Source organism: Dermacentor albipictus, chromosome 10 (genome assembly GCF_038994185.2).
Source record: "Dermacentor albipictus isolate Rhodes 1998 colony chromosome 10, USDA_Dalb.pri_finalv2, whole genome shotgun sequence".
In the NCBI taxonomy this organism is placed as follows: Eukaryota; Metazoa; Arthropoda; class Arachnida; order Ixodida; family Ixodidae; genus Dermacentor; species Dermacentor albipictus.
Genome location: NC_091830.1, coordinates 32,327,259 through 32,471,437, shown reverse-complemented (window position 1 = coordinate 32,471,437; position 144,179 = coordinate 32,327,259). Strand labels below are relative to the sequence as shown.

Here is a 144,179-nt window from a genome sequence, read left to right as displayed (position 1 = left end):
ACGTAATTAAGTGTTTACTTTCTAAAACGCCTCTACGTTAGCGTCACAGTTGTCCCTCGTGCTTTTCCTGTACGAGCCTAGGCTGTGGCAGAGCCTACCGCTATCTCTACAAGACAAGACACCGCCGCCAACCCTGGAGGAAGGGACAAAGAAGCATATAGGTTCACATGCTGTACACTTCTACTAACACAAATGTGGGAGCGTTAGACTGCTAACAAGAGTGTGTCAGCTTCCCTGGATGAGGCAGGCCTTTACGGAGAGATATTTTGGAAGGTTTTAGATGATCTAGAGGGGTGCTGCCTCCCTCGTCTTGGTTGTCCAGAGCATATGTTCGTGTTCACGTGCGAAGTACTGAATTTGTTCATTGTTATGCGGATGCATTTGTACTCCAGGGATACGAACTGTCAGCTAGAAAGCGGTCACAAGGTAGCTGTAGCAACCAAGAAAGTGCGTCTTTTGTGAATATCGATGCAGCATGCTTAGATTCATCAATCCGGCGTTGTACCGATCCTATTCTCTTTTTTCATGTATACATAAAACCACATGCCGCAAACGAAAAGACTCACTCTCCTCTTCAATCACCTATTAGCTGATTTTTAGAGTGCACAATGTAAAAAGGTTATTCTTTGAACGTTTAGTGTCATGAAGAGCAGCAAAAAGAAAAAAAACTGGCAGAGTCGGCGGCGCGCTGCTGCCTTCCGTAGCCAACCGGGCCAACCGTTGCGGCAGCGCCACCACGCGAGGGGAGACGGCAGAGGGTCACGTTCCCGCGCCGCTCTCAGGCGGAGTGTTAAAACTGAAAAGTATCTAGTAGCGATGATGTATTCTGTCTGCATGGCGCAGCACTTCGCAATTATACCATTTTCCTACCTCTTTTTCTATGGTTTATTTTTTCCGTGTTGAGGGCGCTAGCGCACCGCTAGCGCACAGCACGTGCGCAATGAACATTAGATAATTGGCTTACCAGGCTTTCTCCGAGGCAACAAAGATAAAGCGTTTACGAAGTTGTTTTGACGGTGTCCACAATGACCACGCCGCTTATCGCGGCCTTCAACTGTCATGAACCCTCACGAAACATCGTAAAAGTGAGCGTTTTTTTTTCTTTTGTGCACTTCCGCATTGCATCTTTTGTTGTTTCGCTAGAGTCTTCCTTTGTCTGCCTAGCCGCTATGCTAATGACCCACCTCCGGGGGCTCTCTTGTTTACGTCTACGCTCTACACAAGTAGGGGCACAATGAAAACACGACGAACCTGGGCAACGTTACACCGTCCCTTACAGCCTTCACGCCCCTTTCCCTGTTGTTTCTATCTCGTTGCTTCAGCTGTGTCGACCGACTTGTCTTATTCAATTTATGTCCTATAGTTGGGTGGACGTTTTCTGCCCCTGTCTTACCTTCGAATAACTCACTTTCCCCAGAACACACAAACAAGAATGGCGCTCCCAGATAAAGTATTCCTGGATAGCGAATATCCCAGACCAGAGGGGTTTTCTCTGACACCGCCGAAAGCGGGAGACACATGGTCCGATTCGGTGGTGCTCGATCCGGCGTCTGACGCGCCAGAAGGGCAGCCTGAATCGAGATGTTTTGCCATGCCGAATCGCCGGATCGGACGCCTGGCGCGCGACAAACCGGGAAGAGTTTCACCGTCCGAAGCGCCCGACACCCGCACCGTTATTTAGCCGGAGCCAATGACAGCGCGGCTGGCGTGTGACGTTCTCTGACGTTCACTCCGCACAGGCGGCGCTGACTGGCCGGTATCTCGCCATCTTTCTTTTTTTTTTACCATGCCTGTTGCAGTTTGTTTCCGAGACGAAATAGCAGTTCACTAAAATTATCTGTAACGTGTGCCTGTTCTGCAAAGCAGCGCCTTGTACACTAGTACTAAGCTAGTGGCGAAATCGGGAGTGGCGATGCGAGGGCATTTCGCGGGCGGACAGCATGCACCGACCGTCTCAGCGAGGCTGCTCGCTTCGCTTGCACGTTTGCCTTTCGCAACGACTGCGTCAAGTAAACTAATTGTATTTCATTACGGGTGACCTAAATGCGCGGTGGTAATCGTTTTGACAAAGATAAGCGCTCTTCGACGAGCTCGGGCTGGATCGCCAGCGCCTTCGGCTGCAGCGTCCGCCTAGCTAGGCCTACCGGCCCTTTCGCTGGCTGTCAGCGGAGCCGTCGCGAAGTGTTCTGTCACTCGCAAGGGCGTAGTTTTATGGACAGTGTTCGCGTAAAGCGAAGCGGTGTTGAGCAGAGTTGTTTATATTGCGTCTTCGACGCGGATGTGAAGTCACCCGAGCGTAGAAGTGGGGGGTGGGGGAGGCGGGCTGGATCTGGGCGGAGCTTATACGCCCCGCTCGATCGTTCGGATGCACGCACCGTGTGCCCGGCATCGTCGTATGCCGCATGCCGCATGCCGAAGCATGCAGCGCCACACGTCAGATCGGACGCCGAATCGTACCGTGTGTCTCCTGCTTAAGCCAAGTGCCCGCTCAGGCTAGCTATAGTTTCGTTTTTGGTTTTGAGCATGGTTGTCATGCATTGATAAGTGTCCTCAAACGTCGAACGCTGTAAATCTCATTCGTATTTTTTCAAGGATTGAAGTGTTTACTTAGTTTTAATATTCTTATACAACCTACGCTTGCTCTTGAGAGAATTACGATGTATGTGTGTGTGGCTTGCGGAAGGGTTGGCAATATTAAAAAAATGAAAATAAAAATTTCACGCAGAAGAGCACGATGAAAGATAAAGCGGAACACGCAGAACCTTACTGTGCACAAGACAAACAAAATGGATACAGCGAAGTGAGAAAAAAGGGAGAAAAATATGCACACCCAGAACAAGTACATATTTTAACCACATGTCTAACTTGACCAATGAATTAATGCCCCCTGCGCACCTCGCGCAAGGTGTGTGCGTGTGCGTGCGCGTGTGTGTGTGTGCGCGCGTGTGTGCGTGTGTGTGTGTGTGTGTGCGCGCGTGCGTGCGTGTGTGTGTGCGTGTGTGTGTGCGCGCGTGCGTGCGTGTGTGTTTGTGTGTGTGTGTGCGTGTGTGCGTGCGTGCGTGTGCGTGCGTGCGTGCGTGTGCGTGTGTATGTGTATGAGTGTGTGTGTGTTTTATATGGTGCGTACCTGTGTCACGCATTTTGCACATCGTTTCATCTTATCGTACCCATCAGAAATAGTGCGCTAAGCATCTCGCCCGAATTTATATAAGAAAACGCTCTTTCTGCAACAATTTAAGATAAAAGATTTTATTGTAAAAATGTTTACAGCACTCCTTGCTGCCGCACGCAACCTAGAATCAATCTATCGCCAACAATCAATCGTATGTGCTCGTCGTCAAAGGCGACGTAAATTTGAGAAGAGCTGGTTGTGCCGCTCCCCTCGACTGTCTCCATTTTACATGTCCTCGCCTGTTACGCACTGCGAGTGTCGGATTAAGCCGAGCCGACAAGCCTACATGTGCTAGTTTCATTGAGCTCACCTGTCAAACGCTGTGGAACAATCTTGGCGTCGTCTTCAATGCCACCGAGCTAAACACCAGCGACAAAAATCAGCAATCCGCGCGTAACATTATCTCATGTTGACGTGATGCTTTGAGGTTATTCTGATATCGATTATTCAAAGGCGAGTAAACGCAAGCTCAATCGTATTAGACCATGTGACCCGTGCGACTGACTCGGTACTTCAGGATAACATAAATGCGGTCCCAAAGTTTCGCCACTGTTCCTGTCAGTTAAATCAATTGATTGGATGCTAGAATCTTCTTAGCTCAATTCAGCTGATAACTCGCGGGAGCAAGTTATTTTTGCAATGAGACGGTAATGGCCCGGCACATCATCAATGACGAACCAGCGATATGCGCAAGTTTGAAATCGCGGTGGCTATTCTTCTGCGATATTATCGGAGCATCGTTTGTGTCACCTCATGAGTGACTCGACGAGACACCAACTGAGACGAAGGCTGTTGTCCTTATCTGCCAAAGCCAACGTCCTCTACAAGCTTGCCTACCCGTTATCGCTGCAAGAGCTGAAACGACGGAGATCGCGACGTTAAGAAAGTTGGCTCGTATAACAATTCACACAAGGCCGGCAGCATGGCCGGCTGTCGGGTCGTCATCTCGCTCTGCGAGGTACACTTGCGGTGATGTTCGTTATTGTCACCCCGCCCTAACAAAGCGGCTGGTTGTCGTGTATTGTGAGTTTATTTGCTTACATTCGTTTAATGTAGCAGTGTTTTTGTATCTTTCTTGTAGCACTCGTCTCGCTAAGGCCTGTAGCAGAACACATGCCATCGCTGGCTCACAAAAAAAGAAAAGCTCATTTTATGCGGAAATGCTCTTTAAGTACCGGAATGGAATTTATATCCTCATCGACCTCTTTCTTGTAAGAAAGAAAGCAAAAAAGAAAGGAAAGAAAGAAGGAAAGAAAGAAAGAAAGAAAGGAAGGAAGAAAAGAAAGAGAGGGAGAGAGACGGGAAGAAAGAAAGGAAAGACAGACAGATAGATAGACAGAGAGGCAGACAGACAGACAGACAGACAGACAGACAGACAGACAGAAAGAAAATTCTCCTATTGAGGTTGGCATGCTAATACGTTGTCTTTCGCCTTGGCCGTCTGAGCATATTTACTCAATGTCATCTGGGGAACGTCCGTTTGTCATATCGTCGCCATCGACGTTCCAATCACCCCGTTTGGTGTCGGCAGAACCGCCGGAGGTTATAAGCGCGTTTTCCTTCACATATGCAGCTATTCATAAGTACGTTTCCTTGGCATGGCTGTTCAGGCCTGAATGTGGGAAGATGTGGACGTACGGGCTACCTTTCTGCAATCATCGCATACTGCTAGTCAGCATCTAAATCCTCCCTCTTCACATCAGTTGAGCCAATGCTCTCGTTAAAGCACAGAAAGCCATGCCCTCACAAATTCCAAAAAATAATATTCTTTACAAAACCATAAAACTATGAGGCTTGTATTAATCAATGTCTGTCAGAAACTTTCGCAAATTGGGACGCAAAGGCTACTGGTAGTTCGTACAAAAAATTTGCATCACAGTAAGCCCGGCGCCAACAAACATTTAGTCCCATATTGAGCTCCCACTGGTAGTTCGTACAAAAAATTTGCATCACAGTAAGCCCGGCTCCAACAAGCATTCAGTCCCATATTGAGCTCCCACTTCACTTGTTGTTGGTATTTCGGCATAGTTTGTGAATGGTGTTGCGCATAAACTCAGACGTCGATATGGGATTGAAGTTGCGTCCTGTGCAATGGACAAACATTGCATCTGATGAATACGTTGTGTAGGATGAAAACGAGCATTATCGTATGCATCGAGTTTTGTTCCATAACATTCATTTACCTGTGCACTAAAATTTTCCTTCACACAAACTTCAATATGTGCACTCAATCTGCACATTTTCTGTAGAACGTATGACACATTCAAGTAATGTATAAATATTATTTACGTGTTCCTTTTGAATACTGCAGCATCCTGCGCACACGCGCATTTATTTGCTGCTTTCCAAGAACATGTTTTCTCGCAAGTTTGTGACGCGCTTAGAAACGGGCCGCGCAGACGCAGTGAAAGGAAAACTTGCCCTCTTCCAACTTGAATCCATTGATTGGGCATATAACACATCCAAGTGGAAGACAGACATCAAAAAATCAACTGGGAAGAAATTTCGCCCGGCCTAAATAAGCTGCAAATAAGTAGTCTGTATTATCGAAGCGATCTTGTCAAACCTGCAGGGCTGTATCGTTATTAGCAGCCTGTACACCACGCCTATGCTCCATATACTACTCGTTGACATCAGTGTAGAAGCTGCAGGTCTCCTTAGCTAATAGGAAGACCGAATGCCCTTCAAGACGTGTTCCTCCGCACCGCGTCGTCTGCTCAACGCCACAGTAATTCGTTGTGCACGACGTCCTTGCGCAAGGGTCCTAACGCTTCAGGTGTTGCTGTAACGTATCAGGCACCAAGCCAAAACGAAGCTACATAGAATTCCACCTATAATCAAACAGTTACGCCACAAACTACATTGCGCTGTGTAAGGATATGACAGGCGTAAGCCTCCTGCTTTCGGCAGTGCTGCAATTGGCTTGCCAGATGGAGTATGAGCAGACGACCTGTGCACCTTGGGGTCACCAGATATGACGTAAATCCCGGCACGTCGCCGGGATTTACGGCGACGTGCCGTTCAGGCGTGCAGTGGGCCGCCGTGGTCGCCACCTAATCTGGGAGGCAATGCCGAGCAGCCGAGAGTACTCGGTTATTCATCACCTTCGGCTTGCGCTAATGGGGGCGTATTTTTTTATTGCAATGTTACGATCGAACAAGTCTGGCGTTGCCAGCCATATGTGACGCATGCACTAGTATTTCAAACGGAACGTTTCGTATGTACGCTACTGCGTATCTACGCTCTCTGAAAGTTTACGCTTTTTTACTCGGTCTAAAATTCCGTTGCAGTTTATCGTTAAAATCACGCGCATAGTGTTTCCTGCAGCCACTTCAGTTCAGTGAGCTTAACTATTCAACCTAAACCTGTGCAGATGGTGCTTTCCGGGCACTGGTTACAAAAAAAATGATTCTGAGCTCAAGTGCGGAACACGCTTAGCATTACTATTATGGAAGTCGCTGAAGCCTGGAGGCATCCGTTAATTTCTAGGCGGCACGCTAGAGCACAAACCTTCTTTACAGAATAAGAAGAATCTCTCTGCCGGTGAAGCCTGAAATTTCAGCATTTGCGTAGACGGGAGTTTTACGGCAAGAGAGTTAAGCTATAAATTACCGCACGCAAAAAAATAAGGTTCCTCCTAGTTTTGTTATACTTTTATTGCGTTGTTGTTTCGCCCTACTCGCGTCGGTTTTAATAAAGCATTGAGAAATTAGGCACGTTCTCGGTACCTCTTCAATTATGGCGCCGTCGAATACCAAGAATTTAAGAATTCAGAAGGCATGTGCAAAATATTAAGCTTTTCTATTTGCTGGTTGCATACCGGCGTGTTCCTGGTTCGTAGAGTAGCAGCGTCATTTCTCAGCTTTCAAGCGAGGATAATAATGAAATGTAACTACTGACCAGAGAGCGCCAGAGAGGTGCGCCCACCTCTGAGGCAAGCACGAAAGATGGGATGTCGTAAGAGAAGGCCAGAAAATTGGTTAATCTCCTTATAATTATTCATCTCCGCTAGTTACAGCACGTGTGCGCGATGCCCACGTAGATAACTGTTCATCACTCAGACAATCGTGCAAGAGTGGTGTTTCGTTCAAAATGAGGTCCACTGATTAAAATGAAAAGGTCAAGCAATGACTCGTATTTCTACAGCCATGAAGATAGAATGCACAAAATATTGTCGCCCGCAGTACAGTATTGGCTTGATTGCTATTCTTTGTATTCGGCAGCTTGCCGAAATATTATATTATATATATATATATATATATATATATATATATATATATATATATATATATAGGGTGTCCCACATAACTTGAGCGAAGAAAGGAATATTGAAAGGCGCGTCGGATGCGAATTAAACTGAACGCATACTATTCGCAGTAGCCTATAGTAACTGTGACAATTTTTTTCCCTATAACTCATTAATTAACTAAGTTTACAGGCCACACTTTTTAGTTATTCGCTGACGACCACAAGTGCGATACGCTGGTTTGTAGAGAATCTCGGGAAACCACCGATCGAGTTGTTTCCTTTACGATACGCCTCACGCAGTCCTTTTTCTCCGGGTTGCAGAGGAATACCGCGAAATATGAAAAAAGCCACGTGACGGAGCGTTTGCGACGTGGTATCCTGCTGCTCTGAAGTGTGCGTTCGGTGAACAAGGTCGGCTGCATCGTGACTGGCGACAAAGAAGCAGCAGGGCGTTCTTGATCTCATCGGCAGCGCTCGGCCAGCAGCATGCATTTTCGCCTTCATCCGACGGGAGCCGACCTTGTTCACCGAACGCACGCTTGAGAGCAGCACGATACCACAGGCGAAAGTGCTCCGTCACGTGGCTTTTCTCATATTTCGCGGGATTTCTTTGCAACCCGGAAAAAAAGGACTACGTGAGACGTATTGTAAAGGAAACAACTCGATCGGTGGTCTCCCGAGATTCTCTACGAATATGCGTATCATACTTGGGGTCCTCAGCGAATAAGTAAAAAGTTGAGAAATTAAACTTAATTTGTGACTTATAGGGAAAACAAAAAAAAACTGTCTGAACTACTACAGGCTATTGCGAGTAGTACGCGTTTGGCGCAATTCGCTGCCGACGCGCCTTTCATATTTAAATTCGTGGCTCAAATAGTGTGGGACACTATATATATATATATATATATATATATATATATATATATATATATATATATATATATAATAGTGGAGGTCTACAGTGCGGACCATAATTTCACCAACCGTTTAGGCCAGTGAGTGGCTGAACATCGACAACTTCATTTAGTGGAGGGAGACGTTCCTCCCATATACAACACAATTGGCTCAAAAGGCTTGTGTTGCAGTACGGAGTAGTTCAACTCTGCTCAAGCCCTGAGAGAACGTAACTGACTGATGCAAGTATTTTCGCCACCAAAACATGGTCACCAAAAAGGCAAAAGCATAAAAAACGGTCCAACAGCAACAGCTACTATAATAATCCACTGTGCGCTACAGAAGTTTCCAAAAAGAAAACCCCATTATGCGACGACTCATTACTTCCGTAATGAGCTGCAATCGCTTTCCTTGTCCTTAGAGTGTGCAAATAAGTTGTCCGTTGTAGTCCAGCTGGCGATTTCCATCTTGCGCGTAACTAACTCGAGCATTATTTGACCGTTACTAAACTCCACAAAGTGGAATCACGTGATGGGACTGGCAATTACTTCAGCCCCCTGTTGCCACTAGTATATTTGTTTGCGTGCTGCGCGCCTCAGAACTTGAACGTCAAGTGAGTGTCGCTGAAACTCCGCAAATTGGAGTTTCTTTGGCGGACTGTAAGTTACTTCCGCAAGATGTTGCAACTGGTTTCCTTTATTTTTTATGTCGTGAACGTGAGAACAGGCTCTTGCTGTTCCACAAGCACCGGCGATTTGCATTTCAGACAGCCCAACCTAACTGCCCCTGTTATTATTCAAATAAAGGTGCATTAAGCTGCCATTATGCCATCGCTTCCCTAATGATGCTTCAGTGTTAGCAGCCTTACATGCAGAACCAGCGAACTCGGCAACTACAAACAAGTTCACTTTAACAGCCTCTTAGCAAACATTAATATCTGCAAAGTTTAGTTGAGGGAGAGCTCCACTCGAATAACCTTTCATGTTCCGCCATTTCACCGAGCTTCAGCACGGCTCCTAACCAAAGCATCGTTAAAGCACTGCTACACACTGATCGCTATTTAAGAAAAACAAAAAAAGAACGCCACGCTCAGCGTAATTACATGGCGAGAGGAATTCGTTCATCTTCAGAGTACAATATTCTTCTTTAGGACTTGGTCTGAGGAGCTTTAATTAGCTATCAGTGTTTTGGCGATTTGCATTGTATGTGGCCTCAAGCTCTAGAAGATCGAGTCAGCATCGCCCTTCTCTAAATATGGAAGATTTATAAAAGTGAAAAAAAGAGAAAAAGAATTCACGCGAATGGAACCTCTCCCCTTGTTCTCTGTTTAGTCACAAATTCCTCAATGTTGGTGATTTGCATTCAGGCAAACCTAAATTAACTCTCCCTGTAAAAAAATCAAGTCGAAACTAATAGATCCGCACCGGGGCTGGATAACATCACCAACAAGGCTCTACACAATTTGGACGAGGGCGGCGCGGAACGGCTCACTGCGATAGTTAATGAGACGTGGCGTTCAAGCAAAGTTCCCATAGTATGAACGATCGCCAAAACGGTCTTAACACAGAAACCCGACAAGCCTATCAGCATAGACAATCTGCGTCCAATCTCGCTTACGTCACGCGTGGGTAAGACCATGGAGCGTGCGGTGCTTAACCGCATGAAGCCTTACCTGGAAGGCAACGAGATATATCCTCACAACACCATTCACTTTCGTCACGGGCTAACGATGCAAGACGCTGTGTAGCTGGTCAAAAGCCAGATACTAGATAGCACAACAAGAGGCGTGAAGGCATTTGCTGGGTCTAGACCTAGCAAAGGCATTTCATAACATGCGGCACTCCTTCAGTCTGCAACTAATCTCAACACTCGGACTTGGTCAACGTCTTGATGACTACATCTGTGACTTCCTGAGGGGAAGGCAGGCCTCACTACGAGTCGGCTCCCTGTAGTCGGAGCAAGTCGAACTGGGCGATAGGGGCACCCCGATGGGCTCGGTGATATCCCCTACTCTCTTCAACCTGGCCATGATAGGACTGTCCAGGCAACTGACTCGAATCGAGAACCTCCAACATACCACCTATGCAGATGACATGGCCATGTGGGTGGCAAAGGGGAGCGAATGTCAAATCGAGCACACTTTACAAAGTGCGATCCGAACCACTGAGGTGTACCTCAAACCAACAGGCCTGTGGTGCTCGCCGAGAAAATCTGAGCTGCTGCCTGCTGCTGCTATATGGACCCAAGAGAAGAGGGCCCAAACCGAAGGGATGGGATACAGGCACCGATCCATGCGTCCACCTGTACACCGCTGAGGGCTACACGATTCTGGTGGTTGCTCCCATCATGATACTGGGCATGACAAGAGAGGCAAATGGCTCGAACACCATCGCAGTGGCTAAGCTCACCACGAAGGCCGAGAACGCCACACGCCTACTGAGACGAGTGGCCAACCAGCACCACGGGCTCAAAGAGGACAACCTCCTTAGACTGGCACAGACCTGCATAACAAGTCATTTCGTGTGCAACATGGCCATCCACAATTGGTCCAAAGTGGACAGAGACAAGCTCTAAACGCTCCTGCGTAAGGTCACCAAGAGAGCCATGGGTCTACCCATGCACATGAGCACGGAGGCACTGGACGCATTAAGCATGTACAACACACTCAGCGAGATTGCGGAGGCACAAGAACGGGCACAGATCACCAGGCTGTTCGGCTCATCTGTGGGCAGATGTATCCTACGACAAATCAGCGTCGTGCCTCGGGAGATCGATGTAACAGCCACGGGCTAACACCCAACCAGAGGAAAAAGATCAGGGCAACCCCCCAGCCCAGGAATATAAACCCCGAGCACAAGATCGACAGAAGACTTGCTCGAGCCCAAGCACTCCTTCGACACTCAGCCACCTCCTGGGAAGCATGCTTCTTTACTGACGCAGCCAAATATCCTGGCAGACAAGCCTATGTAGCAGTGGTGGTCAAGAAAGATGACGCGGTAATCAACGCCTGCACGGTACCCACAGATAGTCCTTAGGTGACCGAGCAGGCGGCCATCAGCCTTGCCCTCTTTGAAGACCGTAAAACCTTGGTATACTGCAACTTCAAGAGGGCAATTCTATCCTTCGGAACAGGGAGAATATCCCCGACCATCGGCAGAATACTTGGTACTCAACATCTCACCCAACGCTACAATTGATACTGCGAATACGAATTCGTTGTGGTTGTCGAAGCTTCGTCGGGGAACTTGGTGAAATCCCATAGGATGTGCGTCAGGGTGGCCCTCTCCCGCTGGCACAGGCGGCACACACCACTAACATATACTTTCGGGTACAGATGATTCATTAACACTGGCGTGGGTAAAGAACCAGTTTGTAATTGTCTGAACAGCACCGACTCCACTCGGCTCAGCCCCTGGTGCGGGGATGGGAGTCCTTCGAGCCAGGCGGTGAAACTAAGTTCGTTGAACGTCGTCATGCGGTCCTTGGCACTACACTACGTCGGACGGTCGGTTGCAGCGGCGCGGTTGGTTAGCGCTCGCGTCACTGCGTGTGCCGTCTCGTTGTGGTTATCGTGCTACTCCGACTCATCGTTGCCAACGTGTGCCTGGAACCACTTTATTTTAACATGCCTATTCTCTCATTGCAGGTCAGCCGAGCACAGAACACGCGCAGCCACACCACACACTTTGCCCTTGGCATAATTCCGCACTGCACTTCACGAATCACACAACACCGTCTGGCACCCTGGGTCGGCAATGGCCAGGTCAATGGCCACCTTCTCCGCCTGACACGCCTCTCAGACCCGTAAGCTCGCCGCTTCCCTCGTCGCGCCGGACGACGCCTCGATGACGGTAGTTACGAACGCCGTGCTGTCTCCCTGGTATTCTGCCGCATCCACGAACCTTGCATGCTCGTCCTTGGCGTGAACGTCGATGCGGGCCTTGGCCCTCGCCACTATTCTCTCCTTGTTAAACTCCCGGCTCATGTTTCTCGGGATCAGGTCTACACGAATCTAGCGCCGGGTCCCGTCCGGGACAGGAACGTCGCTATTCGACTTTTTCGCTCCCGGCGTGAAAACCAAGTACTGAAGTATGCGCCTGCCGGCTGCGGTCATAGACAGCCGCTCCAGCTGGGCGGTCCGCTGCGCCTCCGCAATTTCCTCGATGGTATTGTGTACCCCCATGCTCAGGAGCTTGTTGGTGTTCGTACACTAATAGTCCGAGCGCCGCCTTGTAAGCTCGGCGTATCAGGGCGTTGATCTTATTCTTTTCACACTGCATCCAGTTGTGGAAGGCTGCAACGTAGGTGATGTGGCTGAATACGAAGGAGTGCACAAGCCGAATCAAGCTTTCCTCCTTCATCCCGGCCTTGTGGTTGGCGACCCGTCTGGTGAGACGTATGGCGTTGGTAATCTTGGCTGTAAGGCGGGAAATGATCTAGCCGTTGCCCCGTTGCTTGTCTATAATCATGCCGAGCACCCGGATTTTGTCGACCTCCAGAATCACTTGGCCGTTCCTCGTCACGATTTTGATGACCTTCTAATCCCTCTGTTCGCTCTCGTTACGTCTGACGTACTTCCGGGGTAACACCAGCAGTTCTGACTTTCTCGGTGAGCCGATCAAACCGGAACCGCTTAGCTCATCTTTGTTCGCGTCGATGGCTTCTTGCAGCGTGCTCTCAATGTGACCGTCGCTGCCTCCCGGAACCCACAGCGTGGTGTCATCGGCGTAGATGGTGTGCCGGATCCCCTCGACTCGAGAAAGTCGCTTGGCCGCCCCGATCATAACGAGGTTGTTTGAATAACAACAGCGAGATGGCCGAGCCATGGGGGGTCCCGATCTGCCGAGCCCCTTCTCTTGGAGCCGTAGATCGCCGGCGCAGAGCACGGTAGTCCGCCCCGTCAAAAAGTTCTTGATGTAATCGTACGTTCTTGCGCCCATGTAGAGTCTGGACACCAGGGATAGGATCGCAGAGTGCTTCACTTTGTCGAAGGCGCTCTGCAGTTCCAGCCCCAGTATGGCCTTGTTGTCTTTACTTAGGGTGTCATCGTGAATGATATCTTCATGATAAATTTTTGACTATCGCATTGTAACGACTACTAAGTGGCACAATGATCCGGTCACAAACGACGACGAGGAGCCGCCGAGCACGCTGATGGTGCGGGAGCAGTGGAATCGGTGGAATCGAACTTCCTCCTGATTGAGCGGGCTTGGCTAAAAAATATAATTTGTGGGCACCACCCACCAGCGTCCGTCTAGTTTATCTTCACGCACACTATAACGGGTAGTTGCGTTAAAATCGATAAAACGTCAATCATTGAGTGCAAAGATAAAGAAATTTTGAATCAAATAAAAGTTCTGTCTAAGACTAGACATTTATTTTCCCTCTTGTTTTCGGTAATGTATGCTCCAGAATTCTCTGCCTCACATCCAAGTTTCGAGCGGACGTATTTTTGATTCGCCACCATTCAAGATCTGCCGCCACGGCTCACGCTGTGTCCACGGGTTCCGTGACGGCGCGGCTCACATCAAAGGCCTCGCGAGGGAACGGGCCGCAACTAGGTAAGATAAAGATGCTCCGAAATATCTCGTCTGTGGGCCGGTCTTGCTGTCGAGATGCCTTTACAGCTTGCACAAAGTACAGTGTTGAAAGCCACTCTGGCAAGAAAGCTGTGAGGGGACAACTTGACGAGGCAAGGCGGACATATACGAGGCTATAGAAGCTTTGAGGCTTGTGTAGAACAGTAAGAGCGGTGCAGTGCTTACTTCGTTGAACGCATATGCATATGTTTAACGCATTATGCATAGCCGATATGCATCATATAATGCACATTTTTCTGTTATAAATAAATAAATAAATAAGTATATGATGTATGTGTGTGCGTGTGTGTGTGTCGGTATGTGTGCGCGTGTGCGCGCGGGTGTGTGTGTGTGTGCGCGTGTGCGCACGCGTGTGTGTGTGTGTGTGTGTGTGTGTGTGTGTGTGTGTGCGTGTGCGTGCGTGCGTGCGTGTGTGAACGAGAAGAGGAGGGTTAACCGAGTGGCCCGAATGTTAATCATTATAAGAAGCCGACACACGATGACAGCAAGGGCAACATAGGGGAAGTTGCTTGTACTGACTAAATGAAAAAAGAAATTATAAATTCATGGAAATGCAAGTCGATGAGAAAACCACTTGCCGCCGGTGGGGAACGATACCATGTGTTCTCAGTGAGCACGTGATGCTCTGCCAACTGAGCTACCACGGTGCCGTTTTCCAATCTACTTTCTTGGTTATTTATGTTGTTTTTCTACTTACGCAGCGGCAGTTCAATTGGTAGAGTAACGCACGCGTAATGCGATGAGGTGAGATCGTTCTCCACCTGCGGCAAGTTGTTATTAAAGCGAAAGCTTTACTGCCCGCGAACTTGCGATTTCGCCATCGCCATGTTGACGTCACACCGCGTTCCTCGTCACACCGTGTTCCTCGTCGTTGCGCTCGCCTCCGCTCGCTTCGCCAGCTGCGTCGCATGCCTGATAACATGTCGGAGGAGTGAAAAGGAGAGCTGGTGTGCGCCGCAACCACATTTGAGGCGGCAGTATGGACGGCGCCAATTCTGATATGCAGAAGGAGGCCTAGAATCGACATCGGAACGAGATGAAGAGGAATGGAATCGCCCTGGAAACAGACGAACAGCACGCCGAATGACTGGCTAAACGCCGCAACATAGATAGACAACCAGACTAGCCTGGACTTGCAATCAAGATTAACCAAGGCTAACCATACCATGCCTTACCTGTCGCTACGTATATCCTGGCATAGCTGAGCTAAGCCACTGCCAATTTTTTTCATCCACTTTAATTTCCTATGATTTAATATTTGTTTAATGCAGTTATAAGTAGAACCAATTTCCCCCATGTTTTCCTCGGTGTCATTGTTTCTTAGCTTCTTATAGTATGATTAATAAAAAGCGGGCCGCTAGATTAACATCCTTTCTTCTCGTTCGTTATATAACAAGGTTCTCGAGTCCGGCAACAACTGATGCCTTCATGTGGCATGTGTGGGTTTATTGAGCACTTGCCATCACCGAAAAGAAACACGTACTTGAGATGCCTGTGGCAGAAAGGGTGTTCCACATCCGGCGCCAGAATTTGTGAGTGCTGGCGCTGGCTCACACTCCCACGGTTAGTTCTTGTAGTAAAACATACATAACCACGAAAGTGGATTGGAAAACGGCGCCGCGGTAACTCAATTGGTAGAGCATCGCACGCGTAATGCGAAGACGTGGGATCGTAGCTTACCTGCGGAAAGTTTTTTAATCCACTTTCATTTTGATTATTTATCATTTCTTTATTAAATTAGAAAGTACCAGTAACTTCCCCTATGTTGTCCTTGGTGTCATTGCTTATATATATATATAGAATTAGGTACACATTTCAGCACCCCAGTATGCATGCACAAAGTGCATGCGTAATTGGCCTCCTAAGTAGTAGACTGGCGAATAGTGATACAGCATGTACACTTCGAGCAAAAGGGCAGCAGCGCATGCGACCACCACGAAGCAGTCCCCATCCACTGAGGGTCACAGCACTTTGGAGCAAGTATTCACTAACCTATCCGCCTTCTCGCAAATCGGAACGACATGAACCTCCCGTGCCTACCCCCCCCCCCCTTGAAAAAAAAAGAAAGATGGCTACCGCCTACGCACGCTGCATGCAAGTTCTGGTCTGTAGAAACTTCGGCAAAGCAAGAAGAACGCCATCAGAATTGAAATGGGTTTCTGACGCCAGCTTTTCCAGGAGAGCACCAATTAATCCGTCGATTGCGGTGGCGCCGATAATCAGGACAATTTTGTTGTCGGTGGCAAATGTGCCTAGAGGCATGCTGGGTATCCGGGGTTCGCAATTTCCTCTCCTGGAGAACGTGGTTGTGCATTCCTCGGGAGCATAAATATTTACGCAGCAAACGATGATTGAGGTTTGCAAGGAGCGTCGACGCCTGCTAGTTCTCAAGTTTTTCATTGCGACGCATTTTCGCCAGCAAAGCAATACTTATGCAGAATTCGTGGCCAAATGGTTTTGAGGAATAGTGCTCGAGGGGATTTTCCACCGCAGCACCTAGCTTCGCTAGCGCGGTGAGTTTCGCGACGTAGAAGACTCTTTTTCTAATAGATACTCAGCTAAAACATTCTTATTGACTGCCAACATCCTTAAAATATGTCCACTCATAATGAAGTAACTCATGTTGCATTATAAAGAAACAGAGAAAGGGATAAATTAACGACAGGGAAGTTAACTACGACTGAGCCCAGTTCTCTACCTCACAATGGGGAATGGTAAGGAAAAATATATTAGTAAAAACGGTCAAGTAATGACCTTCACTGCAGTCAATCACGTAATGAAAGTTCCCAGCGCTGTGTTCCAGACGATTACTCAGTCCGGCTGCCTTCAAAAGTAGCAGCAGCGCTTTTGTGGCCGTCTGCGGCTCCCAGATCACCTCCAACATTCCCGTCCTTAGTCAACGAAAGGCGCGCCCTCCGTACTGCTCTGAATCAAGTACACGGAAATTTTATGCTATGAAGATCTGGTGATCCTGACGTGATGCACTTGTGAACGTAAGCAACGAGTGTCGAATTATCACCTCCCACTCGTGCGTGAGAAATCATTCTTGGGACATAACGTTGGGCACATGTGCTCGGTAGGTGCACAACCTTGCGCTAGGTGCACGGTTGAGCACCTTACTGTTCAATTAAGACAACACAATCACCAAATTAGTCCAGCGTACTGCATCCAAGCGTAACTCAAGCACGCGTAAGGCAACGCACCCTTCTTTCTTGATGCACCGGTCCTTTTAAGACACATGAATCAAAGTAAAGCCATCAGTTGTTTCAGGCTGACAGAATGGGCGACAGCAAGCTATTTTTTGTGTTAACGAACAAGCAATATCATTTCTTGGCTAGCATGCGTTCTCTCATCCCATACCACATTATATTGTTCATTCTTTTGCATTTTAACTTAGTCTTAGTGGTCCCGACATCATTTCAAGTTTTTCTATTATTGTTTTCGGGATGTGCCAACCTAATTTATACCTTGTTTCAAAAGTATCAACCCAATAAATTCTCAATATTATAATGTCATCGATCAACCGCGCTCTCGCACGCATTGTTCAGGGCTTAACCACAAACTTGCTATTGCTTATGCACAGACACTGTTTCGAGGGTAATTTACGCAAAGGTCGTGTAAAAACCATCGTTGCAAAGCTTCGTCGTAGCTCCAGCTCGGGTTCTATCTAAATACATGGTAAAGGAGAATTCGTTTTCTCGGCAACCACTGCACCACATTTGACGGGCTTTGTTGAATTTAAAATAAAAGCGTAAGATCTAGTGAATGTCTGTGTCGAATTTTTCGTTTATTGGTCAATTGTTTTATAAAAATTGGCAAAAATATATTTTCAGAAAACGAAACTACAAAGTTTACAACTCCCTACCTCAGGAACGAAAAACGATAACACAAAGCTGTGAATTGCATGTAATAGTACATATAAAGAGCACAAAATTGATATGTTACAGAGGAATATTAAAAAATTTAGTAATATGAAAATACACCTTTGCAGAACTCTTGGGAACAACGTAACAAATTCACGTAAGATATAAATTATCAATTCGGATTTGTCCGCTTTCAATGATCTAACGGACGCCGTTTACAGAACCGCGATTTCTCTTTTTGATGCAGAGCTATGAATTTGTAAACTTCGCGCTTCTATTTTTTCTTCAAACCTTTGCATCTTTGAAAATCGTTTTAGGAAAATTTAGACCATACATCGAAATTCCGCTTCCCATAGTCACTAGAATTTAACTTCCCCTCTCATGTGCAACAAATTTCATTAAAATCGGTGCAGGACTTTAGCAGAAAAACGATTTTTGCATTTTACATGTACTTGAATAGGCCACGTCGGACTTGGGCCCGAGCTAAAGCTTCCTCTTAAGAGGAAGCTTTAGCTCGGCCCCAAATCCGACGCGGCCTATTTAAATACATATAAAAACGCGAAAACGTTTTTTCTGAGATAACCCCTGGAGCGATCTTAATAAAATTTGTTGCATTTCAGAGGGAAAGTGAAATTCTAGTGACTGTTGGTAACGGAATTTCTATTTAGGTCCTGAATTTTGTTAAAAAGATTTTCAAAAATTCGAAAGTTTGAAAAAAAATAGAAGCATGAAGTTTACAAATTCATAACTCTGCATCAAGAGCAGATATCGCGGTTCTGTAAGCGAGATCCATCAGATCATTGAAAGCGGGCAAATTCGATACGTCATTTTATATCTTACGTGAATTTGTCACGTTGTTTACAAGGGTTCTGCAAAACCTATATTTCCATTTTACAATATTTTTTTACATTCATGTGTAACCTATAAATTTTGTCCGCTTTAGATGTACTATTAGATGCAGTTCACGGAATTGTATTATCAACTTTCGTTGCTGAGTTACAGAGCTGTAAACTTGATAGTTTCGTTTCTTGAAAATTTTCACTTTTTGCCAATTTTCAATAAAACATTGACGACTTAAATCAAATATCCGAAACCAGCAGTCACTAGATCTTAAGTTTTTCTTTTAAATGCAACAAACCTCGTCAAATTTGGTGCAGTGGTTGCCGAGAAAAACGAATTCTGCTTTTACATGTATTTAGATAGGAGCGCCCGAGCTAAAGCTTCCTCTTAAGGAAGACGGTAGTCAAGGTTGTCAAACATGTTGGTGGGTTTTTGGAAATATGGCACTGAACTAAAGAGTGCAAAGGTGTTGTATTCTGATTTCCTATTTAAGATAAGATAAGATAAAACAGACAGACAGACAGACAGACAGACAGACAGACAGACAGACAGACAGACAGACAGACAGACAGACAGACAGACAGACAGACAGACAGACAGACAGACAGACAGACAGACAGACAGACAGACAGACAGACAGACAGACAGACAGAGACAGACAGACAGAGACAGACAGACAGACAGACAGACAGACAGACAGACAGACAGACAGACAGACAGACAGACAGACAGACAGACAGACAGACAGACAGACAGACAGACAGACAGACAGACAGACAGACAGACAGACAGACAAATGAAGAACGATAAATGCAACGTTAAAACACGACAATGCAATTATAGTGTGAGATTGAGCCATCCACTGCACAACTGAAAAAAAGGTAGAGGGTAGAGGTAGAGAGAGGGGGTGTCGGTGAACCAGGTCAAGCGCATTGAGGCGCGGGGCCGCTGGGATACTCGACACGCTTAATAAAGGACATAGTATACAGAAATAAAGAACACCAAGGAAATTTCTTAAGGTCCTCGACGGCGCATGAAGGGAGTTCGTAGATAGGAACTCTAAACAAAACGACAGCCTCTCAATAGCGACGAGCATTATGCGAGAAAAGCAGGGTGGCATTGCCATTAACATAAAGCGCTGAAGTGTTTAGGAAGCACAGAGGATGCACATTGACTCATTCCACATGGTTTAGTAGGTGCAAACGCTCAGAAACGAAACACAACCAGCTCTCACCCTCAGTAGTAAAGCTCTACCAAGAAGAGCTAGGCCTCGAAGATGAACTTTTTTTATCGTTTCCACGTGCGTTTCTAATATTTCCTTCTTGAAGGGCAGGCAGCCACTTTTCTGTGCCTCTTATCTGTGAATAAGGTAATGATTGCCTTCATTATTGGCACCAACCTACTCTTATTGGTAGGCCGAGAGTAAGTGGTATTATGACATCTAAAACATATATGAAAGCAACCTCTCTTGAACCAACTAAACTGATCCGTAATACAGCAGTCAGCCTTGCCACCATGCAATAGCAGATGCCTGACTACTCCTTCACTTCTTCTGGTGTTTGCATCTTCTCAGTGTTTCTCTGTTTCCTCCTTGCTTATTTCACTCTTAGGAGTAATATTTCGCCCAGAAAAATATGTTCAGTTACTACGTTTTGTCGCGTTTTGCATTGTACTCGCTTCTTTTCTAATATCTCATTCTTATATTGTTTTATAACGATGTATATATGTGCGTCTTACAATATGTGCTGTATTAGACTTCCAGTGCACCATACATAAATATTCTATAAAAATGGGTCGTTTGAGGCATTTCTGTAGAACATTCGTCGACACGCTTAAGAGGAAGCTCTAGCACGAGTGCTCTTATCTGAATACATGTATGAGGAGAATTAGTTTTTCTCGGCAACCACAGCACCCAATTTGACGAGGTTTGTTGCATTTAAAAGAAAAACTTAAAATCTCGTGGCTGTTTTGAGATTCCGCTTTAGGTCGGCAATATTTATTAAAAAATTAGTGAAAATAGCAAATTTTCAGAAAACCGCACTATCAAGTATGCAACTCTGTAACTCAGCAACAAGAAATATCACCATTCTGTGAGCTACATATAGTCGTACATCTAAAGCGGACAAAGTGGATGTGCTACGCATGAATCCCCAAAAATTAGTAATATGGAAATGCAGCTCTTCCAGAGCCCCTATACACAACGTAACGAAATTACGTAAGGTCTAAACTGACATATCGAATTTGTCCGCTTTGAATGATCTGATGGATGCGTTTAGAGAATCACGATATCTGTTCTTGATTCAATGCTATGAATTTGTAAACTTCGGGCTTTTATATTTTTATCTTTCAAAATTTTGAAACCTTGTTACACTAAATTTAGGCCCTAGATCGAAATTCCGTTCCTAACACTCACTAGAATTTAACTTTCTCTTTCAAATTCAACAAATTTCATTAAAGTAGGCCCAGGCATTATCTCGAAAAAGCGTTCCTGAACGTTCCGAAACACAGCACACTTATACACAGTAAATTCCAGACAATACCGAGACACGAGCTGCGAGCTCTCCAAGCATGAGCAAGTAGACATGGCCCACGTCTTATGGAAATGCCCAGAAATCAGATCAATATATGCAGAGGACAACATAGAATCGGACCTTCTTGAGGAGCGACGGCCAAACGCTCTGACTAGATCGAAACTACACGACAAACTAACTATGACCAGCTATGACCAACTAACCAACTCTGAGCAAACCAGCGGGCCCGGGTAGCGGTGGAAAGGCTATGCCTCGTCGCACATAATGCCCGGCTGGCCTGAGCCCCAGCTGACAACCTCGCCGGTCCTTCTCTTTGAAGTTTTTCCGCCCGCCCGTCCATCAGTTCCTGAGTTTCAGACGTATTCTAGGCGTTTTAGACGTTTTAGACGTATTTTGACGTACTTGAAAAGGCCGCGTCGGAGTTGGGCCCTGAACTAAAGCTTCCTCTTAACGCTGAGTGTTGCGCGCATACGGGTCCTGGCGAGTACTACTTTGTCGAACACTCGCAGCTCAAATTACGCACTCAATTGAAGTGCCTTGAACTGCAGCTTGAACGGAGACGAAAGATCTGATCAAGAAACGCCAATGCATGAAAGCCTCTAACCCTACAGCTAGAATAGAACTGGCAGAACTTTCGAAGTTTATCAACAAGCGTAAGACAGCTGACATAAGGAAGTATAATATGGATAGAATTGAACATGCTCTCAGGAACGGAGGAAGCCTAAAAACAGTGAAGAAGAAACTAGGAATTGGCAAGAATCAGATGTATGCGTTAAGAGACAAAGCCGGCAATATCATTACTAATATGGATGAGATAGTTCAAGTGGCTGAGGAGTTCTATAGAGATTTATACAGTACCAGTGGCACCCACGACGATAATGGAAGGGAAAATAGTCTAGAGGAATTCGAAATCCCAAAGGCAACGCCGGAAGAAGTAAAGAAAGCCTTGGGAGATATGCCAAGGGGGAAGGCAGCTGGGGAGGATCAGGTAACAGCAGATGTGTTGAAGGATGGTGGACAGATTGTTCTAGAGAAAGTGGCCACCCTGTATAGGCAATGCCTCATGACCTCGAGCGTACCGGAATCTTGGAAGAACGCTAACATAATCCTAATTCATAAGAAAGGAGATGCCAAAGACTTGAAAAATTATAGACCGATCAGCTTACTGTCCGTTGCCTACAAACTATTTACTAAGGTAATCGCAAATAGAATCACGAACACCTTAGACTTCTGTCAAGCAAAGGACCAGGCAGGATTCCGTAAAGGCTACTCAACAATAGATCATATTCACACTATCAATCAGGTGATAGAGAAATGTGCGGAATATAACCAACCCTTATATATAGCTTTCATTGATTACGAGAAATCGTTTGATTCTGTCGAAACCTCAGCAGTCATGAAGGCATTACGGAATCAGGCTGTAGACGAGCCGTATGTACAAATACTGAAAGATATCTATAGCGGCTCCACAGCCACCGTAGTCCTCCATAAAGCAAGCAACAAAATCCCAATAAAGAAAGGCGTCAGGCAGGGAGATACGATCTCTCCAATGCTATTCACAGCATGTTTACAGGAGGTATTCAGAGACCTGGATTGGGAAGAAGTGGGGATAAAAGTTAATGGAGAATACCTTAGTAACTTGCGATTCGCTGATGATATTGCGTTGCTTAGTAACTCAGGGGACCAATTGCAATGCATGCTCACTGACCTGGAGAGGCGAAGCAGAAGAGTGGGTCTAAAAATTAATCTGCAGAAAACTAAAGTAATGTTTAACAGTCTCGGAAGAGAACAGCAATTTACAATAGGCAGCGAGGCACTGGAAGTCGTAAGGGAATACACCTACTTGGGGCAGGTAGTGACGGCGGATCCGGATCATGAGACGGAAATAATCAGGAGAATAAGAATGGGCTGGGGTGCGTTTGGCAGGCATTCTCAGATCATGATTAGCAGGTTACCATTATCCCTGAAGAGAAAAGTATATAATAGCTGGGTCTTACCAGTACTCACCTACGGGGCAGAAACCTGGAGGCTTACGAAAAGAGTTCTACTCAAATTGAGGACGACGCAACGAGCTATGGAAAGAAGAATGATAGGTGTAACGTTAAGGGATAAGAAAAGAGCAGATTGGGTGAGGGAACGAACGCGAGTTAATGACATCTTAGTTGAAATCAAGAAAAAGAAATGGGCATGGGCAGGACATGTAATGAGGAGGGAAGACAACCGATGGTCATTAAGGGTTACGGACTGGATCCCAAGGGAAGGGAAGCGTAGCAGGGGGCGGCAGAAAGTTAGGTGGGCGGATGAGATTAAGAAGTTTGCAGGGACGGCATGGTCACAATTAGTACATGACCGGGGTTGTTGGAGAAATATGGGAGAGGCCTTTGCCCTGCAGTGGGCGTAACCAGGCTGATGATGATGATGATGATGATGATGATGAACGGCAGCTGTCCGCGACGGATTCAGGTGCACTCACACGTCTTTTCTCAATGCTATTATGGAGGAAAAAGTTCATTTCCGTACTTACTCGACGATAATGATGGTGTGTAGTGTTTTATAGCGCAACGGACAGTTATGGCCAAAAAGCGCCATGACACAAGGTAGTTCGAACGATGTATTGCGGATGGCACGGCCAACGAATGAAAATGAACTCATGGTGGATGTCACATGGCTCTAAAAGGGCCCAAGAAAGCTGGCTGTAAATAGCGTAAAACATAGGTACTGAAATAATAACGCTCATTAGTTAGTTATGTGGGCTATGGCAACTGGGTTTCGTTAAAAACATGATGTAACTAAACGTAACAGTGATACAAGAGCTTCGAAACAGCTCCTGCATATAGGGGCTCTTAATCACGTGCTAAGTTTACCTGGCCAAATGATTTTCAGGGTGTTTATTTCAGCTAAAAACTCTAAGATGATTTGCAGATTAAAAAGCGGTTCATTGCTAAGAAAGATTAGCCGGTGTAGAGGTACGCTTTTGCGATGTACTGAAAGGAAGTACTTTGTCCTCTCTGATTCTATTGCAGGGCGTTCAATAAGAACATGCAGATATGTGAGATTATTGTCTCACTTACTACAATTAGCAGGATCACTGCTAGTCAAGAGGTAAGCGTGAGTACGGTAAATCTTTCCTACCTTTTATCGAAAAAGAACTACTTCCTCATATCGTGCTGCTTTTGCAGCTATCCAGTTTCCTAGTTTTGGTTTTATCATGTGCAGCTTATTTAATAATTGGGTATTCCACTGTCCTTGCCAATGTTTTCTTAGCTTACGGCGTAGAAAAGGCTTGAGGTCTGTGCAAGGCATATGCGCTTTTGCATCTGTGTCGCTAAAGGTTACTGACGTAGCGCTTTATTGAGCAGCTTCATTGCCTTTTGTACGTTTATGACCACGCACCCAGCATATGAAAATCACTTGATTGCACACATATGTAGAGCACAGCAACCTGTAGAGCTCACTAAAAACTGAGTTTTTATGCATTCGTGGACTAATTAAGGCTCTGACTACACCTAATGAATATGTAAACACAATAGCCCTAGCGAGATTTGAGCGCCTTATGTTTTTAATTGCCGAGAGTATAGCGTAGGCTTCCGCTGTAAAGATACTTGCGTGTAGATTTAGTGCCCCGGATGTTCAAAATGAAGGGCCGTTAGCTGCGTAAGAAACTTCACTAGAGGACTTGGAAGCGTCTGTATAATTTTCTGTACAGGAGTACTTCTCCTGAAGTTCATGAAAATGGGAGTGTATATATGCTTTCGGCGTACGCTTCAATATTTTTACGAAAGAGATGTCGCATTCTATGGTCTCCCATTCCCATGGTGGGGGCAGGTGAATGCGAGTCATTAGGACCTTCTCTGAAAGTGGTGCGCCGGTGCTATCAAACGAAAGTTCAATGGAGCCCTAATAGCTGTGCGGTTACGAAATAGCCTGGCAGCAGACACGTCGCGAATAGATAGTGACATGCATGCTCGACATCTGATTTAACCTTGAGAGCAGAGGGAAAATTTACATATGTCCTTTGAAGACGTAGTTTTCATTCATTTGATCCCACATACAGGCTTTACACTGGACGTGACCCCAAAGCACATGTAGCTAGGCACGTACCCAAGTGGTAAACGGGGTCTAGCATCTTCCAAGCACTAGGCGCAGTAGAGCTATATACTATAGCTCAGTAGTCGAGGCGGGACCACATAAGGCTTTTGTAGAGGCCCAAAAGGCATCTCCTGTTACTTACCCAAGATGATTACAAAGACGGCGCTGAATAAAACAACACACGAAGAAGGGCGACACGAGACAGCACGTAGGCGCCTATGTGTTGTCTCGTGTCCCCCTTCTTCGTGTGTTGTTTTATTCGGCGCCATCTTTGTAATCATGCTTAACCAACTAGCCCACCAACACATGCTCAGTTCCCCAAGATGGACGGGACAAGAGCTTCTGTAAATTCATTGTCTTCAGATACCTCGCTCTCGGCTATCTAAGGTGAGGAACAAATGTTAGTTTGGAGTGTAAGATAATTCCTAAATATATACGTTTGTGGCTTATAGATAGCCGTTGTCCATTAATATAGATAGAGGGGTCAGGCAGCATACCTTTGTGTTTCGAGAATATAACTCGATATGAGCATTTCCATTTCTACTCGCGCCCTTCGCAAATAAAGGACAATTTGAAAAACATGACGGCAGATGACCTACTTTGAAAAATGCCAGTTTATTTGTCCACTGCTCAGCATACGGAGTAGCTTTATGAAACTTAGAATGTATGATTTTGATGTTGTCATCAGGAACAAACTCACGTCATTACAAACACCTGTTCTGCCTGTCATTGTTCCTTGGAATAGAAGTAGGGTCAGTTCAGTGATCGTTCCAAGGTAACGACGCTTTCTATTGGCATTGGCGACAAGTGGTCGCCTAGCTTATATTAACTGCGTGCATCTTATTTCATCATAACTCATCAGTCTGCCTGTTTATATTATCTCGTAACGTAACCCATGCCTATGATGAACCACACCCCCACCATTTTCCTGCTCTTTTTCCAAGAATACCCTAAACGCTTCATTATCTCGACCACTGTCCAGTTGACGATCCCATAGGCCTTGGATACCAGCATTTTGGGAAGATGGACCCTACGATCCAGGCTGGGAGAATATCTTGGCCTATGTGTTGGTCTGGGTTTTTTATCTGCAACACACACATGCCTCACCCTGTAGGAAAAATTTGTTTCTGTGTGTCTTAAAGCTAAGCTTTATTTGCCTATCCTATGGTTTGGCCTTGGACGGTTGGTTGTCTGCCGGTCGGTCCGTGGCTTGTCGGGTTCTCGCCGAGTAGAGTCAGCATCACTTTAAAAATTCACCTCGGGGTCTAACATTTGAACTTCTACCTGCCAGGGTAGTAGCTCGGTACTCTAACCATTCAGCCCCAAACTCACGTGTATCTCTCGGGTGCGAACACCAACTGCTTCCTTCACATAGTCACCATGTGTTCGTTGAGATGATAAGTTACCACACTATGAGCACGTACCCACAGCGGCGGATTGGCGAAGGAAGGGGTGGGCCATAGGTATCTTATCGTCAACTAGCATATTGAGAGGAGCACGAAGTGTTTATGGTTGTAATGGTTTCATTACTATGACACATACGCACAATGGGGTGTCGATCAAGAAGAGCGCCGGCACGTTACGATGACAGACAGACAGAGAGACGGATTTTATTGATAAAAGACAGAGAGGTCGAGTTGTGCTTGTTCGCTGCAGTCTGATACTCTTCACTGAGGATGAGGTAAGGGAGGGAAAGTACTGGAATGGATGATGATAGTAATGATAACAGAAGGGGTGAGTGTTTATGTACATTAGACGCTGGCCCTACAAGAGCCACTCATCTATTTTCATGTCACGCAGCAGATTCAACAGCACTTCAATCGTCCGCGTTGAAGTTGCAGTGTCAGGCCGTGGGCCGCGAATAATTTCCTCCGACAGTGGTTTCCTGCCAAAGTTGGCTAGGGAATTATCTAACGTCCTTCATTCCAGCGTGTATGCTGGACAATCGCACAACATATGTTCCAGCGTTTCAGACGTCTGACATAGTTCGAACTGAGGGTTGCTAGAATGGCTGGTGAGGTGTGCGTAGCGGCGAGTGAAAGCAATGCCCAGACGAATTCTGCGGAGCAATGACGCTTTGCTCCGCATAACCTTCAGGGGCGAACAAAAATTTGCCTTCTCGGTCGATCATAAGTAGGCCTCTCTGGATGACAGCATGGGCTCGGTATGCCTTGTTAAGGTTCCGCATGAGATCATTGAGTTAGTGTCGCGAATGATTTCCTACTATGGCACATATCACCAACAAAGCAATTGCCACGAAGTGTTTCCGTGTGGCGATAATGATAATGATTTTCATGCAATGGTACATACAATGTAACCGGATGGTACAAAAGCATGCGTAGATGATGAATGGTGCAGTGGCACAGGAAGACTGGCCAGAAAAGTGAGCGGTACACATTGTAGCAACGCAAACAATCTCTCCGAGAAAATCGCCGCGTGTTGATGATTATGATTTCCAGACTATGGCATATACTATCAATGTAGCTTCGGCCAAGAAACGTGTCCACATGTTGATTTATGATGATGGTTTCCATACTATGGCAATAACACACCAGACGGGATCGGCCAATGAGAGCGTCCGCGTTTTCGCAGAGATGATTTCAATAATACACTACATACCCACAACAGGGCATTGGCGTAGCAGCTGGTGGTACATATCGCGCCATCGACTAGCTATCTCAGGTGGTTGCCATGTGTTGATGATCAAACCAGAACGGGTGATCGGCAGAGCAGCAACCGATAGATTAGAAATAAATAGAACGACATGGAGAAAATATAAGTCAGCATAGAATTTGGCACATTGGGTAGCACGGGTGAGCAAGAGCACTTGTTCACGCCAGCTTCGTTAACGCCAAAGATGAAGGAACGAACTCCATAAATATGTAGCATTTTACCCACGACTTGATGAATGCTTGGCGTCGCATAGATACCAACATGCGCGTTGGATCTGCATATATATTTCTCCTGTGATGGTGAGTAAGGGCAGTAGTAAAACAATAATTTCCTGAATTCTAGCTTACCATTCGTCGTAAACCCCTACGGACTTCTTTGTTTCCATTCTTTGTATCCAATTTACCGACTCATTTTCACTTTCACTTTGACGTTTATGCGTTGTCTAGTTGTATTTCCTATGATGCCTCATACCTGATTGTCAACTTTCTTGACCTCTTCCTTCATTCCATGCCCATGCTCTTCAGGTACAGATATTTGTACACTCCAGCCCGCCACTTCTTTTCCCCCATGTTGCTGAGTCATTCCTCAAAAGTTATTTCTCTGTACCTTTCTGTCATTCGAAAGAGACCTCATAGGAAGAGACGACAGGTAGTCGACTACCTTCCGACTAGACTATATACGAGCCCTGTTTCTTATAAAGGCTCCACTGTACAACGGACGAAACGTTTGGCGCCAGACACAGTGTTATCCGAATCCATTGCGCTTTCTTGTATTTTTCCTGCCTTCTCCAGAGCCACACTGTCAAACAATTTACGCCGTTAAAGCTGAATAATGGTGCCAATCGGTCTATAACTTACACCGCTTTTCGGGCGTAAGCATGCGAGTTAGAGATTGCGCCCCTGGGCCTAAGGACGCGCCGAGGATCGTACGCCTCGCCCTTCCAGGGCTACTGGGTGGCATGCAAGGCGACAATTCTGACAACGAGGGATATCAGGGCCTGCCGGGTATCGCTGGGAGGGCCACTGATACCGCAATATCACCACTGTCCGCGAGCGAACGAAGAAGCGACAACTGGTGGACAATGTTTCGACAGTTTACGCTGCCCTAGCTCCTATAAAGCCCGCACTGTCTAACGCCTCAGCATTTGGGCAACCGTGATAACGTCGTGCGCAAGTTTCTGCCAAGCATCGACTGCCTTTTCCAGGTTAGTGCACATTTTTTTGCGTTCTGCTCCCGCAGCTTGACTAATGTATCAGCCGCCGTGGCTGTTGCCAGGTGATTTGTGATGTTGTAGACTTGCCACGCCTAACACATGAAGGGTAGCAAAACTGTTTCTGGATTTCAAATACAGATTCATGGACGAATCGGAAAAGAAAGAAGGTGCTATAAAAATTCGCATGTGTGCACCGGAGAGGGAAAACGTGTAGAGTTTGAAGAAATAAAAGCAAGCATGAACTTCGTTAGCAAGAAAGCCTTGAAGATGCCAGCCTTTAACTTGACGTAGCTCTCAATGAGAACAAGAACATTGTGAATAGAAATGATCCACTCACGCACAGCGCTATTGCTCCAGAAAGCTATCTTATTTAGTTTTAGATAAGCATTTCAAAACTGGACAGTGTAGCCTCATTTGTAATGAAGAAATTAACAAAATCGTAGTAAATGAGGATGAGTTACTAGAATGGGTGCAATAGATCATTCGTGAGGCTTGTCCTGGTCTTGTCGACCTATTACATGGGATACAGATGCAGGATAACGGCAAAATAATTAATTTATTTTCTAATTTAAGCGCCGAGGACAGCGCGATAAAGATTTTAGTGGGGCTCAAAAAAAGAGATAACAAGAAACGTAGCTATAGTGATTTAAAGCAACCTATTAGGCAAATCAAATGGAATGATTTTCTAGTGGCCAGAGGCGTTATCAAATTGTATAAAAAACTCAAAAGAACATTTAAAAGCGATTACAGTGTATCATTTCCTCTCATGAAGTAGACCATATCAAACAATTTATAAAAGCTACGAATAAATGTTATCTTGACCAGCAATAAAAATGTTAAAAAAAGCTTTATTGCTGCTTTGTCAAAACACGTAATGTGTACCAGTTGACCAAATGCAAGAGCACTAAAAGCAGATCAAATAAAAACAAGGAGAAAAAGTGCCCTTCAACCGTATTTTTGACACGCATAGTAAAGCACGAAGTGAAATAGAGAAACAGACAAGTCAGGAAGTAAAATGAGATACAATCTTCACCAGAATAACGAGAATGAAAACTGACGGGAAAACAATACAAAAGCAGAACAGAGCTGGCAGACCAATTCAATGATTTGTTTGTCAAGTAGGTACTATTTCGCTGATCACACTATTCAGCCGCCTAAGGATTAGCTAACACCGTCATGCAAATTGCATGGAAATGTGACCAATTCAGGATTTATTACATCTTATAATAGTCGGGTTTGCGAACATATACAACTTAGTGGCATCAACTTCTTTTAATAGTAAATGCAATACTTAAGCAATAGAAACAAAACGTCATTTAGCAGCAATCAGTCAATTTATGCGGTCCACTAGTTTTCAAAGCACCTCAAGAAAGGATAAATGAGAAGGTAACACGTCATAGCAGTACGACTTTTTAAGGATTGGCAGCTTTATTTCCGGAAAAATTTCTTCAACTGAAGACGCTCTTTCAGCAGAGAATGATATCCCACTGGGTCATTAAAAACATTTTGGCGATTGCGTTGTTTAAAAGACTGAGCAAAGAAAATTATCACAAAGGTCATGAATACTGTTACACAAATTAGAATGCCCAGTGGATTAGGAGAATGCTACTCAATATCAAGTAGACTTACTTGAGTACGCTTTCGCAAGATCTACAATTTAATTACTTTTGGTCATGAATAAGACAAATGAGAACAGGCCTACTACCTCGAAGTTACTTTTATGCAGCAGTACTGACACTGCTAACATCGATGTGAAGTTTAACTTTATTATCGGCATTGATCGCCGCACAGTATGTTTTCATGAATATTCTTGTATACTCTTAAAGTCCAGAATTAACGCCTGCTGTATGTTTCGGGACTTGCAAAAAAGTACAAAAATCTAGCGTAAGCAAGCCGAATACAAATTGACCATTTTTGAGTTTTTAATATAATAGTGCAATTTCCTTACGAAATAACGTATAACGTCCTCTGTGGCAGCGTGTTAGATGTGCACCATACCATGGTATAATAACGCAATTATCAGTTACACCACCACGCCCTTCTTTTGAGGGTAAGAGGGCAAACGGAGACAAATGTTCGCATTTAGCCACTTCCACCAAGATAATTTAGTAAAATTACCCTCGGACAGGCCAATAAAGATAAACGGCAACCATTATCGCAAAAGATTTCCTGCTCGTCCCGGCAAGGGCGCTGCGAATCTGCGATGCTGAGAACAACGGCAGCGGAACAGTCGCACAGCGTTATTGCAGTTGAAAGCGTTTAGCGTGAAATGGAAAATTGTCGCGCACTCAAATTTTACTTGAAACAACAAAGGTAACTCTGAGCGGTTACTCGGAAGTAAAGCTCCACTGCTGAGTATGGAAGTTGAACGTCAAGACACCACGTTTTAATAGCAGTCCCTTTACAGCATCAGACAATTTGAAAGCTAGAAAATGGTAGGGCAAGGTCGAATAGTCGACAGCCGGAAGCGAGGAGTCATTGAAGCAGCCAATAAGTCGTTAGAAATTGGCGAAACTGAGAAAGGCTTGAGGAAGAGGAAATTGTCAATAACCCGAATGTAGCACGAAGTTAGATTGCAGCGTGTACTTCGTGATGATAAATACACATCGCATCTAAACAGAACCTTTTTAAGCACGGAGTTTTCGTAGATACAGCTCACTGGGGCGGGGGAGCCATGTATTCAGGGTAGGTACAGCTTAGATGGTTACGTAGAAGAATAATGTGGGGGTTGTCACTGAGAAATTGTGAGAACAACTCTCCCTTTGTTGAATTCAGGAGAAAGGGTTTGATTCGAGTGAACGGTGGAAGCTATATTCCTTTAAGAAAACAATAAAATTTGGTACGTAAGGAAAAAAACTGAAGCACGAAATTGAGAAATTACAAGGTACCAAGACAAATATCACGAATATATCAATTCCGTTTATTAGGGCATACAAAACGGCGATGAATACCGTATTAATGACCAAACTAGGGAGAAAATGTTTAGCTCTCAAATATTTTGCACGTTTTTTTATTTATTTTTATTTAGAAAATACTGCAGGCCTTGTGGTGGCCCTTGCAGGAGGGGCAGAAATACAGAAAAAGACAACAACAAGGAAATGCAAGAATACATGAGTAGCAAAACAGTAAGAGCAACAATTAATTACATTGGAATGATTGCAGGGAAAAAAAGAATTAAACAATTTCAGAAACACTGCAACAAAACAAGATAAAAAGGAGCAAACAACACTTTTCAACTGTCGCATGTTCAGCTATCAACGCATTCAATGCTGTCAGTGTCAATAAGAAGCGATATGGGCAAGGTATTCCATTCGGTTATTGTGCGAGGAAACAAGGAATATTTAAAGGTGTTGGTCCTGGCAAAACACGGAGTTAATGACTTGGCGTGCCGGTGCCTTGTTAATCGCCCTGTTAGTGGTTGTACCTAAAAATAATTAACCTTCCAAAGCAACATATGTCACCATAAGGTTTGTTCTCTCCACTCTTACAAATAACTGTCATTAGCAGAACTGCTATATCTCCTTGTACTGTAAATCTAACGGGTTCAGTTACTCATGCAATACTCTTTTTTTCTCACGTTCTGGTTCTATCAAGAATAAGAGCATAAAATCAAAATCTGGTTCCGGCAGTCAGTGTTTTATTTTATTGTTGCACCTTGTGCCATTCAATCGGGTCTGCAGCAGTCTAGCAACGTGCACAGATTCCGGCAACATGTATACACAAATGGTTCAGTAAAACTCAACAGCTCTGCTGCTGCAGTCATCATCCCGGCAAAATCTGAGGAAATCAAATTAGGAACTTCATTTGTGACCACATCGACGGGTGCGGAACTCGCGGCGCTCCATGCTGCACTTGATTTCATTAAGCAGAAGCCACCGCAACAATGGACAGTCTTTAGCGACTATTAATGCAATTTCTGTAAGGCCACACACGTCATCGAACTCACTGCAATTTCCTTCCCTCCTCTCTCTCTCTGTTATCTTTGTTTTCCCCCTGTCCCATTCCCCCGGTGTAGGGTAGTCAACCGGACGTGATTCTGGTTAACCTCCCTGCCTTCTTCTTATCTCTTTCCCTCCCTCCCCCCAAGGTAGCCTTTCAGTGCATACGAAGCCCAATGCGCCACGGACCCAATGAACAAATGGCCTCAGAAATTCGGCACATAAATCATCAAAGCCATGACAAGGGACACAACATAATATTTCAGTGGCTTCCAGGACATTGTAAGATCAGCGGGAATGACCACGCAGAGAAAGCCGCCCGATCTGCACATGAAAGTGGTCAACAAGTCTTCATTCCGCTTTCGCGAACATACGCTGCGGTTGGGCTGCGATTGATGTCCCGTGAGTGTACTTTTCCCCTGTGGGACTCAAATGTTTTGACCATGTGCCGGTTGCGTTCGTTGTCTCCGGACATACGGATGCAGCTCCCGCCTGGGTTACCACGACGTGAACATACCATGCTCTACCGTCTGTGGCTAGGCGTTGCCTTTACGAACTCATACGCTTTCCTTATTAGAATGGCCAACAGCCCCACGCGTGACACATGCAACATCGACGAGACGCTCGCACATATTATGTGTGTCTGCGCGCGATATAGTGCTGAGAGACAAGTGATGTGCAGAGTATGGGACCAGTTGGACAATCGTCCACTATGAGAACTAAAAGCTTTAGGCCAATGCTCCGAAAGAACATCCGCGTTGAAGGCCTTACTCCTGTTTTTAAGGTTCCTGCGGTCTACGGGGCTTCACAACCGACTAAAAATGCCGCTCCCTACCGCTCTGCAGTGTATGCGCTTTGTTCGTACTTGTATCCCTTTCTTTCTATCTCCTCCTTCCACTCGGTTTCTCTTTTTATCCCCCTTAACCCTTCCCCCTGCGCAAGGTAGCCAACCGGAACTACCTCTGGTTAACCTCCCTGCCTTTCTCTGCATTATTTTTTTTCTCTCTCTCTCGAAGAGCATGCAAACGCTTAAAAGGAGATCATTTAATAGAAATGGCTTCCTCCTAGGTACAAAGTAAATATATTGGGACACGGGATGTGTTCCTTACCACGGTACTGAAAGATTTTGCAATTTGGGTTTGGTTTTCGGCCAAGAAACAGTTTGCCGAAGTGTGCCTCTTCCACATCTTTCAGCCTTCCCTAAATATTTCACGACTTGCGCTAAATTCCAAGGGAAGTGGCTCGACTCACTGCAACACATCGTAATGCAACGACATGCAACAAACGTGCTAAGAATAGCTTCGTCACCGCAGGTTTACAAATGCGAGGCGGTGCCAAGCGAGACTGCATGACCATCAGCATGATTTGATGCATCTATTTTTGGGAACGTAATCGCGGCAGCAAAGGCAAACATTTGTTAAAGTTCACGCGCTTGCTGTGTTCAAGATGCAAAGCAAAGTGGCTCGATTCGCTACAGTGTGTCGCAGTGCTACGTAAATGCGCAGGAACCCTGGACTTCGAAGGCTAAAGCTACTCCACTTCCCTCGATCGTAAGTGGTCGGGCCGCCTCTCAATGCCCGCAGACATACATGCCCGCCGGTGGCGTCAAGCACTCCGCAGGGTGACTTGACACAGGGCGACGACGAAATAAATTGTCGCGCGTGATCTCTTTGAGATTTCCTCGACGCATATTAGGGCAATAAATGCTCGTTATCCTATGGCGCAGGAAAAAGCCCTTGCCCGCGGGCTGTAACAGCAGACGACGTCGCAAGCGAGCTGTCGTCAGCGACGTCTGCTGCAGATAGACGCCCGTTAAGAAGGTCGGCAGCGATTACGGGTGAGGAGGTTTCTAACTCGAGGCTAGACCGGCTGCGATTGGGCGACGCCGGCATGGTCAGATCACCACAAAGCCGGACATAAACAGCCGCCTCACGCGAGCTTGTTTTTAGTCTGTACGACTAGCTGCGACGGTCGTTCGGAAGCACAGCGCGACGTGTCAGTTTTTTTCACGAGACCAAGCAGACCTGTGCACGTGGGTTAGCCAGCAACTGAGTGAGAAACCCGGGGTTCGAATTGCGGAGGAAGCGAGCCCAACCACACCTGACGCCCACTCACGCTCCCGAATTCTCGTCCGAACCGGAGAACAAGTCATTCCGCTGACATGAACGGAGTCAACGACAGGGGTGAGACAGCTGGAAAGGTAGGACACGCTTACGTTTAGTCGCGTTTTCAACCGCCAGCTTGCGTTATGCACCAGGCCTGCTCTACACGGGAAGAGCGTGCTACAATAATGGGTAACTGCACACATCTGAGCGCAGAAAAACTATCTAGTGCTTTCCGCGAATTAGCAAATAAAATAGTGATTCCCTACACTCCATAGGTCGGTTACACTTAGCCAAACGGGTTAATAGAAGATCTTTGATTTAATTCATCCACGTATACACATGAATGCAATATAACACAGCTGAAGAAAGATTGTTAAGCTCATATTGTTGCTGGTACTGGCCACGCGAAAATTGTCTAAACAGGCAATGTGAAACGGCAGTATTCAGATGAAGCAAGGTATAAAGTTTTGGCTTTGTAGTGGCATCATGGGCGGGGGAGAGGGGGTGACACATACCCCACAATTCCCATTTAGACGAGTTTAATCGTTTAACTTCGAGGTTTCACGTTTGCTACGTGATTTCTTAGTCCGACGATGACGCAGTTGTCGCAGTTCTTATCGCAGCCGCTGTTGCTCCTGATGCACTCTGATGAGTTTCGCAATTTCTGGAACTTGTCCTCACCGTATCTTGATTGTCTGCAACTATCGTTAAGAACAAGTAGAAAACACATGGCGCCGCTCCTGGCTTGCTTGTCAACAGAAGATAGATGGAGGGTGGGAAAGCAGGAAGAACTCTCTCCAAGCAGTAAGAATATGTTTTTCGAACGGCGCGACACAGAACTCAGGAAAGACACAGGACCAAGCACACAACTCTGTCTATCATGTGCCTCTTTCTTAAGGCCTGTGATGCGTTGTACAAGAAAAATTTCAGCTGCTTGACAAGGTGTACCAACGAAGACGCTGCTTGGAAATTCTTTATTCTAGAATATAACGAAATTCACGCCATCTAGGGCTTACCTTCTGCTCGAACAATAGTAGTCATCAAGTGCAAGTACACGTCCTCGATTGAGCATGCTGGGCACGTTACTTTTCTGTCCAGAACGCATAAGTCTTATGTGCACATGCCTCTGATGACCTGAAAGCATAGTTTTTTCAAAGAAATTACTAGAGGGAACTTTGGCACTAGTGTCTACGGTAGACTTAAGTATGTGGATTTAGGCGGCATGAGGATGATGCAAAGTAAGTAGGTTTGTCTAAACTTCGTCTTTATGGCTTCAAACGGTTCTGTAACGGCGAATTTATCATTTAAACAACAGGTTGCGTTATAAATGCGGCAATTTCCAATAATTGCGCATGTGCGCACAGACTAATTACCTTGATTTGTTCAGATTACTATCAATGTTTGTAAATTGAGAAAGATAAAGCGTTATTGATGATGTCAACATTGCTCATGCGCCTAACGGCATACAAATAAACGTACAAGGAAAAGCCAACCTCTATTATGTGGAGATGCCATTTTCATCTTGAGGTATCACAACGCCAAGACATCATCGTTAAACAAATCAGGTCTCAAGAAATGCACCACTAACACACGTCACCCACACAGGCAACAACTTCAAAAAAGACTCCAAACACAGGCGCGCCTTTGTCATAGAGGGGGAGGGGGGAGGCATATTATTTTTTGGAGTGATTGCGTGTGTGCTTGTTGGTGGCTGCGTTGTTTGCGCTCTGATTTGGTTTACCATACCATACTGCCAACTATCCCAACAGCAAGTTGTTGTAACAAAAGCCCAACTTATCTGACACAGCGCACGGTGACAGCAACAAACACAATAACATGCCAAGCAATCAAGGAACCAGTTCAGATGATTGACAGTTGAACCATTTATGTACAAACAATAACCAAGGAAACCAGCGACGCATGCGCAGCAAATGCGGCTGGGGTTGCTGACGCGCGGTAAGACCACTAGGGAACAACTGTCATTGCTGTCTACTGCAATTACTTGTATTTGATCTCTCTCGCGTTTGAGATGGCGAATGGCCGAGTGGCTCACATGACATTATTCCACGTTGCTAACACGCTATCTATAATTTCACGTGCTTCTTGATTTTTGTAAGGAAACTCCTTTCTTTCTTTAATCTTTCGTGCGCACGACAATTCGCGAGTTGTTTACGCCGCTGAGGCACATATAACGTTCTCTGGCTCCCGAGCATTGTAGGTCGTGACATAAAAGTCTGCCACAGTGCGTAGAAGGTCAGACCTAGAAGGTCCGCAGTGCGATGTCGGTGTGCTGCAATATACAACGTTCGGCTCATGTTCAACGTCACTTGATGTCATGACGGAAGCAATTCGGAATGCCAATTACCTTTCACTGGTGAGCCCTTTCGCAGCAAAGTGAAATTATGCCAGGCGACTATGAAATGTTCGTAGAAAAACTCTCGAAAAAAGTATCTGCCTTTTGGTTCTTGGAAATAAAATGTGATATTTTTTGTTTTCATGCGGTGCCCCTTGCCACATTAATTGACGGTCACTTCAGCTTCCCTGAAAGCTTCTTTCTGTGCTCTGAAAATGCACAGGAGATGCCCTATTGAAGCGATGAATTGTATATCACCCGCAAATTCTTGTAGTAAATTCTCTTTGACTAAAACACTTCGTATAGCTAAATTACTCTTCAGACTATCAACTTTATTTGGTGTATAGATTGCCTTTACGTTTTCCAATCTATGACTATCTATGACTTCCTTCTTTAGAGGTTCTAGTCTTTCCTTACAAATTTGTAAGCCCTCGAGACGTAATGACAAATTTTATGAGTGCACAAATTCGGGTATTGTTTGCGAAACACCACTTAGCTTATGATGCTCGATCTCAGAAAAGTGTGTTGTGCCAGTGAAGTCCACAAATTTGCTTTCTCAGCCCTACCACAATCATGTGGAAGCAACATGAAGTAGCTGTGAAGAGTTAATGCAGCCAAGAAGACATCTCTTGGCGGCTTTACAATTCGCTAATGTTGACAAATACTGCTTTTTAGATTATTAATTGCGTTTAATGCCGTACTACGCTGCATTGGAAAGGGACAAAAGGCTTCACCGAGCCGGTTATGAAAATTTGGCTATCCGCGAAAACTACAGAAATATGAGAAATTACTTTGAATGTGAAATGCGCCACCTAGTATGGGCGCCGAAGCTAGGTGAAAAAATCCAACGGCAGAAAAATGTAGCCTTCACTTTCTGCAGTGACGGCGAACCCTTTATCCGCAGACTGGATGAAATAAGGGTTAAAAAGGAGCCCTTACAGTCTACGATGTTGGTGTCACCCATTTATGAATGGCCAGTTAAAGCCGCTGCACATAAGAGCACACTTCCTTGCCACTCGAATTGTTTCAAAATATCGGTAGAGAGTACCACACTGCTCCATTGGCTATGGACGAAACTATGATGACGCAGTGGCCATTAAACCTGCTGATGTATGGCATAACCCGCTCGAGCTTCCGACGACTGATTATCGACGATTTTAGGAACTTCGGTACGACGGCAGACTAAAAAATTCGTCATACATCAGCGCCATTGCTATACATAACGGGGAAGTTAAATCAAGAACATGGCCGACAAAATGGTTCACTGATCATTGTTATTTGAGACTCCCGTTCTCAGACGGTACAAGTCCATCATGTAACCGTATGTGTTTCCTACCCCATGGTATATCCTGAGTGCAGCAAGTTAGTCACTGAATGCTTCTGGCTCAGATAGCACTGACACTTCTTATGACCTGCTACCCCCAACCCCTACTAGAAATTTATATCCTTAAAGGGCCGAACCCATCTCACGACAACTTTCGACGGTGGTGCATTTAGCATTATGTCAAAACAGTGACATAACCTATTGCCGCCGTCGAAACGAGTTATGTATGAGACGTGAACCGCAACATGACTCTCGTGTTTCCCCAAGAATGCCCGGCGCCATCCACGTGTAGACTCGGAAATGCGTGGCACGGCGGTGCGCGCAAACACCGAGAAACGCGTTCATGCAAAAACTGAGGCTACCCTCTTCGCGCTTCTCTCTGGACACGCTGGGCCATCTAGTGGCGCCGCCGAAAATTACGCGCGTGACCTCCGACACGAGAAGCGTAGAGAATCGTTCTACGCCTGCGTGCTTAGAGAATTGTTCCCTCACCCACCGCACACTCAGTGGCACGTACTTAGTGATCCAGGTTAGCCTGAGGTTCGTTGAAGAGCGCCACATACCTAGTCCCGCATCTAAGGTGACCCATGTCGATGTGGAAGGGGTTCGTTGAAGAGGGTCACATATGTACACATTGCCACATATTCAGCAACTAATGTAGGTCTAGCGGCTGGTTTCGAAACTCGTACCCTCAGCACAGCAGCTTGATGCGCTACGCATACGACCACGGAGTATATATCCAGTGACCCAGGCAGGCGGGGAAACGGTTAGACAGAATTATACATATATATAACCATACACAGATAGATGGCTAGGTACACATTTCCCGTAAAATGCTTAAGCAGCCTGAGCTGGCTCACGCATTGAACCTTGCAGCACGTCTCAAGTACCCAGGTCATCCATCTACGGCGGGTGATCATCACCTGCTGTGGCAGTGCTCTAGTGCACAGGAGATTAGGCACAAGTGCTGAGGGAATCAAAACTCAAGACTGCTGATGATGGACAATTCTTAAACTCACCGTTGCAACATCTGCGTCACGAAGGACGGTATGCGTCTATTTCAAGTCCTTTTTTCTTTCTTACATATATGCCTTGGGACAGGTCTTCTGAATTGAAGATGCAGGCGCCTGACACCCTACATTAGCAATTGGAAGCCTAGCGCGCTAAATAACTTTGTATTCAGGACCCCAAAACCATAAGGTCAAGTTTGCTGGCGATTATTGCATGAAATTGCGGTAACGTAGTTCCATGGAAGCTACAGTAATTCTCCGAGAACTAACCGGCATAACTTATACGCATCTGACGCTTGACGTTTACAGTGAATATTTCAATTTAGAACATCCCTAACCGCGGCAGTTGTAGCCGGCTATCCTAGCGGGTAAAACGTTTACGACGAATAAATTACACTGTGAAATTTTCAGCTCTGTTATCTTCTACATCACTATAAATTTCATTGCCCCGTAACAGAATATCAACGCGGGTGTCTTTTTGCACGAGTACCAAAAAATACTTTATTCAGTTGAACGGTTTATTGAAGGTGTGCAATAATATATATATATATATATATATATATATATATATATATATATATATATATATATATATATATATATATATATATGTATATATATATATCACGCTGTGTATCTGTACTCAAACCCATTTGGTGCAGCTGAGCGGTATATTTTGGGCAACACATTGAGGCATGCTTTGCATGTCCTATCTGCGTTTTTCTTCTTAATATGCTTGGTCGCTTGACCGAACCTTGAGTAGTTGTTCGTTTCCTGACTAGTTACCATGTCTTTCCAACAGTAGCTGGGCCCATGCACTGCGACTAGAGTTCGGTTTTTGGACATCCTACTCTGTTAAGCTTCGACTGTGCGTACTGAAGAGAACTGTAATTTCTGATATAAACTTGATATGACTTAGCCTGCCCCGCGGACTATTCATGGTGCGATCAAGTAAACAAAGGGAGACCTTCCATAACAAATAACGAACATGCCCACACGGCGTCCTTTATCGAAATCTCCATCGATATTGAGACCACAGAAACCGGCGGACGCCAGCGTAGGTCCCTCGCGGCCATCTCTGGCAACGATAAGGTCCAGCTCTCGTGACCCCCAGGAAATCTCTGTCAAGATTTCCGGCGTCATGAGCCGGTGTCATATGATAATCGCCGTCTGGTCCGCGAGACGCTCAGACCGTGGCACGTACGGTAGCTTATCGGGACGCCGGAGAAGTAGATACCCATGAACTTGGGCTCTTATCGTATCCCGGGGTAAGCCTGCACATTCCCCTCGCTGCGAAGCAGCTTCGTTTCCCACACCTCTTCTTGCGTTCATCTGATTTGGCACGAATATATCTAGGGAGTGAACCCCGTGATCCCATTCGAAAATCATCACGTCGAGCTTCGTCGTGTGTCCTCACTCTAGCTGACCTAAAAAGTGCAAGGTCGACAGAAGAGTGCGAGTGCTTGAGCCAGCTGCGAATTTCACTTCCCAAAAGGCACACAAAGGGCGTGTCCGGCTTGCCGAATGAAAGGTCTGGGAGCACCAAGTTGAATTTGAAAGAATAGTGCCGCAACATTTTTATAATTTTTCTTATTTTGCTTTCACTGAAGACCTTCGACCTCGAAACCCCTAAACGTTACTGGCAAGCCTGGGAATGCTATAAATGATTTGCGACTTTAGCTTTTTACAAACCAGCTGTGGCTTTGTTCCCCAGGATGTGTGTTATGACGCAACGCAAAAAAGTTGGTGACATGGCAGCAGCGCATCGTGAACTTTTGGCACTGGCTTCCGCTCACTGGGACTTCTGCTACGCGCGGCGAATGGCTCTGCGGCTAGCATACCACGGAGCGAGCCGCAGCGATTGCCGAAACATCCCGATGCCCGGCACCCACGTGGCAACCTTCTGTGTTATGACACATTTCACTCTTGGGAACTGAAACCAAAACTGATTTCTAAAAGAGCTACAAAAACAAAATATTTAGGGATCTAAATATTTAAATATTAGGGAACACCGCTATTTAGGCCAGTAGATATACTTTTCCTATGTTGCCAGAACTCTCGCTGTTAGGCGTTTAATGTTCTGCAGCATTTGGAACACGTGAACACGTGAATGTTGCGCTGATAGCGACATTGCGATTTTCTGCCGGCTGCCATGCCGTTTTACGCAAGCCTATTTTAAAGAAAGAAAAATATTTTCATGTTCACAGAGTTCGCATTCAAAAATATGCACCCTTGATCCCTCTGCCAGGCGGTTACTTGCATACATGGCGAACTACGGCGTTCTTGAAAGCAGTATATAGCCGGTAATTTCTGATCGCTGAGGCGGCGCGTTCCAATATTACTGACTTGGTTTTGCATGCTTCGCCTACATACACAGGCGGAATAAGTTGCAGCATAATAATTGGACAAACGAAAACCTCACACGTATACGGTTCTACTCAATTACGGTCGTCAGAATGTAACTCCAAGAGAAAAAAAGCATGAGCTAAAGCGTACGAAATCAGTCGCTGTGGATGAAAACCGGTGAATTGAAATCGTTCCTGCTTTTTGGACAATAATATTTTCAAACCGCGCTTTGTCTTTCTGTTTTTTTCATTCAAAAAGCAGCCCCGTAGAATCGTCGATAGAATCATGTGATGTAAGTTTCAAAGGTTGTTCGTTTGTGGAAGAAGCAGATCGACAAACGGTCATTCGGTATTCTAATCAGACATGGTGGCCATTTAGTTTCTTCACAGCTCTGACCTGTCGCTTGACGGTCGCTTCCGTATACATTGTCCCGAGACTTTATGTGAACACTAGATACGGCGAGTCCCAGCGCAATTTTTGTCGGACACACTGTAGTATGAATTACGCTTGCGGAGAGCGTGTGCAACAATGCTGGACACCAGGTTAGATAACGCAGTCTGCAAGCTTTTCATTATCAGGAGCAAAACAATGCGCGCTGCATTGGGATCAGCGTGCTGTGCATTGTGTTATAGAACCTGCAGTCGCAACCTGCCGTAAATTGGGAACTGATCAAGCACACATAACCATGCCTTGCGAAACAAACAGAAAAAAGAAAGCAAGTGGGGGTAACCAGCTCGAACTCGGTTTACTACCCTGCACTAATGTTGAAAGAAGGAAGAAAAGAAGAAAATGGAAAGAGGCTATAAGCGGTGCATCCGCGCGCACAATAGCATTCACGGTGTATTAAAAAGTGGCTGCTGAGTCCAGGCGTTCTTCAAAAGCTCCAGGGGCTTTGCGTACGGAGGATGGTCGAGTCGAAGGTTGCAATACCTTTGAGAAAGTAAGGGACACGTTCGTCTTTAGCTCGGTTTCATAACATTCCAAATCAGGGAGTCAGAACGAAATGCCTTTGGTTCTGGTTTTAGTTTCGTTGCACTGAAAAAAAAGTTTCGTTGCGGTTCTGCTTCGGAACGAAAAAAAAAGTAAGGATCCGTAACGGTTCCTAACGGTTCGGTTCGCCCGCGAACATTTTCGAAGGAACGTAACGAATAAAAGATAGCATTTATATTTCTCGATAAGGGAATCCTCAATTTTGATATCATGCAGAGTGCCTTGAATCAAGGCTCTGAGCACGATCTCAGAAGCAGCATCTCATCTAGTGTACTTGCCGAAATGCGAGACCGCTGTTTCGATAAAACGAACTTAGACGCTTGACTTAAGCTTCGGTAACTTAACCTCCTGCAACAAAGCGTTGTGCCCGCAGAAAACGAAACGATAAGATCTTCAACGCGCAAGCCCTGGGCTTTGCTACGATGCCGACCTGCTAGGGCACCAAGCGGCAGGCTTAGATTAGTGGAGCGCTCGACAGGCTAGATCTCGCACAATCCCTGCCTGAGATAAACGCGCGAATTCTGACGTCGCCTGAAGTCGGCGGTCTCGGATTACCGACTTTCCCCTCGAACCGAAAACACATCCCTCGTGAGCAGCAGCAACTGGTGCGGCGGGCCCGGGAGACAGCAAGAGCCGCAGGATCCCTGGACTAACGGCAACTCCCCGCACAAGCAACTCCCCGCATGGCAACTCCCCGCGTTTAATAAATGTTTTTCCTCCCCTTTCTCCATCAAGGATATTTCATTTTCACTCCAAAAGAAAATAATAAGTAACATTTCGGTTACGTTTTCGCTCGGGGAAAAAAGATATTCTTTTAACAGCGAAGCTCTTAAGGGCTTTCTGCACCAGGATGGTTTGCGTGCGTACACACAAAGCACCGAAGATAGTGCAATGCCGGGCCGACCCGCGGCAGAGATGAAGCAGGCGTTACGCACTCCCCATGCGTGGGCCGATACCGAATATAGTGCAATGCCGGGCCTGCCCGCCGCGGAGGTGAAGTTCGCCATTGAGGCGCCCACATACACGGATTCCCTGGTCTTCCTTCTTTACAGAGTGGAAGGGCACGGAGTTTTTATATCACCTTGGTTTTCGTTCCGTTCCGATGCACTGTTTCCCAACATCTTCTATGAGCGATGTGCCGTCCACTGGGCGTAAGGCAGCGCGCATTGACCACCGAGATAAGCGTCGTAGCAGAGGATGTGCTCGATGGTCCCGTCGCAAGCGAAAGATCGCCCACGGCGCTCTCCATCATGGTGGTGCACGAACCGCTGGCGCGTGTCCTCCACTACAATAGCCGAAGCTGACTCGGAAGGAGATAGACCAGGCTGACAGCCAAAGGTGCGACGAACGATCGAGGGAATGCAGTATTCGGCAGTTGCCAAACGTGCCGCCGAATTGTTGCGTTCGATCGTAGCGCAACGACCAATGCAGGCGACGTTGGTGTGGCCCGGCCCGCCGACGTCGCCGCACGTCAATAGCCACTGCATTCTATCTCGTGCCGCCCACGACGTTAAGCAGGATCAGTCTGCAGAGCGTCTCTCTGCAACGCTTCATTTCTTGACGCGAAAGGCTTGACGCGAAAGGATAAGGCGCACTCGCGAAGGAATTCTTCGCGCGCCTTAGACTGCAGAAGTTGGCGTCACTCTGAAGAGTGCCGGCGGGCTATGGTAAATCCTCGAGGCCCCTCTTGCGAAATATTGCTGCAGCTGTCTTCACGCTATCGCACGTACTTGCAGTGGGCAGCCTCTGGTCTTTAGTAATGGACATGAATAACTTATTACACAGAGAAAAAAAAATACATGAGCAGGTTTTAGGTTAAGACAGAAAAGGAGGCCATAGGGTGCGTTGCGGTACGAGAAATTTGTTCCCTCGCTCTACGTAAGAAGGCGCGTTCTGGGAGCCCAAGTATGCATACAAATTGGAACTATCTTATGCAAGGATTCGGGACTGTGCGAGACAAAGACGGCGAGCTTTCGAGATGTCTGTGTGATTCCACGTGTCGACGACCGAATTGGTAAAAGAAGAGCGTAAGTTTGAGCATGTTGGTATTTCGTAACACAGCGCTGTGCCCGCGTCGTACTTCTGTCTCTCGTCTCTTTTCGTTTGCTATAAACATAAAAGGTATGGTGAAAGAACCCGACTCGACGCCAAATAGACGGCTTTCAGACGCTGCGGGCACATTTGCACAAAGAACAGTCACAGAAAGGCACAGTGCAAGAAATGCAAGAAAGGCACAGTGCACAAAGAACGAGCACATTTCCACGTATCTTACGTGCGCATGTCGCAAGTCCTTGACCACTTTTGAGCGCGGAATCTCTTTGTCTCGCCGCGATGAGAGGTAGGCGTTTGGTCAAAAGCGAAGCGATATGCTCTTGTTTGATCAGCCCGGGTGAAAACTACATACCAACAGTGAAGGTTTTGCTTACTTCAGAAATATAGGGTCCTACTACAATTTTGCAGCTCCTTCTCATTCAAAGGGTGTTTCCCTCGAGGTATAACGATGAAAAGAAAGGTTTTAAAAATATGCAGCTCTGTATCGTGGAACCAAATGTTTCTATGGTTATTAATCATTTTGGGCTGGTATATACTTTCAGGGTAGATAGAAAATTAACGAAGCAGGATGTGATGTCGCCCCCGCAGCAATTACATCAATTCTAATACTGCATTTGCAGAACACTTATTTCTCTTTGCACATAGTTCTGAATAAATATGAACAGCCATTTGCCTATAAAATGTTTCAGTAGTCCACAGGCTTTGGTCGACAGTACTTTTTCCTTTGTGTGTCTACGCGCCTGACCTTGCTACACTCTGAAGCGTACCATCAGTCGGGTCTCAGGGTGAATTTGAGGTTTATTACAACGCATGCTATTTATCATAACTATCCTATTTAAGCCATTGGAGAAACCGTAGATAGTAACAGCTGCGCTGGTTCTTTCTTCACATTGGCATCAGTTATACTGAGACTCTGTATTGGTGAAGAAATTTCTGGCTATGCGAACACTCACAGGAAACGAGTGTATAACGTTGTCCACGGCCGTGAGTAATCTGTGGTTTCTTTCGATTCCCCGACGATGCAGGCACGAACCATCATTATCAGCCCACTTCATGACCACTGCAGTACGAAGGCTGCTCGCAGCGATCTCCAACAAAAACAAACACGACAATAAGCAAGACAAAAATACAATGCAAACTATTTGTTCTAGTTTCACGCCTGCCTTGGTGGAACGTAAGCCACCAGACAGGAATTCTGAAGACAGCTGACACGCTTAACATTTGCCCAGTAGTAAGACGAAGCACCAGGGCTACCAAGAGGCAGCCAGCCATGTTCACTCCGTTATGTTACCGCGCTTGGTTTCACTTCAGGGTGGGATGCGCTTGAGGTGGCAATGATCCCCGAATTCATTGTGGTTCCGTCCAGAAGTGATGTTCGCTGCTCAAAGGAACCGCGCCTTGATTAATGCAGGCTCGAGGGAAAACTAACTTTCTCAAACACGTGGAGTTTGAACCCACTTTCGTTGCATTCTTGCTTAGCATTCGCTATCTTTCTTTTCGATGCAGTCATGCTTCAAGCGGCTTCATCAAAGAGTCGCGTCAAATGCTAATGATCCCCCAAGGCTCTCGCTACGTGGGCAGCGGGCCGTAAAGATAATAATGACTGGAGCCAGAAACCAAGGAATACAGAGAATAAATTAAGAGACAATGGGTCCGAGTAACATGCGAATATTGCGGCTTCATCCCTGGTGATATTAGTTCTTTTCTCACTTATTTGCTATACAGCACCATTAAGGTATGAAGCTGCGGCGAAACAGATCGCTTTTCTGTGTATAGATATTTCTCCAGACATGATTGTCGGGCCAGCCATATAGCAAATGAAGTGGATGGTTAGTTTTCAGAAGTCTCATTTTTCGTAGCATAACTGTTATTGCGCATGGATATAAGGGAATAATAAGAAATACGTTATTACAAAAAGTTGACACTTCCCTGACTACGTACGCATTTGTTTCGGATCTCGACACTGGGATTCAGCGAGAGGGATTCCGTACTGAGTCCAACCAAATGCCTGGTTAAATATTCATTTTGCTCTTTATCTCGCTATTTGCTTTTCCAATATAGTGGACACTGATTCTCACTGTTCCTGCTGTTGTTGCTGTTCTTATTTCAACATAATCTCTAAAGAGAGAGAGAGAGAGGAAAGGGGAAAGGCAGGGAGGTTAACCAGAGAAAAAAAACTCCGGTTGGCTACCCTACGCTGGGGAGAGAGGGGAGGGGGAGGTAAAGTGGAAACAAAGTAGAGATAAGGAAAGGAAGGAGCATAGACACACAATCACAATCGGTCACTGTCACCGAACACTGTCATCGCACAGCACACTGAACCATAATCTCTAAAAACGAGCCATCACTTTGACCACCATCCTTTTGCAATTTTTTTACATTTCGTTGGCGTCGTACTGACAAGACATTGCTATGGCCACCAAAAATGGAGAGAGGATATATCGACTATGAACGTAGAGAAAAATATTAAAAAAACTATCTTGTTATTGGCTGCGATTAGAGTGCGTCACGGGATACGTCATACAAAACCTGCAGCACAGAGAACAATATAAAAAAATTATCTTACTAATAGCGCCTTTCAACTGGCTCGCGCTGACAATAGGTCATGGGATACGTCATACGCAACCTGTAGCACAAAGAAAAAAAAAGTCTTGCTAACTGCACCCTTCAATTGGCTGGCGTTCAGAATACGTCATGGGATACATCATACGCAACCCATGCGCCTATGGGATCGCAATCACATCATCGCCGTTTCGGCGTCTCTACCGTCATTTTGACAGTCGAATGCTTGAAACCAGGGCTCCAAGGTTATTTTCCGAACGCTGTGGCTGTTTGTTTCTTTCTTTTAACGCGATAGCGTTAAGGGCCTCCGTGTCGCAGAAAACCCGGCGTCGGCGCCGACCATCTTTTCGGCAAAAGTAACTCCGAGCCACACCCCCGTATTCAGAAATAAATCTTAACTCGAACCCCATGCTTGACTTGATATAAATGACGCCTCGCTTGAACATGTCTAAGAAGCTCATTGCGTTTCCTATGCTGCGTTCAGGACAGACGTCCTTTAAATCAAGACAAGCTTGGGCTTCGAATTCAGATATATTTCTGAATACGGGAGACAGTATTCTATACGGCACTTAAGTCGTTCTTAAAACACGGAAGTGGCTCAGACTTTGTCTTAGTTCTTTAAAATTTTATTCTTCGGAATTTAGAGAATGGCAGCCTACAGATCAATTTCATGAACCAACATGCCAACAGCGCATAATTTTTATGCTATATCTTCTAAGACTGAAATATTGAAAGTGCGAAACAATAACAGATCTGCCGTTTCTACCAGAAAGCTCCCCTTCCCGCATAGATTTCGCCGCCAGCGTTTCCCGGTAATCATTACGGTTACACACGCTGCAGCTGCGCAAAAGTGTGAGAATCGGTCAGAGATCTTGGAATGCTATCGGTGTTCCACTCTTAAAGGCGAAGCTTAAACGTCCATCAAATGTTATTTAATGCATACCATTCTTTGGCTAGGTGCACGGGGTCATTTTCTGCTCCGTTCCGTTCTTTCTCCCGTTTCGTGTCTAAAAAAACCCGTAACGCCGCATAGGCTTGAAGACGTGAATTTCGGTTGATACGCCAACTTCTGTACGCTCGGAGCCACCTACTCCTGGGCCGCCGAAACTACGATGGCATACTTTGTAAGCTAGTATAGGAGTGGGGGTCACTACATATATATTTGCCTAAACTTCGTCCTTGCGGCATCAAATGGCTTTGCGACTTCGTAACCTCCTCATTTCAAACGAACTTTGATTTTATGAATAATTAGGTAAACACAATTGAAATTGTCCGACGGCAGGATTCGAGCAGACAAAGTGCAGTATAGAAAACCGAGGTCGAAACCGTTGGGCCACGGACGCATGCATCGCCAAGTGGTGCAGAACAACACCCTGAGGAATTTCTAGCGGGCAAGCGAGCGTGTTCAGACGCTAGATGCATTTTGATTTGGCCTTGCCGAGGTGCAGTTAGAAAGCAAGGGAAGTATTGTGCAAGAGTCCACCTAGCGGACAAGTCCATTTCGTCTGCTGTTGCAGTGCTGATTGGCTGTGGCGCCTCGCCGCCGCGGATGCACAGCACAGCCCAGCCAATCAGAACATAAACAGCAGACGAATTCGACTTGTCAACCAGTAGAACTCTTACAGAATGCCTCCGCAGGTGAAAGCTCGCGCAGACAGGGTACGCGTGGATGCCTAGGGCAACCTGAGAATGGCGAATGCAGCAACAGGGAGGATCTTCGGAAGAGGACGCGTTGGAACGAAGGCGAACGTGTAGGCGGGTAAATTATGCGAGAAAAAAAAAACAAGCCCTACAGCGATAGAATGTTATTTAATTTACCGAACGCAAGATCGGTAGTAAAAATGAGTGCGTTGTGGAGATTGTCATAGTGTGCGTGGTGTTACTTGCAGCTGCTGATCTTCAGGAATTACGGAAGTCTTGGCTTCAGTAACAGAGTACAGGCTTCACAACTAGTGATTACAAACAGCGCTACGCACCACAAGACAATATCTCAGTGTGGAGTTCCTGCCTTGATATATATGTGTATTTTTCATTTTTTAACTGTCTAATTTGGCCTTTAAACATAGTTCTCTTCTTTATATATCAGTCTTGGTCCTTTCCTGATTATCACTTCGAATCACCTATATATATTCTGCAAAATCGTCCATATAGTGCTCTGAGTCATATTGCTTAATGGATAACGGCTGCAAAGGCAACTACGATTATGATAGAGTGGCCCGTCAGTCACAGCTTTTCATTCTGCTATCCACTAGTCCAAGCACACCAAAGTATTCTTTCTTTTTTGCTTGCTTCTATATCGTAAAAGGGCGAGTGCACCAGCTTTGCATTACCAAACTGTAATGGGCATTTCTTCTGGATAAATGAGCTCGTCTGGCGGCTTTCATCTGATAAAACTTCAAAACCAATTTAGTCGTTATACACCGTTATACACCCCCTGCTCCTTTAGAAGGCAAAGTGAGCTTCGCTATGAAGAGTAGAATTGTACAGGCCATGTCTGTGGTGAAGATAAGCGTAAATGGCATGACGTTTTCCACTTCCTAATTGCGTTATACGAAGGACCCGCACCTCAAAACCGTAGAAAGAATTGCTGATAAACCACAAAGTGGCCTCAGCAGTTTACTGTTACAGCCTTTCTACAATGATACTCGGTATCCTTTTCCAGGAAGTATACGTGCCATGAATTTATGACGCAGAAGGTGGTCAAGTGGAAGAAAAACATCATGATCATTAGGAACTTGCTCCAGCTCACCTTGTCGTTTTCTGTGCTACTATGTCGGGTCGCGCAATGAGCAGCAACTTAGCGGACGACCAAGCCTTCTGAACCGAGTGCTAAAACGTAAAGATGCTCTGCTGCCACGTCACCACCATATGCGTCATGACATCACGCCGCATGTGCCTCCTGGAAACGGAAACTGGTTTCCGGAAAGGTTCTTGCCTTTAATTAAGGCACTCCGCCCTCCCCCCGTGTTTTTTTAGAGCGCAGCTCTTTGGCGTCCGTTCCTGGGTTTCGCGTCGTCGTCGGCGTCGTCGTCGACGGCGTCGGCCTCGTAACCAGCTCGCCTCCGCCGCCGCGCTCCACCGCCGCGCATGCGCCGCTGCTCCGCCGCCGCGCATGCGCGCTGTCGGCTCTCCGGGCGAGGGAGGATGATGGAAGGGAGGAGGAGAGACTGTGGAGGAGGGCTGGCTACACAAATGGCTCTTTGGCGTCCGTTCCTGGGTTTCGCGTTGTCGTCGGCCTCATAACCAGCTCCGCCCCCCTTTCATCCCCCCAGCGCTAGCAGCGACCGACTGATACCGCTTTCGTGAGTCCGCTACCGCACTCACGAAAGACGTCGTGCACTTCCTGCAACTCGCATTAACCGTCCATCGATCCACACCGATGTTAGTAGTGGGGGACTTTAATGTTGACATAAAGACAAACAGCAATTTCCTAACACTTATGCGGGAGAACATCCCGTTCCTCTCGCTCGTAACGCGTCCCACGGCTGTGACAACCTCGCGAGGCACTTGTATAGATCTCGTCTTTGAGAATCAAGCATTGGTGTACCAAGTCGAACATATATCAGTCTATTTCTCCGACCACAAAGCTTCCTTCATGACTGTCAAGAACTGTTAATGGAGTCTTTGTTAAAGGAATACGTGTGAAAAATAAAAAAAAAATTCTGTGATAGCGCATACATGTGTTCCTCGATTTCTTTGCCTCAATCTATCGAAAAGGTGAAACAGCTTATTTGCTGCGCTCAAATTTCGCATTAGGAAGTAACGTAATCGTCGGTAATTTTTTTTCTTTTCTGTGATTACGAAGTGCATGGTCTTCTTATAACGCAAGAAATTGAAGTGGTAAATGCCATGTCCAATTGCTTTATAGCCCGAACCACGTATGTAACCGAATTCACAAGCCACCTTGAGGCACCTATTCACCCTCCAGCTTATATTTTGGACTGAAGTATCAACTAAATAAATAAAAAAGTAGAAGGTGAATCTAATAATATGTCATCGTCATGGCACAGTCAAACGCGAGTCGTCAGCCTTCAAAATAAAATACGTACATCGCAAGAGGATGAGTCAAACGAGAACAAGGTAAAAGCGGGAGCCAACGTTTCGACAAGGGGACTTGTCTTTTTCAAGGCAACATATGCTTTCCTCGGCACTGTATGCATAGCTAGGGTTCTTCTAAAGGGGGAGGTGGTAAGGTAGGTGACCGAGGCAACGACCCAAAGAAGGTGTGTTGGCGCCGAAGGTGTTGACACATCTAACACACCTTCGGTCGTGGCCTCAGCCACCCACCTTACCTCCCTCTCCCCTTTAAAGGAACTCTACTTACTTATGCTGTGCCGAGGAATGCATATGTCGCCTTGAAAAAGGCAAATTCACAATTCGAAAAGTTGCCTCCCGCTGTCACCTTGTTCATCGTCTTGAATTTCCATCGACCGACTTCCCCGTGTTTTCCATGCATCGCAAGAGTAAGACGTCATTGCATCAGCGCCAATGAAGTCTCCGACGCGAGCCCTATGCTGCCCGGGCAAAGCATCTATCGCTAGAGCAACCAGCATCGTGTCAACGGTGGGCACAGCCTTTGACACAAGAAGACCGACGTCCGGATTTTGCATCTATGTTGACAGAAACAGCTACCCCCCCCCCAAAAAAAAAAAAACATAATAGGAGATGGAAAGCAAGACAGCAAGACCGGCCAAGCTATGAAATCCCAACGAAGACTTTATTCACAAAGATAAACAACCAAGCCGGCACCCACGCAGACGCACACCAACATACGCACTCCTACACACTCCACCACACAGATACACTAAAAAGATAGGACACCCAACCCTCTTGGCTGTCAATAGCTATGCATGTTACAAAAGCCGCATGGTAGAAGAAAGTCGGAAGTTACAAATCAAAAGCAAAAAAATTATGGGGTTTTACGTGCCAAAACCACTTTCTGATTATGAGGCACGCCGTAGTGGGGGACTCCGGAAATTTTTGACCACCTGGGGTTCTTTAACGTGCACCTAAATCTAAGTACACGGGTGTTTTTCGCATTTCGCCCCCATCGAAATGCGGCCGCCGTGGCCGGGATTCGATCCCGCGACCTCGTGCTCAGCAGCCTAACACCATAGCCACTGAGCAACCACGGCGGGTCAAATCAAAAGCAACTACACTTGTCTGAAAGCACTACGTGCACATAAAGGCATTTGCCTATTATAAATATAATATAGCTCGTGTTGTTTTCTTAACGATACAAGTGCATCAAGTCGCTCAGAGCGAAAGAGATATTTTTTTTATTTAGAGCCAGATAGCCTTTCGAGCGCGAACATTGGCCTGTATGCTTATACTTAGCTAGGAATGAAAGGACAGATGCGAGTCAAATAAAGCAAGGCGACGTGATATCATGATTTTACTTCTAAGATTGACCTTCGCAGGCATTTGCGTTCGACTTGACACACCGATTTCACTGTTCACTTTTAATATGATGTAGGTTAAAGTCTAAACTTTAGCTGGAGTGTTTACTAGCAGCCACGCGATTCGAGGTTATGAAACGACGCACTGAGTGCTTGGCGTTGCAGCGAGGCGCAGTGCGAGGAAGCTAATACGCGCCCGAGTGTCAAAGGTCCGAGTGCTTCCGCGTTTGTCTCGCGTATTTTATTCACTGTCGCATTTGCCGCAACGGCAACCTGCGATTGCGTCAGAGCCATGCCTACGGTCTTCGCCACAACGCATCGTCAGGTCATTGGCGAGGGTTAGGAGCAAATGGGCAGGACAGCTCCGGCGTAAGTACGTGCGCAGTGCCAACAATGCAGGTGAATTGCATCAGCCAGACCGGCAGTCGAGCGGTCTTTCAACTCTTTTTTTTTCCCTTGTACCCTACGGGCTTTCTTTCTTTCTTTCTTTCTCGCGAGGCCGGCAGGAGTGCGTAGACTGATGGATCGCCCTGGAATGGTGCACTGTGAGGGGCGGAACGCGCGTAGTGTGGATAATTAGCGAGGACAAGTTCTGGGTCGACTACGGCGCTGCGCCTAGCCTCGAGCGAAGAGGCAGTATGGAGCGCAGTCGATCGCATTTTCTTTCTCTTTTTTTTTTGCTTTAACTTCGTCGCGTCCTTTCCTTCGTGCACCTCCTTGAGAGCGACGTGTCTCCATTATGACGAGGAAGCCCTGTCTCTTACCTTCGGCTCGCGGCAAACTGCAAGGTGTGGCCGGCCACCAACGGGTCACGCGATCGATAATTATAGCCTACCCCCCTACCCCCTGTATATTGACGTTCTGCGTGTGATACGACGTAGACACACGACGTAGACACCCTTCTATACGTGCTGAGCAGGAAGCGAGAGCAGGGCTTGTGACCAGACAACAGCCGGTTTGAAGCGAAAATTACGCTTTCATTTGCCGCCGCAGCATCGCCACCACTGGCTGCTGCGCTCTCAATTTTCGTTCCACATAGGATGAGCGAAACATACTTATACAAAAGTGTTCCGCTTACTAAGAGTAACCCATGAGGAACGAATGTCGTTGAGCCACTATCAACGTATGCAGTCGAACGCCTTCATAACGAGGTTGCTTGGGGAATGCGTAATCATTTGTTATACGAGTCACTTCGTTGTAAAGGTTCCACTGCGCACCACTTACGGTAGAACAGGGACATAATTATTTCTTCGTTATACAGTTCATTTACGTTCTAGCGGCATTACACTGTATCACTCTTACATTATAGTTTGTCGAAAGTTTCATTAAGTATTTGAAACATCTAAACCGCGTTTCACATCGATTCCACCATCAAAGCGGAATATAGATGCAAAGAAAACGTTCCACTGAGTGGAATTTATGGACAACCAGGTTAAAGGCGCAGAGATGCGAAGAAAATGACATGCGATTTGGAACGCTAATGATCCAGGCTTCAACTCGGGCACGTTCGCGCTACCGATCTCAATCGCGAACCTGTCCAGACACTGCGCAGCCTTGTATGCATTCAGATTCGGGGCGCTGTTGCCTCAGGTGAGCGATCGCAGGTGAGCGATCCCATTATGCATCCATCGCTGGCTTAGGTGTGCGTTCTGGCACTGCTGCCATTCAAAAAACTTCATTGTGGGATGCCTACACAGAAATTTAATGTCCGTATCTATTATAAGACGGGTAACACACAAGTAGGGTAACACACAAGGGTAACAAGACGCCGCGCACAATCATAGCGATGCTCCCCTTTAGCATAGCCCTAATGGGTTGCCCAACGAATTACACAACATGTATCAGACACTTATTTGTAGCAGGCTGGGCAAACAGTAAGTGTCAGGCGAAGTCTGCTGACACCCTAATGGTGGTCAGCAGTGTGGGAACGGGTGCATCGGAGTAAAAGGTAATTGAAGAGGATAGCGCCGATGACGTATAGAGTAAGGAAGACAACTGTAGTTATATATGTGCAGCAAACGCGAGCACGCACTCACGCGATAGCTATATGGTAGACTTTCACATTTTCGCCAGGTAAACGTATTTTGTGCACATCTTTCTTTTTTCCTGACAAATGTTGTAACCTTTCTGCTCTATACAGCTGCATTTGTTCCATATCCTCATCTCCCACATTTATCCCTTGGTCGCCGATCACATATGGGCATCAAAGCTAGGGATTACCAGTAGTGAAAAAAAGTTTTTTTTTTCTTGCCTCCCATTTCCCGAAAATTATGGCGAAAACCTACTGGTAGTGCTACCACTGCTTCCATTGCCTTCCACTACATCATATCATACTACCGCTACTCTTGGTGCTACTATATTACCTGCTACTGCTGTATTACAACTGCTACCATAATTCTGCTACTTTTTTCGAGCCATAGCCCTATAGTACACTTTATTAGCTCAAGCGTTCATAAATCTAATCGGAACAGACAGCAGCCCCGCTGTTCCCACTTTGAATGAGCGAAAAATTTTACTTTCTTTTTTTCGTTCTCTCTCTCTCTCTCTCTCTCTCTCTCTATCTTTCCGCTTGACGCAATTCATGACGCAGTTGAAATACGAAGAACGTGTTTGCCATCTCCGAGTGACAATAATTGCGCTCATTATAGCTAGCCGAACACTTTCCGCATTCTTGTCAAGACCGGCTGTTCTTTCTCGAGCTACTTAAATACATAAGCCATCATCCAACGTTTATCCTAGCTTGACCACACACACCATTCGCGCTTGCCCTGAAGATAAAAGCGTTGCTTCTATTGCGTGATCGAGGGTGTGCATGGAGCTACAGTGGTCGAGATCTCTCTGCAATTTCACATCAGCTCCAGCAACATCATTGGCACCACTGCTACGAGACTACGTCCGGTCTGCAACTGCCAGCTTTCATTGCAGTGGCTACCGTTGGCGGCCGAGATGGGATTTATAGATTGCACGTACCGGTGCTTCAATTTTATGTTCGCGCACACACTCTACACTCTTAGGCAAAGTTACTCCCTTTGGAGTGCCCCTTCTGCCGCACAACGATAATCGTTATCTGCCTTGATGCATGTCCTTTCTTGTAAACGCCACTCCCGCTACTTTCCTGTCGGGAATGCTATCATGCTGATAACGTGCATGCCGTTCGTTACTGGAATGTACCGGGCTCGCAGCGTTAAAGAAACGAAACGCATCAAGGCAGATGACGATTATCGTTGTGTGGCAGAAGGGGCCCTCCAAAGGGTGTAACTTTGTCTAAGAGTGTAAGAAAAGTTTACACCATTTGGAGTGCCCCTTCTGCCACACAACAATAACCGTCATCTTCCTTGATGCATTACCTTTCTTGAAAACGCCACGCCCGCTACTTTCCTGTCGGGAATTATATCACGCTTATAACGCGCATGCCATTCGTTACTGGAAAGCACCGGGTTCGCAGCGTTAAAGACAGGAAACGCATCAAGGCAGATGATGATTATCGTTGTGTGGCAGAAGGGGCACTCGAAAAGCTGTAAACCTTTCTTAGAGTGCAGATGAGAGCGAAGAAGAAGAAGAAGAAGAAGAACAAAACTTTATTCGTAGAAAGAACTTCGTTTCCCCTAAAACGGGGTAACGCCGTGTGGTCGGGCCCCTATTCCAAGGCACCGCTGGCCCTCGCCATCCTTTCTGCCCTGCGGACGAGCCTGAGCTGATCCCCAAGGGCGGAGCTGGGTAGCAATGCCTCCCACCTCGCAGATGAGAGCGAAAGCATTGGAAAATCATTCCCATTCTCAAAAGGTGGCATTCGAAGTCAAAGGCCTAATCGAATGGAGCGAATGTACGATTTGTTGTTCGAAAGCTTCGAATATGCGCGCACCGTTCAATATGCAACGCATGCTGCGTGCGTAGCACAACACACGTGTGACTTGCGAGCTACAGCAGGCGCGCACGAATCGGAAGCTTTCTGTCCGGACGATGCGTGACCCGAGCGTTGCACCAATCCGGATGCACGCCCAGACGAAGCAGCAACACACTGAACGTTTCGTAACACCGTAACACGGAAAAACCGCGAAGCCCGCAAAACAATTTATCGCTAGCCTGGCATGAGCCGGCAGGCTCAGCCGAGTGAAGCCGGTCCCGTGTTTTCACATCCGCACAATCTCCTGAGGACATTGCGGTCTCCCGGAACTGCAAAGCTGCGAATAAGGGTTGGAATGGCGAACAAAAATATCCAGTCGCTTCATCTACAGATGGCACGCAATATCCGAAGCAATACGAGGCGCACCCATCGAGCGAGTTTTCAATTTCGCTACAGAGGATACGAGGGTCTTTATGGTGTCGTTGCTGGAGCCTTCCCAACAAAACAAGGGAAGATGGAGGACGGATGAAAATTTTGGAAAAGCAAGTCTCAGTAAGGATAAGCAACGAAGTGCTGCAGAGGACAAGATGAAAGAGCCCCGCCAGCTCGTTCTATTTACAGCAGTTGTGCACCGTTATTGATCGGTGCTGAGTAACGGAAGAGTAATCGACTGCATTTTAGCAATTGGCCAATTACTTCTGTGGGGCAGTGATTATTAATTGTATTAAATTCCATTTTTGAATGAAGTAGTTGTACTTGTAATCTCAAAAAATTAATTGTGGGGTTTTACGTGTCATTACCACGATCTCATTATGAGACACGCCATATCGGAAACTCTGGAAATCTGGACCACTCGGAGTTCTTGAATATGCACCTAAGTCTAATACACGGATGTTTTCGCATTTCGCCCCCATCAAAATGCGGCCGCCGTGACCGGCATACTTGTTATCTGCTACATTTTTTTAACGTGTACATATTTGCTGGTTCTACTGTTATGAATTCGACGCTGTCATTTCTTCTATATCGCTGTAACGCCTCAACGTCATTCCAGATCGAGAAAGATTGCGACAAAAATGTTCACCTTTATCTCTTGCCATGGGGAACGCATTTGCAGAACAGCCGGAAACCAAAAACCAGTGACATTTCGTATGAGTTACAACTTCAGTGGTACAGTGATTAATTCCTTCGTAATTAGTTTCTTGAAATGATCACAGCCTAAAGTTCACTTAAGCATATCAAAAAGCGCAAATCGTAAGCTTCGCATTGGCTTTCCTGGCCTTAAATCAACATCTTGAGGCATCATACATCGAATGGCATATAATATCCGCATTACATGAGTATATACGCATAAACAGACCGCCAGTCTGCGTTCGTTTCGTAAGGCTGGAGGTAGGCTTCCGAGAGTTGGTTTCGAAACATTTGAAATGGCACTCAGAGCCGTTTCTGATCGTATCGGAACAGCTGTGCGTGGGTCACGTCCTCCTTGCCCACTCTGTTCACATCAGGCTCGTGAAATCTATTATGCCCGCTTCGTCTTACACATACTTGAAAGCAACTGTAAACCGGAAGGGCTACGGATGCGACATGTAAGAGTGCTTACGACTGTCTTTTCTCCCGCATCGGTTCTCCCAACTTTTGAAAGCACGTCAAATAAACAGAACCCAAACAAAACAAACAGGTTCAAGAAGTGCGGCGCCGGTTTCTTAGAGTCCGTCACATTCGCAACGTTTTTTTTTTTTTTCAGCTTAACTTTGCTACCAATTTGCAACTTGCTCCAAGTTCGCACTCTGTTGGGAAACAACTAAAAAAATAATAAAAGTCAAGGCGGAAGAGGACACGGAAACAAAGAGAGGGTGTGTTTGACAGTTGGAAAGAGACTGCGACACCGGTTTCATTTACTGTCAGCGGCCTAAGAGAGCACGCCGCTGTGGGAGAACGGCCTCCGCGTAATGAGAAGGTGCCAGCGAATGCCGCTACGTAGAACAGTATTACTTTCACGTTGCCCCTTGCCAGACCCGCTTCAATGTCACTGCTAGAGTCACGTCGAACAATGCGCACAGAGACCGAGAAACTCCGATCGGGCCCCAACAGGGCACGTTTGCGGAGAGGGAGAAAGAACTGGTCGTGTGACAGAGCGAAGAAAATTCCCGCGCCCGATAAAAAACGCACACGCAGCGTTCACCCTCGGCAGACTGTTAGCACCGGCCTGTGCGAGCGTCGGTGACCGACGTACGGGAACGCGTCCCCCAAAGTCCGGCTTATGAGGTAAGAAGCACCAATTTCGTGGCTCGGCTGTCGCGCAGGCAGACGAGCACAGCTGCGATTCTTCAGCTTGACCCCGAACTTCGCTGACGTTTTATTATCTGGGCACCAAACCCCGGACTGCGGTATTGACGTCGCTTCCAGGCATGTCTTAGACCGACAACAACGAAAAAAAAAAACATCCCGCGAAGGTGGAATACAGAGGATAAGGGGCCGGCGCAGCAAAGATCTCTGCTGTGTCCGCTCCTCGATCTTCGTGTCCTGTCTTCTACTTGCTTTTTTCCCCCGAAATGAGCCACCTGCCGACTATGGCAGGTGTTCACATGCCCAGAGTGTTGGTGGCTTTCCTGCTGAACCTTCCACCCGCCCTCAGAAGAAAGTTCAATGTGCGAGAAGAAAGCACCGGCCAGCAGATATAAATAACAAAAAATACCGGCCGAAAGCAAACCACATTCGACCAAGCACCGAACCCGGGCTTGCTTGATCTCCGGACCCAATCCGCTTGCGCCGGCTGATTTAATTTACACGCGAAGCTATGGACCTGCCTCCATAGCGGAGAAGGCGGAAGCGCTCGTCGCGAGGCGGAAACGGCCGAGAAGGCTCAGCTCCGAAGGTGCGGAATCGATGAATGCTCGCTGGTTTCCTAAACCTCTCCTAAAATTTCATCTCAATAAAAAAAAAAGAATGCGGTGTTGCCTTAGAAACGAGCTGTTTCTAAGGTTCAGGCGTGCGTCGCTTGCTCAGGCGCACATTTCGTTGCCGCGCGGAACGCTGCGTTGCTCGACGCTCACCGCGTCCAATGCGGGGCGCGTAGTCGCTGCGCCGTAGCCCATTGTCTTACACCCCTTGGCGGGTCGACGGGAACGCTGTCGCGTTCCACTCTCGAAGGTGAATCAGAGTAACGCATGAGTTGTTTCTTCGTCTAGCCGAACCAAATATAGCCAAGCAACAGCAGTTCACCAGGATAAACAGTGGTTAAACAACTAAAATAAAGGCTAGTATGCTTCGCATCCTGGGCTTAACCTTAGCTAAGCCACAGCCATTTTTTTACGTGGAAAACCGAAACTTCATGGTCGTTGGTGAAGGTGAGAAAACCCCGGCACTAATGATCCGAAATTATTTGGTCACCCGTCGGCATGCAGCAGCCTACACACGTGCACATTTAGCTTGTCGCGAACGCTATTCGCCCATTTAGGTGAGTTGCAAGGCTAGTTATTTATCCATGACTTCCAGTTTGGGCGCTTCCTCATGCAAGTGGTTAACGGGCTGATTGACTGACTCAAACATTCCTCCATTTATTCACCGGTTCATTTATTGGTTCATTCATTCGCTCAGCGTTGGTCTGGTTGATTCATAGGCTCATTTATTAATTTCTTCGTTGATCGATTCACTGATTTAATCATTCATGCCACTTAACGGCTCCTGGTAATCATTGAATTATACATACTCGAAGGTTCCAGATTCACTTTGGCCGGGTAGGGTACCTTAACGTGCGCATAATTTTAAAAACGCGGCAGTGATTTTACGTGTTTTTTTTTTGTTCTTTATACGTGCAGTCACGAATGCCGGAAATCGAACACGTTACCTTCATATTGCGCCCAAAAACATAACAATTTAGGCCCCGCGCGGCTAGTGTGAAAAGGTCAGTCACACACGCTGAAGCTCAAGGGAGCGTGGAAATGATTTCCACGCTTTAGAAGCTTCAGAAGTCCGTCCGTGACACTAAGCTGCTGAAGCTCCTGTCTTAAGAGGAAGCTTTAGCGTTAACCGAACTCCGTCGCTGCTTATAAAAATACATGTAAAACGCAAAAACACTTTTCTGAGATAACCCCTGGACAAGTTTGACTGAAATTTGTTGCATTTGAGAGACAAAGTTAAATTCAAGTGACTGCTAGAAGCGGAATTTCGATTTAAAGCTTGCGTTCTGTGAAAAATAAACTCGAAAGTTCGGAAGTTCGAGAAAAATAGACGCACGAAGTTTATAAATTAAGAGCTCTTCATCAACAACAGATATTGCGGTTCTGTAAACGAGATCCATTAGATCATTCAAAGCCTGTACAAGGATTTTGCAAAACCAGTATTTTCATGTTACTGAATTCTTTTTATTCATGTGTAACATATCAATTTTTTTCCCACCTGGTCCTGACGCCATTAAACATCATATATTCATGCATTCATTCAACATATCAATTTTGTCCCTTTTAGATGCAGTATCAGATGCAATTTATAGAATTTTGGTATCATTTTTTTTGCTGTGTTAGAAAGTTGTAAACTTGATAGTTTCGTTTTCGGAAGATGTTTCAATTCTGCCAATTCTCATTAAAAATAAACAATTTTAATCGAAAATTGGAAGCCAACAGTCACTATATTTTAAGTTTTCCGATTAAATGCAACAAACCCCATCGCATTCGGCGCAGTGGTTGCCGAGAAAAATGAATTCTCATTTTACATGTATTTAGAAAGGAGCCCCCGAGCTAAAGCTTCCTCTTAAGAGAATGGAGGAAAGGGATGCGACCGGAGTGGACGCTACTAGAGTTCAGATTGCAAAGATGATAATGTGGCGTACATTATTATGAGAAGGATATAAAAATAAAGTGACAGTCACTTACGTGATATGAATGCAAAATCAGTATGATTTCAGACCTCTACCTTAGTTCAACCTAATCCAATTTAATCCACCTTAATCCACTTTACGCCACCTGGCTCTCATTTGTACCAACCTTCATGGCCCGCTTTCTTCCTGCACGGTCTGTATGGTATGGCCGACTACTCCACTTTAATTCACTTTGATCCGCCTATCTGTTTGCATTACAGCTGACGTCACACCAGACGCCGATCGCGTCAGCATGACGATAATTCTCTTAACACCACACGTTGCGGAGAACGCCGGGTTCTTCTGGGTCACGAGACGTGTAATGTATTCCAATTAGAACGCGTCGCACGTGTACGGAACCGAATAGAGCATGTTCTCTTGGCATACTCCGGCACCGACTGGGCCAGCAACAAACTGACCCCGATTAAGGGTGCGTTTCCGGAGCGAGTCTCCCAGGACAAGCTCCGGCAATCCGAGAATCCACTCGCAGCGTTTATTTCCCAAATGAGGCTCATTACCGTAGGGCTCCGCGACACGCTAAGCCCCCCGGGTCTCACTGACGGCCTGCTTCAAGCCGTCGGCGTGACCGGCACTGCTGCAAGTTTAACGAGTGAGCGGTCGATGTAGACAGCTCGGAGACGGTGTTGCCGCAAGTGCTGCCCTTCGGGGGGAGTATCACGCCTCCCAGCCGACGAGAAACAGAAAAGCAGTGCGGAACGTAGATTTGCGCAATTGCACTGAAAGGTCAGGCCGTCAGCCTGCGTAGTTCATACGCTTCTTCCGCAAGGACACGGAATACCGAGAGGAGAAAAGTTGTAATTTCGCCTGCGGCGGTGCCTATATGTGGTTTCGGTTCCTGAGCTCCGCTGAGCACGCGATTCCGAGTCCTAATTGCGGCGTCAATTAAAAGACGAGAGCGCCCGCGCGGTTCTTTTTCGGTGCGTCAGGTATGCCACAGGAGGATTAGATTTATGCGGCGTCTTTCGTAAGGCCTTGGTCTTGCCTAAATGCGTGATACCTCATAATTCAGATGCATTTCTGGCTGCTTGCTAAGTGGGGTAACTGGGTCGTCGACTTTGAGAGAGAAGGATTTGTTTTGAAATTTAACACGCTGCATCGTAGTCGAAAGGGGGAGTAGGACATGAGCAAAGGTTAGCCAGCAAGTGTAGGACAAGAAGTGGATATCAGTTTCAGCTCCCGCCACAAAAATGCATGGGTTTTATTCCCAAGATTTCATTATCTATTTCTTTTGCACCAGAATTGTTCCTAAGAGCGGGTGACAGCCAATGATAGCGAAGGCTGCTGGCCATAAAAATGAAGTTCTTACGAACAGATGCTTGGACGATTACGCAAAGAAACATTTCAACAAAGGCAGTTATTATAAACCCAGATCATATGTGAACAAATGCGAAACTATAGAAATATATCTACTTACACAGCTTTATGTACGGCTTTTTTTAATGGGTTGAAAAAACATGGGTATAATTCTGATCATTTACTGTTACATCGAGGTCTTTCAGCTATCATAATCTGTGATAACTAGGAGTGTGCGCGTATATTTTCGAGCGGGTAGATGTGTCCAGACCGGAACAGCCCACCAGGATTCCTTGCGTATTTTTTTATTTCTTACGCTTCTCTATGGCACCGAATCATACCTTAACTTTTGAATACACATGTGAATGTCAACTCGCATTTTTTTTTAAATTCTACTTCCTTTCATCGAACACTTCCACCAATTCTTTGTAAGAGTGCATGAAGCCCCTCCTTAAATGCCGCCTCCTAAAATGCCTCCTAAAATGCCGTGTCTACGCCGCCTAATACATTAGCTTATGTCAGTGATTGAAACTTTCGTACTAGTATTCACGAAGACCTGTGGGTACGCGTAAGAAGGTGATTTTCTCTTACTACGACAGTGGTTCTAAGCATGAAACTGATTTTGCCTTTTCAGAATACCCGTCCATATATCTTTAAGCAGAAATGGTCAGGTCAGCTCCTGATCCACAACTCCCGCCTCAACATATTTCAAATAAGAAAAAAAGAGAAAAAGAAGTCGTTTATCCCCCACTGTTTCAAAAGAACATGGCATCCCGACAATGCACGCAATAACGGTCGATTGTTTCAGGCCGAAGAAGAAACAGTCGGCAATTTGTGGACTGTGTAATAGCGCGCGCTGCCAAATTGAGAAGCACTGCCTGGAAATTTGCGTGTGTGTGTGGGTGTGTGTGTGTAGGGGGGGGATATTACCCCCTGCGAAGACTCTGAGAGTAGTGGCTTTTCATCTATTTGGAAGGAAACAGCGGGCATCGCCATACCGGAAGGGCATCGTAGACATGGCAAAGAATAAACCCTTGATGAGATTATCGGGGCTCAGCAGTGAAAAGCCGCTGCCGCCCAGGAAACGCGGTTCAGAGCTTTAGGAATGACTTGTATTTCTTTCTTTTTATATAAGCATTTCGGGCCCGGTGCTATCACTCACGACCCACCAAGGCGCGGTCCATTAAGCCCGTCGGGTGCCTTTCTTTGATTGCGCTCCCAACTCCTTGGTGGTCCCCCCTTTATGTGGTCCCGACACCGTCCTCGCATTCATTAGGTATACGCCTCATAGCAGCACTGCCAACAGAGCGGCAAATGAGATTTATTTCGCACACGTGATGTTCCTCCCCGAAATCAATGGAAAAGAATAAAAATAAATAGAATAGTAGAACTATAGTTTGCTATACCTAGCTCACGTGTATGAATTCACCGACGATGCTTGACACAACGCGGGTAAGGGGTTCATCCCATGCAAGTATTTTAGTCTGCGACATAGTATCAAAAAATAAAGTAAAGAACGTAAACTTAATTTTCATATGAATGAGATTCGAGTCCGGCGTCTTTTTAGTGGGTCTGGGCACCCGCCGCGGACGCGGTTCCGAGACCTTGTATCGAAGCGGCTTCCTGGGCTCGCTGGACGGTCCAGAGTTGTGCTGTCAGGTTCGAGCTGAGCAGTGCGGTCTTGCAGGGCGAGCGGAGGTCGGCTGTCGATATTTATTGCGATATCATTAAAGGCAGACCTCGGTTGTTTTCCAGATGCCCAACTGACGAAAAATACGGGCCTATCCCGAAGTGTGGTGCAGTATGAGTGAGTCTCGTAGGACTAGCGGTGGCGAATGATCGAATAAGGTGAAAAAATTGCGCGTGACGCACATGCTCAATCTGTTAAAAAGTTTCTTTTGCAGAAGGATGTGTGCTAATTCCGTATGACTGCTAGAGCATTTGTCGGCTGTTGGTGGAAACAGAGGTTTGATTTCACAATCGGTCATGCATGCCTTTATAGCATTATAGGCAAAGTTAAATCTGCTTTGGAACTATGTAACAGAAAAAATTACGTGTGTTGGGCGAACGCATAAATGTGTGCACTCTTAGCAAGTCTGTAGAGTATAGCAGGTATAGAAACGTTATTTCGGTAAATAAGAAAGAGTGTGCGAGGTGCTGCGCAGTTGTAGAGACGTTACAGTCATCACATTTTAAGTTTTTTTGCTTACTCGGAGACTTAGCGGTACTAACTTACGACCAGATAGTTTTTTTTACGATATCAATTACACGGATACTTCAAGCCAATTTCTTTCGACGGCATCGCTGTGAGTCTTCGCATATAAAGTTATATTTCCGCTGTATGCTTATTCGTGCCGTATATATATATATATATATATATATATATATATATATATATATATATATATATATATATATATATATATATATATATATATATATATATATATATATATATGCGGGTTATGTTGCTATACGATTCAATCGCTAGAGTTGCTCATTCCTGGCATCAGGGTCGTGGCAAACTTATTCCTCCAAATTTTGAGAACGGCCGCCCGCAAGGCAATGGAGTGAAACATAACATTCACAGCTCATGTCTTTTGTCTTACACGGACTGGTAAATACTACAAGTGCGGAATAATATCGGTGCCCAGACCTGAACGCGATCTAATTTTGCTGGCGCAATTTTTTGCGGGAAGTGCAGGGGTGCCTGCGAGATGTCATTACAGACAAGATTTTAACCCCTGTATTCAGAAACACATCTTAAGTTGAAGCCCGTGCTTGATTTGACATCAGTGACGCCTGGTGTGAACGCGCCCAAGACACTCACGGCGTTTCCTTTGGTGCGTTCACGAAAGGCATTTAAATCAAGTCAAGCGTGGACTTCAATTTAAGATGCATTTCTGAATACGGGGGTAAAGGTGCCACAGATTTTGGTGTACCCAATTACGTCACGTCAGTGTTAGTAGTACCAGCGTACGTAGTTAGAACACCGTCCGAGAAATTCAGCCGCGATGCTGAACCTTCTTATTGCAGTCAGTGCTTCGTCCTCTTGCAAAACTGCCAAACTTATGTAAGGATTTTTCGCAACCTATTGAAACTATCTCCTTTTCCTTTCTTGGCTTGTTATCTGTGTTTCTTGTTTGGAATGTCTTATTATGCATCTTGTTCGTTTCGTCTCATTTATTTCCTATCTCCTCTAGGATCAAATACTATCTATTACATTTTATTAATCACTGAGACAGCATAAAAGTGCTGCTTTCTATTATGTGTACGGTTCTGTACTGCTAAATAGGTGAAGTGTACCACTTCATCATCATCATCATCATCAGCCTGGTTACGCCCACTGCAGGGCAAAGGCCTCTCCCATTTTTCTCCAACAACCCCGGTCATGTGCTAATTGTGGCCATGCCGTCCCTGCAAACTTCTTAATCTCATCCGCCCACCTAACTTTCTGCTGCCCCCTGCTACGCTTCCCTTCCCTTGGAATCCAGTCCGTAACCCTTAATGACCATCGGTTATCTTCCCTCCTCATTACATGTCCTGCCCATGCCCATTTCTTTTTCTTGATTTCAACTAAGATGTCATTAACTTGCGTTTGTTCCCTCACCCAATCTGCTCTTTTCTTATCCCTTAGCGTTACACCTATCATTCTTCTTTCCATAGCTCGTTGCGTTGCGCTCAGTTTGAGTAGAACCCTTTTCGTAAGCCTCCAGGTTTCTGCCACTTCAACAACATTCCTACTTCACTCATTTCACTAATTTGACATTGTGATGAAGTCAGCGAACACCGTAGTTGTTTCTAACATTTGAGATAAATTAATAAATGAATTTTGCATCGCCCTCGCAGCCAACACGTACCGGCCAAGCCTACATCATGGAGCCCAAGACAGCTGAAAGCAGCGGAAATTCCGTCATCTTCTCCCTCAAGGAGGAGGTCGGTGCCCTCGCAAAAGCCCTGCACATATTCAAGGTGAGACTGCAATTACTGATGGGGGAGCGGAAAGGGGGAGGGTAAACTGGAAACGATGAAGCACGCGAAGTGTGTTGTTATCTACCCGGTGTTGAAAGAAACGGTTGGAAAGAAAGTACAAGGAAAGATAGGAATGATGGAACTGTCTGCACACAGGACAGTGAGATGCCTCAACATGTTGAACTAAAGTACGCATCTTTATAGCCGTTTAAAGCAATGCTGGTGGAATGTCCACGCTAACGCATCTTCTTCGTATGCTACGCACTCGGTCTACTCGAAATGACCTAACACTTTCTCTCCGAGATTATGTCATTAATGACAACAATATTCAGCATCATAGTTGTTTTCTTTACAAAAAGAGTCCGGTCAGTGTTTAGATTAATGAGGGAGCACTAATCAAAACAATAATATGAAGTCTTACCCCAAAGGCGCGATATACAGCGTCTTCAAAGTTAAACTGGCAGTATCTTAATAAAAACGAAATGCTAGCTCAGGAACATCTGTGGCACGGGTGGTTTATGCGTTTTGGCGGACGCAGTGTTTGAGATAAGTTAGTCAACGAGCACATAAATAACAGAAGCTTCTTGATTTATTTTCTTGCTGTCCCTATGGTGGTGTATGTTTATATTAGCAAATTTTAAGGCAATCGTATTTGAAGACAACTTCACCTTGCTTGAATATCTTGGATCGCTTTCGCTCCGAGCTAATGGTCATTGTATTTGGCACTTATTTAGCTGATTTCACCTATTCATAGGTACAAGCATGGACAAAACGTCAGGCCACTTTGGGACGTAGCTTACTGCGTGGGGCACATCTTTTGCAAGCTGGGTGAAGTTGCGAGGGCTTTTGTCTATGGCGTAGCTCGCGCGAGGCAGTTGCCGCTGCACATCGTCGCCGCCCTCTGTTTCCCCTCCTACCAAGCATATCATATTGACCGCACATAAAGAAGGGGAGGACAGCGGAAGAGAACACAAAAATGACACGGGTGGTAACTTTCAAGCGATTTATTCACGGCAACCCGTGGGCATATGTAGACAAATAGAACATGCGCAGAACAAAGCAAAGAGCACTCATCAGCCTAACTGGGCAAGCAACTATAAGAAAAAAATTATTTCCGATTGAAACAACTTAATGGAAGTGTCACTAACACAGTCTTAGCCTTTATTTTTTATGTGCTATGCCTCCATCAGCTCGCGGGCAGTCTGGTCCTGGCTTCTCCCCAGAATCTTTATCGCCTTAAAGAGTGGTCCCCAGGGGCAGGCATTGCAGTGCGCAGGCAAGTGCGTCAATTCATCTTTCGTTAATTCCCCACTCAGGACGGTGCCTCAATGACCGAGCCAGAGAACATGAACAAAAGTTAACGAAAGATAAATTGGCGCACTTGCCTGCGCACTGCAATGCCTGCCCCTGTGCACCCCTTTTTAAGAAGACAAATATACAGGGGAGAAGCCAGGACCAGAGTGCACGCGAACTGATCGAGGCGTATCACATAAAAAAGAAAGGCCGAGACTGTGCTAGTGACACTTCCATTAGGTTGTTTCAATCGGATAGATTGTTCCTTATAATTGGTTGCCCCGCTAGGCTAATGATTTCTCTTGTTCGCTGCGTTCTCCGCGTGTTCTATTTGTCTATATATGCCCACGTGTTGCCGTGAATAAACCAGTTGAAAGTTACCACCCGTGTCGTTTTTGTGTTCTCTTCCGCTGTCGCCATCTTTATTTGCGGTCAGTGTGATATGCGGTAAACACCAACTGGGCCAAACTGAAGTTATTCTGAAACTTCTACCAACGCTCCGCTCTGAGCTGCAGTCGTTTCTGTCAGAGTTGTTCTTCTCTTGGGGAAGAGGAGTTCCTTCGACAGTGGTCATGCCGTCTACTGTAGGTGGCTGATGGACGCGTATGGCTTAATTTTCTACAAGCCTGGCTCTTCTAGCCTGGCCATCAAAAGTATTCGTTGAGTTTACATAGAACATAGGTGCCCGTGATTTCTGTGTGTCCGTGCTCTCGTATACATGACCATTCTTGTATATACAAATTTCATAGAATCACTACAATAATAAGTAAACTGTCTGTGTCACATCATCATTGCACATAACCATCGTGTACACTACATATTGAACATGGTTTTATACATTGGGACAATTATTTCATGCCTAACACTGCGTTGCCGTGGGTCTATGTGATTATATTTTGGTAAGTAAGGACTCGGACAGTACTTTGAAAACGTGCCATGTATACTGTGCTTCATACTTGGTGTATGTTATCGTCCTGGTAGAATTGCGCCGTGATTGTGACTCAGTGTTTGTATCGTCTCGTGTCGTAATAAACTTTTTTCTAAACACGGGCGAAGCTAATAACAGCTGCGTTCTTGCTAATCAGCTGGCAAAAACAAGCCACGAGTGAATTTTTCCTTTTCCTTCACTTGAGGTTCCCTCAAGATTTGACGTTGTGTCAAGATTCCCCGCCCCTGAATATGAAATTAGATGGCTTAATCGTGGATATCACAAACTTGATTGATTCTCCTGGAGTGTTTCTGTTCGGCGATATCCAATTGCAGATGTCTCGAAATAAGGTTTCGGTGACGTTTCAAATATAAGCATAAACCAAAATAGTGATAGCAGAAAAGGTTATGAGGAAGCGTTGGTTATTTATCCATTATTGACTAATTTTTCACAAAACACTGTTTCCACCAACGCACATGAACCCCCTGTGCAACGAAATTTTACATAGTTAGCATCAGGTAATTACGTTACCCTTAGTTTAACATTGAAGACTATTAGAAGAACGTTATACCTAAAAGATGGCTGTTGTAGATATCGACATATTACTAAAATATAAAACAAAATAAAAACTATCAATCTATTTCCCTAAGCACCTCGCAGAGTCTATTAGATAGCGTGAATGAGGATATTAAATTTAGGTATGTCGCTCTCTTCAATATTTTAGCTACCCCATTAGCCCCAATCTTAGAGCAGATCCACCAGATGGAGATGGCATAACGGAAAAACTAAAATCGGGTCCGATGTAAACTTAGTCAACTTAAGACTTCCTATGCTAATAATATTCTTTCGCAAAATGTGACCTTTTCAGCAACAAATCTTCATCGACTGTGGATGAATGTTTCAAAGTTGCGCAACATTATTTGAGGGTCCTGCATGCTCTTTAAAAAAAATCAAGATTAGAGGGTGACACTTTGCATGTTTTCTAACGAGGTAGTGAGCAGTTAAATCTATATTTAGTCTATAGGCTACCATGTCGTATTTAGTTTTTTTTTTAAATTAGAACATCTGAATTACTGGTTCAAAGCATGCGAACAAGTTAGTTACCGCTGCACATTACGATAAATGAAAACTAGTTCACTGTGGCTCACTGAACGCGGCACGTCAAACATACCCCCAAACATGGAGGTGTCTCCAGTAACGCGGCCTCGCGTAGCAATGCTCTGCACCAGGTAAGTGAAATAGACTGAATATATGCAATCAGAGGGTTCAACTTTTAAAGCGCCCAATGTGCGCGTTTTTTCGGTCTTTGCCTCTACTGGAAAGAACAGGTGAAAAACACCTACACCACTGTTGAAGTGGATATTGCCTACCACTTGAAGCGAGATCGCACCTGAACTCAACAAACGTGGAGTCCTCGTTCCGGCTACGTTTGACTGTCCCACATGGTGCTTTTTTCAGGAGAACGGAGTCAACTTGGTGCACATCGAGTCGAGGTCTTCGGCGCGCTTCAAGGACGGCTACGAGTTCATCGTGAACTTCACTCCTACCGACGAGAGAGTGCACAAGGCTCTGGAGCAGATCAAGAACATGTCCCAGTACATGCAGGTCATCTCCAGGGACTTGCCGCCCAAGTCAGACGGTAAGCAGTGTTGCCTTGTAATGGCCCCTACAACCACGGTACGCATTCAAGCGAAGCTTCCTATAGGCGAACTCACCGGGGCTTTGGTGATCGTTGCTGCTGAGTGCCGCCACTGTTGCCCCGAATAGGCCACACACAGGTCGGCACTCGCATAGCGAATAGGATTCCGTTTGTACTACGTCTGCAGATGTACCGGCTTTGGCTCTGTTCTTTACGGAATTGCGCCGTGAAATAACAAGCAGTAGCTAACTATCTTCAGTGTAAGAAAAGTGCGCCTTCTATCACATAATTATTTAAATAAAGCGAATGCTTCTATAGGCGTTCTTTCCCGTGGTTTGACGCGTCTGCTTGGTCGGCTTCTTTCCGCGCATTTCTGATTTTTCTGGGAAGGAACGCAATTGCTACGGTGAAAAAACTCCTTGCGGAAGCAGCACGTGAATGTAGTATTCAAATGAACGCTTCTGTAAAGCATCGCTTCGAATAGATTACAAATTATGCTTTCAATGTGCGTAATTCTTGCTCGCATGCCTTCATCTGTGATACGAATTCAAGAGTCATTGATTACAGCGAATGACGTCAGGTTTGTTTATTAACCGCGTATAATTATGAAGGTGGGCTCCACAGTTACCAAATTGATCCTACGCCTTTTTTTCATACAGCGCCCGCGCGCGCGCGCACACACACACGCACACATGCACACATGCACACACACACACACACACGCACACACGCACACACGCACTCGTATGGTCAACACGGACCGCGGTGGTTTAGCGTTAACGGCGTTGCCCTGCTAAGCACGATATAAAGGTGATTGAATCCAGGCCGCGGCGGCCGCATTTTTATGGGGGGCGAAATGCAAAAACGCCCGCCTACCATGCATTGGGTGCACGTTAAAAAACCATAGGTGGTATAAATTAACCAGGAGTCCCCCACTACGGCGTGCCTCAGAATCAGATCCTGCTTTTGGCGCGTAAAACCACATAATTTATTAACACACGCGCGCGCGCACACACACACACACACACAAAATAACCAGCGCATGCTACTGACCTGCAAAGACATTTAGCCTACAAAATACATACGAGGGGAATTCCATGAAGTAACAAGGCAAGGAAGATGCTGATACAATGCGCTTGTTACAACTTAAATTGAGACCACCAGATCGGTTATTGCGCGGCTCGCGCAGGCATGCAATATGTTCATCTTGTGCTTCGCTTTTCGGTAACTTTCATGCACAAATTTAGGTTTTTGGTCCGAATGTTCTCAACTTCTTTTCACAAGTGCTGTGTTATTTTCCCGTTTATACTGGTTATTATAAATAAGCATTGAAAGAAACAAAATGATGATCCAACGAACACTTCAGGCAAAGGACTCAGATTCGGCGAATCGCTAACGACTGGCTCACAGGGCTGCACTTCTGATTGGTGCATTTGCCACAAAAGCCGAATGTCGTAGTTACGTCACCAGTTAGTAAAACGAACTTAGTACAACAAACAGTCAGTACAGTAGAAATTTGTCCGGAGGCCGCTGAGGGCCCCTGCGCTAAGACGTATTCTCTGAATGTCACCGACACATCGCACCCACCAGTAAACATTTCTTTTACCCCCAAGTCAAAGTCAGATCTTGCATTCTAAGCGGGCCTGCTGAGTGGTTTGTGGGCCTTCTTGCCGACAAAAACGCAGCTGCAGCTGCAATTCCGCATAGCAGGCAGCTGTGGCTGCATTTGACAGAGCAAATAAACAATAACGGTGAAACAGTTTCAATGAAAGAGAAAACTGCGACCTAAAATGTTTTCTGAAAACTTAAAGCTGCTAACAGCGACATTGCGGTGCTTTCCCGAACGTATTCGTGAAACCAGACTCTTCAGCGTACGCTTCTCATGTGACGGCCAGTTGATTTGCTGGGTCTTCAAGGCTAAATCTTCTGCTTGGTACTGCTCTTGCCGTAATATTCCAAATATTTGTTCCTACTCCGTTTAGTTGGAACGCATTAAAAAAACAAGAATTGGTTACTCCTTTTTTTTTCCTCTGTCACGTGCTCCTGCTAGCACCATCCGAATTATTCTCGTTCAAGACAAGATTTCATGCTTGCGGGACAACATTGTTTGGGTGACAAATGAAAAATTGACGAGGAATACGAAACTACCACCTTTGGCGAGAGATGTGGCTAAGCTGAGTTCGTCTCTCCAGTCTTTACAACAGATAGATATCTCTCACACTCAGGAATGGAGGTGTGAGTCCTCCAGCAAAACAATGTAATCTTGAGATCTGCCGTCGGCACCGTGTCATTTCTCTCAGCAGAGCTGCTCCCTGTTTACTATTGTCATCGTCATCTGTTCTGGGCAAAATAACCCTTCCTTTTACTCAGACAAATAACCGGCTTCAGCCCACAGGGAAGCTGTAAGAGACAGTCTTCATCGAAGAAAAAATGGGTTTCACTAAGCAGCGACGCTTAGAGAATCTGTCCTGAGCGATGAAGTGCGCGGTTTCAATTCCAACCACAGAACAGAAATCTTGGTCGCGAGCTCATAAACGAATGCGTAGAAAGTGGGGGCAAAGTTAGTAGGAATAACGTAGGAGCTGTAAGCCATGGCAGTTTCAGGTTGACAATGTTTCCCTATGTCACATGTTATTTTTAAGTATATTCTATTGCCCTGAACTTAGATTTAAGCATGCAGGCGCCGCACAACGATGTAATCAAAATGACGCGAAGTTATAGAGGTAGCGGCAGTAGTAGGATGACGCAAGCACACATTCGTTGCCGGGAGGTGATAGGTGCCAGCATCACAAGTACGAGGGCGATGTATGTTATATTATAATGCTTCTCGTTGCACCAATGTAGCCGAAACATGTCTGCAGAGAAAAGTACAGCACAATGATATCTAAGGCGGCATACCTCTGCTGTCGCAGTTGCACACCGAGTGGCACATACCAAGAGCCAGCGTTGTCTCTTCGTGCACGTACCCAGTACACCGGTGGCGACAGTGCTATTCTTTTCTAAGTAGTCAGCACATACTCAGTGGGCCAAGTACTCTATGCCACACATATAATCGCATATATACATGCACCGCGAAGGAAGGACGAGGACCGCCGGGCTCCAGGGAAAAGGCAAGGAAAGCTTTGCTCTAAAATCTCCTGTAACCGTTTGCGTTTCCTTCCTTAAAATTGCATTTAATGAAGAGGCAATGAGGAGGAATAAGAATGTACAGGTACCTTCGTACATATATTTACATAATATATCCACCGAGGCACCTGCCAAACCAGCAGCAAATAGCACAAGCAACAGCGACCACGCCCAACCCAGGAGGATAGGCAAAGAAAGCTTCGCTACGACGTCAATACTGTTCACGCTGTAAATGGAAAGCTAAACCGCGTAACTTTTGTTATACATGATCCCGTTCGTATTGTTTACGAACACGGCAGCGAGCTTCTTGAAAAACATTCGCAAATGTTCCATATTCAAACAAAACGATACATCGCGTGAGCTCAACGGCCTTAAGTTTCATTGTAACTTATCCATTGGTTATAAAAACGCACTGCAAATCGTTGCAATACTGCCCGCATTTCTCCCACAAAATCTGATAACACGAAGTTCAATGTTCGGTAAAGCTTTTATCGACGAAAAATAACTTTGAAAGCCATCGGGAAATCCCGTTATTACGTAGGATAGCACATTGTCGCTAAGATAGCCAAAAGCCTGGAAGTTCGATTGCGAAATACAGCATGGTGAGAACGCGGTGGTTGTTCGAAAGGGGCCATTCGTCGAAAGGATTTGTAAATGTTGAGAGAAAATGGCCGGTATCTTGGTTGCAACGAAAGTGGGCACAGTTTCTGCTGAAAGGCATAGGAAGGTCAATCACCGAATAAGAGAACAAACTCTACGCGGAGTTGCCTTGGAAGAGTTCATGGATAAGCCGCAATGAAAGCTAAGGTCTAAAAAGAGCCGATGGACAAATGTCTTCGCAAATAGCGTTGGACAGAAAGTATGCTGCTCTACGTATCCTGAGTGCTGGTTTGGCTAACAAATAAACATTGAATTCTTCTGTTTATCGTGTGTCCGATACACGTCGTACAAAGAAGGACGTTAGCGTAAGAGAGAGAGTGAGAGACAAAAGGGGAGGAAGGACAGGGAGGTCAGCCAGTGTAAGTAGCGGCTGGCTACCCTGTTCTGGGGAAAGGAGTAAAGGGAATAAAATGAGAAAGGAGAAAAATTCCCTAAGCAACGCGATGCTACGCGTTACAGCATTCTAAGACGGTCGCATAATTCACAAGCCCTTAAAATCTTCAGCAAAGCCCTTAACACCTGCAACCTCAAAGTATTGTGTTATCTAAACTATTTCTGGGTAACTATGCAGTTGTTTCAATACCAGAAACAAGACGATCTATCCCCGAAGCCAAAGACTGACAAGGAATATACACGCAAGCTAAATTGAAGTTCTATCGAATGTTGTCCCCAGCTACCAGAGCAAGTCTGCTGGAGCAAACAACACGTGGATGGCATACCTAATGGCACATGTAAAGCGGCCAGAGAAACGGATAACATCGCAGAACGATGGTAAACGATAACATCGATAACGATAACGATAACATCGCAGAACAAATTATGGTAAACAAACAACCGATTATCAAATTATAACATTATATAATGCTTACCAGTCTCTTACTCAGATTGCTTTAGAAAGTTATAGTGTGTCTGTATTTAAGAAAAAACTGACGACTCTTTTCCCCCCCGGTTAAATTTCAGCTAATTCTGTATACTTAGTTTTCTTTTTTGATTGTGCATATTATGAAATGTTTTGTTTATTGTTAATGGATATTTATTATTGTCTATCATTAACTATTTTCTATTGTGATCATGTTTGCTCATTGTTTTTTTTTTCCTCTGTGTCCATTCGGCCCCCGTTTCCATGATGTGTGATCGGGGTTTAGGCCTTGTCAGGAGGTATGCTTGGTCTACCTCCTTTAGCCTCACCTCGAGGGCATATTGTATTGTTTATAATATGGCCAAATAAACATACTACTACTACTACTACTACTACTACTACTACTAGTACGCCTGTTGCAATCAACCTATTTGGGAGATTGCTTCGGAACACGGGACATGTGGTTCTAGCAGTCTCCGCTTCATCTCGATGGCAGATCACGATCAGTGTCTGCTGTCAGCATAAATACGTTCCCTCGTTGTTCGTAACATGAGCACAAAAGTGGGTAGCCAATAATGCATGGAAGAAATGTATATATCCGCAGTGTAAAAGATAGACTTACTGGCGATGGGCAGGGAAGGATAAGGGGCCTAATTTGCCTGCTGTCAACTTATGTAACCGAGGCGACTGCGTGGTGGCTTCAGTTTAAACACATGCCCCACATTCACCGTCTTGGCCGCAAGCAGCGTTAATGAACTGTCCAAAGGCTTAGCACATGGAGTAGCATACCAGGCGATCAGCCAGGCTAACAATCTCCTTCAGCACCTTATTAAAACCCGTATCGCTCTCTAAGGGCTACGTTGAGCATATGTCCACATAAGTGTGCAAGTGAAAATAAAGCCGGCCCAGCCGATCTCGCTGCTCGTTTCGTAAAGTGAAACACACAGTTTCAGAAAGGCACAGGATTGCCCTTCCTTTCCATGGCGATGTTGCCTTGCCTTCTATAATCATTTCCTTGCTCTTCTTCGAGAATTTGATGTCATCGTTGCAGAGAGAAACTATGTACAGGAGATACATTTACAAGGCAAGGTGCACAACACTGCAGCAATGCTAGATATAGCACATGTACTAGCGCGTTGTAGCATCACCGTCGTGCACGCACCGACTACAGAAGCGCCGCTCGTGACAATATGATACGCTTTAACAATTCATGATAATTAATAACTTGATAGCTTCGTTCCTCATATACTTGCGTTCTCTTTAGCTTCTGCTGGTTTGGCAAGGCTGGCGCACGTCTAAACCCGGTTTCGTCGACTTCACTTATACATGTCTCATTTGTGCTCGCGAGCTTCATGCTCCTCCTTAGGCATCTATGCAAAACCTTTTTTTTTCTCTCTCTCTCTTCTAAAAAAAATATTTCGCCGCTTTGAAGTCTCTAGTAATGCCGTTGGGCCCCTGTTGTCTTCGCAAATAAAAAGAAGCCAGCATTCCTACCGTGCGGAGTCTGACTGATTAAGACATCTTTGATTGATCGTCTAGTACCATTGGAGGTGTGAAAATACTGTCAAACGTCGCAGAGCTACTTGCGAACGCTTGAGCCTCTCTCGCAGCGTGGAGAATGTTTCCGATCGAAACTCATTACTAGCGCTAACGCCCGCCTCCTCACCAGGACAGCTCGTTATTCACGACACCTTTTCGCATCACTGCACTGAAGTATGTACAAGATTACCCGAATTCAGTGGTGGTCAAACTAAACTTCTATTGACATAACTCACAGGAAGGTCTCGGTGTATGAGTAACTTTTCATGGAATTTTCGTTTCTAATTCTAAACGATAGCATATAGCATACGCTGCGGAGGTGAAGCAGGCTTCAATCACTCAGCAACGTGAAACGAAAAGTGCATGCATTCTTTGGAATAATGCATACAACGTACATAACAGCATTCGTTTTTAACAAGGAATAGGCCCAAAACAAACTCCTGAAGCACATAATTGATCATAAGGCGCTCCTTGTAACAGTACGAAGTACGTAGTGCTCCACGCATACTGCACGGCACTGGCCTTTCCAATATAAGAGAGCGAGCCCAGCAATTTATTTCATCGTTGTTGCAGCACCGCTGTGGGTGGGCAACTCGTAGTTAGGACTCCCGAACAGCAGTATGAATACGCGGAGCGGCAAAGGGATAACGAAACGGCAACTCGACCAACGGTGACGTGCTCTCAAAATTACCAATCCTCCCATAACTACCATTACTCTAAATTACCATCGCTACAGTTATCCTAATGTAATAAAGCACTGCATAGCCCCTTCAGCAGTAGTAGTGGTCGTTTCAAACAGCTTCTCTGGACATGCATTTTCGCAGGGCCTAGACGGATGGATGGATGGATCGAGATGGCCAGTGAATTTCTTTTTTCTTGCCTTCAAAGATGTTGACTGAAAAGTCTTGAAGGAAGTTCAAGAAGTTTGTAATTAGGATGTTGAACTTAGGATGTTGAACAAGAAAGTTGCCCACATTGCTAAATAGGTACGCGGAAGAAACATGCAGACTACCAGAACACGCATGGAGGCTCTTCAAGATGACGTATTTTAACAGCGCCAACGCGCATTTGGCTCCGTTGATGTACAGGTGGAGTATTTCATTTCCGGACATTCGGTGATGAGTGCGATACATTCTTATTCTCTTTCTATATCGGTTACCGCAAGTGGAACATATCCTAATGGCCTATTCATGTAGTTGTTTGTAGGCAATTTCCTTTAAAGCTCCCTGGTTATTTCGGAGTGCTCGCACCACTTCGCAGGTGATATAAAAGAACAATTATGCTTTCCTGCTAACATAACCGGGCTACATTAATGATAACGAATCCAGGTTTTCCCTACCATGCATGGTAGTGGTAATACCTATAATAGATGTTGGTAATACATATTTAAAGCTGTTTGGCGCGACCTTTGTAGCCATTCCACAGCGCATTCCTCCAACCACCCAGATACCGCCTAAACTGGAGCGTAATCGTCATGTTTTAAAACGTTACTTTACTCGGCCCTCCACCTTGACTCCAGGAAATCAAGCGTAGCACCAACCCTGGTCACAAATGGTCACCGCTAGCCATTCAGGCTCCATGGCAGTTCTTGTAAAGCGCGGTGTCTTTTTCAATCGAAGACTGGCGCTGTGTTGAAATCATCGGAGTAGAGGACGGGCTTCGAGTCGAGAATCGTTTGAGATATGGGAGCGAAAGAAATGTCCTTGAGCATCGGTTCTTCCCTAAGTAGCTTTTCGTCAATTTCTGTACACTAAGTGAGTTGAACATCTTAATCTCGTCCCACGTACGTTAGTAATTAAGTGAAACCTATTTGCAAGACCGTTCCAAGCAAGAATAAAAGTTGAGATCTGCTCACAAAAGTCGACTTCTGCTCACAGACGTCAATTATATATCTTGATACTGATGTTAACATACAAGAGATGTTTTAAACCTTCCGCTTCGGACTACTTCAATGCAGAAGCGCCTGCAGGAACTAAAAGGTCGAATGCCGCGTATTTTGTTTTTTCTCAGGAAGCTGAAGCTGTTCATTTGTTTAGACTGTTTTGATATAATTAAGCGCACCGTAGAGAGCCAAGGCAAGTTTGCCACGCTTATTGCAATGGTCACTGCAACAAACTATCGTTTTCCTTTGAAACTGTGGCTCTTTTTAACTAAAGCGACAGCCAGAACTGCGGCGTATTTTTTGTCATCATTTCACAGGCTGGCTCCCCTAGCAACACGATGACATCTTCCTAGCTAGCGTAAAAAGCTGCTAATTAAAACAAAATTCACGAGAAAACCCGACAAAATACAGAGATGCTTGAATAATGAAGTATCTTCTCTCGTGGCTAGGCATTCAACCGGATGCGCTTTTTAGCTAAAATTGCATTTGCTGTGGATGCTCGGGTAGCATTGAGATTTTCAGTCATTTTGAAACAGTCCGTTGGTTTAGTTTTCTAGAACAAGCTAACTGCACTTTTGCCCTTCAGGTCACACAGCTGGCAAGGGTCATCATTCGTGATGACATGAAGCAATTTTGATGATTCGCGAGGCGTCACTGTGTTATTTTCACCTTGACTTGTTCAGTGACCGCAGTTTCTCCATCATGTTACCTGACCTGAGAAACTTTTGTCGAACCCTTGACTACAATTTTGATGGTTGTGTTGTAACCTAACAGCACAATCATTATTACTGTGTAGGCTGTTTTAGAAAGTTAGCGGCACGCACTGTAGAGACGCCTGAGAAGAAAACTTTATATTCGTGTGGTAACTCGAAACTTCCTTTCGCGCTAGGAAAAGGCGCTTGTCAAATTTAAACTCCGTCGCTGGAAACCCATGACTGTAGTAATTATGTAGTCAAACTGTGCAGAAGTATAATCAGGCCGCAAAATCTGGTTCGCAAACCCATCTAAACTTCTTCCACAATTTACAACGTACTTCGAGTAACTCCATAAAAGTTACAAATTTTTCTCCGTGCAACTGCAAACTTCACTGAAAGAAATGCTATAATGAAACGATAATACTGTTCGCATGTTTTAGCAGCTCCCCAGAATACCAGAGTAGATAATGTTGACATATCGTACAGTAAACGATGTCGCGTTGTTCTAACGCTAAAAAAAATTGAAACCCTCATTCAAAGCACAGGAGCCGGTTGGTTATTCGATGCTGCCATTACGAGGAAGAAAAAAAATCTTTGAAGACTTAGCGGAAAATGCGATGGCCTTTTTTTGTCTGGAACTGCAAGGGATTCGGCGGCTTCGTCGCTTTCATGCGGAAGTTGTCTGGTTCGTGGCTGCTGTCTAGTAACCGGACATTGATAAAAAAAGAATACCGCTTTAGAATATACTAATTTTTTCAGGTGGCCAGCAAAACTCGCGTAGTGGCTTCGTATGCTTTCAAATAAAAATTGAATACCTTATCAAATTTTCAGTGTTATCAGTCGCCGCAACCATAATTTTCTTATTCTGATATACTAATTTTGTCAGGTGGCCAGCAAAACTCGCGTAGTGGCTTCGTATACTCTCAAATAAAGATCGAATACCTTATAAAATTTCCAGTGCTATCAGTGCCCGCAGCCATAATTTTGGTACTCTGATCTCGCAGACGCTGTGCCCTGGTTCCCGAGGAGAATCAAGGACCTAGACATTTTTGCGAACCACATTCTCAGCTACGGATCTGAACTCGACTCGGACCACCCGGTGAGTAGTGATGCAATCGTTTTATAAGTATCACATGGCGACGCTTGTCTTGCTTTCTTTATATTTTTAGAGCTCAGCTTTCAGGCACACGTTCCAGCGTCAAGCGTCGGCATTGTCCCTCGTAACCTAGCGAACGAGATTAACGGCAATAGAACGAGATTAAAGTCTCGTGATGATGCAGATGATGATGATGATGAACATGATGCAGAAAGCGGAGGAGGGGGGTATGGCGAAAGCGTGAAAAGAAAAGCATAGTAGCACGCAAGACGGGCTTCCCGACAGTGATGGCTACAAGATGGCACCAGAGAAGCCCGAGTCGTCTCTATTTAAGCAAAGTGCTGCGTGAGTGGAGGTCTGTCTGCGGCGGCTGCTTTGAATCTCACCCACGCGTCATCCATGCGCTGCTTCTCGTGATTTCCCGATTAGTGAGAGAGCTTCGCCACACTTCGCTCAGTTTACAACGTGCCGCACGAGACAGACTGTCCGCGCACGCCGACATAACGCAAAACGAAAACACGTACAGAGCTGCGCTCCAATTCCGCATTAGTGAGTACCGTATTCGTCGGTCAATTTTCTTGTATCACTAGCCTGTTCTGCTCACGCTATGCGATAGAGCGCTATTAAATGAGTAGAGGGAGTAATCGCTTCAGGCGAAATTGTGGCTAGCAACTCTGCGACATACAGCTAAATTTGTGGGCCACTATTCGGCTCAAGTGAAAAGTGCCATCATAAATTTACATTTGCCTACGATACCCGCATATACTTCTGAACACCATGCACTCCTTTATTTAAAATAGCAGAGTTTTCATGTAAATTGGAGCGTAAACTGGAACGCCTGCTGCCGCGATAGCGCGCTAGTTGTTGCGTGAGGGAAGAGGACATCGCTCCGACGCCACGTGACCCTCACTCTTGCTCTGGGAAGCCACCGCGCGTAAAGACCCTTAAACTTCGTAAAGTAGTGACACGCTTTGAAGAATGCCGCCTCCTCCTCGCGCGCTCTGGCCAAGGCCGACACCACGTCGCTATTGGCCTAATAGCATCACGTGGGCCCTCGCGCGGTGCATCAGCGCCATTTTTTGCTCTAGAAGCGTCTGCGGAGTGGCGAGGAGCGCATGTTGGCGCCGTTGCTATGTTCGAGCAGTGTAGGCGGCGCCACGATCGAGGACGGAGCGTGAAAGAGAGAAGAAACGAGGAGGAGTGAAGGCGGAGGAGGAGAGTGTCGCTACTTCGCGAAGTTTAAGGGGCTTTAGCCGCGCGGTCAGTCTCTCTCTCTCTCTCCCACTGAGCTCAGCTGCCGCGCGCGCCAGCCGGCCTTGATGGCCGCTGCTGCTTGCTCGGTCTCTCGTCACGCAGGGCGTCTTTGATGTGCGATGTTGGCACCGCAGGCTGCTCCTCCTAGTGCCTGCTGGCCCTAGCAGCACGCACCACTAAGGTACATTACTCGCCGTGCAAAGCTCGAAGGGCTGCTCAGCAGTGTTCAATTGGACATAAATACTTTCGCATTCGCCACTCATAAAAAGTGCTTAGGTGTCCTCGGAATTTTTTTTTTTGTGTGTCTATTTTGACCGGTGCGGCTAGTCAATTTCTTGAAGCTTGCCAAGTTCGGTCTTTGACTCCTTTATAGTACGACACAGTCAATCTTCACCGATTCGAAGTTAAGCCTAAGCAGAGGTTGTCAAGATCCACTAATGACTTCCTAGCGAGCAGCTGCACGAACTTCAACATGAAACCGTCACCCACATTTCGTTTTTGCGCGTTTTCTGGCTTTTTTAACGCTAAAGTGTGGCTTTTTGGTATCACAGAATTGTAGTTGATAGTGCTTCTAAAGTTATTGTTCTGTTTAGCGTTCCCTGGGATCGCTGCTATCGCAGATGTCTCAGCCAGGTCACATCCCCTGGATTACATGAAGAGGCTGGCACTGTAAATGCAAGAGCCACTGAAGAGTGGCGTTTGCCAACTTACCGAGATTTCTCGATTAAACTTTACAATTACTTTCTTGGGAGCTCATGTTCTGCTTGTGAATTCAAGTCCAGAAGTAGCTGAGCGACACCAATTCATTACGAAAGCTTTAGTTACCACCAGTTTCGAAATATATGTCCTAAATGTGAAATGCATTGAGGTTCGAGGCACGCTAATCATCAATGTGAAGACTCGAAGATGTCTCTGTCTAATATATCTAGTCTTTCTACTTAGATATCTATATGTTGAGCCATAAATATAATGTATTTGAGCGAGGAAAGAGATGTGATTTGACAATTAAGTTAAAACATTTTGAAGGTACAGTGACTCGGTGCAAGAAATCCAGAAATGTAGAAGAAAAAGCCAGCCGGATAGTTCCACAGAACATGGCTGATCATCATCATCGATTACAAAGTAACAAGTGGTTTAAGTGAAAGCAGCTTTGTTCCGAAGGTGTACCTCTCCTTATTGCGCCACACCCCGCACCTAAACGCGTCGTGCCTTCTTAAGGATGGCAGCTTGAACTGCTATTACATCTATGCTGCAACATTCAATGGTTCCAACGCATGCCTAAGAGGATGCTGCGCGCAGCGTCCATGTGGAATCAGTTTACTCGGCCCGAATTGCAGAGAGCGGTTAAGAAGAAGCTGTAGTTCATTGGCTCCAACCTGAATACATGAAAACGGAGTTCGTTTTGTGGGCAATCGCTGCACCAAATTTGGCGAGGTTTGTTGCATTTAACGGGAAAATTAAAACCTAGTGTTTTTAAACCGCGATTTATTTTTGCAAACACTCCCTTACGGAAAATCACGGACAACGGCAAATTTGAAAAAAAAAATATGTTAGGTTATAAATATAGATATATAAATTCTGTAGTCTACACCATATAATACGTCAAAAACGGACAAATTTCATGTACTATGCACGGCTTTAAAGGCTACCACCATTAATTTATGACTAGGACCTCTCCAAGAGCCTCATCAGCACTGTAGGAACTTTACGTAAGCTGTAAATTCATACACCAACTTTGTATGCATTAACTGTTCTAGCAAATGCAATTCACAGAGCTGCGATATTTGTTTTTGGTGCAGAGTTACGGATTGGCAAACTTTGAGCTTGTTCGCTCCAATAAGGTTGCCTGTCCAGATATCCTCAAATGTTCTATCCCTATCAGAATTAGAAGTTCCTCTCAGTAACAAACTTCCGTAACAAACGTGTTCAATGAGCAGGGGAATTCTCAGCAAGAACACAAAAGAACGTGTTCGTTTGGGTCAGAAGTTAACCACTGTAATTACGCGGGCGCTAATCTGACATCCGAGGGCAGTCTTTGACGTAGACGAATGCCTGTTCGTAACGAAGCGAAGTTTCTTTCTTTCTTTCTTTATAGGCCTTAATGAGTCTCGGCAAAAGCACGAAATGGTGCGATGGCTCGCAAGCCAGTCACTACGTATGGACCTATACATGCGTTAACTGTAGCAAACCTAGTTACTGCAGTCCCCTTGCTCGACCGCTTAGACCGCTAGACCACTTAGTCCCGGTGCTAGTTCGCATCTGCAGCCTGGTTAATACGTCGTAATAACTAGGAATGGTACGGTATGCCTAACCACGAGTAACAACGGCGCTTCGTGCTCTAGCTAGTTTGGTTATATCTTACTGGCATCCGCAGTAATCACTCAGAGTTACTCGCTGATCAAGGAAGATTATCTGCGTTGGCTGCGAAGATTATATGGTTACGTTTATTTCTGTTTTTTCTTGCTCTCTACGGTGCCCTCTCCTCTACCGTTCCTCGTCAAGGGATTCACGGACGAGACGTACCGAAAACGACGCAAGTACTTCGCCGACATCGCCTACTCGTACAAACAGTAAGAATGCTTTTTTTTTCGGTTTATTAATGGACCAATTTATTGAGATTATTGTTCATGACGAATATTAGAGCTTTGCGGCTTGATACGAAACAAAAGGGATTTCTGTCTCACCGACGAAAATATATATATATATGTTTCTATTTCCGAAACTTCCGCGCAACCTTCACATGCTGTCGGTATCTTTCGAGTGCTTTCATTTGTGGCCGGCTATTTTAAAGCGAAGCTTTCTTTTCGAATCCTCGTGGACTCCCTGGACTTTGCGTTCTGCTGCTCTCTCGCAGAAGAGCTCACACACAGAGTAGCACTATCATCTTCAATCTTCTACAGGCGCCCTGGCTACCGGCTTTGTTTTCTACGGAGTTACGGAGCGACAAAACGAATGACATCTAAATATCCTGGTCGCCAATAATATAGGTCAGCGAAAACCCAATTTTTTAAGAAAGAAAACCTTTAAAAGCCTACCTTCCTATGGTTTGTAGTTTGGCGCATCTTCTTCCGCGCCGCCGAATAAATTTCGCCATCCCCAGAACTGACCCAAGCGAGCTGGCGTGAGGACCTACGTAACTGAAGCGTTACAGCAAATGGGAGCGAGCCCGGACAACGCATAATGCAGGATCACGTGAGTCACATGGAGGGTTCCATGCTTCTTACAGCCTTCCCAAGAAGGCAGGTACCTGCTGTGGTGCAAAACGCTGCGCAGAATCCAATTAGCTGCATGACATTTCTTTGACCGCTTCGCAGAAAACTTCGCTTCTCGGATTCCGACACGTGGGGTGGATCTGCAAAATAGCTTATTGATTTAGTCGGTATTGCCGGTGGCCTTTTGGTGGCAGAATAAAATGGTGGGTGAACGATTAAAAAAATTTCATAAGATCAGATTTTTTCAAATGGGCTTTCTGCCTTACTGGAGAGCGCAGAAGTAAAAGAAAACACAAACAGAGAGATAGCACAAGCAAGAGCTAACCGAGGCAATAAATACACGCCAACACAAATCACTAAAACGTTAAGAAGCCTTTCGCGGCATTTCTAGAAGCATCGCGCTAAGGTGTGCTTCAGGAGAGTAACAAATATAACTGCAAACAAAAACAAATAATACATTATACTCAGCACAGCAGTTCTGCGATATAAGTTAATGAGATTAACGTACAGCCGCCCACCCCGTTGCAGCCTTGCAGATATAAAGCACTAAATTGGTAAACAAGATATACAGTTTCTCCCCTGAGGGATTTCATTACGTCTGCAAAGCTAATATTAGCAATAGTTCTGTGCCTGGCTCGGGCACCCCGGCATAGATCCGCGAGCTAACAAGGACTGCATGGCCCTCTCGTTGAGCAACAAAAAAAAAGCAAGGCGTCTTCTGTACTGTAGGCGCCAGCTTTGCGCCTGGCAAATACCAGGACTAATCGGAAGCTCTTTGCCGCTATCTTTTTTATGCGTTGCATATTGCAATCACTCAGTTCAGCCCTTGGGCGTGGCCGGGCAGCCACCATTGAGGGTATGAGCCATTGTTCATTGCTGCGCGTCTCATATGTGGGTCTATTCTCTTTTAAGTTTGCTATGTTTGTTATTAAGTTGCTTCTGTTTTTATGCGTTGCATATTGCAATCACTCAGTTCAGCCCTTGGGCGCGGCCGGGCAGCCACCATTGACCTTTAGCGCAACCACGTGACGTGACGTCACGACAGCCGGAGGAAAAGCTGGGCCCCAACTCGCACAATATGTAACGCATTCTTGGCTTAACCAAGCTAAGCCTGGCCGTTTTTTCAACCAAATTACGGCTGCAAATACGAAGTCAATATAGCCGTTCCCAGTTGTGAACCTTTCTTGCACAGGCCCGTCTTTATCTGCCGGTAGCTTTGCGGCACGGCGCTCCTGTCAGTAGTTGTCCAAGATGGCGGTTGTGCTTCACACGTCCACGGCGTACGAGCAACGAAGTGCGATTCGTTTTTTGCGGAGCAGGGTACCAATGCCCATCGAAATTCGCATGGAAATGCAGCCCACGTAGGGGGAACAGTGTCTCCCTTCGAGAAATGTGAGGTGGTGGCCTTGTTACGAGTACGCCGAAGGCCGCGAAGAGTTGCACGACGAGTGGACATGCGTGACAGTCAGCCGGATGAATCCTACCACAGGGGCATCTCAAGTTTATTGCTGCGATGGGACAGATACCAGTGTGGGGACTGTGTGGAAAAATAGTGTATGGTACATATAATAGTACGTTATATTTGCAATTACCTGTGTGTATCTTATTTCGGATAATAAAAATAATTGGGGCGAATACTTTCCGATTCGCCCTCGTAATATCTGAGACGTTAATAATATCAGTGACCGCGCAGCTCATGTTCATTCATTAAATTCACCGAGAACCTCATTTTCTGTACATAACTACCTCACATCAGCGGTTTCCAAGAAGTCTGCACAAATACTTGCAAATTCGCCATTTCTAATTAATTACATGCAGAAAGCAGAGCATTCCCACAGAAAGCTCACCTGTATCCAAGCCGCTGCTGCTAAAGGGGCCTTGATTTCTCTGAATTAATCAAGATATTTTGCCGGTGGCTAATCACGCAAAGTGTGTAGAAACACAGCCGAAGTCATTGTTGCATTGGTTCAGTATATCTCAAAATAGATATAAATGTGAGTGCATACGTATTTACACTGCCCGAGGCGTTAGGCTTCAAGAATATTCGGGGCAAATAGTACAAAAATAAAGTATGAAATAGAAACGTCTGGCCCATCCGCACGCCCGTTCATCTATTCATTTGCCCGTTCCATACTCGATCTCGCGCTAAATAGGGGACGATAAGTAAGTGTGACATCATAATCTGGTGTGACATAAGTTCCCCCACTAAGTGGAACATACCTCTATAACTGATACACTTGGTAGAACATACGTGTAAAAAGATTGTGAGTGCATGTTTCCACCATCCGAAGCATGATGTACTCCGCAATGCTGACCACCAACTCATTCTCGCTACACGCACAGCGTCTTTCAATTTAAGACTTCCGAGATCCATCCCACGTTGTACATGCCCCTACGCGCAAACAACACGTCAGTGAAATCCCGTGTTTAACTGTCGTTGCTATATTATTCATTCGTTGCGTTTCAGTGGACAGCCCATACCAAGAGTGGAATACACGGAAGAGGAAACAAAAACATGGTAAGTCTGCACTCACGAAAAGTTATTCTTGCTGTTCGCGGCAAAGCACGAAATTTCATCGAAAGAATAAATAAACAAGGCTATACAGTTTGCACTGCGTATGTATATCGTGAAATATGTCGGAGCCTCTCGGACAGAAAGGTAGCGTTGCTTCACGCTTAGCCATATATGAAAACACCCGGAATGAGCATTACTTCGAAATTTTCCCAAAGATGATGATCACACTCACACTCACAACGTGCACAACTCAGCAGCCTGCAAGATGTCGGAAAGCTTACTAAGCAAGTATATATATCAGGAACGACGACATCGTAAATGATCTGCATCAACGTAACTGACGTAAATGACGTGTATGTCCATACTTCTTGTCACATATAAGCCGCACAGTGAAGTTCACTAAGCGAACAGCAGGCTCTCGAAAAAAATGTATATGGAGCTAGTTAACAAAGCACAGCTGGGAGGTACTCAGAAGGCGAAAATACCAAGGCAATTCATGCGACGTTTCTATCAAGCTTATTTGCGCTTCCCTTCCCTCTGAAATGCTTCGGTCACAGGGCTCGTGGTTGATACGTGTCTCCTCATATTTTCCCCTACTTCCGAATTTCACGAAAAGCAAGCCGGTCTCGTTTCTTTTTCACTTTTTTTTAGGCAGCACACGGCTATCGTTCCCAATTTCGACAGCCTAATCCCTGCTGAGCAAAGGGGGTCTTTCATTTTCCTTTCAAGAGCTCGCCCTGCGATATCCTGACAATAGAGCTCAAAAGAGCTATACAGTTCCGATGTTAAGTATAAATACACATTACACAGCCCGATCGGATGTCGTTACTTTCCATAGAGCAAGCATTGTTAACTCTGTAAAAGCAGGGATTTCGCTTCCCACATTTCTTGGCTCTCGTTAAGAGCACATCACCGTGAAAAATTCACAAAAAATGAAGAAAAAAAAACAGAAATCAAGGGACATGGTGGCGCCCAAGGGATCGCCGTGAAAAGGACCTATACGTGTGCAATGCATCGGCAAGTAGGTTATCCTGGCATCATTAAGAACCATCTTGCGTTTACGAAAGGCGAATGTGGTCGAGGCACTTGCGAAACGACCAAGGCGGCGCTTATGCTCCTTTTGTACGCTCTCGTTTGTTAGCTTTTTCTACGAAAGGCGTTCCATGACTTTTTTTCCCCCATTTATTTAGTTCAGATGCCGGACTTTCTCCGCTGGTAGAATGATGAAGAGTAAGGCAGAACCGTAGGAAATAGGAGCGGGCTTCAGTGGAGAAAAAAAAGAAATTAAAAATGAAGAACACCACGTTGCGCCTAATGACTTTCGCAGAAATAATAACGGGTTCAGGAAGCCATTCGCTTACTTCGACAATCGAATTGAACGGGTTAAGCGTACTCGGCTGTATTTTTTGCGTGTGCGAATATGAAATCATGCCACCTAACGCGACGCATCGTGCAGTGTGAGTTAATGGTCTTGCGATACTTCGTTCTCGACACCGCAGGGGTGTCGTGTTCCGGGAGCTAACGAAACTGTACAAGACCCACGCCTGCCGCGAGCACAACCACATATTCCCGCTGCTCATCGAGAACTGCGGCTACCGGGAAGACAACGTTCCACAACTCGAAGACGTGTCGAACTTCCTCAAAGGTGAGACATACGTTGTCGTTCCTCCACTTCAAATTCACGTGCTCTTGCAGAAACAAATTCTTTTTTGGAAATTCACCACAGGGCAATTGTCTGCTTACATTCTATATTCATTCCTCATCAGCTGGCACCCCTTCCTCGTGGATGTGATAATGACTCGAGTGCATTTTGTACTCCCCATGCCGTGTCTTCGGACTATCGGCAGTGCTCAGCGTACTAATCTCTGCCGCTTAGAAGAGAGACGTGTTTCGGAATAAAAAATCCGGGGACCTTGTCAGAACGCCACTGCGCGCGAAGCCACCAAAGTGCCAACGCGCTTCTTGAAAGCAACTGGGCTGTATTAGGTCTCGTGACTATATGTGATGAAACATGAGCGCGTGTAGAATACTGCCTTTCTGATTCTTCATGAAGTGACCTTCCTCCTTTTCTCTTACTGACGTATAAGGTAGCCAACTTAACTCGCCCGTTGTTAACCTCCCAGTCTTTCTTTTTTTTTGTCTGTCTTTGTGGTCCAACAAATAGTTTCTTTTTTATATCAACTGGGGAACACAATGGGGAGCCTGTAGATCCACAAGGATCCCTGTAACTATGCCGGGAAGCAAGGCAATGGGACTGAATTTTTTCCTCGAGAGAAACGTGTAGGCACTAGCGGCGACAAAGGTCACGTCTTTCACAAAGTTCCAGCTGCTATTAGAAAACACTGTGTTAGATGCTGGTTTTCCGATCTTGTCACCAACAATAATGATGCCAATATTCAAGAATCAGCTGGAATTCTACCCAGTGTTCACTGGGGATAACATAGTATAGTATAATATAATATATATATATATATATATATATATATATATATATATATATATATATATATATATATATATATATATTATAAATGGGTTGATTCAGTATATGAGTGTGGTCTTGTGCGTGTACTCTACGGCTAGACAGCGGTTGCAACCAGCAGACAGGAGGCTTCGAAGGAAGCATCGCTTTAATACGCTATGACATATTCACTGACGCAGAATTATTAGAACATACATACTTAAAGCGCACCTTTTGAAATAAAGAGGGTTGGCTGTACTAGTTGCGGAGGTCAGTCACCTCCCTAACGCGTGCCTACTGATTGGTCCGTAAAAGGGCACGCCCTGTATGCGCAGCTTTTCCAGGCAAAACGCACCAGCTTGATCGCGCTTAACTTTCGCACAGTTTCCACGCCTGGTTCACAGTTTACTACCGCGTTTTTAGGCATTACTTGCTTTCTTGGTCCAGAAAAAATCCGAAGTGCATATCGTAGGCTGTGATGCCATGGAATAAACTATTCGTTTCTTTTTTTTTTTGTTAAGTGGAATCATGGCAGAAGACGCCCATACTTCGGATTGATCGTGGCGGAAAAAAAAGCAGTGCCAGGCATTGTTATAAACTAAGTGTGCTGAAAGAAATGCTAATTCTGTGCGAAACACATTTTTTTTTACATTCTAGTGCGAAAGGACCAGAAGTTAAGTTAGACAACTCTCTTACACGTAGCGCTCCTATTTAATGGAACCGTTCCAAGTTCGCCGAACCGTAAAGCCTGCTTTGCTGGTCGCGGCAGTTAAACAGCAGCGACTTGACTGCCAGTTGCAGCCTGCTGGAAACTGCCGACTTCTCGATTTAATAGCGCTGGCTCATCCTCGCAGGAGTGGGGAAGGGATTACAAGTACGTTGGCTTCGCCTAAGCCTTTCGTCAAGTGCCCGAGTCGTCGGAACTGGCGCAGGTCTAAGGTTTGTCCAAACTAACGGGCAGAAAACACTCGAACGCTGCTTTTCTCTTTGCCTTTGATTACTGCTCGTCTAGTAGCGCATAAGTAAAACGCGCAAGTCAGCAAGTTCCTTTCGCAAAAAGCCACTCCTGTCGCAGCGGTCGCTGCGTTCCTCATCCTCACTATTTAGATAATTAAGCGCGCCGCACGATTCAGGAGCTACACAAAATACAAAGCTATATAATGAAAATAGCACCCGCTTTGGATTACAAGATGACGGTAGAAGTCTAGAAGTGGACAACAGTCATACATCATTTCCACCAACCTGTTTGGGGGAAGGGGGCTCAGGATTTCCCGGAAAGCCACATAAAGTATAAAACAATAATCGAATAAATGTTTCCAACTCCGCACCACGCCGGAACTCCACCAGAGTCACTGTAAACTTATTTTCCATCAACTTGCCCACTAAATCCCTCGCCAATTTGCCATGTCCGACCACATTTTATTCAGGAACGTTAATTTAACGTTATAAGGAAAGCAGTCACTGCGTTTGATATTATTGGTACGAATGTCTGGTTTGAAGGTTGATACATGTTGTTCCTCTAAGTTCTCTCATGGAACGGTTCTTCTTGTTTATTCTTTTTTTTTCTTAATCCAGACTGCACAGGCTTTACGCTGAGGCCTGTAGCTGGGCTCCTTTCCTCAAGAGACTTCCTGGCTGGCTTGGCCTTCCGCGTTTTTCACTCCACACAGTACATCCGTCATCCTTCTCAGCCACTTTATACACCTGAACCGTGAGTACTTCCGACTTTGGCGTGCACTCAGTCTTCAGCTTCCCCATGCTCTTTTCATTTCTTTCAAATAGAAAAATTTCCGAATAAACAACAGTATCGCTAACCTGATCAAAACCCTTTTCCATCATTGTAGCTTTTTAACGTCATTATTTGCAAAAAATTACGAGAATACATAGGTTAATGAACGAACAAACAGGAGCTACTTTGGAGGCACCGTATACCAATGGTTTAAGCATCTCATTGGGACCGATGTTTAGCATTCAATTTTTATGCCTTTTTATTGTGGCCGAGGCTGGTGAACGCCTGTGAAGTAATACGGCAGACGCCGCTACATGGCGATCCATATTCTGGGTCTATGAAGAACTCAATGAGCCAGAACATGGCATTATTTTACATTTATGATTCATGAGAACAAAACACTCCGAGTTAGTAAAGAAATCAATGAGCCGGAACATGGCATTATTTTACAATTGTGTATTTTTATGAGAACAAGTTACATTAAAAATGTAAATCGTCGCTTTTATGAAGAACATGATGGTGATGCTTTGAAAATGTAATCACGGCATTCGGCCAAAGAATGCGCTGCTGCAAATTCCTAACAGACCAGATGGAAATAAGAAGATGCTGTTCAATATATTCAGTCTTTCTACATTTCTATGTTCGGAGAAAAATATAGAAAAGTTCCAAATAGACATAGCAGTGGAAAAAATTCTGGAACTACAAAAGTTGCCTATCAATTTCCCCAGAATTCTGGATTGTCATCCAGGAGGCTTCACCAGAACTGCATAGCCATCACTTCATCTCCTACCATTGCCTAAATCGTCTCTTTTTCCCTTTCATTAGATCACGAACTCCCCTTTCTGAAATCAAATGCTCTATTCATGAATTTTTGTGCAGACCGAGTCAGGCAATCATTATTGGTCAGGTTTCAAAATACCTGTGAGCAATTCCTCTAAGACGGCTTGTTTGTTTATTGGTTCGCCCAATGAAGCTTAACCGTCTCCGTGAAAGCGAAAGAAAAAAATAGTGACAGCGCATATCTTCCACAGCATTCCTACTTGATTTTCTTGCTACTAGCACGAAAACTTTGCACTGTAAATGCACAACACGGAATCCTCCTTTTTGCCGTATTGTGTGATTTATGGCTCCATTTTCCAGCCCTTTTGGTGTTCTTTCGTCGCGTAGAATTTTGTGTTTTTTTTTTTCTCGTCAGGAACTCCTCGTATTGCGTTGCAGATCATGATTCTCGTTTTTATTACGACACAAAAATGATTCAGTCTTTACTACGCTTTTGTTTATTCACTGAAAGTTTTTAACGATCTTAACTTTTCTCTGAAGAAGGGAAAATTGTCATCGATCTGAGGGATGCACGAGGCTACGAAGAAAAATCCGCTCGGCTGTGACCTTGAGGAACCTGTTCGCTTGCCGCATTGGTATGGCCAGTACACCAACCTACGACCGCTTGTAGGTCTGAGGAAACTATTGAGCACCCAAGGAATGCACGTTAGCTCTACGAGGAAAGATAGATATAACAAGGAGGCAGTAGAAAGGAACAGAGTGGGCGCTACTCCATTTTTTTTTACTTCCTCCTTCAGAAGTCTATCTCTCCTCATCGCGCTGTCATGCATTCGCTAGCCTTCAACCAACCCGCCCCGCAACAAATTTTATGCAGCACCTGTCCTGAAGTGGCCTTCAGTACGACGTCCAGCGAATCGATTGACTGACCGCATCAAATGAACGAAAAGACTTCGACCCTGGCCACACCTCCCTCGCCGCAGAAATCTATAGCGTGACAGCAGTTGTTGGAACTCCACCGCCATCAGCGACCAATTGTAGGCCTGCTGCGCGTGCTACTTTGTGCGAGCAGATCTCACTCTATCCCCTTTTTTTTCCTCTTTCTATTTCCCTTTTCTTCTCTTACTCCCAGTGTGACGTTAGCAAACCGGATGCTCGTTTGGTTTACCCCCTACCCCCCCATTTTTTTCTTTGCCTTGCTATCTTTCCTCCGGGCTGCTGAGGAAGGAGGCTTCGAAGTTGAAATGTGCACCCTGGACCCGTGGCGAAACACGAAATCAAAGCGTTTCCGCGGAGGTAGTTCTACGTGTACTATTCGAGGTAACCAGGACGCTAGCACAATTGTAGGTAAAGGCCAAATTAATCATGAGCTCGAAGCACGAGGGTCGGAAACGTGGCAGCAGTGAAAGTCCCGTTTTCAGCAACAATACTTTGAAATCCTCGTCTGTATTTTAGCTTTCTGTATGTGCTTCGCGTGTTTATAAACTCAAACTTCAAATTTGAAGAAAAAAAATTGTCATACCACAGGGTATGACGTTATACTTTCAAGTCACTCTCACCTAGATGATTAAAATTCCTTTTGTCAAACGTTCTCCTCTAAGGAATTACACAGAACTTGTTCTCGAAGTAAGCTCACCAGGAACCGCAATATAAATCTGCACGTTAGCTTTTATGTTTGACTTCCGGAGGGTTCCTCGTCACTCCGCGCCGAAAGTAGGTCGAAGCAGCAAAGACAATTTCATTAAAGTCTCGACTTTCGTTCGCCGAAACTGCGATCTGATTAGGGGACACGCCGCAGTGGAAGGCTCCGGAATAATTCTGACCACTTCAGGTTCCTCGAATGACAACTTGAACGTAAGTGCACGAGCCGTTTTGCATTTGGTTACTGCATGAACGCGGTCACCGTGAGCGTGATTAAACGCTCGGCCCCGAGCTCAACGGCGCAGCGGCATAGACACTCAGATGCAGGTGCTGCATGGTGCAAAAGAAAGCCGTACGGGTTTCTCGGTAAGAAAGCGTCGCTGTTAAAGCAAACTTCGTCCTCGTCTAGACGTGGGGATCAATTCCCACGTCTGGACGAGGGGATCAATTCCTTTCACGAGCCGTCGCTCTGTCCTCTGGGCTAAACAGGGCACTATAGCAGAGTACAGGTTGAGGGCGAAACAATCGATAGCGAGGTAAGCAGGGACAATATTACGGTAAACGGGGTCTGTCAAATGAGTTTCATTTGTCGGCATCATCATCATTATTATTATTATTCATTAGTAACGTTACGCCATTATTGACATTTCTTTGTAGCTGAGCACGATACTATCTCAGACGGATGACAATTTGCCCCTTTCTATAAAACCTTCACTGCCTTGCAGATTTCTGTGGAACTATTTTGCCATATTTGTGGCTCCTGCGCTGTGAGTTGTCGATTAATTCGCCTATTTCCTGCAATCTGCTAACCACCTGGTTAACTCAGATGGAATCGATTGCACCGAAAAGGCGTTTAGTGCCTAGTTGAATCCGCCGACGTGGAATACTTTTTCTATAACTGCGAGGTTTTCTTTTGTGAGAAACCAGTATGGGGCTCCCATTGCATCTCCGTACTAATCTCATTTGGATGGCAATTTCTCCCGGTCTTGAACACCCACCCGCACTGCGAATTTCAGTGAAACCTTCGTGGCAGTTTGTAGGGTTATTTTTTTTTTTTGGGGGGGGGGGGTCGCTTCACATCGTTGAATGAGGGACTTGGCATCATATCCTGCCGTCTGTTCCTTCGGAAGAACGACACAATCAGCCAATCAATCAATCAGTATTTTACGGGTCCGCGCATAACCGAAGGTTAAGTACTAGCGCGCAGAGAAAGACAACAAGAAAAAAGACAGAAGATGAAACAACTATGACCACAGGTTACAAGTAAAAAAATTGAGCGTTTCACAAAAATGATGATGTAAGCAGAGGAACAAAAACGAAAGAACACAAAATTACATCCAATAGATATTAGACACACTTAAGGACGGAGAAACCATGCCAAGACATACTATTACTAAAACGGTATAAAGCTAGTTAAGGTTAATTAAATGCGACAACACTAATTACGACAGAATTAATTAAGTCCGAGTAAGACCCTTAAGCTAGGTTAACATAGGGCTAACGTAGTAGTGAGGTTCATGCTCATGCTGTTCATGTTAGTTTAAAAACACTAACCCAATAGGGAAAATTAGAGGTAAATAATTAGGGCTCATAATTTCATGAAGGGTTTGAATATTATTGAAACCTAATTAGGTAATTATTTACTTAAGCAAGCTTCGGCACCATACGACTAATTGGGCCTAATTAAGCAAACGTTACTATCACACAATTAGTTGTACCTAACTAACATATTTAAATTATCAAAAAATTTATTATTAAAACGTATCCATCATACAACCACATGTATTCGGATGCGTCATAGACGTATGTGTGCGAGGTACACGACTGAAAGGAATGCTTACGTGCTACCAGGAAAGTCCCACTAGGGAGCTTTTACTGTGGCCAAGGCTCCCGCAGGAGCTGTCGAAACATCATTAAGTTTCAGTTTCCTTTTCGCCTTTTCTCTTTTGTTGGAGCATCACTCCACGTTTTCTTTCTTTTTTTCAATTATACGCTCTACTTAACTCGGAATGCCTTGGACTGGAAGATATAAGAGAAATCGGCCGATAGTTTGCGACGTGCAGTTCGGCGTACATTTCAGCGCCAACTATAAAGACAGGAATCACGCGAGCGGTTTTCCAAGCACTCGCAAATGTGGAATCATTGAGACTATTAAAGAATAATGTGAACCCAGGTGGAAAAGCACTGCCGTGAGGTTTCGTTGTATTGGTCAGTATGCCTTCTCGGCCGCAAGACAAAAAACGTCCTCAGGCATCTAAGCCATTCGTTGATGAGATTTTTGTCATGGATTGATAATAGTGTAGCAATACAACTAAAATAAATTATGGGGTTTTACGTGCCAAAACTACTTTATGACTATGAGGCACGCCGTAGGGGAGGACTCCGGAAATTTCGACCACCTGTGGCACTTTCAAACGTGCACCTAAATCTAAGCACACGGGTGTTTTCGCATTTCGCCCCCATCGAAATGCGGTTGCCGTGGCCGGGATCCGATCCCGCATCCTCGTGCTCAGCAGCCAAACACCATAGCCACTGAGTAACCACGGCGGGTAGCAATACAATTACGACCGTAAGTACACTACGCCATTGCAGCAGCGAGCACATGCAGTCACGTGGATTATTTGTGCTTCTGGTTTCTGAATGAACAGATAAACCAGTCTAACAATGAAACTTAGTGTTCTATTGAACGATGCAGACAAACAAAAGAAGTGGCAACCATTCCACTCTGTGAAGATGTAATGGCAGTGAAAGCTGATGACAGTTCTCAAACGAAAAGCGAAGTGCCTTCCAGCTTCACAAAGTGGAATGGTTGTCATATTTAGCGCTGCGGGTCTGGCGTCATTGCTCGCTCGGACGTGATCGGCCACGCGATTGTCGTTTTCGTTCAGCAAAGCGGCAACGTTCTTCGTCGGTGGTCGTTTCGCGCCGGCGCCGTTTACGTTCTCGCTGCTGTTCCCCCCGGCGCTCCTCGTACGCATGTTGTTCTTCGGGTGTACGAACTATACGTGTCCACCCCATCGATAACGCAGCTGTTTTTAACGGCGATACCTCTCCTGGTTTTATACTGCAATAGCGTCGACGTCACATTGTTGTTCAGGACGAGCGTTCTAATCTGTTCCCCATTTTTACACCTGCGTCTCCGCTCTGCGCCTGTAAGAGTTTGTTAGGAATCGCCAAGTCCGTTTCCGTCGTCGGACGATGAAAAAACTATGGAACGTTAGTCATATACAGCTTTCGCTGCAAAAAAAAGCAGGACTGTTTCATCTTCAGTGCATTTAGATGAATGCTAAAGTGGCGCATGGCATCGCATCTAAGTAAACGGTGGGAACGTGCCAGGGAGACGAATCGCACTGATGCGCCAAGAGAGGGCAGTTTGAAATGGGTAATCGATTCACGCGATGCATGTGAACGCTGACGTATCGCATTGAGGGAGAGAAGGAAAACAGACTGCTGCCTTCGTGTGGCTCTCCCCTACTGGCCGACAGAAACCCACTCGCCAGAAACTGGGTCCGGCTTGTGTAGTGCGAAAAGGGAATGCGCTGCACGTACACGCTGTTTGCACAGCTCCACCGCGATCCGCGTGCGAGGAATGCGAAGGGGTAGTTCGGAAGCAGACGACGTGCGGCATGCGCAGCCCGTGCGTTGTTTCGCCCTTGGTTTTCGCCGCTTCCTGTAGAGGGCGATGCGCGGGTGCATGAGCCAATGAGCAATATGGAAAGTATATGAAAGAATGTAAATGGGCTGGGAGAGTGTTGAGGTATCTGTACAGGAAAAATATTGATTCACAGTGGAGGAAAAGAACTACGAAGTTTACCAGCGTACCAGAAACACGATACGATCCTGTCGCATCGATGTAAACGCGGCTATTGCAGCGGTAAGCAGTAAATCTAAAATTATTACAGCGAAATATGCACCGTTGCAAAACGTTATATTTGCCATGGCAAGCGATAATGTGAGGCGCCGGCGATTGGCTAGCGCTTATGTCTTTTGTCATGCCCTTACCGGTAAGTTCAAGGAGTCGTGAGACAAGTGGCATGCGCCTCCATTTATCTGTTATATCTTTGTTTGAGTCTAGTGGTGCCTTTTGGGTCGCATCAGGCGATCTGGAAGACGGTTATGTAGTACTTTATCGCAATGAAACGAACCTTTATTGGCGAATTATTCCGGACTTCGCTAACCATGGGGCTACAGTTTGGTGCTTCTGCTGTTTGCTCCCGCGGTACTGTCTCTCCGAATAACTCACTCAGAGAAGAGCGCTCGCATAGCCAGAGCGCATATGCGTGGTCCTACCTGCGCAACTCGTATAGAGATGTGCCTGTTGCTGGCTCTGTCCTCCGCAGAATTACGCAGTGAAGCACCAGACGCTACCTAAACATACTCAGTGCAACATAAGTACTCCTTCATGTACATAATTCCTTCAATAAAGCCAATCCTTTCGTGTCATCTTTCTTTTTTTGGCTTCTGGTGCGTCTGCTTCGGCGGTTTGTGGCCTTTTAATGCGGCCTGATCCTGGATGTAGCACAGCAGTAAACTGGGCTGGGCCCAGCGATGGTGGGCTCAAAACAGGACCGATACCGGAGGCTGCCTAATCCGTGGTGGCATTGGTCGTGTGGCCCGCACTATGTCGGTGTTCGTGCCTTGCGGATTTATCGGGCAGGCAAGCAATCGCTACATGCAATAAACCACGTTGCAGGAGATTAGAAGTTTAGTGGCATTTAGTTAATCGCTTCAGATACAATACAATACAGTATAAACAAAAAAAAATTGGCAGTGGCTTAGCTTGGCTGAGCCTAGTGTATTGCGAAAGCAATCTTCTGTTCAGGTTGTAGAGTTCCATACTGCTCATCAAACGTGTAGATGCAGTCTCGTCGCCATTTAAAGCATCCATAAGGCTTGCTGTCGAAAGATCAGGTGTCGCCATAGTCGCGTCAGCATTGAGAGCATGCATGATACCTGTAGATGCACCCAGATCAGGAAATGTTGAACGCATTCGCCTTGCTGCACAATGAGCACGCCGTTTAGCTAAACGTTGTTCCCGCTCTTCATCCGTTTCTTCCGCACGCCACCGCTTCTTAGCTGCAGCACATCGTTGCAGCTTCACCTTATACACATCATCCGCCATACCGTGGAGGATTCGCTGGGACGACTGCGACGAGCCGAGTTGGGGGGCCGCTTTTCCACAGCTGGCATGACGTCACGTAGAGCGAAGCGCCCCCCCATGGCAGCGGCACGTGGCGGATTCGCTGGGACGATAGCGACGAGCCGAGTTGGGGGGGGGGGGGGCTTTTCCACAGCTGGCATGACGTCACGTACAGCGAGCGCCCCTCGCGGCAGCGGCGCGCAGCTGCAGCATGGAGGATTCGCTGGGACGATCGCGACGAGCCGAGTTGGGACCCCGTTTTTCCACAGCTGGTATGACGTCACACATAGGTCACGCTAAAGGTCAATGGTGGATTCTCCGGGACGACGGCCAAGAGCGGAAACCCCGAACAGTATTACTTTCGCAATAAAACAAAGCACAAATGGCGCAACTGCCAAAGCCGCAGAGGGCTTGACTGGCAGGACCCGACAGTCAGGTCACAGAAAATTGCGCATGGTTATTAGCGGAGTTGGCTCTTAGCGGGTCGGAACAAAATATTTAAGATTTTATACAAAATGTTCTTTCCCACTTCGAAAATCCTGAGTAATTTTTGGATTCCACGTCTCGCACTAGTTTCAAACACAAGTCTTGGCAATTTATTAAATTCTCCCATACTTCGATGCCGTCTTGGGGATCCCCTACAATTCCTTCGGTCTCAGGGAACGGGCTAATGTATACCGTATATTAAAATCGCTATTCCAGAAACCATTAATTACGACATTTTCTAGAATCAGAGAAGTGAAGTTTGGCAAATTCAACAACTTGAAGACATCTGTATCTTTCCTTCGACACAAATAGTACGCCATTATTGACAACAGTGAACCTAAAATTGATTTAATTCTTGAGCTCCAACTAAGGCTGCAGGGACCATAAACAGTCAAGCCATAACGTAGCGCACTGTACTTAATCATTCACAATAATTTTTCGCACCGAGATTTGAATAAGTCTTTGCATGTTGAATAATACACAGGACATGGCTTGCAACCTGTTACAGAGGTGGGACAAATGCAAGTTCCATAAAATATCACAGTCAAAGCGCAACCCAAGATAACAGAAGACGCGTATTTAACCGGTTGACATGTGCATGCATAATAGTCAGATGTGTGTAAGAATAACGGTTTCAGAGGCAGGATTCTTTTTCGTGAGGTTATGTAAACGTACATGTTGCATTTTAGAAGAGTTGACGTTTATTAAAATCGCCACGAACCAGTCCATAGCTTTAGCTACCTTTTTCAGGGAGGAGCTAATTGAATCGGAGATATTAGTTGCACAGAATACAAGAACTGTATGATCGGCGTATTCATATATATGGTCACCTACAACATCGGACAAATAAGTCACCTAAATGTTGAAGAGCAGGGGGCTTAATATTTAGCCCTGAGGAACTCCAGAATTAATGTGTGTAAAAACACTTAAACTATACCCACTTTTACACACTGTTGTCTATTCTGCAGAAAGTTAGTTAATAGATTCAAGAATTACCCACGAAGGCCCAGCAGAGACAGTTTCTGTAACAAAATGTCATGACAAACACTGTCAAATGCCTTAGAAGCATCCATAAAGCAAGCACAAGCTACCCGGTCGCCATCTAGTGTAGAATTTAATAGATCAAAAAACCAAACAGTTTTCGGGTGCCCTTTCCCTGGACAAATCCGTATTGATATGATGATCTTACACTGTGCTTATCTAGGAAATGCGTTATCGTAAGAGCCACTTGTTTCTAAATATTTGAGCTATAAAGGGTATTATCGAAAGAGGTGTGTAATTTTCAATATTATTGCGTGGACCTTGCTTATGAAGCGGAATTACTATTGCGGTTTTCATTTCCACTAGAATAACATTAGCGTGCAAAATAAAGTTTAGAAGAGATAGCAATACATGTTTAATTGCGTCAAAATTCCTGTGAAGTTCGCTCACAGAGATTTTGTCAGAGCCTGGCGATTTATTTACCTTAAGGTTAAAAACAACGGACCTCAATTCGTCAAGGGTGAGAAGGGAAGATATGCGGCATCTAGCAAGCTAGGTGTTAAAGTGCACACAGATGGCCACCATTTTCTGAGTCCTGAGTTGCTTGAAAAGGACTGATTAAATTTGTTTGCCACAGTTTCATCATCTGCAGAAAAATAAGATGAAAGTCGCTGTTTAGGCGTTGAAATGTTGCCTTGTCTAAGATAGTTGATAAGGGATCACGTTTTCTTCATGTCAGGTCGGGCTTTTTGAAATTTATTTCGAAAGTGACAGCGTTTCGCAAATCTAATCATTGCATCTACCTTGTTTCTGGCACATTTATATTTTAAGCACTTGCCATCGCACTTAGGCGAGAGCTTGGCCTTAGCGCACAGCAAGTCTTCTTCCTTTAGAGCGGCTAAGATTGCGCTGGTCATCCATTTTCTGGCTCAGGTTACGTTGTCAAATTTTGACAACACGTGTTGCCCCCTGCCTAAAAAAAAAATCAAAAGCAGCTACAATTTCATGCTACATGTTTCCCGATGACACTACATAAAAAGCTATCCCAGTCATTTTCTTGGACTAGTTTGTCAAATAGCCTTGGATCCGTTATGCAGATTCGTTTGATGGCGTTAAAAGCCTCTTGTAATAAGGGAATCACAGTCTTTCAGTCGACAGCGGAGGAAGTAATGGTCAGAAAGCTTGACGTGTGCAATGGCAGGTTTAACTTCAAGATTATGGGCACAAACATTTACATGATCAATGCAGGATGAAACAAGACGTTGAGATATAAATACTCGCAAGTTCCTGCGTGAATTGTCGCTTCAATTCCCCATTCAGACAGTGTATCTAGATGATCAGCAACTATCCCTACTGTTGGTCGTAGCGTATCTATACTAATGTCGCCTGTGAAGCAGATACATTCATCGGTTCCTAGACGTGATAACGCTGAAGCGAGCTCAGCCAAGAAAAAACGCCTCTTTCCCCATGGGGGGGGGGGGTGCGATATACGGCAAGCAAGGCCCGAAAAAATTGAGAATTCGATAAGTGGAGAGTAACAGCTTCGGCATGGTCGAAAGGTGAAATTTAGTTCGGAGGCTGACCAAGTACTTTTTTATGAAGACAGCTACTCCCTCACCTTTCCCAATCGAACGAAAGAATGAGAATGTCTGATAGCCTGGCAACAGAAAACGAGAAAATAAATCCGGACAAATATTTATCTCGGTTTCGGTACCGCGATATCAAAAAGCAACGGAACAAAATATAGAATGGCTACTAAATGATCGCAGTGCTTACGAATGCTTCTTATGTTCACACAAGTAACATGGAAGGTGACGTTACCCGAACAAGAGCAAAAACAAGAAATTTCTGAAAAGTTTTTGCAAGCCTTGAAAGAACTACTATCCATAATTACAAAAGCCTTTCAATGTCTGATTTGTATTAATTCAAACGAGTGGAAAGCCCCGTCTGTTTTCCTTGCAAAAACCTTGCCATTTCTTGTCCAGAGGTACCTGAAGGATTTCCCCTTTCCTTTTGTACGAGCTAGCCAGGACATTTCACGGTTAACCAGTGTGAGTTTGTCATTGAAAAACAACTGTGCAAAGTCATTCTGAATTAATCCAGGCAGCTATCTACGTGATCGAAGCCATTGTTGCTTGGCTTCAACGGAGCACATCTGAACAAAAATAGCTGGTGGAGTATTGTCCCTGCTGGGAAGACGGTGAATAGCAGCGACTTGAGTTGCTGCAAAGTTAGCTATCTCAAGTTTTTCCGCAAGATCACAGAGTAAAGATTGCAGATTCTCTTTTGGCTTGGTGGGAAACCCATGGATCTCAAAATTCTTTCTCCTGCTATATTCTTCCATTTCATTCATTTGCTCTCTTACTTTGTTAATCAGGTCTGACAGGAAGTGCACGGTAGAACACAGCGAGTCAACTTTGAAACGCTATTGCGCCACTTCAGTCTGATTGTTGCTGACTGTCTCCTCTACCGAGTCACATATTGAGGAAAAAAATTCGATTGAAATCTGTACTTCCTGTATTGCGTTCTCAATCTTTCCAACCAGGTCCTTAAATCTAAAAAGTTCTTCTACTTTCGTGGTTACCATTTCTGCATCAGATCCAAGTCGGTCTAGTTTCTCAGTTACAGCAACAAAATGCTGGGAAGATGATCCTTCTTTTGGTGTCTGTGTCAAGTATCCCTGTGTGCTTTTATCCGGTCGACATGTATTACACAACCAGGTTCCACGTTTAATGGTACTCATTCCCGCGTAGCTGTTTCCAGTTACTGCAGAGCATCGTTTTCCAAGGTGGTAACCTTCCTGGCAAACCGAACACTTTAAATATTTCGCATCCGATGGTAACGGCTTAGAACAAGCAGTACAATCAGAAGGCGTTTCTATGTAGTCAGCGACAAAGAAATATACCAAGATTGACGTGCGCATTAAAGAACGCCAGGTAGCCAAACTTAATCCGGAGTACGCCACTTCGACGTTGCCGGTCAGCTAGACTGTCATTACTGCGCGCAAAACACAAGAATTGATTTCCATGTCATTTCGAAAAACCCCGTTCAACCTTAGCTGCCTTCTCGCCACAGTGCTCACACCCAATTCACACAGTAGTCTCACTCGTGACGTATTTCTTTTTTCGGCTTCGCAGGGACATCTGCCACGAGCTTCTGGGCCATGCACCGCTGTTCGCAGACCCTAGCTTCGCGAGGTTCTCCCAGGAGATTGGCCTCGCGTCCTTGGGTGCCCCGGATGACTACATCGAAAAGCTGGCAACGGCAAGTGGCAAATACTGCTTTAGTTTCGCACTGCAATATCAGTCGGGCAACCTGGATCGAAGTCCTTGCCTCCTTGTCCATGATGGCTCCGTTGGTACGGCGTTTTACCCCCGTATGCAGAAATGCAACTTAAGTCAAAGCACATGCTTGACTTAATTTAGATGACGCCTGGCGTTAACGTGCCCAAAGACGCTCACTGCGTTTCCTTCGGCGCGTTCCCGATAGGCGTCACTCGGATCAAGTCAAGCATGGGCTTCAACTTATGTTGCATTTCTGAATACGGGGGTTAGAGTCCCGCACGAGGTGACTGGTGCGATTTCTAACCTCGGTAGCCCCATTCCAATAGGGATCATGAGGCAAACATGCTTTTCCATAGCACGTCTGAGTCAAAGGAAAAATGACACCTGGTGGGCAACATTATTCCGAAGCCCTCTACTGAGGTGCCTCTTACACAGTCGATCTTGCGACATTAAACCCTATCGATCTAGTCAGTGCGCTGCTCACGAAATTTCTCCATCATTTCTAGTGTGTCAGATGTGTGCATAATATTTCTGGAGGGCATGACAAGTCGTGTTGCGTACTCAATTGCGAGATGGAACCGCGCGGTCGTGATTGCGCAAGCAGATGTTAAAGTCGAACCCTTTGCCTCGTCGCCTCTACATCGATGTGAGCTGAATATCGACCTAAGGCCATAACGAAAAAGTGTGCATGTATCGAGAATCTAGCGTTAAAACGCACCATGTCGCCGGAATCAATCCGAAAACGTGCCCTACAAAGTACCGCATAGCAGCCGCATTACATCGGACCTTAAGCGCATCAATAAATCAGACCAATCCTCCAAGATATATCGATCCATCTATATCACCGTCTATCTAATCCAGGCTACTTCTCTTTCTATTAGTAACATCTTGATGAGGGCTAGTGGGTTCATACCTAGAACTGAGGTTGAACATGGCGAATAAAACAAGGATACCAAGAAACACAACAGACAAGCCCTGTTTTATACTTCTATTTGTCTCCCTCCGTCCGTCCGCCGAATGTATAGTTTGCAGGAGGGTCGACTCATGCCGACTGCGTGCTCTGCACCAGCAGCAACACGCTGGAGCCCGACAATAAAGTATTTCATCAAGTGCGCTCTCGCACCGCTTTTGACACTGATGTTCACCGCCATTAGTCGGTTAGTTATCGCTGCAAAGCGAAGGGGTCTCCGGGAAATCCGCTGCCACCTCTTTTCTGCGACATCCGTATTTCGCCCGTAAACCTCGTGGTCCTCTTGACAATACAGCACCCCTGCTTTTCTTTTTCATTACCAATGAATTTGTCGACTGTATTTACCTTTCATTACCGACCGTCATGGTTGCTCCGGGGCTATGGTGTTGGACTGGTGAGCACGAGGTCGCGGGATCGAATCCAGACTACGGCGACCGCATTTCAATGGAGGCGAAAACACCCGTGTACTTAGATTTAGGTGCATGTTAAGGAACCCCAGGTGGTCAAAATTACTGGAGTCCGCCACTACGGCGTGCCTCATAAAAAGTGGTTTCGACACGTAAAACCCCACGTAATTTAACTAAAATTCATTACCGCTCATTCGTTCGCTCTACTAGACTGCCCATTATCCGATATGAACTGCACAAAGTTGGCTGAGCCCCAGCGCTTTCTCTCGCTGAAATAGAATATCGACAACGCGCGTTTTGCCTGAAAGTCATGCTGCCAGTACTAATTGCACGCACCCTTATTACACACGTTTTTTCTTTTTTTTTGCTGCTTGATTGGTTGAGCGGTGTGTAATAAGAAGATGAAGTATTTTAACGATTGGAAAATGTAGAAAGGTCGGCCGGATAATGGAGCATCTGGCCTGCTACTCTACGTAAGGGAAGGGGAAGAGGGGAAGAAAAAGGGTCACAATGGGGATGACAATGGGAGGAACGAGGTGAAGGACACATTAAACAACTGGTATCACAGGCGTGAGTCCAGGCCCGTGTTTCCTAGGTGGCACGGGCCTGGACTCACGCCTGTGATACCAGTTGTGTAATGTGTCCTTCACCTCGTTCCTCCCATTATCATCCCCATTGTGACCCTTTTTCTTCCCCTCTTCCCCTTCCCTTACGTAGAGTAGCAGGCCAGATGCTCCATTATCCGGCCGATCTCTCTACATTTTCCAATCATTAAAATACACATTATTACACACCGCTCAACCAATCAAGCAGCAAAAAAAAAAACGTGAGAGCTACAGGCTCAAGTGTAGCCGAATAAGCAACCAGCCCGAGTAATCTACGGGACCACAATGTTCCTGCCTCAAAATTTTTTAAAAGCCTCCACTCGTGACAGGTTACCGAGCGAGCCACACAGAGACAAACATAAAGGACCACAGAACTTCAAAGAACTTTATATGGAAAGCAAAACGAATAAGAGTAGTTTCCACGAGAAGAAATTACCGATTTCATAAATGATTACAAAATGTGGATAAATTAAACGGGGAAAAGAAACGACAACGTACTACTGATAACTCGCATGTCACCATTTTTGTGTTGAAGTTCGATAATTGGATCTAATCGAAAAATCGCCCCTCATTAGGGAAGCGAAAAAAATGATTGACAAAGTACGAAGCTACTTGGAGCAGAACTACGCGATAGGAAATACCGTCCAACAAGAAGTACAATGTATACAAGTGCGTAGTAATACGCCGTGCGGCGCTTACAAACGATGCAGTCTCTGGAGTGCACTCGTTTTCTTCTTCTTTTTGTTTCTCTATCCCCTAAGCCTCATTTAATCCCTGCTGGTATCCTCGCTATTAATTCGGAAAGCCTCCAAGCAGCAGAATTTACGCATTAGATCGACGAGTGCATTAGAAGAGTATTAAGTTATTCAATATCATAAAGGAAAAATAACTATGGTGTTTACGTGCCAAAACAACGATCTTATTATGGGGTATGACCTAGTGGCGGACTCCGCAATAATTTTCACTACCTTGGGTCCTTTTAGCGTGTGCCTAAATCTAAGTACAAGGGTATTCTCGTATCTCGCACCCATCCAAATGCGCACGCCGTGGCCGGGATTTAATCCCGCGACTTCGTAATTAGCTACATCATAAAGTAAATTGAGAGTGCATAACAGGGACCTTTACGTTTACGGAAAGTGTTAGCAGTGCCTAAGAAGCTTATTTCTTTCAAATCAGCAAATGCCCCCCCTCCCCCCCCCCCCCGAAAAAAAGAATTTGGAGGACGCTCAAGCTTCGCCTTTAAGTGTGGAACGCGATAGAGTTCAAAAACCCCTTACTGCTTTTTATGTTTTCCTGCAACTGCAACTTATGTAACCTTAACGTTTAGCTGGAAACGCTGGCTGCGAACGCTATGCAAGAATGCGAGCTTTCTGGTAGAAACGCGGCCTCTTGCGTGGGTCTATCTCCTGTTACTGTTTCGCACTTTTAATATTTCTGTCTGAGCAGAGCTAACATAAAGGACATGCGCTGTGTGTGTTTTTTTTTCCATTACCTTTGTCTCTGGGCTACCGTTCTAAAAATTCCGAGGCACAACTTTGATGAATAAAAGACAAGGTATGAGCAACTTTGGTGGTAGAGAAGAGGTTGGGTATTCGTGGTTCGGAATTTGGACCGCAATTTCTTTTGCTGACGCAACGTCCCACACAGACGCCCGGTTTTCTGCGACACGGTTTCCTTAACGCTCTCTCGTTAAAAATTCACCGACGATTACGATACTCCCCCAGGAGAAACTTGAGCGCAGCTCCGTACGCGTTTTCACTTCGCGTTATACTTTAGGCACCGCGCCTATCACCGGACCGACTGGTAGCAAGACATGCAGCGCTATAAGTATACGTGCAACTGCCGCTTATGCAACTGAAATCTTTACCGGGAGACGCTTGCGGTGTGCGCGAAACGCAAAGGCCAGCTTTCTGGCGCTTTTAGAGCAAAGCTTTCGTTGCCTCTTTCTTCGACTCTCCGCTGCTGCTGCTGTGGTCCTTCACGCCGCCAACGCCGGCCACGTCGGAACATGGTTGAGATGGGGCCACGTCACAAAAACATAAAAGGCGTGCGCTGTCGGTGTTTTGTTTCACGGCATTTGTTCGTGAGCTGTCATTCTCGAAATTCCGAGGGATAACTTTGGAAAGAATGTAAGACAAGGCCTGTGCCTCGTAGAGGGGCCTGCGCTTTATGCTTCAGAATGATTGTTCGCCGAGGGACTCCCGCGGCGACGACACCGAATGTTCTGTCACACGGGATCCCTTAACGCTATCGCGTTAGTACATGACAGGGGTGTTGCACATAGGAAAGACGACCTGAGAAGCTCGCGTCAACATATAAAACGCCCTCTGGACGCCGTAATTAGACGTTACCTCCCCCTCACGCACACAACTGCAGTGCCGCGCTTGTCTCCGCGCTCACCCGCAACCGCAACGACAGCAGAGAGAGGAGGTAGGGAGAACGTTAATGAGGGAATAGGGAGAGAGAGAGAGAGAGAGAGGAGGCAGCTTCGTGAGCTACAAGGCAGCAACCCAGAATGGTGCCTACGCGTGCACTTTGTGCTGGCGAGACGATGGCGCGCTCAAAGCGTCGAGCGGAGCGGGAACAGCAAACCGAAATAAGATGGTAATCTGGGCGAGTCGGTGATAGAACATGTTCCTAGGCGTGGGCAGCGCAACCCGGACGAAAGACAAAAGGAAGCACACGATACGAGCGCACTATCGCGTACGCATCGAGTACTTCCTTTTTGTCTTTCGACCGGGTTGCACTGCCCGCCCTTGGGAACGAGAACAACAAAAAGACAAGCGCAGCAGGCAAGGTAACATTTCACGTCGCGTTAGGACTGTCTCGCATGCGATCAATATATCACCGCCAAATAACGCGTCAATGAAGGCAAGCAACAGAAAAAGGTTCGCTTACAGCGATTCCCACAGTGCATGGGATATATATATATATATATATATATATATATATATATATATATATATATATATATATATATATATATATATATATTGCTTTCCCCGCTCGGCTGGAAATGCCGCTGGCGTGGATGAATGGCTCGATGTTATGAGTGTCTCCTTTGCAGCGGAGTGCTGGGATGCGCCATCAAGCTCTAGCTATTATACGGCCTGATGTCATACCTCGGTTAAAGAAAGAGAAAAAAAAAGGAAAGTAATAGGAAACAGAAGAGAACCGAAAGCCCGCGATTAATTCCCTTAACCATATTTTCTCACCCCCTGTTGTGAACTTTGTTTTTGTACGTCTCCGTTTTTGGTCGTTCCCCTACTTTTTTTCCAGCAATGTTCCAATCGGCTCTTCCTTATCTATATGCGGGCATGCTTACTTTTCCCCTGCTCTCGCTGAACCCAACGGCTTCAATGAGACCAGTGGCGATGCATAAGGTCCGTGAATAGAAGTACTAAAAGGTAGCGAAATCTTTCTATCGTGCCGCCTGCGCTGCTGCGAAGAGCATGGAAGGTGGCAGGAAAGAAGGTTTGCGGCTGCCAATTCGTTTAGCGCCGTCACGTGGTGTTTTTCGCACCGTTTTCTCTATTTTTTTCTTTTTTCCTTATCTCGGCGCACTCAACGCCATGACAGTTGGCCGCCGAGTTTCCACGGCGAGGCTTTTGCATTGCATTTCGGATGTTTTGGTTAAGTTTCGTGGCGAACCGCGTCATTGAAAAACTATGTTTTTTTTGTTTTATGTTAGAGATTACATTTAAGAGACCTGGAGGTGCAAACGCCAACGTACGGAGCTTTCTTTTTCTTTTTTTCTTTGTTGACGAGGTACGGATCTCAGGCATGGGTAAGCTTATGCACGGAGGCTATTCTCGGTGCTCGTTGAGATTTGTTTTTCTGATCGCACTATCGTGAACGAGTGCATGAAACTATGGAGCGCGTAGGCTGTGTTAAATTATGGGGTTTTACGTGCCAAAACCAATTCTGATTATGAGGCATGCCGTAGTGGAGGACTCCGGAAATTTCGACAACCTGGGGTTCTTTAACGTGCACCTAAATCTAAGTACACGGGTGTTTGCGCATTTCGCCCCCATCGAAATGCGGCCGCCGTGGCCGGGATTCGATCCCGCGACCGCGTGTTCAGCAGCCTAACACCGTAGCCACTGAGCAACCACGGCGGGTTGCGTAGGCTGTGTTCTTGGACATATCGTGCTGGAAACGTAACACGTGTGATTGTTTAGAACGACAAAATGCTGAGCTAGTTGGTAAGGATTCATTATGAAAAAAATAATTGTTGTTCTACTGATTGTGCGTAGCTTTGTCAGTCCATGGTTTTGTTAGGCGCTGCAAATATATTGTGCGAGGACAAGCTGTTCACTGTCATTGCAAATCATTTTGACTATTGTGAGTACGCTTTTTGCAGTTCACCATCTCGGCGGGGTAAAGCGGTGCACGAGTTTGTTGGCTCACACTGACTTGGAACAGCGCAAAGGGTGAAAGTGCTCATTGATGGAAACCATTTCTACGTCCAACTTTCTTCCTTGCATTTATTTATTTCAATGTACCTTACAGGTTCATGAGGAGCATTGAGTAATGGGGGGCACCACTGCGTGAAAGTTGTACACGAAAATATCGCCGAGATGAGTGGAAATATTCGCTACAAAGCAGGCTTACAAATGCAGAGCTGCGGTAGTAAACAAGCATCGCATAAATTTGATCCCGCACTTTGCTCGCACGCATAATCAAACCGTGTAAAAGCAGTAGTTTGAAGCATGAAAAGGCGATAAAAATTAAATATTAACAATACTCTGATAAAAAGAAATTACATTTCGTGGTAGCGTACGAAACATGCGATAAATTTTATCACACACATAACAAAAACGTGTAGTTTAAAGCAAGAGAAAAAAAAAACCTGCGTGACGTTACATAATTATACGGTGTATGGCACATTTTTAGTACAGAAACGGCATGGTTAGGAGTGACCTTAATTTATCTCTGTCCGTTGGGGTGACAGTGCTCTCGGGAATGGAATCGTATGAACGGTTTGCTCGTGGCCAAGCTGACAAATTAAATGCATCCGTGACACAGGAGGCTCGCGTTATTGAGGCAAATATGTCACGCGCCTTGCATTCGGTCATCGCGGTACTAAGATGATTCAATTCTGAAGCTGCACAAGCTGGATACACGGCAATCGATTGGGTACACGCTAGTACACACGTACACCTGGCCACAAAATATTACGGACCATGAAATTTGAGAAAAAGCTGAATGTCTCCACAACCTCACAATGCAACCTGGTATTTGCATTTCGGGCATCGGCTAGAATACGTTAAGAACATTTTATTATACAGTTCTGCTGGCTACTGCTACAGGCTGCTTGGAAATTGAACGTTTTCTGTGATCCCGTGCTCCGTAAACTTTTGTGGTCGGGTGTACGTCCTTCGAGTAGCGTAAACGCATCCGAGTTGTTGAACCGGCAGCGACATAGTGCTGCACACACGAAAGCGCATCGTCTATGACGTGTACCAGCGAAACGTTCATCGCAGCCCTTTCACGCCGGGAAAGCGTCTTGCGAAAGCCAAATAGAGAATCGGATCAATGCAATGAAAATAACACGCGAAGAGAGCTTATCTGTGCACGCCGCCGCAGCGTTCTTGCCTACGAGTCCAATGCATGGCCGTGCACGACATAACACACAAGCAAATCTCCGGCATTTACACAAATGTCGTGTACATTGCGTATGCAATATTGGCGAGACAAGGAATTCTGATTTTGTGCTAGTACTCGACACTAACATGAGTTTGCCCGCCAAAGTAGCCTCAAAATCATTCTTCTAACTGGAAGTATGCTGTCAACCCAAAGCCAATGTAAATCTTGCAGTTGCGCACTGAAAAAGCAGAAAAAAAACATCTGCTTCTGCCAGTTTCATACCGTTCCACGATCGCTCCTAGCACATCACACAATACTCAAGCCCTAAATAGGGTAAAAATTTATGCTCACACACCCAACACCAATTTCTAGTGCCGCACCTGGTGTAACTCGATGGGCGACTTCCGAGCGAACGACCAAAGTGTCGGGGCGAGATACGAGAGAAAGAGCGAGTTACGAGAAGGCCCCGAGAAGGAGAGGGCGGGTGAGGAGGAATGTCGCTACCTTTTAGTTTTTTTCGGGGACCTTATTGATGCACAGACCTGAGCGCCATCTGGCGATGTTTCAACATGGCTTCCTCCGCTTTCCTCCTCGCCCTCTCTTCACTGTCGCTGTTTTTCCCTTGCTCCCCCCCCCCCCCCTCTGCGCGCCACGTTCGCTCATTCATCCTTGGCTGTGTTCGTATGCTCGGTGACGCCGATAGACGCACCGACGTTGCTCAACGCAGGAACGGGCGCCTAAGCTGCGCTTCAATATAACGCGACCCGTTCTCTGTCTTCGCACGTGGCGACAAATCCAAAGTGCTCTCATCGTTACTGAACAAGTTTCTACGCCCACCTCGCCTATACGCCCTATCTTTGCCCGCCGCTCCTGCAGCCTAACTGAACGTCAACAAACCCACTTCTATATAAAGTGAACAAAACTTTGGGACTGCACATCTACCGTACCGGGGTGCGGTGAAAGCATGTTTGAGACTTTTGCGACGAAACATCGCCTAAGTAAGCAAGAAAACAGAGGAGAGCGTTACACGTGGTTCGAAGAGTGCTTGGATTCACGACCAGCTTTAGAGGAATGTCATCGCAGTTTCGTTTCAGTAGGTTCAGAGGGTATGCTTTATCGAAGTGCGAAAAAGCTCGAAAAAGAGTGTATTCCGAAGGGAACTTCTAACAAATCCCGTTCAGTTTGGCTTCCAACCTTTTTTGGTTGGATTCATTTTCATGTGCTGGGTTTACCAACGAGCTCTTCTCTGCTGTACTTCAAAGAGATTTCTGTTTTAGTACTTTTTTGTGATTGGTGTGATGCCTTATTCCACTGAACAACGTCTATTTCTGGCAAGTCTTTTTTCTATATTAGGCGCCTATAGTGTTTCCCGGCATTTCCAATGTCCTCCCTTCAGATTCCCACGCGTTTCTGTATGACGCGACGGCAACGTTGCCGTCGCGTCAATGAACGCTATCAATGTACGCTATCATGCAATGTACGCTATCGATGCAGCCTTAGCAAAACACTTGTTTGAAAAACTAGTAAAGCGGTTATGCATGCAATAGCATCCAACTGAAACTTGTATAATTTTAAAGCAACAGATGTACCAAAGAGGTTGCCAATCGCCCAGAGATACTACCACACGTTATGTTTCGATGGCGGTTGAAAATTGCCTGTCAAACCACGCTTCTCTTTCGCGGCACCACGCCCGAGAAGTGCGAACTCTCTGTCATGCAGTTTTTAGCTGTTGCTGAAACGATACACGAAAATGGAGCATTTCACAAAAGACCTTTAGCAACGCGAATCAAATGTCTTAAAATTGTCTCCTTGGGTACGTATAAATAAAATGGCAATTATATGGACACGCCAGGCGCATTCTAGATGTCGGCGTCTTGATTACCTTCCGTAGAGATTCCGATTAAGGCCGATAACACCGTCGCCACGCGCCGTATGCTGTAAGTGCGAGTGAAAGCACGTACGGGGAGCCGAGAAGGAGATTCTTGATGGGAAGGAAAGGTTGGGGTAAAGTGCCGCGCAGTAACTGTCTCTCAGCAGAGGACACCTCAACCGCGCTGCACAGGGGCTAGGGAATGAAAGTAGGGGGAGAGAAAGAGCACCAGAAACAGCAGCACGCCGCGGAAATGTGAAGGAGCTAAAGGCGGTCGGCGAGGCCGACAGCCTCGGCGAATGTCAGGAGCGCACGTAGAAGTGTCCTGTGTCGTGAAGGGCAGCCCGAGGGGTGCAGGAGTTCAGCCACGGTGTCGCATGGCAAGCCGTGCCCACGGTAGACACGGGCAAGGGACGCGCGCGCGAGCGAAAAGTTGGGGCACTCCCACAGCAGGTGCTGGAGTGTCTCGATAGCGCCGCAGTCGCCGCAAAGGGGAGAGGGGGCTGACGATCCCGGCTCAGCCTGGTGTGTGCGAGGGATGAAAGCCGAGAGCAAACGCGCCGTCTTCCGTCGCGCGATAGGCCGTGGGGGGGAGATAGGAGGGATGGGGTGGGCGGCGTGTGCTTCAGCGGCGACTGCGTATTTCGTGAGCGGGGTGCAAGGGCAACTGACGATTGCGGCTCAATCTCGTGCGCGAAAGGGAGGAAAGTTGGAAGGCGGCGCGGGAAGGAGGGTGGCGCCTTCTAATACGCCAGCAACTGCGTGCCTTGCGCTGTCGCGCGGTCGCGCGTGCCGTATCGAGAAAGCGATCTGCAGGCGGCTCATATCTTCGTGCGTGCTCTGTTCTCCCCGATCAGCTTGTGTTGAACCGTTAGACAACACGAAGGTCACTTCGCTCGTCAGCGAAGTGACCTTCGTGCTCACTCACGTCACGTCACGCTGCCATATGCTTCCTCTCGTCGGTATTTTGATAGCGAGCGTCCGCGGTCTTCGAGTGAGATGAGTTCATGTTTGCTGGTGAACGCTCACAGCATCCTTCTTAATTCAGGTAGTCAGCGAATGTCTCCGAGTTTATATGGCCGATGAAACTGCCATCCTTACTTCGTATAACCGTCTACTAATTTCTGTCGCAATCGACGTCATGGAATTCCGGTGAAGCTGCGACTTTTTTGTTGATTATTCTTTTTACTTGCTATTGAACATTATATTAAGGTAAATTATATTTACAATGTGCAACAGGGTTTCATATACCGCGCCAATCATCATAATGCTGCAAAATGCAAAGTGTTTGGCGTTAGAATTGCAACAAATTTGGTTTTGCCTATGCGTTCAGAGGTTGATTATCTCTGCGAAAAGAGAAAAGCGCTAGAGCTACTAGAGTTGTGACAAAATTCCGAACCTTTCTACTGGTTAGGGTTGAACGCCGGGTCCATCAAAGATTCCTTGTGTCAAGCCAAGAATACCAAATAAATATAACAAAAGTATCACCGAGCTCTAGAAGCTACGGAAGGCCGCTTTTATAGCAGGAAACCTTTCAGTAAAAGAAAAAATCGAAGCTTTTAAAATCAAGAAAAAAAATGTCATTGCGTTATTGCTGTACAGTTTGCACAGCCCACTTTCAAAGTTGTTGCAAGACTCAAGAACGAAAACCGACCTGTTTGCACTGCAACTATAGGTATAGCGCGTGGACTCGCCTTTGAAGGCACGTATTTCTGTCGTCCCGCTTCTGCCTGTGTTCTCAACTCTCGACTCGCTTTTCAAACAGCCAGTTCGCTTACTTCCGGGTCCCCGCGGTCCTCTCTCAGCCGGCCTTACAGCTTTCCTACAGTAAACAACTCCTCTACTCTACTACTCCTGGAGCGGGAAATGATGCAGGATTATAGGTATTTGTCGCAGACGTCGTGCTTCCGGTATCGTCGGAAGTAACATCGGGTCGGGCCGGGAGACGGCAGTTTGCGACCCTCCTCCTCTGCTCAGCTAACAACCCTCCTACATCCACCGCTCATGTGGAAGCAGGATCTTGTAAACATGTGTGGGTTTCTCCACGTTTTCTTTTTCTAGAGCGCAGCTCAGCCCGTTGCTGCGGTGAGCGTCGGCGGCCCCGGCGTAACCGACCAAACGATCGCCTTCAAAACTCAACGCGAATGCGGAGCGTAGCGGTAGATGAAAGAAGGCTATGGCGAAGAGAGGAGGAAAGCACAGGAGGAATGTGCAGAGTAAGCATGAGGGAGACGGAAAGCGGTGGAGGAGCCGACGGGACGCGGCCTGCGCCTGCGCTAAGTTCCCGGCCACCACTAAGTTGCTGACCGCCACTTCAGAAGCATAGATCAGGAGACAAGACAATTGTTGGCGGTCGGGAAACGGGACAACGCAACCGCCGACCACTGCAAGACTCTCAACGGCACCAGCTGAGTCTCAGAGAGACGTCATATACTTCGCGTTGGGCGGTGAATTCGCCCGCTCGAATACGAAGAGGGGTGGTGAAAAAACAAAGAAATTAATCCGGTGTAATTAAGTAATGATGCACTTGTAGGCTTACATTTGTTGCAGTGAGGATATATAGGTAGCGCTTATTCCTTCAATGCGTAATATTGTGCAGAACACAGACGGCAACAGCACGTCTGCAGATGCAGTGTGCAGATGTCTGTAGTGCAGAGGGCTATGCGCATACGACGACTCGATATATGTGTGCTGGGCTGGGTCGACCTATATCGGGCGATGACGTAAATTTCGTTAAACAAGTCTTCGGTACATATTCAGAAAAAGGTCCTTTCGGCGGTAAAATAATACTAGCACTTTCGCCCGAAACGCGGAGCATCGATTGCGATAGCAAATTAGTAGACAGCTATGCGAAGTAAGGATAGTAGTTTTATCAGCCGTATCCACTTAGAAACATTCGCGTACGAATTTAATTAACAAGCATGTTTTCAGCACGCACGATCAAACATGAGCACATCGCACTCGAACTCCGCGGACACTCGCTGCCAAAACGCTGGTGTGAACACGCGCGGCAGCAGTAGCGAGCGAAGTGACCTTCATGCGGTCTATCGCTTCAATGCAAGAGCGACGAGAACACAGTGCGCACAATGGTACGAACCGTTGGTCTGCAGTGGTCTGCAGACACAATGGTCTGCAGAACCCGTTCGAAATACGCACTTGCTGGTGGAGTTGAAGCGACCCCCATCCCTCCCGTGCTGCCTCCCCGCTTTCCTCCATACATGGCGCGTGAGGCTGAGCGGCGATCGTCATTGTTCTCCTTGCGCCCGGTAGTGAAATGCGCACTTGCTGCCGGAGCCCAGCGAAGTCCCGCAACGACGGCACAGGGTCCTCAGAAACAGCTTCGCTCTAAAGCAAGCTGTTGTACTATCAGTTCTGTGTTTGAATCCTGCCAACCGACATTACATTTACGTTTAATATCAAAAACTAACGTCTTTTTTAGCGACATTTCCAGCCCTTTTCCGTAACGGGTATGTTTGAAACCTCTCTCCTGGGCTGATACCGGAAGTTGTTCACAGCAGCGCCAATATATATAATTACATCATTTTCAGGTTTGGGCTCTTCTATTCTTCCGCACACTTAATTTTCATATCTGAGAAGATTTATGATAAAACGCACGGGGTGTTGGTGCTTTCTTTCATGACATTTGCTTGTAGGCTGTTATTTCCGAAATTCTGAGGAATAACCTTGTCAAGAATGTAAGACCTGGTACGAGCAACTTTGATTATAGAATGATCTGGCAATATATCCCGCATTAAGCGCATATCATATAGCACAGCATGGCATGTAGCGTACATATACACCAATATATACGAAACCTCACGGCGACGGCAACGGCGATGACGACGGAAAAAATTCGCTTGGTCCATATAATTGCCATCGCCATAATAGGCAGATACAACACACACACTGGAACATACAGTCCGTGACAAACTAAAACTTCAAATTACCACCCTGCAAAACGCAGTACACTTGCCTTTCGCCTCTGAAATGGCCGAGTCATCTGGGGTCCACTCACAATTCGATACAGGTTATATACGATATTTTTTTTTCTCATACGTGAAATAGTATTTTTAAAGGAGCAATTTCTTTTTTCTTATACTTTTCTTTGTGCCACTTTTTTCAGGATGTAACTTTAACGTCTAGGGCAGTATTTATGGGTGATCCGGTGCCGCTAGTGAGCGAAAGATGTTATTTTAGCTTGAAGAAAGGAGCTTCTATTTTCTGATCAACCTTTCGTCTATATTAAAAGAGCACAATCACTAAGTTGTGAGTGGACTCCAGCTGCCTCGACTCCCACTGAGAAGGTGAAGGGCAGGTGCATTGTGTTTTTGTGGGTGCAGCTGGTTTGTAATTCTTAGGCTGTATGGCTGTGATCTTTGTTTCCTCCTTTCCCATCCCTCCGGTGTAGGGTAGCCAACCGGACGTTATTCTGGTTAACCTCCCTGCCTTCTACTTTTCTCTTTCCTCCTCCTCCTCCTTAGACTGTATGGTACGAGTACGCCGAGCGAACCTGTCATGAAGCGTTCAGGTAAATGCGGTGCAGCTAACCAACGGAGATGCCTGCGAGTCCGCTACTATCACGCTACATAGCGCGTTATCTCGTAGACTGTTTATATTTGCGCACTGATAAAGTTACGTGGTTCAACCGACTATATCACAACACCGTTCACAAGCTAGGCCCCAAAGCAGGCACGAAATCGCGACGATGGACAGTCAAATGTGCACACGTTTATTTGACGATGACAGTGAATAATTTCACGACGAAAAATGGCGATTACCGTTGTATATGGAAAGAAGTAGGACGCATACCTCGCTACATTTCATCTTCGCGCGGCATTGATGATGAAGAAATATCGGCTACCATAACTCACTGTTCTCCTACACTTAGGGATTCTACATCAAGGCGAAGAAAAAGAAAGGAAAAAGATGTTTGCCGTTTCCTGGTGATTGCATTCTTTTCAAAACCGCCCAAACGTATAAAGTGCTTTGTGGCATTTTCGCTTGACTCACTCCGCGTGGCAAATCCTGGGTAGCGTGCAGCGTTTGTTCAGTTGGCAAATGTTTGCTACCTTCATTAGTGCGCGTCATGGTGAGCCTTTATCTCATCCTTTATTTTCTCTACGCTTGCTCATTTCTTCATTAGTTGTTCTCACTTTCTTTTAACGCGACAGCGTTAAGGAGCTCGTGTCGCAGAAAAGCCGGTGTCGTCGGCGTCGGTGTCGGCATCGGCGGCGTTGGCCGTGAGAGATAAATCCCAGTAGGCAGTTCATGAATATTCATTTGTCTTCTGTCTTTTTCTACTTCCTTTTGATCTTGGGCCCTAATGAAATGAAGCAACCTGCAAAGCGCGTGGGCCGGTTACTCTCAATTAAACCCTTTCGCTCGCCTACTCTTACACCCACTGGTGTCACGTGATGCCGTAAAGTACTAAAAGCACAATTGAGTCATTAAGCGGAATACGCCATTGTCGCATTTGTCAACTCTTATTCACCCACTAGTCTGTAATGAAAAAACGCCACAAACGGGCAGGTGTTGCGAAAGCCTTCGTGCGCTTCATGTAGCGAATCTTCCACGCAGAGGCCACGTCACATGCACGTGTTAAGTATTATTTTAAAGAAACACACACATTTATCTAGGCACTAATGCGGACTTAAATTAAAACAGACTGGAGATTTGTGAAGTGTGTCCTATAAAACGTTTGACTGAAAGCCTTTTCCTTGCTCCCTGTGGCGTTCGCGTTTAGCTGTTCTAATCTTATAGGCGCGCATAATAAATCTATACCGAAAGCAGTGAACCAAAAAAAATAGAAACAGAACGAAGATTGGTACTACGTGTTCTACAGCGTAAGTAGTGAGCTGCGTAGGCTTATGTTAAGCCAAGGTTGCATGCATATGTGCGTAGATGATCATCTATAATAAACAGTACACTGGAGATTTTTTTTTCAAACGCAAGTAGAGACTAAACACGCACCCTTCATAAACGTGTTCAATGAGCCTGAATGTTCAAAAAGGAAACTACTTGTTACGTACCAATTTTCCTACATTTCACTGTACGTATCAGGTGTTATCATAAATAATTTCGCCTTTCCTTTTCATATTACTGACTTAGGCAATTAGGCAAATAAGCCACAAAAAAGCCACATCATGCCGAGAGGAAGCATGCTTTCATCACCGAGGCTTTCGCTTCGGTAATGTTCGCTGATCCCCGAGGCCTAACCTTCTAACCACTGAGGCTTCTAATCACCGAGATTTTTTTTTCGAACGAGCTCTGACATCCGCCGTTCGGCGGTGGGCTTTACAGTTTAACGGAAAGCTTTATCTCGAAAGCTCCCATCTAAATATATGGGAAGGGGCAAAAATCGGTCTACATAGTGACAACTGTACTATGCTTGATTAAGTTTGTTACATTCCAAGCGAAGAACCTGAAATCTAGTCACTGTAGCAAGTGAGTTTTGAATTGATAGCATTCATATATATTTTAATTTATCAAAATTGCAGGAGAACAAATACATGCAAACGAGCTTTAACTCAGATGTTTTGTGCGAAGTTACGGATTCATAAACTTAGTGCTTGAGTGTTTTTAAGTTTACTAATCTTTAGGCATTTTTCTAACACTTTGAGCTTCCAAATGAAAATTCTCCTTCCTAATGTTACTCTAATTTAACTCGTTCTCTCACGAAAGCATTCTTGACCTTTACCTGTGTTTATTTACGGAATTAGGAGTTGGCCCCGAACTGAAGCCTCCTACGATTAGGTGTGGCTTTGACCCGGCGCTAGCTGCATCTCATAGACCGGGCGGACAACTCTAATTGTGAGTAATGCGGTATTCCTGAAACGACAGAACACCTCTTGTGCATCTTTCTGAGATTTGATGTGCAGATAAAATCTCTGACAGACATCTTGATGAAAATTTGTCGTTGCACCATTGACTGAAAAGGTTCTATTGGGACCTTCGCCTGATCCTCATCATCTGCCCGATAGTCTGAAGGCCCTCAATAAATTTTTGTATGAGAGCGGACTGGAGAAGAGACATTAAAGAGTCTTGGAGCGTGCAATATTTTCACCACCATCTTCATACTCATGACCAACGCCTTCTGTATTCTTTCTACAGCCATTCCCGTTCCCCCAATGCCGAGTATATAGAAGGTGAGAACAGTGACTAAGGCCGACCTCTCAGCTTTTTTCTCATTATAAATGTCCTCTCTCACTCTCTTAAAAGGTATATTCAGGGGGACAGACTTGAATGAAAGTTGTAGCAATTCAGGTAGAAATGTTAATTTGGCAAATATAAGGAGGAGAATTTTTATTACAGTCGACCTCCAGGTTTTTACAAGGATTCCTGCAAATTGACAAGCTTAAGCGAACATTATAAGATCACGAAGTTTACAATTACGTATCTTTGGACTCATTACATATATTACATTTATGCAACTGAATGCATAAGAGAATCTCAAGCAAACAAATGCTATATATCAATATACAGCATTCGTGCAGTTCTTGTACGCATACGAGGGTATATTAAAAAAAAATGGAATTTCGGCCGAAAGCCGAAGCACAGACTGCGTTTAAAAATTTAAATGCTTCACTTGAACTTCTCGGACGTTGTTCTAACTAAATGCGGGTTAGACTCACGTATACGCTATGTACGTGAGTGCGCGAGAATTTCCGACACTTTCAAAAATTTACCATCATCATCATCAGCCTGGTTACGCCCACTGCAGGGCAAAGGCCTCTCCCATACTTCTCCAACTACCCCGGTCATGTACTAATTGTGGCCATGTTGTCCCTCCAAACTTCCTAATCTCATCTGTCCACCTAATTTTCTGTCGGCCCCTGCTATGCTTCCCTTCCCTTGGAATCCAGTCCGTAACCCTTAATGACCATCGGTTATCTTCCCTCCTCATTTACATGTCCTGCCCATGCCCATTTCTTTTTCTTGATTTCAACTACGATGTCATTAACGCGCATTTGTTCCCTCACCCAATCTGCTCTTTTCTTATCCCTTAACGTTTACCATGCTTAAATTTACCATGCATGCTTAAAATTTACCATGCCGTGTAGTATTTGTGACGACATTGCACAAGCTCCGCTACGCTGCCCGTAAAAGCGGAGCCAGTAAAATTGCACCACTTTCAGATTCGAGCCGCGATATTCCCATGCAATTTTAATACTTGATAATCGGGAAGATTTAAGATAAAAGCCACGCACTGGGAGCATTATCTTTCGCGACGTTTGTTTGTGCACTGCCATTCTTGAAATTCTCGGGAATAATTTAGTCAAGAATGTGAGACCAGGTGTGAGCAGAATTAGTGACAGAATAGTGTAGCGGCATAATCGGCCTGTTTGCAGCGTGGCATATAGCATGACATGGTATATCACATACATATGCTGAAATATATGCAGAACATCCCGGCGACAATGACAGTGACGTCGAAAATTCGCTCGGGGTGCCCATTTAATTCCTATCGAAATAAATGTTGTACTCACGAATTTGGGGTGTTTCAGAATGATGTACAATGCATCAGTTCTGCCCTCTTTAGGCGCATTGTTACGTGAAATTTGCAGAACTGCGATGTTGGTTTTAGTTCGCTACGGGATTGTGAACTTCATAGCAATTATCTTCGAAATTTTCTGGACATCTTATACAATATTGGCGGTGCATCCATCAATATTTTGGAGATGAGTGGCGACGGTATACGCTTAGCGATGTTTTTTTATTAGGACTGCACAATTCGTGGTTATATGCGTTATACGATATTTGTGATCATTGGTGGTACCCCATGCCAACCGGGAATCGGAAAACCTAATGGGCACATGAGCAGATAGACGAAGTGGCATTCCCGCTGGCAACCAAAATGCTGAATGATATCACGACACAGTAAATCATGTTACGACCACTGCACCCCATTTTACACTGAACAGCAACCCCCTCCCCACCCACCTCCCTCCTGTTCCTTGTATCCCGGCTGCAACTTCGTTGCAACAGCTGTCCGTGAAGCGGCCGTGCTTGACACGGAGGTGTCTCTTGTGAATGGTGCGCTATCGCCTTAATATTGTCACGTGGTAGTGACGTTAAGGAACACAGTAGCAGTACTGTGAAAGACAAAACTAGCTTTTATTGGGCGAACCTGTGCCCACAAAACCGGCTACACTTAAAGCTCAACGACAGCGGCGAACACAGTCGGCGATCGTCGAAAATCTGATCGGCGGGTCAAGCGCGTCGGCTTTTATACAGCAATCATCGAATGTTCCAGACTGAACGTTGGGGCCCGCATGCCTTCTAAAATGTTCTACACCATTCGTGTCAAGCGATGAAATAAGATAACACAAGGTTTGGCGACAACAGACAGCGGATAGAAGCATCGATAACTTTCCACAAACTTCGGATACATGCAGGCGCGTACCGCGCTGTGCGATAACATTTGTTAGGCGGCAAAACTTGTCGCCCGATAAAGATCACTACACGTGTCAATATAGTTAAGGTTGCATACCACTTGCGTCACCTTGGCACGCCCATTGTCTGGGATCGGCCTATCATGGGCACATGCCAATATCACATACTCAGTCCTTAAGTTGGCTGTTCGGGCACATATACCCAGTGCCACATAGCCAATGACAGCTGCACATAGCCGTGACATAGCCGGCTGGCAGCAGCAAGTTGCCAATTTAGACATTATTATTATTATTATTATTATTATTATTATTATTATTATTATTATTATTATTATTATTATTATTATTATTATTATTATTATTATTATTATTATATATGGAAACGTACAAGCACACAAAATAAACAGAGAGGGAGCAAGCTGATAACTGCCGCGGAGGGCGGCACAACGCCAGCGTACTCTTTCGCGAGAAGAGAACGAAAAGAGGAGCAAAGAAGAGGATATGAAACAAAGTAATAAGAAGGAAGTTAGGAACACAGAAGAAGTGTCTATAAACGGGAGGGCAAATCAGTTATCTGCATGAAAGTTAGCGAGGCTCTATGAGCCTGGTCTAGTTGAGCAGCTCTCTCTCTCGGGAGCAGGCAATCGTCAAGGGTCGCACATTTGAGTCCAATGAATCTATACTGGTTAACTAGCAGTGCAGGTTGTGTGATGAATCCGGGACACTCCTATATAAGGTGTTCAAGTGTCTCACAGGCGCCACAGGAAGTACGCGATAGGCTGTCCACACGTTCTTGACGATACAAGCCTTCGCGAACCAACACAGCGCCAACACTGGATTTCACTAACAGTGCAGTATATAGCACTATGACGCGAGGAATGACCATGAACACGGGGAGGGAACGAGCCGTTTGCAACCCATTAGTCTCGGTGCTGCTCTAGGAGGCAATGGCGGAATAACACACGGGCGTTGTCAATCATACAAGAAATTTCTGAACAGCTACTCCCTTTCTGAGCACAAGTTAGAGCGAGGCAATCAGCCTTTTCGTTTCCGGCAATACCCACGAGCGAAGGTATACACTGGCCAATCAGGGACAGCCCACGAGAAGTAATTTTGTCGGCGGACTCTATTATACTGCGTAGAATTGGGCTGTTGCCATTCTTTCTCAACAGCCTGCCAAGGGCAGCACGAGAGTCTGTAAGGATGACGACCTTTCATGCGCCTATTTCTTTCTGTACGTGCTTCAGAGCATCATCAATCGCTGCCAGCTCCGCAGTAGTTGAAGATGTATGAGGTGTTCGAAACAGCCTTCTTATGTCAGTCGAAGGGCAGAAGAAAGCTGCTGCTGTGCCTTGAGCGTCCCTGCTTACCGATGTGTCCGTAAATATCTTAAAATGGTCGCCATGTTTTTCAGATCACACAGTTACCCAAAATAGCAGCCAGCATATACCTAATGTCCCAAGCTTCTACACAGCTTGGGTGACTAGGAATGTGAAAGTGGTAGGTACGCGCAGTAAACTGAGTCAAGTTTTAAAAAGAAATGCTAACACCATTAAAAATGATGGCTTAAGTAAAAACAAATATCTGCTGCCTGCAGGCATAAGAGTTTAACTTCTTTAAAATGCAAGAAACTTCGTCAAGATCTCTGCAGTGGACGCCGACAAAATAATGAACTCTGTTACTGTGTATTCAGGTAGAAGTTCCCGAGCTAAAGCTTCCTCTTTTTATCACATGACAGGCACTTACTTGAGCAAGAGTTCGAAAAAGGGCCCAGCGGAACAGCCCGTATACGCATTTTTAATTTTCTTTTTCCTACGTCGAATTTCGGTTTGCGTCGTTCTTCGTTGGGCGGATATTCACGTGTTCAGCTCGAGCTTGGCAGGTATTCTTTTTTTTATGGCACACTCTCCAGCGTCGAAACATTACAGCAGGAGAGTGGGTACAAATATAAAATAACACAATAGAAATAACCGAAGAAGCAGGCATTTGAAGAGATGATGGCTATAAAACGAGGCAGTCACAATTTCGGAATATAGTATACAAGCCACAAGAACAGCACAGTGCTGAAATAACTAGTATTTACAAGTTATTGGTCACTTGAGCGAAACGGACACCGTCAGCTGTTACCACCTCCTCTGTTAAAGTGTTCCATTCAGATATTGTTCGTTTGCGAAGAAAGAGAATTTGATGCAATTGTGTGACATTTAATTTCTATTTTTTACATTTTCCTGCTATAGGAGTAGTGAGGAGGCTTGGTATACTTAAATTCGTCCTTACGCGTTATCATAAACTGCATGCATTAGTTTCAGCCGGTTTTCCTTCCGTCTTCTGTCAAGGGATTTGATTCCTATGGTAGCCTCCATATATGGGGCATTAGTTACCAGGGAATATTGTTTAAATAGAAACCTCACCGCATGGTTCTGTATACCTTCCATTTTATCAACGAGGCATTTTTGGACGAGGTCCCATAAGCTGGACGCGGCTTCTAAGCGCGGTCTTACTAATGATCGATACGCCGCCATTTTGAGTACTTAAGGAGCCTACGATGATTTCCCGAATAACGAGGCTAAGCATGCCAGCAGCTAATTTTACATTGTTATTATTACGCTGATTAAATGAAAGGTATCTTGAAAGGAGCACGCTTACATATATAACTTCAGGGACTTTTCGGAGTACTGTACTACTGACTGAGTACCTTGTGTTTAGTAAACGCTTTTCTCTGCTAAATATTACATGGTAGCTTTTGTCTCCATTTAGACCTAGCTCCCATGTGCTACGCCTTAAAGCGATATAATGAAGATCTTAAAGTGATTGCACGTGACTATCTATACCGACTGCCCTGTTTTACGCAGGCATCCACGTATAATCTGACAGTAAAAGATATACCAAACCCGACGTCACTGAGGAAAATGAAGAATAATAATGGCCCCAATACCGAACCTTGTGGCACATCCGATGTTGCTTACACAAATAAAAACTGCTTGCTCCCCAGGACGAAGCATTGTTTTCTATTGGAAAATAACCTCCAATCCACTTCAATATATTTTGATGAATGCCGAGAGCAGAGCCTTTGTGCTTTAATAATTTGTGCTAAACAGGCTCGAATGCTTTTCTTAGTCTATCAATACTGCATCAGTCCGCAAGCTATTATCCACCGCTATGGCAAAGTCATTTTGGTGGTACATGAAGCACCAGCGCTAAACCCGGGTTGATTCTGGAAGAAAAAAAAAGTATTAGCTTCTATATGTATCAACCTACTACTGTATACAATATGTTCCAGTATCCTGCAAGGTACACAACACAAGGCAGTCGGCCTATAATTTACTGCTATAGATTTCGGGCCATTTCTGCGAATGGGTACGATCAAAGTCGTCTTCCATTCTTTGGGAACGATTGCAGTTTCAAGGGATTTCCAATATAGTCAAGAGAGGTATAATCCGCTTCGCTGTTGCCATAGAACACTTATGCCGCAAACTCAATTCGTCCAGACGGGGCTGAACAACAACAGTGTTTCTTTTATATTCCTGGTAGAAGCGAGAATGCTTTTTATAAGCTTCTAGACATCACTTTATTTTCCGCGGCTTATCGGCTTTTAAGTTGTCTTGTGCCTACATAGAGGGAGTATTTTTCACCGAGTGCAGATTACACATTTCTGAATGTAGTCCTCAGAGTATCGACGTCTTTGTCCGGGGATTTAACAACATTTCTTCATTCAGCGCTTCCTCTAGAAGATTTACAACTTCATTATCAATTCTTTTTTATTGCAGTGCTACTGGTTCACAGTAGAGTTCGGCATCTGCAAACAAGAAGGGCAGCTTAAGGCCTACGGCGCCGGCCTGCTCTCATCGTTCGGTGAACTCGAGGTGAGTAGTTCACGTGTGTGCCGCCCTCTGTCTAAAAGTGAAAAAAATCATCGCCGTTTATTTAGCACAGTGCGGTAGACACCGGTAGACACACGCTAGACACCTTGTTATCGAGCACCATGTAAACGAGCAGAAAGCAGCGCTAAACGACAGGACGATGAGAAGGACACAGACCACAGCGCTGACTTACAATCAAGTGTATTTACTCTTTCAGTCAGCATATATATACACACTTTACCACTATCTCGAAGCACGAAAAGCAACAAAAATTCAGCATGCGCAGGGGCAACAAGCTGTAATCAATGAGCCAGGAAGGCTATCTCCTTCGGAAGGGGAGAAATGGAGGGGAGGCTGTGTGAACTGCGTAAGACTGTCTGCGTGGGCGTTTTGAGCGACTACACTAGGACGGATAAGTTCGTTTTACTAAGTGGCAGGCTAGAGCGCGGCGCCGACGAAACACGAAGCGGGCACATGTCAAGCGCTCACTCACAGCTGGTATGTGTGTCCACTGCTTGCTTGTGTCATCTGCTTGTGTGTAACAACTGGAATGTGTGTTCCCTAGAGGTGTGATTCTATATAAAAGTTTGAGGGGCGTGAGACAAACTGCTTTCTTTTGCGTTTCTTTTTCAGAAAAATACGAAAAATTGGGAAAAAAAAGACGATCACGCGCAGAGCTATGGAAAACACGACACATTTATCTCTCTAACACTGGAAATAACATAACTGCTACACTATTGGATCGTAAACGTCCCAGCAGAGCTTCTGGGTTCTAAATCTAGGTACCATTTCATGTCAAGGCATTAATTTCGCATCAGAGAGTCAAGCCCGACATTCGTATCATTCTGTTTCCGATTCAATTCCGCTTGACTGAAATGTGCAGCGCACGAAGCCTTCCGCAGACAAGCTCTTGCACGCGATCCCCTGAGAGCCTGTTGTGTAGCTTGGTGCCCAAGTTTCCAAACTCGGACCAGTTTCTTTCATATGCCGCAGAATAAGGGGGAATTTGCAGTACGCGATAGGGGAGGGGGCTCAAGGGTTGGTTGAAGCAAAGTCCTTGCCAGCACGTGAATGGATCCACGTGCTTCGCAGACTCCCAAACTCATTCTTTTGAGCAAATATTTAGATACGCTGAAAGGAGTCGCATTGCGACAGAAGAATTTTGCAGGGATGCTCAGTTTCGTGCTTTTTTTAATTTTATCCTGGTTGATAAATACGAAAAAAAATTGCTCTTTGGGAAATTATTTTTCTTTCTCAATCGCTTGCATCTTTAGTGTCCTCTGCTTGTATATTTGATGTTTTTGCACGTCCCGTGCCTTCTGCTCGTATGTCAGAAGACGCATGTGCTTCCGCTGCTTGTATGAGTCCTGTTCTTGTATGTTGCACCTGACATATGTCCACTACTTCTACGTCACAAATGGTATGTATCCGCTGCTTACATGTCACAACTGGTATGTGTCCACTGCCTGTATGTCACAAGTGGCATGTGTCCACTGCTTGTATGTCACAACTGGTATGTGTCCACTGCTTCTATGTCACAACTGGTATGTGTCCACTGCTTGTATGTCACAACTAGTATGTGTCAACTGCTTGTGACACTGTTCGTATGTGCAGGCTGCCTGTGTGTGGTGGCTGCCTGTGTCCTCGTCCATCGTGTTTTTTCGCCGCAAGCTGAAATTTCCCTGTGGCTTTTGCGCATTTTCTTTCTACAGCTGCAACGCTTGCACGTTGACAACGCCGCGCATTTCTTTTTCAGTACTGTCTCAGCGGAAAGCCAGAAATGAAGCCTTTCGACCCAGCGGTGACCGGTGCGCAGAAGTACCCTATAACCCAGTACCAGCCCATCTACTACGTGGCGCAAAGCTTCCAGAACGCCCAGCAGAAAGTCAGGTCAGTGAAATACTTTTGTACATAGCGTGGCCTTTATTTATCTGAGGTAGCACTTTACAGAGTTGGCGGGAAACAACAGGAAGCTTTAGAATAGCGTTGTGTGAAGCGCTTACGCTAAACGCCAAAACTTTTGCAGTTTTAGAAGTATTGGAGCGAAAACCGGAGTGCGCTATCCGCAATACGCACGAAAAAAAACATAAGTGTGATTTGGGTACGGCAATTAAGTCCCGCTGATGCTGCTGTGACAGAATGCTAAGTCGGGTGCGTTCTCCTCTATTGCTAAAGCCAATTCATACCAGTAGAAGGCGTCATGCCTGCTGGACCGCGTGTATACGTACTTGTCGCTATACTGGCGTGCAACTTTCTGTGGCTATGGAGAGAAAGTTACGGAGGCAAAGCGCTCACAAGTGATAGCGCTTCTGAAAAGAGTCCCGCGTTTTAATCCACGTTAGCTTAGGCTGGGGAAAAGAAAGCAAACACCCTATTAGCAACAGTTTATTAAGATTGAACACACCAATGAGTGTAAAGGCTTACTTATCTTGTGGTTTTTCCCTTTCGCATCTGGGGAAACGCGAAACCATCCCACGTGGGACCTGCGTCGATTCAGCGTGTGTTCCGAGCAACCAAAAGCACTGCCAAACGCTGCCGGACTACTTAGTGCTGTAACACATGTGCAGCAGCCACGCGCCCGCAGCTTTCCCTTCACAGCCACAGAAAGTTGCCCGCAAGTGAAGTGTGCTTGCCTGCGTTGCGTTTGAGCAAGGACATCTGAAAGCACTCCTGAGGATTTTTTCTCGATCTTCCAGTTAAACGTTGTATTAAACGAACATCGAAGAGAAAGGTTAAGTTGAGCTACATCATACTTATATGATTCTGCAATAACGAAAAGTGCAGCTCTTACCTGTGGAAAGAGGCTTGGTCAACCAAAGAAAACATTACAAACATTAGACGGCGGTGATTCCACGCTTGCTCAATCTGACGTCAAGAACATCGACAGCATATGTACTCTGGTCTAGTTAAGTGTTTGTCAATTACGAAGGACTACGTAGCTGTCGAATGTCACCCAAAGGCTCGACATAGGCAGTTCTAAGCACTGTTTCCTGGCTAAAACACTCCAGATACAGAAAAATATCATTAAATCTGTGACATCACAGAGGCGAGCTGGTTCTGACACGAAATTAGGGAAATGTAAGGGTCCAGCCTTCACTTGCTTCTTTATTGGTCAATATTTCGCTGAAGGAATTAGCTTTTCAAGGACACTTTCTTGGACAACCTGTCGACAAGATAGCAAGTAATCTGGCTTTTTTTATTTCATTTTCATTGTTTGCAATATTCAGGGAATACGCTCTTTCGATCCCGAGGCCCTTCACGGTCCGCTACAGCCCCTACACCCAGAGCGTCGAGATCGTCGACACAAACATCCAAGTGCAAAACCTTGCCTGTGACATTCAGGGTGAGTATTCGCTTGTGCAATGTGCAACTCTCGAGCGCTGTAGGAGTACAAACGTGCGCCTCCCAGAAAAAAAAGAAGTCTTGAACAAGACAAAGCCAAGATAACAAGAAGTAACTAACAAGGAAATAAATGATATAGGGCGTCGCGCACTACCGTAAAATAAAATGTAATGATCTCATAGTTTTGCATTACTGGAGATAGCAGGTTCATGCAAAGTTACAAATTAGCACATTTTCACTCTTAAAACAGGTGAGTGTCATTATTTCGGGCACACGACGTGATGAAAAGCCTGCATAACGGAAACTCCTGCACTCCTGCTTTAGCAGACAGACAGCTGTAAAAAATTATTCAGATTCCCGAGCGAATTTTTTCATTACGTATTATCAGAAGAGCAAACAATTGGGCAAGTTGGTTTTGAAAGATGGTTCCGAGCAGTGAGAACTAGATCAGTGAGTCATGTTGGCCATATTGCTGTCACCGTATCCGTCTTTCGTGCATGCTCAAAGTCATAAATTACACATGAAGCGCAGCGCCCCTGTCGCATCTAATTGGAAATCTTTTACATGCCACTGGCACGTTGCTTGCATGGCAATGACCGGAGCGGAAACGTGTACTCTGTACACCTTTCCAGTGTACCCTGTACATAAGAACGGCTTCCTCTAATGCATAAAATAAATTACCACCATTCGCCATTCGGTACAGGATCTACAAAACTTTGTGACTCACTGGCAGATGCCAATATGTGGCCGGCAATATTAAAAACAAACACTGAATCATATGCACAGCAAGTCACCAGTTGAACTATACTGTACATTATAAACTTACGCGAACACATTTACAAGCTCAGGAAATTAAAGCAACCTAGTACGAAAAAATCGCGCGCAGCGTAGATATAATCTAGCCATTCAAACCTAAGCCAAACAACATCTTTAACGTAAACTGTGACTTCGAAGTCCGGCAAGCCGTAACCCTCAAACACATTAAAACTTAAGTTGAGACGTCCCCGAAAAAAGAAACGGGGGAGGAAGTTAACGGGGGTGCAAATTTCTTTAAAGGAATGGTTTCTGTCGAAAAAAATGTATTTTGCACATAACTTATGTATCAAGTTATGCTGCTACTTGTATTCAGAGTGTGCAATTAAGACTATAAAAGATTATATATGTATGTATTTCTTGTCGAATTTGAAAAGTAGGCAATGACACGGCCAAAGTACTGTCCCTGTCAACACAGCCATCAGCTCCAAACTGCGAGGACTCATTCAAGCCCTGGGTACACCACTTCCCAACACTTTGCTGCGTCAAGATACAGGCACTACTTTCAGCAATACGGGTCGATGCTTACATTAAAACGGACCATTTGCCACAGAAGCACTCTCCTCGTCGTCGGGCCCGATCTACAGCAGTCATGCTTAAACGCTGGAGCACTTCCGTTTTGGGCAAGCTTCTTAATATAGTTCATGAAAAATCTCGAAACGGCTGTCGATGCAGGTTAGAGGTAGGCAGAATCTGCTTCTTTCTTTCTTTTTTTTCATAGGATGTCAAAGCAGCACATCAATTGATGCTTAGAAATTGCATTTTCTTTAGGATCAGCCTTGACGGCAAGGCCCCCAAGATCGCACTCTTCACTTTGACAAGTAGACGTCATTGCTTTGGCCGCACCGTCTGAGCAGTGTCCCCAAGAGACACCACGAGAAACTAACGCAACGTGAAAGGGAATGGTATTAATTCGCAACGTGGGCGGCGTTGCTTTCAGAAATTGAAATAGATCGTCCCACAAGCACGCCGGCGGTTATCGCCGGTAGTCGGGAGCGAGAAGGCCGGTATCTAGAGAGGTTCGAGGTTGGCTGGTTTTGGCATATAGCTTATTGGGTTTTCGCGGAAGCAAGCCGCATGCAGGAATATATCCATCCGCATCACTCCCCTGGTACAACATCGTCTGTAGGCAGCGAAATCTAATCTACAGGTTTTCAACCGAACACGATGGACGTGGTGATATGTCACGCTGATGTCGGTGGTTCTTTTTCCTGCATGAACGATATACGACTAAAATAACATCCCCGCTCTTTTCATACTGGTATAAATGTAGTTCCCATATAATACTCTCGAGTAAGACAGTCAAGCATGGTAGCATTTTGACCCATAACCTATCCGCTTGCTTCCTGCTGTTATCTTTGTCCCTTGAAAGGAAAGAGACAAATTGACTTGGCGCCTGATGTTCTCAGAAGGAAAGAAATGCCACGCTCCGCAATGCAGTGGCTGTTGTCAGGAATATGGACCCTGCATCAATTCGCTTTGCTTGAGGCCTCACATCGTTATTAATGATGTTCAAGAATACATATAGAAGTACAACTAAGACGAAATGTTTGCAAGTGGGCCACGTCTGCCTGGTTTTTCGAGATTCATTCTTTGTTGGTCTAGCTACAATGCAAAAGGAGTTGTGGCAGCGTCCGTTATGCGCATTGGAGTATTGTCAGTGCAGTAATAAAACGATGCAGGAGATCGCGTGGGTGCACTGGAACATCTCGGTCTTGCTCCCTTGACTTCCCTTGAGAATACGCAAGAGTCATGATGTGTTTTGTACTCGGTGTGCCGTCTGGACTTTGGTTTTAACACACTGTTAACGATGGTCTGGAAGATTTGCGCACGGTTCCATCACTTCTCGTTCTTATTATACATTAACTCTGTTTTCGTAGCATGTGGGTCTCGTGTTCCACGATGCTAGTCATAACTTATCTTCCGCTTCTTCCGGGCAATAGCGTCACAATTTACCATGGAAGTCTTGTCTGCGAATCGGTGAATCAGTGCTTTGTCATCACAGGTAGTCTCATACACTGTTTTCTTTCCAGCAGAAATCGAGACAGTTTTCACAGGATTTCCAAAAAATTCCGAGGACACCTTACCACTTCTTACGAGTTTTAAATGCGAAAGCCGTAATGTGCAATTGAACGCTGCTGAGTGGTCCATCGTGTGCAAGCGAGCGCGCTGAGATGCTTGGCGCGTTTTGATTTTGCCTTACCGAGGCGCAGTTAGAACGCTGGCGGACGAGGAAAATGGGCGTAACATTCCGTGAGCGAGGATGACGTGGCGTCACGGCTATGCCCTCTCCCCTCACGCATTACCATGGGAGCAGGTGGGCCCTTTCGCCCGCTCTCCAGTGTGCTTTCAGTAGACTGGATTACAGGCCGTTTATAGAAGCAAAGATTTTGGGAGTCTGGTCTCACAGTTCATTAGCCCAGAAAGCAGTTCAAGCAATTCTTCGCTACCTGAAGGCAACAGACTTGAGTGCCCGACTACAGAAATCCTACACCTGACTTAGTGCATGTGAAAGTGCGGTATGGACTCATATTTTATCTCTCTCTCTCTTTCACTGCCCATTCACCTCTCCACGTGTAGGGTAGCAAACTGGACTCAGTCTGGTCAACCTCCCTGCCTTTCCTTCTTCCCATCTCTCTCTCTGCTCTGTCGAGGCTCGAGCCAGCAAGTGCGAGCCGGCGTCACAAGCTGCACAAGCGCGGGAGCTTTTTTAATTAATTAATTGTGGGGTTTTACGTGCCAAAACCACTTTCTGATTATGAGGCACGCCGTAGTGGAGGACTCCGGAAATTTCGACCACCTGGGGTTCTTTAACGTGCACCTAAATCTAAGTACACGGGTGTTTTCGCATTGCGCCCCCATCGAAATGCGGCCGCCGTGGCCGGGATTCGATCCCGCGACCTTGTGCTCAGCAGCCCTACACCATAGCCATTGAGCAACCGCGGCGGGTACAAGCGCGGGAGCTGCGTGCTCGTGACTTGGCGTCGCAGCTAATATAAACTTAGGCGCCGTTTGACTGTTACAGACGCCGCCGGCTTTTCGGATCAATAACCGCGTTTATACGAACGCGACAACTGGCGCATCCCATTGCCTCACACCAACTTTCTAGTTTCATCGTATGCACGCAAACGGAGCCAATGCACTAGGAAAGGACCACGTTAATGCGCCAGGCAGGGATGAATTGAGATGAGAAAGCCGACTTTCGGAGTGAAATGTAAACGCGATCGCATCACATTAGGAATTATGGGAAGGGAATTTGCTGCGGAACTACTGCGCTCGCCGAGCTGCGGGACACCAAGAGCGGTAAGAAAATGGCGACCCTGATGGCGACCCTACGGTCACGCCGGAAGCGCTGTTTTCAAATTCAAATTCAAATTCTTTATTTTTCCATGAAAATACAATAAAAGTGTGTCCAGTACTGTTTGGACCCGTAGCCGTAGGCTAGTTATGGGTCCAAGAAATGAAATTACATAATGCAGACACTTCGTCACGTAAACAATAAAAACTTGGAAAAGTGGAGAGGGGAATATATACATAATACATGTGACAAAAATAAGGCATAGCAAGAAACAGTTGATTCATTTCAAAAACATCGTGCACGCTATTTATAATAAATGAAATGTAAACAGCAGATAGATGTCTTGCAACTTGTTTAAAGCATGCGCTGAAAGAATTTTTTAGCTGTAAGTGCAAAATTTTGAGAGTATTTGCGTTCGATGTGCGACACCGTGTACCGAAACTGTCGAACAAAGGGTAATTAGCTACGTGTAAGCGCATTAGCATCACATTACTGGCGATGTGCTAGGAAATATGATGGGCTACTGTCGCATTCGGTGTCATTCATGCAACCGCGGCTAATGGGCTGTTTGAGGCTTTCGTAGAAAAAAAAAAGAAATGTAGCTTACTTTCTCGGTAGCGGCCTCTGAAAGATGGTATTGCAGGGATGAAACCTACAGGCTGTTTTTTTTTCTTTCTTTTCTGCTGCACAATGATATATATGTATTGGTACAGAGTAATGAACCTTCAATTCTTAGTAGCGTTGTCGTTTCCTGAAATCTGTCGTCTCAGGTTTCGCGTTTGCGCAGCACAACGCCTAATACTTTTATAACTTTGTGCTTTTACTAGAAAAGAAAGATAACATAAGACAACTCTGAACCCCGTCCCAATGTGCCATCGAAAACAGCACTCAGAAAGACGCTCCAAATATGACTTCTTTTTGAAGAAAGATATCTGCGGCGACTAATGTAAGGCCCCGAAAGAGATGGGCTGGGACTAAGAGCCACTTGCGAAGGAGAAACAAACCGAAAATTTCGGGTAAAGCTAGAAGCTAAAGGTTTCGTGTAACGCGACAACAGGAAACGTAGATATATGGAACAAGAAAAGCTTCATGATCGCCTCTGCGTTTACATATAAGTATTTATTCGTCCGCACTTTGCAGATACTAGCGAAAATCCACTTATTGTTGCCTGTTCGACTTTGATACCCGATATTGTTTATTCCACAGGTCGTAAAAAAAATGGAGCGTTGCCTAACTTGTACTTACAGAAAGAATATGATAAAAAGTAGCCATTGTGAAATGCGTCTTGAAATCACTCACTATAATTTTGCGTTCTTCTCTATTACAGCCGAAATTACCCTCCTGGCTGATGCCTTGAAGAAAATCTGAGGCGCATAAGCGGAAGACACAGACATTCATCGAAGTAAAAGGCGGAAGACACGGCCATCTTCAGCCAGAGGCGAACGCGGAAAGCTTCTCAGTTCGCGAGAGATAATACTTCCACATTGTATATCACTACTCACAAATAAAGCTATTTTATCTCCATTTAATTTATTGCGGCTATAAATATCATTTGAAAAGCTCCTCGCCACGCCCCGGTGTAAATTAGAGGTATAAACTGGACAGTGTAACAAACTGCAGTTGGTTACACCGTCCATTTTACGGCAATTCTTTTTGTTGCTTTATTATTGCAGGAGATGGGAGGAATTGAAATGCCGCATTTCGTTGTGACCAGGAGGTGAGATTCAAAGCCAGCCTAGATAGTCTCACATTTTGCTCGACTAGCTCACGTTCAAGTATGAACTGTACGCAAGTGATCTTGTGCCCTACGGCAGCAATCGACGCGATGGGGATGGCTACCCAACGAAGGCGACGACCTTGAGCGACGTCTCCCCGGGGTTGCCGGTATCAGGACAGCTGATACGTTGCCAAAGTGGCGTGACGCATATTTTAATAATGCGAAGCCACCATGTGGCATTGGCGTAACCCCAAGATGGTCAAAAAAGGCTGCGAACCCTTGACTTCTTTTTTTTGGGGGGGGGGGGGTTGAAACCAGATCTTTCGTGTTAATTAAGGTGAAGTTAATTAAGCCACAGTTAATTAAGGCGCAGTTTATTACATTATAGGTAATTACCGTACTCAAACCCACGATATATGGTGGGCGCCAAACCTTGGATCTTTGGTAGGAGTTGAACCCACTACCTTTGATGTTAACGCGGAGTTAATTGAGGTACAGTTAATTAGGGTAGCGTTACTAAGGCACAGGTTTAATTAAGATAGACTTCATTATGGCATTTGAACCCACGACCAGTGGTGGGAGTCCTACCCACGTACCTTGGTGGCAATTAAGGTGAAGTTCATTAAGAAAGTTATTTAAAATAGTTACCTAAGGCACTTGAACCTACAGGCTTTGGTGCTGACGTGAACTTTATTAAGGTTGATATACTTAAGGCACTCGCACCCACGACGTTCGTTGTGAGTCAGATCTTCGACCTTTGGGGGGAATCGGACCATGAATTAAGTAGGCGTCCTAAGAAGTATTTTCTGAACGACTGAAAGAGCATAGGAATCGCGAGGTGACCGCAATGCTTTTGCATTCATCCACGCTGGGACAAGCAAGTGTCCCTTGAATTTTTCCACTTAAGTTGACGTGTTTTACTGTAAGGGGCCGCATCAAATGTTTCTGAAGGTCCTGCAATAGGTCGAACGTATTAAAATTTAGTCGTTTGCTCTTTCCGTGCAACAGTCGGTAGTACTTGACAGGTGTACTAGAGCCAGTTCCGGCTTCGCGCGACTGGTGAGTTGCTCATAGCACTTCGAGGCGACGGGCGACGAACTCCAGATTTCCAAAACCAAGCGCCATCGATCGACAAGAACGAGTGATCTGTTCAAGCGACGGCCGGTTTCGTCGCTCAAAGACATCGCTCGTCGCCGTTGCACCGGAAATCGCTCACATAGGGCTACATAGGGCTACATAGGCTACATAGGGCACATAGGGCACATAGGCCTTTAGGGCTACAAGCCACGCCTTTTGTTCATCTTGCTTCTTTTCCTTTTTTCGGCGCCGGCATACATCGAGTGGCGGTATTGCGAGTTCTGCGCATGTGTTGTTGCCGACTGGGTACGCCACAGACGAAAAAAAAAAAGAAACTAATTTTGTTGTTGAAATGTTACGTCACAGTGCACTTACGGCAGGGTGCATCAAAGTGCAAACGCAGCCGCTGCAAGAAGTCTAGGCCGACTTCTCGCAGCCTGCACTGCGTTGACTGCTATGTATGGAACGGAGGAAATTGGTTGGCGCAGGCCAGGGGTAATTAGAGATCGCAGGGAGATGCCTTCTTTCTTCAGTGGACACAAAATATGATGATGAAAGTGATCACGACAGCAGTACTATGACAATGCAGTTTACCTCCCCTGAATGTTGTAACTTAAGTTTTTGTTTTCATAGCAAGAAAACATGACGAACATAAACATGATACTGTTGCATACGACGGACGGCAAGAAATCTGGTGAATAACCGATTTCTTTGTCAATATAAGCGCGCAGAAGCGTTACATTTTTGATAAGACATGACGTAGCATGTGTCTGTTTTGTTCTGGTATAAACTGGTTTCTGTGTAGAGAATAACGTAGACAGTAGGCTACACCGTTGCTCGGTGTTTCTCACGCAAACATATCCCCACGCTGACGCGACAAGTGAATGACCGTTCCCTTTGAGCTGCCTGCTTTGTCGTTTCCCCTCACAACAATGTAATTACAAAAACCAAGAAGTACATTTTTAAATGTCTCAATACTCACTAAACCTTGAGCAATACATACTACAGGTTTTGTCTTTCGTTTTTATGTGCACGTTAGATTCCTTTATCCCTACTTTAATTTTGGCAGCACCTCAAATCGCTGGAATGGTGCCAGCTTTTTTATTGTGGGTATGTTTTCAATTTTATTTTTCGTGACCAGGCGCATTATATCCACCTTAGCCAGTGGAACTGAGCGACTTAAACAGTCTGTGTGGAGTTTTCAAATTTCATAGAAGCTCCATGTGTCAGCTATCCAGAACTGTAAAATGATTTATGGCATTATAACGGAATAAGTGTGCATGGTGACATGAGACACCTCACAACTTGGTACTGGACTTGGAAACACGTAGCAAAGCTTCTCTATGATTGAACGCATCAGGAGCAGAAAAAAGTAGAAATATCGAACTCGTTACAATAAATGAACTCTTAGCGTAGACCTGAGTTAGTTGTTCTGGTCTTTTTGCACGAGAGATGCACCAACCCCATACACATATATACTGATGGATCGGCAACTCCCCAGTGTCCCTCTGGAGCCATGTTTTTCCTAGCGGCAGCCGCGACCACCTGTTTCATGGCATGTCACCCAACGACATCGACGGTCGTGTAACTTACAGCTCCTCGCGCTGCACTTCGCCTCGTCACGCGAGAATGGCGACGAAGATGGTCAATATTGAGTGACTCAAAGGCAGCACTGAAGTCTTTGCTACCATCCCTGTGGCGTGAACCTCAAGGACAACTTAGTATTGGAGATAAGAGAATTAATCGATATCTTCAGTAAGAAAGGGCACCAAGTGACATTTCAGAGCCCTTTAAGTCACTACGGTGGCACAGTGAACACGCCGCTAACGCTGCACAATCGACTCTTCAAGGCGACAAAGAGGAGTCGATACCGCGTTCAAGGACAGGTTCCTCTTGAAAACTTCGGATGCTCAAGCGCCATATCCCGTTCTTCACGTGGTATACACGAAGCTTCTAAAGCAACCTGTTGCAGCACCTAAGCTCTTCTCTCCGCCTCCGCATCCGAGCTGGACATGGCCGACGCAAAGCTACCCTGCTTTGTCGAATATGGCTAGGAGTGGCCTTTACGAAATCTTTTGCTTTCCGAATCGGATGGACCGACGACGCCTCGTGTAGTGACTATGATAGCCAGGAGACTAACACGATATCTCTTACTGTCCTCGCTACAATCTACAGAGGTGATCTGTCGCAATCGCGGTAGCGCGCTTTGACCCAAGACTATTAACAGTATAATAATATTGGAGTGCGACATCACAAGTCACCAGAGCAAAGGGCGACGAACGGGCTATAGCAGTTTTTAAGCACAGCAGATTTGTACAAGCTGCTGTAGCCTGAAGTTATGATTATATATAGTGCCACAAGGTGCTAATGTGATGTGCCATGATAGTATGCGGTCACAATTACCGACTGTAATTGTGTATCTGTGGCCCCTTTATTCCTATATTTCTCTACATTCCTGTAACTTTACCTCCTCTCCCCCTCTCCCCGCATCGTAGGGAAGCAAGTCGGATCTGACCCTCTGGTTAACCTCCCTGCGTTTCCCCTTTCTTCTGTCTCTCTCTAGTGTAGAGCGTTTGTAAAAGCGCTCGCCTACAGATAACAGCCTGCTGCGAAAGGCAGGAGTTTTTCTGCCCGGCTGACACGCTCAATTCTACGAGGTACGCTAACTGCCTTGTCAAGCAAACGTTAAAGTGAACTCGCAAAGCGTACTTGCCATTACGAAGAACAAGAATTCTTAGGCCACGTTTCTTGCACAACTACTGCAAAGCTTTCTCGGAATTCAAGTAGTTGGCCGAGTTTAATTTCGAGCTTTTGCGCTTCGTACTTTACACACCACTCATTACACAAAGAACATTTTACAAGTTTGAACACAGCGCTGTACTCGAAGTCTTAGCGTTGAGGGAAAATAAGCAGATTTGGGACGAAGAATACCGTTGTCAAAGCAGGCGCAGAAACGATAGCCAAGCGTGCTCAGAGTGAAGTAGAAACGTGGCCATGACATTTGCGTAGAATTTTCATGTCGCAACTGGCTTTCTCATTTGACTGCGCTACTTATGGTGATGACGCAGGTCGTTTCATAAGTTCACAAATTACCTCATTTTCTGCTGGCAACGAGAAAACGAAATTGAACTAGGAAAATGTGATTAGGTCAGTAAAATATTTTTATCAGCTTTATTTCTTCTGTTTCCTAATATGGAAAATCAATAGCGGAGATAATGAACAAGAAACCATGGCTTCTCATTTTGTTTTCAAATTCCGCACTGCGATATTTGCGTTGGTACGTTAGTGTGACGTCACGGATTTCAAGGTGTGTTCTCATACTTGAGCATCTTAGGCGATAAAAAAAATAAGATTGGCAGTGACGCTCAACACTGCTTTCGTATTGGAATGCGAAAGCATTGTAGTCGCTTTGGGGACACGTTTTCGCATACGCATTCATCGGTATGTCGTCGTGCGCGTCGTAAACTTGAACGACATTCCTTGTTGCGTTCCTTTGCTTCGCCTTCGCTGACGTGCTTCCGTGGTCGACCACGTTCCACAGATGCCACTGAGCTTGACGCTTCGGACGGAGTGCAATCCCAGTAGACACACCACCGATAAAACCCGAATAAACAAGTGGCTCGCGGGAGGCAGCAACGTGACGTATGCAACAACTCACGCACGTCAAAACAAGCACACCGCCCTGGAAAGGATAGCGAAACGGGTCGTGGAATAATTGCTATTGTAAATTATTTGGGGCGCCGTGAAGGTTGCCAGTATAGTTTCCATTTCTTCAAAGCCTAGTACATCAAAGCAAAAAAAAAAGAGTCGTAAATGCCATGTTACTGCTCTATAGAGTAGATCGAAACGTCACGATTTAACACAACACTAATCCACATTTAGAAGAATAAGAATGGGCTGGGGTACGTTTGGTAGGCATTCTCAGTTAATGAACAGCAGGTTGCCATTATCTCTCAAGAGAAAAGTGTATAATAGCTGTGTCTTATCAGTACTCACCTATGGGGCAGAAACCTGGAGGCTTACGAAAAGGGTTCTACTTAAATTGAGGACAACGCAACGAGGTATAGAAAGAAGAATGATTGGTGTAACGTTAAGGGATAAAAAAGAGCAGATTGGGTGAGGGAACAAACACGAGTTAATGACATCTTAGTTGAAATCAAGAAAAAGAAATGGGCATGGGCAGGACATGTAATGAGGAGGGAAGATAACCGATGGTCATTAAAGTTAGGTGGGCAGATGAGATTAAGAAGTTTTCAGGGACGACATGGCCACAATTAGTGCATGACCGGGGTTGTTGGAGAAGTATGGGAGAGGCCTTTGCCCTGCAGTGGGCGTAACCAGGCTGATGATGATGATGATGATGATGATGATCTCCACATTTGTCACATGACTCACGTCGCGTAAGCCTACGCGACCAGACAGTACAGTTTGAAGAAAGCGTCTGAGGGCCAAGGCAGTACGTAGCTAAAAACAAACCAGAAAATGTGTCTCCGCACCGGCGGGGCGGCTGCCGCCGACAACAGAGTCTGAACGCAACTGCACACTTTCGTATTATCCCGCATATCGATTCTTTAGAATCACCTGGAACTTTTATATTCTCACTATCGCGAAATCCGCGCTACAGCTGCCGGCGAAATCCGTATCATCAGCTCTCGACATGGAGCTGGGACAAACTCGAGTTGCGCGCCACTCGGCTTACCCCGACACGGTTGAACAGCTGTTTATCTTTTTCACAGACGGCACTTCTGAGCCAGCGTCGCGTTCATTACGAACACAAAAAACTATAGGGTGGTTCGAGAGAACCGGCAGGCGGGCCTGCGAGCAAAACAGGAAGCACTTAGGCCCAGGCTCAGCTTTCGAACAGCCCCTTCACCAGTTTATAAAATGAAAACAAGAAAAACGCTACCTTAAAGCAGCGCAACACCGCGTGTGTTGAAGCGAAAGGAGGCTTTTTCTAGCGTTCCCAGAAGTAGCTGCCAGAAGTGTAAAGAGAAAAAAAAAAAGAACTAACCTTGAAACGCCGCAGGAATTGGTGCTCCCTCCAGCTGTCGCTACTCGGTGAAGTATAAACGTCTGTTTCAAGCTTAAAAGTTTGGCAAATTGCTGTTATCCTCATCGCAGGAAACAGGGTGATGCGGAAGAATAGCACAGTGCGGTAGCCTGCACCGACGACCGGCGTGCTGTAATCACGGCTCCCATTTACACGGACGGAGCAAGATGCACCTCACGCAGATTGCAGAGGCAATGGCAATGGCAGGAAAGTGCTGAGGCCTCGCATAGCATCCTACCAAACTTAGTCCGGAAAAAAACTTGGCGCTGCTGTCGTTTGTTCGCTACACGAAAATTACGGGTCGTACGTATGTACATCTTTTTCGGCGATTTTGTATTTCGTCGCTGAGAGCATCAAAACCAGCGTCATTCCTTCGAGGTGCAGGCGTGCAGCGTGCCAGTGGCACGGTTTTTCTTTTCTTGTTTTCAGCACTGAAGTCTCTTTAAGTTGACAGCCGTACGTTTGTTTTTCTGTCACGTTGTTTCTGTAAGATAAGATTCCACGCTTCTGAGTTCCCGTGTCGTCAGGTCTCTATGAGTTTAGGAGAGTGTCGTACCTTAGTGTGGGTACATGTTTCGGTTATTTTAACGAATTTTTTTACTTTGTGAAAGCAATAGTGCAGATTGAAAGATAATTCAAGCTACACTCTTAAAGTTAACCCTTTTGCGTTATTTTGTTCCATAACGATAATCATCTCTCGTGCCAGCATTTCCTTTCTTTATAGTTGCGATGGCCGGCCCTTCCAGGTAACCAACGGCATGCGCGTTATCAGTGTAACATTTGCATTCTCGACAGAAAAGGAGCGAGCGCAGTGTTTTCAGGAAAGGAAACGCAAGAAAGGCAGATGGCGATTATTACTGGGCGTCAACTACACACCCCAAAGGGTGCACATTTTTAAGAGTGTAGCCGCTGCCATACAATAAATGTGAAATAGATAATGATACAATAAGAGTCCAGAATATTTCTAGAGTCCAATGGAACAACGTGTAGCCTAATTGTCGCCGTCCAGAATGGATAAGGTCGGGACATTAAATCACAAGTCGGGAATGTCCCGCTAAAATATGGATGGTTGTAACCCTCGTACAGGCACTAAACGGCATGTTTAAGCGTAGCTATGTCGCGCCCACTTATAGCCGCAGCTGGGTGTGTAGAGCAGCGTCCGAGGAGTTCAAGCGCTTGTGTCCTGTCCCTTATACTTTGTGGTTGCATGTGTTTGCGCTGTAAACAGTTCTTATGTCGAGTTCAAGCGTAACGCTAAATCTTGCCGTCACTGTCAATGCTTCGCCCTTTAGGAGAAACTAGCATTTCTTGTTATGTGCTTACTTCTCTTCCAATGCTTCCTGGCAACGTCCACTCTTTAAATGTGTTCATATTATCGCGCGATCATCACCTGCACGAGAGGTCAGCGCCTTGTAGACTTTCTGCACAATGCCGACAAACCCCGTGTGCACGTCGGTTTCCCACCACCATCGTGTAGGGTTGACGGGCCGGCGAGCGCCGGATACGCGTTATAGAAGCGTGCGGGTCGCGCGGGCCGTGCTACAAGCCCTGGCCGTTCCTCCGTATTTCAGCTAATTGTAACAGTTAAGTGCAGCTAAAACGAATATGAACAGAGCCAGCATCGCTAGTTATCAGTTTTCCCACCCGTGAGTTACAGCGGTGTCGTGGGCTGCACGTCACTAGCCTATATAATGCCGGGTGTACTCGACAGCAGCAACGTTTCGCGAGCCAAGAAACGATACGGCGTCGAACTGCTTGCTGCGACAAGCTGACCAGATCGTGTGGCCGAATAACCCAGCACTTCC

The 144,179-nt window shown here is 45.6% G+C and overlaps 1 protein-coding gene and 1 long non-coding RNA gene across 4 annotated transcripts; one reads left to right on the top strand and one right to left on the bottom strand.

Annotated features, from left to right (window-relative positions):
- The first annotated feature begins 28,990 nt into the window (after positions 1–28,990).
- Positions 28,991–136,059, top strand: Hn (phenylalanine hydroxylase). Of its 3 annotated transcripts, none has more exons than XM_065444619.2 (13): positions 28,991–29,114; positions 67,065–67,187; positions 70,867–71,047; positions 80,813–80,907; positions 84,661–84,728; positions 87,838–87,888; positions 89,385–89,530; positions 91,922–92,057; positions 104,238–104,364; positions 126,985–127,080; positions 128,834–128,967; positions 130,305–130,420; positions 135,858–136,059. In XM_065444619.2, the coding sequence occupies exons 2-13, from the start codon at positions 67,092–67,094 to the stop codon at positions 135,896–135,898; spliced, it is 1,287 nt and encodes a 428-aa protein (XP_065300691.2). In that variant the 5' UTR covers positions 28,991–29,114; positions 67,065–67,091; the 3' UTR covers positions 135,899–136,059. The 3 variants fall into 3 exon arrangements, with proteins under 3 accessions (XP_065300691.2, XP_065300690.2, XP_065300689.2); XM_065444618.2 differs by lacking the exon at positions 28,991–29,114 and adding an exon at positions 34,991–35,261; XM_065444617.2 differs by lacking the exon at positions 28,991–29,114 and adding an exon at positions 59,218–59,311.
- LOC139050592 (uncharacterized) lies at positions 35,751–142,815 on the bottom strand. Its single transcript, XR_011508963.1, has 3 exons — positions 142,336–142,815; positions 36,183–36,300; positions 35,751–35,867 (listed from the first exon to the last, which is right to left on the bottom strand). It is a non-coding gene; the product is annotated as an uncharacterized lncRNA (long non-coding RNA).
- Between the last annotated feature and the right edge of the window lie 1,364 nt (positions 142,816–144,179).

What these genes read in the sequence shown, in the direction of transcription:
- Hn (XM_065444618.2), top strand. Translation starts at nt 35,223, where the DNA reads ATGAACGGAGTCAACGACAGGGGTGAGACAGCTGGAAAG. An exon ending in GGGGTGAGACAGCTGGAAAG is followed by an intron (nt 35,262 to 67,064) that starts GTAGGACACGCT and finishes TCGCCCTCGCAG; the next exon opens with CCAACACGTACCGGCCAAGC. An exon ending in AAGCCCTGCACATATTCAAG is followed by an intron (nt 67,188 to 70,866) that starts GTGAGACTGCAA and finishes TGCTTTTTTCAG; the next exon opens with GAGAACGGAGTCAACTTGGT.